Here is a 144179-nt window from a genome sequence, read left to right as displayed (position 1 = left end):
TTGTACAACGTCGTCCTCACGCGGAGCCCTGGGTGGGTGTTTCTCCCTTAGGGCTTGAGCTGTTGCGGCATCTCTGTCGGCAATTGAGTCCTCACTGGTGATGACTCGTATTGCGCCAATAGTGTTTCCTTCTTCTATTTTCTTGGTGACTGATGTTCTGAATTTTGATGTCTCGGATATGGCACTGTTGCTCTTCCTGCCGTGGGTGTTTCTCGCACGAGTGGAAAGGCGCACCTGGTTGTCCTCCCTGGGAAAATCATTTATAGCTTTGATGACTGAGGCAGCTAAGGTTTTGTCTCTCCTTGCAGGGGTGGCTAGACATATGTTGCCAAACATTAGGTGGTTGTGCCATGCTTGGGTCGTTCCAGGATAGTCGTTGACCTTTCTCAGGAGGGCAGATAATTTGGCTGCTGCATGGGGGCGGGCTGCTTTAGGGATGTGTTGCAAGGTTCTGGCCGATGTTGCTTTGATAGCTTCTAATAAATTTTCTGTGGGAATGAAGGTCTGGGAGGTGTTTTGCCTTACGGGCGGTGTGGGCTGTTGATTGGTGTTCTCCCTGGGAGGGCGCCCAGAACCCAAACACCTGGCTCCGTTGTGGGAATGAAAGCTCACATTATCGTCCCTCAACCGGATATAGCATACCCTGTCACACGTCTGACATCTACCTTGTCTACCCCTGCTTGATGGCTCATCTTGGCTTGGAGAAGCCTGGCTATCTGTTGAGAGCTGCGACATGGGCGGGCGCTGGGCGAGCGCTGGGCGGGCGCTGGGCGGGAGGGTGGACGGCGGGTGGAGACTGGAGGGTGGGCGGTGGTTGGAGGCTGGGGGGATAGTCAGCTGGCCGTGGCACTTACTACTCAGATGAGTGGTAATACATATACCACCTCTATACAAAGTGTGGGTATACACCCACTACACAATATGTGGGTATACATTGGGTGGGTGGGTGGCGTAGACACACATGGGAGCCTCCCGGGTTCTATGGGCGGGTGGTATATATATATATATATATATATATATATATATATATATATATATATATATATATATATATATATATATATATATATATATATATATATATATATATATATATATATATATATATATATATATATATATATATATATATATATATATATATATATATATATATATATATATATATATATATATATATATATATATATATATATATATATATATATATATATATATATATATATATATATATATATATATATATATATATATATATATATATATATATGTCGTACATAGTAGCCAGAACGCACTTCTCAGCCTACTATGCGAGGCCCGATTTGCCTAATAAGCCAAGTTTTCCTGAAATAATATATTTTTTCTAATTTTTTTCATATGAAATGATAAAGCTACCCATTTCATTATGCATGAGGTCAATTTTTTTTTATTGGAGTTAAAATTAACGTAGATATATGACCGAACCTAACCAACCCTACCTAACCTAACCTATCCTATCTTTATAGGTTAGGTTAGGTTAGGTAGCCGAAAAAGTTAGGTTAGGTTAGGTTAGGTAGGTTAGGTAGTCGAAAACACATTAATTCATGAAAACTTGGCTTATTAGGCAAATCGGGCCTTGCATAGTAGGCTGAGAAGTGCGTTCTGGCTATTAGGTACGACATATATATATATATATATATATATATATATATATATATATATATATATATATATATATATATATATATATATATATATATATATATATTATTAAATATGACCGAAAAAGTAAGATTAATAATTCTAACACGAATTTTCTCAATCTTTCGTACATTATGCTTCACTGTTGGAGGTAAATCAAAAATCACTTCTCCAAAATTCATTTTTATTTCTAGTCTGACGCGACACGGGCGCGTTTCGTAAAACTTATTACATTTTCAAAGACTTCACAAATACACAACTGATTAGAACTTGCATTTCCCTGATTTTATATCTACTTTTGAGTGAGGTGGGAAGGGTGATGTGGCATTACATTTGAGTGAGGTGGGAAGGATGATGTGGCATTAGAGGATATTAATAGGGTATTAAAAGTATCAACACAAGACAGAACACGAAACAATGGATATTGAATAGAAGTGTTTGTAGAAAGCCTATTGGTCCATATTTCTTGATGCTTCTATATTGGAGCGGAGTCTTGAGGTGGGTAGAATATAGTTGTGCAATAATTGGCTGTTGATTGCTGGTGTTGACTTCTTGATGTGTAGTGCCTCGCAAACGTCAAGCCGCCTGCTATCGCTGTATCTATCGATGATTTCTGTGTTGTTTACTAGGATTTCTCTGGCGATGGTTTGGTTATGGGAAGAGATTATATGTTCCTTAATGGAGCCCTGTTGTTTATGCATCGTTAAACGCCTAGAAAGAGATGTTGTTGTCTTGCCTATATACTGGGTTTTTTGGAGCTTACAGTCCCCAAGTGGGCATTTGAAGGCATAGACGACGTTAGTCTCTTTTAAAGCGTTCTGTTTCGTGTCTGGAGAGTTTCTCATGAGTAGGCTGGCCGTTTTTCTGGTTTTATAGTAAATCGTCAGTTGTATCCTCTGATTTTTGTCTGTAGGGATAACGTTTCTATTAACAATATCTTTCAGGACCCTTTCCTCTGTTTTATGAGCTGTGGAAAAGAAGTTCCTGTAAAATAGTCTAATAGGGGGTATAGGTGTTGTATTAGTTGTCTCTTCAGAGGTTGCATGGCTTTTCACTTTCCTTCTTATGATGTCTTCGATGAAACCATTGGAGAAGCCGTTATTGACTAGAACCTGCCTTACCCTACAGAGTTCTTCGTCGACTTGCTTCCATTCTGAGCTGTGGCTGAGAGCACGGTCGACGTATGCGTTAACAACACTCCTCTTGTACCTGTCAGGGCAGTCGCTGTTGGCATTTAGGCACATTCCTATGTTTGTTTCCTTTGTGTAGACTGCAGTGTGGAAACCTCCGCCCTTTTCCATGACTGTTACATCTAGAAAAGGCAGCTTCCCATCCTTTTCCGTCTCGTAAGTGAAACGCAGCACGGAACTCTGCTCAAATGCCTCCTTCAGCTCCTGCAGATGTCTGACATCAGGTACCTGTGTAAAAATGTCGTCAACATACCTGCAGTATATGGCCGGTTTCAAGTTCATGTCGACTAAGACTTTTTGCTCGATGGTACCCATGTAGAAGTTTGCAAACAGGACACCTAGGGGAGAACCCATAGCGACCCCATCTACTTGCTTATACATATGCCCATCCGGGCTCAAGAAGGGTGCCTCTTTAGTACAAGCTTGGAGTAGTTTCCTCAGAATACTTTCTGGCATGTCAAGAGGAGTACAGGCTGGATCACGATACACTCTGTCGGCTATCATTCCGATTGTCTCGTCCACAGGTACGTTGGTAAACAGCGATTCTACGTCCAACGAGGCTCTTATCCCTGTGGCCCGTGCGCCCCGCAGTAAGTCCACAAATTCCTTTGGAGACTTCAGGCTGAAGGCGCAAGGAACATAAGGAGTCAGCAGGCCGTTGAGTCGCTTTGCCAATCTGTACGTGGGTGTGGGTATCTGGCTAATGATTGGCCGAAGTGGGTTTCCAGGCTTGTGCGTCTTGACATTTCCATACGCATATCCAGGTTTATATTCCCCAATGATCTTTGGCAGGTGGAGTCCGGATTTCTTGGCGTTCACAGTTTCGATCAGTTTGTTGACCTGCCAAAGTAGCCAGAACTCACTTCTCAGCCTACTATTCAAGGCCCGATTTGCCTAATAAGCCAAGTTTTCCTGAATTATTATATTTACTATAATTTTTTTCTTATGAAATGATAAAGCAACCCTTTTCTCTATGTATGAGGTCAATTTTTTTTATTGGAGTTAAAATTAACGTAGATATATGACCGAACCTAACCAACCCTACCTAACCTAACCTAACCTATATTTATAGGTAAGGTTAGGTTAGGTAGCCAAAAAAAGCTAGGTTAGGTTAGGTTAGGTAGGTTAGGTAGACGAAAAAACATTAATTCAGGAAAACTTGGCTTATTAGGCAAATCGGGCCTTGAATAGTAGGCTGAGAAGTGCGTTCTGGCTATTAGGTACGACATATACATATATATATATATATATATATATATATACATAAACTTGGCTTATTAGGCAAATCGGGAATTGCATAGTAGGCCGAGTACGACGTTCTGTTAGGTAGTCGAAAAACAATTAATTCATGAAAACTTGGCTCATTAGGCAAATCGGGCCTTGCATAGTAGGGGCTGAGAAGTGCGTTCTGGCTACTAGGAACAACATATATATATATATATATATATATATATATATATATATATATATATATATATATATATATATATATATATATATATATATATATATGTTGTACCTAGTAGCCAGAACGCACTTTTCAGGCTACTATTCAAGGCCCGATTTGCCTAATAAGCCAAGTTTTCATGAATTAATGTTTTTTCGACTACCTAACCTAGCTAACCTAACGTAACCTAACTTTTTCTGCTACCTGACCTAACCTAACCGATAAAGATAGGTTAGGTTAGGTTAGGTAGGGTTGGTTAGGTTCGGTCATATATCTACATTAATTTTAACTCCAATAAAAAAAAATTTGCCTCATACATAATGAAATGGGTAGCTTTATCAGGTCATAAGAAAAAAATTAGAGAAGATATATTAATTCAGTAAAACTCGGCTTATTAGGCAAATCGGGCCTTGCATAGTAGGCTGAGAAGTGCATTCTGGCTACTAGGTACGACATATATATATATATATATATATATATATATATATATATATATATATATATATATATATATATATATATATATATATATATATATGTCGTACCTAATAGCCAGAACGCACTTCTCAGCCTACTATTCAAGGCCCGATTTGCCTAATAAGCCAAGTTTTCATGAATTAATGTTTTTTCGTCTACCTAACCTACCTAACCTAACCTAACCTAGCTTTTTTTGGCTACCTAACCTAACCTTACCTATAAATATAGGTTAGGTTAGGTTAGGTAGGGTTGGTTAGGTTCGGTCATTTATCTACGTTAATTTTAACTCCAATAAAAAAAAATTGACCTCATACATAGAGAAAAGGGTTGCTTTATCATTTCATAAGAAAAAAATTATAGTAAATATATTAATTCAGGAAAACTTGGCTTATTAGGCAAATCGGGCCTTGAATAGTAGGCTGAGAAGTGAGTTCTGGCTACTAGGTACGACATATATATATATATATATATATATATATATATATATATATATATATATATATATATATATATATATATATATATATGTCGTACATAGTAGCCAGAACGCACTTCTCAGCCTACTATGCAAGGCCCGATTTGCCTAATAAGCCACGTTTTCATGAATTAATTGTTTTTCGACTACCTAACCTACCTAACCAAACCTAACCTAACTTTTTCGGCTATGTTACGGCCCTCTTGGGTCGCAACTGGGTTCTTTCTCTGATGTAAGTAGAGTTTGGGTATCCGGCCCCAAGCTAGTAGTGGCTTTCAAGGGATGTGATCCGTAACGCAAGTAAATTAAAGGGGAAGGGAAAAAAAGGCAAAAACTTAATAATATAATTATTACCATCACCATAAATACTATATAAAAGATTACACGGGAGGGGGGTATAAACACTAGAATGTACAAAGTAGTCTTCTTCTGAAGACGCGGGGTGTTCCACGGTGCTCAACGGTGCTAAGCTCCTGGTCCTCTTGTGGCCTCACGACGAATCCTTCGATTCTCTTGAGTCTACCCTGGCCACAGGCCAGCCAAATCACAGTTCCACTGGGGGCACCGTCGTGGAGGCCATCAACCACAAGTCCAGCCGGTAGCTGGCAGGTTCCAAATCCGCGACGCTGGTTAGGCCACTCCACGATCGAAACTAAGGTCGCGAACCCTAGTCAGGAGCCTCGTGTGATCCCACAGACCACTCTCCTGGCCACAACACCCCAGTGGTTAAGCGTCTCCACCAGTCAGTCCCGGGTATAACAATCCCTCAACTGCCACTTCACAGGCAGGCTAACATCACAGTGTTCATCCGGGGGGCGACTCACAGCTGCTGCAGCAAACACTTGGAGACGAGACGACTGCCTTGAGTAGACTGACTCAACTTCCATTACAGCAGTCCCAGGTCGACTCTGTAATCAGACACGTCATCAGTAACAGGGACACACTAGGACACCTTACTTACAGGCTTAGACACAAACGCCCGACGTATCCACTCCATAGATGGCGTTGCTGTCTAAGCTCCACCTCACCAGGGGTCAGCAGCGGCTGTGTTATGAGCTGATCAGGACGAGAAACTAGCCCTTGTGGCCAGTATCTCTCGTCCTCACTCGATGGCGCCGTCCATTTGGAGGGGGCTTCGGGAGCTGACCCACAGATGGCGTGGTCGTCACTGCTCCGTGCTCGGACGTTGGGCTCGGGTCCGTAACACCTCCCCCCCAAAAAGAATTTGGTTTGGGGTTCTAAAAAGAAAAACACAAACCAAATTAGTACGGGGACACAACTCCAAATGGACTCACGTACACTAAGAACTGGAATGGCGAGGCTGTCTTGTCCACAGAACTGTTCGAATGTGAAACCCTGGCACAAAGGGAACTTGAAGATGGAAGACAATGACATGCCTGACGTACTTTTCCACACCCTCACTGAGATGTTAAGCAGAAACATATTCTCAAGTGTCTCGAGTAAGGATTGGTATAGACTCGATCTGAGGCGACTCGACACTTCCCTGTGTCGTGGCACCGATGACGGCTGGTCACAGACAACATTTCTAGTACCGGTCCGGTAGTCCTTCAGGGAGACGGGAACCTGGAATACAGGGGTCTGATAATTCAGAGTGACAGCGACAGTGGGTAAGTCAATACTTACTGTATACTCGCCTACTAGGCCCACACCTAGTTCCAACAGAGCTGCTTGTACACCGAAGATGGCATTCGCTCTGCCACTGTCAGGTCGACCAACGTTCCGTATAACGCTGCATTTAGGCTCAGCTATCACGCGGGGGGTGTCAACCTGTCGGAAACAGTCACTCATAATAGCATATCTCGTACCTCCTGTATCTACCATCACCTTCCAGGTCCCTTCTTCGACTGCAACACTCACTGTGCACATCTCCAATCCCTGGGGTCTTTTCACGATGTTCAAGGGAGCCATCATCTGTCGGGTCGTCCACTGGTCCTTACTGAGAACACATACGAGAACAAAAAATACCGCTAGGAAACATTTGGTTAACTTAGGGATAAGCTTCCTGGGCCTGTAATGTTCATAACCGGCTATATCCATTAGCCTGGTTTGGACCGAAGAGGGCTCTAGAACCTTCACACATACCTCACATACCTCCGACGCCTGGGGAATCTCTGGCCGGTTCAATGAACGCTGTACCTTGCCATACCGCAAGTACACATCCGCCTTCGCTCCAGACTCTTTGGTATCCGTGGGTACTTGCACACGAGACCTCTCTTCATGCTCAGTTGCCTCTGCCATCGTAACCGTATGTTCCTCGTCGGGAGAAGAATCAGGAGACTCTGCTATAATGCGGTCGATCTGCGGGTGAGAGGGAAGATTAAACACATTTAATCCCGAACCTGTCCATACCTGGATATTACCACTGCCTGCTATTACCTCTGACCTTGCTGTTCCGGCTGACTCGTCCGCGACCTTGGGAAGATTGATGCTCCAATCTGTCACCAAGTCGTTGGCTAGTATCACATCAATCCCAGCTATAGGCAAGGCATCGACTACTGCCAATGCACATGTGCCGCTGAAGTAAGGCGAGTCGAGATGTACCGGCACTAAGGGGGCGACGTACCGCGTCCTAGGAAACCCAACCAGGACAACCTTTTGTCTCCCAACCACACTCACTCCCTCGGGTAACGAGTTTTTCACGATCAGGGACTGGGCTGCTCCAATATCTCTCAGCACTACAACTGATCTACCAGTATGATCACTCGATACATACCCGCCTGAAGTGTGAGAGGCGAACAAACTTGGTCCTTCCTGACTAGTCATAGACTGGCTTCCTGTTGGTAGTGTTACACAGCTCATCAACATCACCTCCCTACGTGCGCCGCTACCTCTTCTGCCTCGGCACATAGCAGCTACATGCCCTTTCTGCCCACAAGTCCAGCACACCATATTCCTCCTCGGACTCCGGTGTTTCGGACTGTTAGGACTAGTCCTTCGCGGGCTACTTGGGGGCGTCTTCTCAGCGCTTCGTGGGACGGGTCTCTCCTCTTCCTGATGAGGTTTGTCAAACCGGCGGGGGTAATTCCTCGGGACATACTTAGCAGAAGGCCTATGCGTCAGGATGTATTCCTCAGCCATGGTGGCTGCCGCACTCAAGGTCTCCACCTGCTGCTCTTCTAAGTATGTCTTCAAGTCTCCAGACAAACAGTCTTTGAAGTCCTCTAACAGTATGAGCTGCTCGAGGTCTTCTTTGGTCTCCACCTTCCGAGAGGCACACCATTCCTGGAAAAGTCGCTCCTTGATAGTGGCGAATTCGGTGAAAGTGTGCTCTGAGGTCTTTTTCAGGTTCCTAAACTTCTGCCTGTAAGCCTCAGGTACCAATTGGTACGCTATGAGCAGTACCTTCTTCACCTTGTCATAATCGCCGGAGTCGTCAAGGGACAACGTGGAGTAGGCGATTTGGGCCTTCCCAGTCAAGACTGACTGTATCATGATGGCCCAATTCTCCCTTGGCCACTCCAAAGAGGCAGCGACTTTCTCGAAGGCCGCGAAGAACTTCGACACTTCCTTCTCATTGAATTTTGGGACCATTTTGATGTTCCTCACCGGATCGAAAATACTTGTTTCCATTCTTTGCCTCCCACCACCTAACCGCAATACTTCTAGTTCATGTTGTCTCTGTCTTTCTTTTTCTTCTCTCTCTCGCTGTTTCTCTTCCCTTTCTCGCTCTTCTCTTTCTCCTTCTCGCTCTTCTCTCTCTCGTTTCTCTTCTCTTTCTCTTTCTCTTTCTAATTCTAAACGCCTCATCGCCAATTCTTTATCTTTCATTTCCATTTCTTTATCTTTTAATTCTCGTTCTATTTCTAACTTCTTCCATTCTATCTCACGATTAATTTCCAAGGCACGCATTTTTACTGTAAGTAAACTTATATTCAGCTCACCCACATCGCTGTCAATGTCACTGCCTTTATCTTCCTTTTCAGTGGAAGCTACTTCCTCACTTGCTTTTGTACCTTGTGCCTCACTTTCCTGTTTCTCATCGGCCTTCAAATGCCGGTGAACCTTGGACAAGATCTCCACACGGGAATCACTGGCACGTATCTTGATCTCCAGGTAGGCACTCACCAGTACGAGTTCCTGTTTGCCCAGATATTTTAATCTGGCAAGACAGTCCTCCCTGTTCAGAAAGGCCTGAACATCGTCCAGATCGTCGATGGTCGATTTTTCTGCCATTGTCACAGATGGAACACTAGCACTTAACGCACCACTTTCACGTTAGCACTTAACGCACCGAGCACTGTTCTACGTCAATATTGCACTTTATCACACCAAACACTGCACTTGCCAATATTGCACGTAATTACACCGGGCACCGCGCTACACAATATTGCACTTAATCACTGCGAGCACCTCGCTCTTCAATATTGCACTGAATCACACCGAGCACCGCACTACACAATATTGCACTTAATCACAGCGAGCACCGCACTGCACAATATTGCACTTAGTCACTCCGAGCACCACACAGGACGTATAACGTCCTAATAGTCACACACAGGGGGAATTATTTACAGGGATTACGCCACTTCACCACCCCTGTCAAACATACTTGACAAGGGGTCGGATCCCGCTGGGGATGCCAATTATGTTACGGCCCTCTAGGGTCGCAACCGGGTTCTTTCTCTGATGTAAGTTGAGTTTGGGTATCCGGCCCCAAGCTAGTAGTGGCTTTCAAGGGATGTGATCCGTAACGCAAGTAAATTAAAGGGGAAGGGAAAAAAAGGCAAAAACTTAACAATATAATTATTACCATCACCATAAATACTATATAAAAGATTACACGGGGGGGGGGGGTATAAACACTAGAATGTACAAAGTAGTCTTCTTCTGAAGACGCGGAGTGTTCCACGGTGCTCAACGGTGCTAAGCTCCTGGTCCTCTTGTGGCCTCACGACGAATCCTTCGATTCTCTTGAGTCTACCCTGGCCACAGGCCAGCCAAATCACAGTTCCACTGGGGGCACCGTCGTGGAGGCCATCAACCACAAGTCCAGCCGGTAGCTGGCAGGTTCCAAATCAGCGACGCTGGTTAGGACACTCCACGATCGAAACTAAGGTCGCGAACCCTAGTCAGGAGCCTCGTGTGATCCCACAGACCACTCTCCTGGCCACAACACCCCAGTGGTTAAGCGTCTCCACCAGTCAGTCCCGGGTATAACAATCCCTCAACTGCCACTTCACAGGCAGGCTAACACCACAGTGTTCATCCGGGGGGCGACTCACAGCTGCTGCAGCAAACACTTGGAGACGAGACGACTGCCTTGGGTAGACTGACTCAACTTCCATTACAGCAGTCCCAGGTCGACTCTGTAATCAGACACGTCATCAGTAACAGGGACACACTAGGACACCTTACTTACAGGCTTAGACACAAACGCCCGACGTATCCACTCCATAGATGGCGTTGCTGTCTAAGCTCCTCCTCACCAGGGGTCAGCAGCGGCTGTGTTATGAGCTGATCAGGACGGGAAACTAGCCCTTGTGGCCAGTATCTCTCGTCCTCACTCGATGGCGCCGTCCATTTGGAGGGGGCTTCGGGAGCTGACCCACAGATGGCGTGGTCGTCACTGCTACGTGCTCGGGCGTTGGGCTCGGGTCCGTAACAGGCTACCTAACCTAACCTAATCTATAAAGATAGGTTATATATATATATATATATATATATATATATAAACATATACATATATATGAAACCTGCCATATACTGCAGGTATATTGATGACATTTTTACACAGGTACCTGATGTCAGACGTCTGCAGGAACTGAAGGAGGCATTCGAGCAGAATTCTGTGTTGAGTTTTACTTACGAGATGGAGAAGGATGGGAAGCTGCCCTTTCTAGATTTAACAGTCATAGAAAGGAGCGGAGGTTCCCACACTGCAGTCTACCCTAAGGAAACAAACAGGAATGTGCGTCAGTGCCAACAGTGACTGCCCAGACAGGTACAAGAGAAGTGTTGTCAATGCTTACGTCGACCGTGCTCTCAGCCACAGCTCAGGATGGAAGCAAGTCGATGAAGAACTATGTAGGGTAATGCAGGTCCTAGTCAACAACGGCTTCTCCAATGGTTTCGTTTAAGACATCATAAAAAGGAAGGTGAAACGCCATGCAACCTCAGAAGAGTCAACTAACACAACACCCTGTACCCCCTATTAGACTATTTTACAGGAACTTCTTTTCCACAGCTCATAAAACGGAGGAAAGGGTCCTGAAAGATATTGTTAATAGGAACGTTTTCCCTACAGACAAAAATCAGAAGATACAATTGACGATTTACTATAAAACCAAAAAAACGGCAAATCTATTCATAAAAAACTCTCCAGACTCAAAGCAGAATGCCTTAAAAGAGACTAACGTCGTCTATGCCTTCAAATGCCCTCTTGGGGGACTGTAAGCTAAAAAAAAACAGTATATAGGCAAGACAACAACATCTCTTTCCAGGCGTTTAACGATGTATAAGCAACAGGGCTCCATTAAGGAACATATAATCTCTTCCCACAAACAAACCATCACCAGAGAAATCTTAGCAAACAACACAGAAATCATCGATAGATACAGCGATAGCAGGCGGCTTGACGTCTGCGAGGCACTACACATCAAGAAGTCAACACCAGCAATCAACAGCCAATTAATGCACAACTATATTCTACCCACTTCAAGACTCCGCTCCTCCAATATAGAAGCATCAAGAAATATGGACCAGACTTTCTACAATTACTTCCATTCAATACCCATTGTTTCGTGTTCTGTCTTGTGTTTGAATTTAATGCCCATTCAATACCCATTGTTGAAAGTTTGTTTTCACCTCATCCACCTCACCCAAATGTAGATATAAAATCGAAGATGTGTAAGCTCTATTCAGTTTCAGTTGTGTGTTTGTAAACTAAAGTCTTTGAAAATGTAATAAGTTTTACGAAACGCGCTCAAGTGTCGCGTCAGACTAGAAATAAAAATGAATTTTGGAGAATTGATTTTTGAATTACCATCAACAGTGAAAAGAAACGTAAGAAAGATCGAGAAAATTCGTGTTAGAATTATTAATCTTACTTTTTCGGTCATATTTAATAATATATGTCTACAGGAAAGACTGCTACCAAAATATACTAATATATATATATATTATATATATATATATATATATATATATATATATATATATATATGTCGTACCTAGTAGCCAGAATGCACTTCTCGGCCTACTATGCAAGGCCCGATTTGCCTAATAAGCCAAGTTTTCCTGAATTAATATATTTTCTCTAATTTTTTCTTATGAAATGATAAAGCTACCTATTTCAATACGTATGAGGTCAATTTTTTTATTTTAGGTAAAAATATCGTAGATATATGGCCGAACCTAACCAACCCTACCTAACCTAACCTAACCTATCTTCATAGGTGAGGTTAGGTTAGGTTAGGTAAGTTAGGTAGTCGAAAAACAATTAATTCATGAAAACTTGCCTTATTAGGCAAATCGGGCCTTTCATAGTAGGCTGAGAAGTGAGTTCTGGCTATTAGGTACGACATATATATATATATATATATATATATATATATATATATATATATATATATATATATATATATATATATATATATATATATATATATATATATATATATATATATATATATATATATATATATATATATATATATATATATATATATTATATATTTTATTGGAGGTAAAAATATCGTAGATATATGGCCGAACCTAACCAACCCTACCTAACCTAACCTAATCTATCTTCATAGGTTAGGTTAGGTAGCCGAAAAAGTTAGGTTAGGTAAGTTAGGTAGTCGAAAAACAATTAATTCATAAAAACTTGGCTTATTAGGCAAATCGGGCCTTTCATAGTAGGCTGAGAAGTGAGTTCTGGCTATTAGGTACGACATATATATATATATATATATATATATATATATATATATATATATATATATATATATATATATATATATATATATGTCGTACCTAGTAGCCAGAATGCACTTCTCGGCCTACTATGCAAGGCCCGATTTGCCTAATAAGCCAAGTTTTCCCGAATTAATATATTTTCTCTATTTTTTTTCTTATGAAATGATAAAGCTACCCATTTCATTATGTATGAGGTCAATTTTTTTTTTGGGAGTTAAAATTAACGTATATATATATGACCGAACCTAACCAACCCTACCTAACCTAACCTAACCTACCTTTATAGGTTAGGTTAGGTTAGGTTAGGTAGCTGAAAAAGTTAGGTTAGGTTAGGTTAGGTAGGTTAGGTAGTTGAAAAACAATTAATTCATGAAAACTTGGCTTATTAGGCAAATTGGGCCTTGCATAGTAGGCTGAGAAGTGCGTTCTGGCTACTAGGTACGACATATATATATATATATATATATATATATATATATATATATATATATATATATATATATATATATATATATATATGTCGTACCTAATAGCCAGAACGCACTTCTCAGCCTACTATTCAAGGCCCGATTTGCCTAATAAGCCAAGTTTTCATGAATTAATGTTTTTTCGTCTACCTAACCTACCTAACCTAACCTAACCTAGCTTTTTTTGGCTACCTAACCTAACCTTACCTATAAATATAGGTTAGGTTAGGTTAGGTAGGGTTGGTTAGGTTCGGTCATATATCTACGTTAATTTTAACTCCAATAAAAAAAATTGACCTCATACATAGAGAAAAGGGGTTGCTTTATCATTTCATAAGAAAAAAATTATAGTAAATATATTAATTCAGGAAAACTTGGCTTATTAGGCAAATTGGGCCTTGCATAGTAGGCTGAGAAGTGCGTTCTGGCTACTAGGTACGACATATATATATATATATATATATATATATATATATATATATATATATATATATATATGTCGTACCTAGTAGCCAGAACGTCGTACTCGGCCTACTATGCAAGGCCCGATTTGCATAATAAGGCAAGTTTTCATGAACTAATTGTTTTTTCGACTACTTAACCTACCTAACCTAACCTAACCTAACTTTTTTGGCTACCTAACCTAACCTAACCTATAAAGATAGGTTAGGTTAGGTTAGGTAGGGTTGGTTAGGTTCGGTCATATATCTACGTTAATTTTAACTCCAATAAAAAAAAATTGACCTCATACATAATGAAATGGGTAGCTTTATCATTTCATAAGAAAAAAATTAGAGAAAATATATTAATTCAGGAAAACTTGGCTTATTAGGCAAATTGGGCCTTACATAGTAGGCCGAGAAGTGCGTTCTGGCTACTAGGTACGACATATATATATATATATATATATATATATATATATATATATATATATATATATATATATATATATGTCGTACCTAGTAGCCAGAACGCACTTCTCAGCCTACTATTCAAGGCCCAATTTGCCTAATAAGCCAAGTTTTCCTGAATTAATATATTTTCTCTAATTTTTTTCTTATCAAATGATAAAGCTACCCATTTCATTGCGTATGAGGTCAATTTTTTTTTATTTGAGTTAAAATTAACGTAGATATATGACCGAACCTAACCAACCCTACCTAACCTAACCTAACCTATCTTTATAGGTTAGGTTAGGTTAGGTAGCCGAAAAAGTTAGGTTAGGTTAGGTTAGGTAGGTTAGGTAGTCGAAAAACAACTAATTCATGAAAACTTGGCTTATTAGGCAAATTGGGCCTTGCATAGTAGGCATAGAAGTGCGTTCTGGCTACTAGGTACGACATATATATATATATATATATATATATATATATATATATATATATATATATATATATATATATATATATATATATATATATATATATATATATATATATGTCGTACCTAGTAGCCAGAACTCACTTCTCAGCCTACTATTCAAGGCCCGATTTGCCTAATAAGCCAAGTTTTCCTGAATTAATATATTTACTATAATTTTTTTCTTATGAAATGATAAAGCTACCCTTTTCACTATGTATGAGGTCAATTTTTTTTTATTGGAGTTAAAATTAACGTAGATATATGACCGAACCTAACCAACCCTACCTAACCTAACCTAACCTATATATATAGGTAAGGTTAGGTTAGGTAGCCAAAAAAAGCTAGGTTAGGTTAGGTTAGGTAGGTTAGGTAGACGAAAAAACATTAATTCATGAAAACTTGGCTTATTAGGCAAATCGGGCCTTGCATAGTAGGCTGAGAAGTGAGTTCTGGCTACTAGGTACGACATATATATATATATATCGTACCTAATAGCCAGAACGCACTTCTCAGCCTACTATTCAAGGCCCGATTTGCCTAATAAGCCAAGTTTTCATGAATTAATGTTTTTTCGTCTACCTAACCTACCTAACCTAACCTAACCTAGCTTTTTTTGGCTACCTAACCTAACCTTACCTATAAATATAGGTTAGGTTAGGTTAGGTAGGGTTGGTTAGGTTTGGTCATATATCTACGTTAATTTTAACTCCAATAAAAAAAAATTGACCTCATACATAGAGAAAAGGGTTGCTTTATCATTTCATAAGAAAAAAATTATAGTAAATATATTATTTCAGGAAAACTTGGGTTATTAGGCAAATCGGGCCTTGAATAGTAGGCTGAGAAGTGAGTTCTGGCTACTAGGTACGACATATATATATATATATATATATATATATATATATATATATATATATATATATATATATATATATATATATATATATATATATATATATATATATATATACAATTTTCAATTATTGGGGGGAGGGATTTCTGGTCAGTATTTCATCTGGTAATTATGTACCGTTGGGCCGAGTTTTCATCTCGTAAATCAAGGCTCTTGGGCCACCAGCTGTGGCAGCGGGTTTTAATTACTCCTGGAGTAATTTTTCTAACATTGGATCCTCTAACATTTCGATGGTGTTCCACGCCCTGATGGCTTGGTGCTGTAGTTTGATGTTTAGTAGCTGTATGTTCAGGAGTTCATGGAGCTCCTGGATTGTCTGATAATATGGTGGACGGTGTTTTGCTGCTGTCCTTAGTGCCTTATTTTTCACTGCTTGTAGTTTTTGCATGTTAGTTTTCTTTAAGGTATGTAGTTGTACTGGATTTTCTAGATGCGGCCGGACTAGAACCTTATATAGGCGTAGCTGTATGTTTGTACTAAGGCTTCGGAATCTCCTCAGTTTCCCTAAGGCTGCTTTGGCTTTGTTTAGTCGGTTCCTTACATGAATATTCATCCCAGTTCTATTGATCATGAGACCCAGTATTCTGCCTACTTCCACATATTGGATCAGACGGTTGTCAAGGATAATGGGGTCTGGGTTTTTTTTGCAAAGTGTATTATCTGGAACTTTTGTTTATTTGTACTATTTTCCATTGCTTCTCAAAGTTGTTTATGGATTCAATTGGTGCCTTGGTCTTGTTGGCTAGTAGCGGCTTTGATGGTCCCGGCTGGCATATTATTTGGGTGATATCGTCAGCGTATGTGATGTATTCTCCATGTTGGGGTTGGGGTAGGTCAGCGGTGTATATGTTGAAAAGAGTGGGGGAGAGGCAGCTTCCCTGTGGTACTCCACTTTTCAGTTCTATTATGTCACCAAAGTAGCTGCCGATATTGAGCCTAGCAGTTCTATTGTCAATAAAGCTGCAGAGAGTAGCAGTAAATCTCTGTGTGAGTCCTAGCTCAGATATCTTATATTTTAGGCCTATGTGCCAAACTTTGGCAAAGGCTTTCGAAACATCTCTAAGCACTATATTACATTGATCTTTTGTGATTGATTGATTTAAGCTATAGCTGTATGGGCCCCTTTGCGGTTTCTAAACCCATGTTGCCTGGTATTATACTTCTCTTCCTCTTCATGTACTTCACAAGTCTCTGACTGATTATTTTTTCGAATATTTTACCTGGTACTTCGAGGAGGGAAATTGGTTTGTAATTTTCATTTTGGGTTGGGGGTTTATCTGGCTTGGAGGTTAATCTGATTGTGGCATTCTTGAAGTATGTGGGGAATAGTCCAGATGCAAGAGCTGCATTTACTATATATGTGTATTGATGGAGTGCAATCACTGGTAAGTTGGTTAATACCATCATATTTATCTTGCTGTTGCCCGGCGCTTTGTTCTTGAAGCCTATAATTGGTTTATGGATCTTTGCAATGGTTATGTGTTTCATTAGGTGGCATTCATTGCCACTGTTGTTAAGGTCTATTGTTTGCGTCGAGATTAGTGTTGCAGCTCTGTTATCGAATTGAGTTGTAATTTTCCGTTCATTAATGGGGCAAAAGTTTAAATTTTCTTCCAGATTTATCCTGAATATTTTTTCCCAGAACTTCCTGATTTCCTGTTCTTGTTCTCTCTCCTCATAGAGTTTATTTCCTGAGACGTCTATGATGTTGGGTGTTTCCTCGGCTGAGTTTCCCATCAGGGTTTTTACTTTTTTTTCCAGAACTTTCCTGGGTTTCTGTAGTCGACTTGAATTTTGCTTATTAGATCATCCCATTTTTTGGTATACTTTGTTTTGCATGGGTCTTGCAGCTTATCTTGTAGTTCCCTTTGTAGTCTTTTGCGTTCGTCTGTCCACCTGCTGTGCGGTATAAGATGGCTGTTATATCTGGTTTGAAGTGTTCCGAGTGCCTCAGTGGCTGGGGGTTCTCCATACCTCAAACCCTCACCTCCCCTACCCTCCCACGGTACCCTCACCTGCCATGCCCCCCCACCACACCAACACGTCCAATGCCCTCCCCACCCCACCCGTCACCTCCCATGCCCTCCCCACCCCACCCGTCACCTCACATGCCCTCCCCACCCCACCCGTCACCTCCCCTGCCCTCCTGTTACGGACCCGAGCCCAGCGTCCGAGCACGGAGCAGTGACGACCACGCCATCTGTGGGTCAGCTCCCGAAACCCCCTCCAAATGGACGGCGCCATCAAGTGAGGAAGAGAAATACCAGCCACAAGGGCTAGTTTCCCGTCCTGATCAGCTCATAACACAGCCGCTGCTGACCTCTGGTGAGGTGACGCTTAGACAGCAACGCCATCTATGGAGTAGATGGGTGGGCGTTTGTGTCTAAGCCTGTAAGTGAGGTGCCCTAGAGTGTCCCTATTACTGATGACATGTCTGATTACAGAGTCGACCTGGGACTGCTGTAATGGAAGTTGAGTGAGTCTACCCAAGGCAGCCGTCTTGTCTCCAAGTATTTGCTGCAGCAGCTGTGAGTCACCCCCCCGGATGAACACTGTGGTGTTAGCCTGTCAGTGACGAGGCAGCTGAGGGATTGTCGTACCCGGGACTGACTGGTGGAGACGCTTAACCACTGGGGTGTTGTAGTGAGGAGAGTGACCTGTGGGATCACACGAGGCTCCTGACTAGGGCTCGAGACCTTAGTATCGATCGTGGAGTGGCCTAACCAGCGTTGCTGATTGGAACCTGCCAGCTACCTGCTGGACTTGTGGTTGACGGCCTCCACGACGATGCCCCCAGTGGAACTGTGATTTGGCTGGCCTGTGGCCAGGGTAGACTCAAGAGAATCGAAGGATTCGTCGTGAGGCCACAAGAGGACCAAGAGAAGAGCATCGTCGAGCACCGTGGAACACTCTGCGTCTTCAGAAGAAGACTACGTTGTACATAATAGTGTTTAACCCCCCCCCCCTGTGTAACCTTTTATATATTATTTATGGTGACAGTAATAATTATATTATTAAGTTTTTGCCTTTATTTCCCTTCCCCTTTAATTTACTTGCATTACGGATCACATCCCTTGAAAGCCACTATTAGCTTGGGGCCGGATACCCTACCTCTAACAACATCAGAGAAAGAACCCGATTGCGACCCGAGAGGGCCGTAACATAATTGGCATCCCCAGCGGGATCCGACCCCCTTGTCAAGTATGTTTGACAGGGGTGGTGAAGTGGCGTAATCCCTGTAAATAATTCCCCCTGTGTGTGACTATTAGGACGTTATACGTCCTGTGCGGTGCTCGGAGTGACTAAGTGCAATATTGTGCAGTGCGGTGCTCGCTGTGATTAAGTGCAATATTGTGTAGTGCGGTGCTCAGTGATTCAGTGCAATATTGTAGAGCGAAGTGCTCGTTGTGATTAAGTGCAATATTGTGTAGTGCGGTGCTCAGTGATTCAGTGCAATATTGTAGAGCGAAGTGCTCGCAGTGATTAAGTGCATTATTGTGTAGTGCGGTGCCCGGGGTCATTACGTGCAATATTGGCAAATGAGGCGCTAGGTGCAATAAAGTGCAATATTGACGTAGAACAGTGCTCGGTGCGTTAAGTGCTAAAGTGAAGCGGTGTGTTAAGTGCTAGTGTACCAAGTGACAATGGCAGAAAAATCGACCATCGACGATCTGGACGATGTTCAGGCTTTTCTGAACAGGGAGGACTGTCTTGCCAGATTAAAATATCTGGGGAAACAAGAACTTGTGTTAGTAAGTGCCTACCTGGAGATCAACATACGTGCCAGTGATTCCCGTGTGGAGATCTTGTCCTAGGTTCACCGGCATTTGAAGGCCGAAGAAAAACAGGAAGATGAGGCACAAGGTACAAAAGAAGGTGAGGAAATAGCTTCCACTGAAAAGGAAGATAAAGGCAGTGACATTGACAGCGATGCAGGTGAGCTGAATATTAGCTTTCTTACTGTCAAAATGCGTGCCTTAGAGATAAATCGCGAGATAGAATGGAAGAAGTTAGAATTAGAACGAGAATTAAAAGATAAAGAAATGGAGATGAAAAATAAAGAAATGGAGATGAAAGATAAAGAAATGGCGATGAGGCGTTTAAAATTAGAAAGAGAAGAAAGAAGAGAAGAACGAGAAAGAGAAGAGAAACGAGAAAGAAAAGAGCGAGAAAGAGAAGAGAAACGAGAGAGAGAAGAGCGAGAAAGGGAAGAGAAACAGCGAGAGAGATAAGAAAAAGAAAGACAGAGACAACATGAACTAGAAGTATTGCGGTTAGGTGGTGGGAGGCAAAGAATGGAAACAAGTATTTTCGATCCGGTGAGGAACATCAAAATGGTCCCAAAATTCAATGAGAAGGAAGTATCGAAGTTCTTCGCGGAATTCGAGAAAGTCGCTGCCTCTTTGGAGTGGCCAAGGGAGAATTGGGCCATCATGATACAGTCAGTCTTGACTGGGAAGGCCCAAATCGCCTACTCCACGTTGTCCCTTGACGACTCCGGCGATTATGACAAGGTGAAGAAGGTCGTGCTCATGGCATACCAATTGGTACCTGAGGCTTACAGGCAGAAGTTCAGGAACCTGAAGAAGACCTCAGAGCACACTTTCACCGAATTCGCCACTATCAAGGAGCGACTTTTCCAGGAATGGTGTGCCTCTCGGAAGGTGGAGACCAAAGAAGACCTCGAGCAGCTCATACTGTTAGAGGACTTCAAAGACTGTCTGTCTGGAGATCTAAAGACGTACCTAGAGGAACAGCAGGTAGAGACCTTGAGTGCGGCAGCCACCATGGCTGAGGAATACATCCTAACGCATAGGCCTTCTGCTAAGTACGTCCCGAGGAATTACCCCCGCCGGTTTGACAAACCTCATCAGGAAGAGGAGAGACCCGTCCCACGAAGCGCTGAGAAGACGCCCCCAAGTAGCCCTCGAAGGACAAGTCTTAGCAGTCCGAAACACCGGAGTCCGAGGAGGAATATGGTGTGCTGGACTTGTGGGCAGAAAGGGCATGTAGCTGCTATGTGCCGAGGCAGAAGAGGTAGCGGCGCACGTAGGGAGGTGATGTTGATGAGCTGTGTAACACTACCAGCCGGAAGCCAGTCGACGACTACGCAGGAAGAACCCAGATTGTTTTCCCTTTACATTTCAAGCGGGTATGTAACGAGTGATCATACTGGTAGATCAGTTGTAGTGCTCAGAGATAGTGGAGCAGCCCAGTCCCTGATCGTGAGAGATTCGTTACCCGAGGGAGTGAGAGTAGATGGGAGACAAAAGGTTATCCTGGTTGGGTTTCCGAGGACGCAGTACATCGCCCCTTTAGTGCCGATACATCTCGACTCGCCTTACTTCAGTGGCACATGTGCGTTGGCTGTAGTCGATACCCTACCTATAGCTGGGATTGACGTGATACTAGCCAACGACTTGGTGACAGATTGGAGCACCAATCATCCCAAGATTGTGGACGAGTCGGCCGGAACAGCGAGGTCTGAGGTAACAGCGGGCAGTGGTAAAATCCAGGTACAGTCAGACCCGGAATCAGATAAAATGTTTAATCCTTCCTCTCGCCTACAGATTGACAGCATGCTAGCAGAGTCTCCTGATTCTTCTCCCAATAAGGAACATGAGGTTACAATGGCAGAGGCAACTGAGCATGAAGAGAGGTCTCGTGTACAAGCACCCACGGATACCGAAGAGTCAGGAGTGAAGGCACCTGAGTACTTGCGGTATGGCGAGATACAGCATTCATTGAACCGGCCAGAGGTTCCCCAGACGTCGGAGGTATGTGAGGTATGTACGAAAGTTCTAGTGCCCTCTTCGGTCCAAACCAGGCTAATGGATATAGCCGGTTATGGACATTACAAGCTCATGAAACTTGTCCCTAAGTTAACCAAATGTTTCTTAGCGGTATTTTGTTTTATTCTCGTGTGTGCTCTCAGTAAGGACCAGTGGGCGACCCGACGGATGATGGCTCCCTTGAACATCGTGAAGAGATCCCAGGGATTGGAGATTTGCACTGCGAGTGTTGCAGTCAAAGGAGGGACCTGGAAGGTGATGATAGATACAGGAGGTACGAGAGATGATATTATGAGTGACTATTTCCGACAGGTTGACACCCCCTGCATGATTGCTGAGCCTGGATTCAGCGTTATACGGAACGTTGGTCGACCTGACGGTGACAGAGCAGACACCATCTGCTGTATACAAGCAGCCCTGTTGGAACTAGGTGTGGGCCTAGTAGAGGCGTATGCTGTAAGTACTGTCTTACCCACTATCGCTGTCACTCTAAATTATCAGACCCCTGTATTCCAGGTCCCCGTCTCCCTGAAGGACTACCGGACCGGTACCAGAAATGCCGTCTGTGACCAGCCATCATCGGTGCCACGACACAGGGAAGTGTCGAGTCGCCCCAGATCGTGTCTACACCAATCCTTACTCGGGACACATGAGATTATGCCCCTGCTTGACATCTCAGTGGAAGTGTGGAAGATTACATCAGGCAGATCATCGTCTTCCATCTGCAAGTTTCCTTCATGCCAGAGTTGCCCAGTGGGACAGTTCTGTGGACAAGACAGCCTCGCCATTCCAGTTCTTAGTGTACGTGAGTCCATTTGGAGTTGTGTCCCCGTACTAATTTGGTTTGTGTTTCTCTTTATAGAACCCCAAACCAAATTCCTTTTGGTGGGGAGGTGTTACGGACCCGAGCCCAGCGTCCGAGCACGGAGCAGTGACGACCACGCCATCTGTGGGTCAGCTCCTGAAACCCCCTCCAAATGGACCGCGCCATCAAGTGAGGACGAGAAATACCAGCCACAAGGGCTAGTTTCCCGTCCTGATCAGCTCATAGCACAGCCGCTGCTGACCTCTGGTGAGGTGACGCTTAGACAGCAACGCCATCTATGGAGTAGATGGGTGGGCGTTTGTGTCTAAGCCTGTAAGTGAGGTGCCCTAGAGTGTCCCTGTTACTGATGACGTGTCTGATTACAGAGTCGACCTGGGACTGCTGTAATGGAAGTTGAGTGAGTCTACCCAAGGCAGCCATCTTGTCTCCAAGTGTTTGCTGCAGCAGCTGTGAGTCACCCCCCCGGATGAACACTGTGGTGTTAGCCTGTCAGTGACGAGGCAGCTGAGGGATTGTCGTACCCGGGACTGACTGGTGGAGACGCTTAACCACTGGGGTGTTGTAGTGAGGAGAGTGACCTGTGGGATCACACGAGGCTCCTGACTAGGGCTCGCGACCTTAGTATCGATCATTGAGTGGCCTAACCAGCGTTGCTGATTGGAACCTGCCAGCTACCTGCTGGACTTGTGGTTGACGGCCTCCACGACGGTGCCCCCAGTGGAACTGTGATTTGGCTGGCCTGTGGCCAGGGTAGACTCAAGAGAATCGAAGGATTCGTAGTGAGGCCACAAGAGGACCAAGAGAAGAGCATCGTCGAGCACCATGGAACACTCCGCGTCTTCAGTAGAAGACTACGTTGTATATAATAGTGTTTAACCCCCCCCCCCTGTGTAACCTTTTATATATTATTATTGGTGACGGTAATAATTATATTATTAAGTTTTTGCCTTTATTTCCCTTCCCCTTTAATTTACTTGCGTTACGGATCACATCCCTTGAAAGCCACTATTAGCTTGGGGCCGGATACCCTACCTCTAACAACATCAGAGAAAGAACCCGATTGCGACCCGAGAGGGCCGTAACACCTCCCCACCCCTCCCGTCACCTCCCCTGCCCTCCCACGACACCCTCACCACCCCTCCCCTGCACTCCCACGACACCCTCACCTCCCCTGCCCTCCCACCCCACCCTCACCTCCCCTGCCCTCCCACGACACCCTCACCTCCCCTGCTCTCCCACGACACCCTCACCTCCCTTGCCCTCCCACAACACCCTCACCACCCCTGCCCTCCCACGACACCCTCACCTCCCCTGCCCTCCCACGACACCCTCACCTCCCCTGCCCTCCTACGACACCCTCACCTCCCCTGCCCTCCCACGACACCCTCACCTCCCCTGCCCTCCCACCCCACCCTCACCTCCCCTGCCCTCCCACGACACCCTCACCTCCCCTGCCCTCCCACGACACCCTCACCTCCCCTGCCCACCAGCCCACCAGCCCACCCCGCCTGCCCTGCCCACCTTACCACCCGCACCAAGACTGGCTTATCAGAGGGGCCAGGGGCCGCCTCTTAACCCTGATAACTATAGTACGCGATAGCTTGTGTCAACAATGTTTTGTAATATGTGTGACGCAACACCTGGCGTGTGTGTTGAGGCCTCGGTCTGCCCCCTCTGGCGGGTGTGTTGAGGCCTCGGTCTCCCCCCTCTGGCGGGTGTGTTGAGGCCTCGGTCTCCCCCCTCTGGCGGGTGTGTTGAGGCCTCGGTCTTCCCCCTCTGGCGGGTGTGTTGAGGCCTCGGTCTCCCCCCTCTGGCGGGTGTGTTGAGGCCTCGGTCTCCCCCCTCTGGCGGGTGTGTTGAGGCCTCGGTCTCCTCCCTCTGGCGGGTGTGTTGAGGCCTCGGTCTCCCCCCTCTGGCGGGTGTGTTGATGCCTCGATCCCCTCTCTCTGGCGGGTGTGTTGATGCCTCGATCCCCTCTCTCTGGCGGGTGTGTTGATGCCTCGATCCCCTCTCTCTGGCGGGTGTGTTGATGCCTCGGTCTCCCCCCTCTGGCGGGTGTGTTGATGCCTCGGTCTCCCCCCTCTGGCGGGTGTGTTGATGCCTCGGTCTCCCCCCTCTGGCGGGTGTGTTGATGCCTCGGTCTCCCCCCTCTGGCGGGTGTGTTGATGCCTCGGTCTCCCCCCTCTGGCGGGTGTGTTGATGCCTCGGTCTCCCCTCTCTTTCGGGTGTGTTCATGCCTCGGTCTCCCCTTTCAAGATGATTTTTTGATGCCTCGGTTTACCCTCTCTCGCGGATATGTTGATGCCTCGGTCTCCCCCCTCTGGCGGGTGTGTTGATGCCTCGGTCTCCCCCCTCTGGCGGGTGTGTTGATGCCTCGGTCTCCCCCCTCTGGCGGGTGTGTTGATGCCTCGGTCTCCCCCCTCTGGCGGGTGTGTTGATGCCTCGGTCTCCCCCCTCTGGCGGGTGTGTTGATGCCTCGGTCTCCCCCCTCTGGCGGGTGTGTTGATGCCTCGGTCTCCCCCCTCTGGCGGGTGTGTTGATGCCTCGGTCTCCCCTCTCTGGCGGGTGTGTTGATGCCTCGGTCTCCCCTCTCTGGCGGGTGTGTTGATGCCTCGGTCTCCCCTCTCTGGCGGGTGTGTTGATGCCTCGGTCTCCCCTCTCTGGCGGGTGTGTTGATGCCTCGGTCTCCCCCCTCTGGCGGGTGTGTTGATGCCTCGGTCTCCCCCCTCTGGCGGGTGTGTTGATGCCTCGGTCTCCCCCCTCTGGCGGGTGTGTTGATGCCTCGGTCTCCCCCCTCTGGCGGGTGTGTTGATGCCTCGGTCTCCCCTCTCTGGTGGGTGTGTTGATGCCTCGGTCTCCCCTCTCTGGCGGGTGTGTAGATGCCTCGATCCCCTCTCTCTGGCGGGTGTGTTGATGCCTCGGTCTCCCCCCTCTGGCGGGTGTGTTGATGCCTCGGTCTCCCCCCTCTGGCGTGTGTGTTGATGCCTCGATCTCCCCTCTCTGGCGGGTGTGTTAATGCCTCGGTCTCCCCCCTCTGGCGGGTGTGTTGATGCCTCGGTCTCCCCCCTCTGGCGGGTGTGTTGATGCCTCGGTCTCCCCCCTCTGGCGTGTGTGTTGATACCTCGGTCTCCCCTCTCTGGCGGGTGTGTTGATGCCTCGGTCTCCCCCCTCTGGCGGGTGTGTTGATGCCTCGGTCTCCCCCCTCTGGCGGGTGTGTTGATGCCTCGGTCTCCCCCCTCTGGCGGGTGTGTTGATGCCTCGGTCTCCCCCCTCTGGCGGGTGTGTTGATGCCTCGGTCTCCCCTCTCTGGCGGGTGTGTTGATGCCTCGGTCTCCCCCCTCTGGCGGGTGTGTTGATGCCTCGGTCTCCCCCCTCTGGCGGGTGTGTTGATGCCTCGGTCTCCCCCCTCTGGCGTGTGTGTTGATGCCTCGGTCTCCCCCCTCTGGCGGGTGTGTTGATGCCTCGGTCTCCCCCCTCTGGCGGGTGTGTTGATGCCTCGGTCTCCCCCCTCTGGCGGGTGTGTTGATGCCTCGGTCTCCCCCCTCTGGCGGGTGTGTTGATGCCTCGGTCTCCCCCCTCTGGCGGGTGTGTTGATGCCTCGGTCTCCCCCCTCTGGCGGGTGTGTTGATGCCTCGGTCTCCCCCCTCTGGCGGGTGTGTTGATGCCTCGGTCTCCCCCCTCTGGCGGGTGTGTTGATGCCTCGGTCTCCCCCCTCTGGCGGGTGTGTTGATGCCTCGGTCTCCCCCCTCTGGCGGGTGTGTTGATGCCTCGGTCTCCCCCCTCTGGCGGGTGTGTTGATGCCTCGGTCTCCCCCCTCTGGCGGGTGTGTAGATGCCTCGGTCTCCCCCCTCTGGCGGGTGTGTTGATGCCTCGGTCTCCCCCCTCTGGCGGGTGTGTTGATGCCTCGGTCTCCCCTCTCTGGCGGGTGTGTAGATGCTGTTATGGGTTGTCAAGGAATTTTGTCATAGCTGCGTCTCAGAGGACTGTTAAGAATTTGGTGGTGGCAGACTTTTAATGTTGTCTTGGGGAATAGACGATTGTACTAGAGCCTAGGGGAAATCAAGTAGTAAGGGAAACACCCTAGTACAAAGACACAAATTATATGTATAAGAAACACGATATTACATGTATGAATTGGTAAACCTTACAACTCAAGGCCATTACGAAGTGATATAACCCCCCAAGCGGGCTCTGGATAACCTATGGCTCACCGTCCCAAACCTGGAACCATGCACACAGCCACCACACCTATCAACCGATGACACACATATATACCTCTAGGAAACCTGGACTCTCTCTTATAAAACATCTCCAAAGTCTGCATAACTACTCTACAATATCTTATATCCCTGTTTAGATACAAAGGAAAGCTTATCTGACTGTACGGCTGGAGAAAAACCGCCAGATAGCAGGATCTGGCGTCCACCTCTCTTACGTCATCGCCCCTTAATACTCTATTCTTTACATTTGCAATCAAACCCTTTATTGACTTTATTTACCATATTCCCTATGCATGCTATTTGATTGAGTCCATTTTTCCCTTACATAGTTAAGTATACTGGTTCACAATATTCCTAAGAATCCCCAGCTGAGAAGGTACTACTTTGATGGGCGGAGTATTACTGGTGACTCTCTGATGCCAGCTGTAGATATTTTTCTATCAAACATTCTCCACTGTCCACCAACATTAATCCTTGAAACTAACCTCCACAGGAGGTAAGGTTCGTAACACCCCTCCTAAGCTGTGGAGAAAAAAAATGAGAACTTCCTTAATGAAATTCTTAAATTCTATTCCTAAATTCACTTTTTTTCACATAAAATTAACACCTCAAACAGATTTTATAATAATTGTAAAGAAACAGTAAATGATATATAATAAACACTAGATACACAATAATATATACATCTCTGTGCAATGTACAACCCTAAGTCATCCCAGGTTTTGGGAATTTAAAAAGTGCATCTGCTACTACATTTAATTTTCCTGGAATATGTTTGATGACCAGATTGTACTCTTGCAGCAATAAAGACCACCTTAATATTCTCTGATTGGAATTCTTCATGCTAGCAATAAATGTTAAGGGGTTGTGGTCAGTAAACACTTCAACAGTATTGGCTGATAGATAAATGTCAATTTTTTTAACAGCTAGTAATAATGACAAAGCCTCTTTCTCTACTGTGGAGTAATTCAGTTGACATTTAGTCATTTTTTTAGAATAGTAATGTATTGGATGATTAATACCCTCATCATCTTCTTGCATTAGCACAGAACCAGCACCCCAGTCCGAAGCATCTATATATAGTTTGAATGGCTTAGAGTAGTCAGGAGTAGCTAGCACTGGACCAGATGACAACATTCCTTTTAATTTAGTAAATGCATCCTGACATTCCTGAGACCATCTAAACTTTACATTTTTACATAGCAAGTTTGTCAAAGGAGCTACAATTGCTGCAAAATTTTTACAGAACTTCCTATAATAAGCACACATTCCTAGATATCTTTGTACCTCCTTCTTGCTAGTCAACACTGGATACTCAAATATATCATTTACTTTATTTTTGAGTGGTAACACCTTCCCTTTTCCCACTTCATATCCTAAGTAACAATACTAGCTCTGGCAAAAGTACATTTGTGTAAGTTTACAGTTAAATTAGCCTCCTTTAAACATTTTAATAGTTTAACCAAACCTTTCATATGGTCCTCCCAATTATTGTGATAAATTACAATATCATCCAAGTAAGCTCTACATTGTGATATGTCTTTTAACACTAAGTTCATAAGACGCTGAAAAGTTGCTGGGGCATTTTTCAGCCCAAAAGGCATTACAGTGAATTCATACAACCCATCTGCAGTTATAAATGCACTCATCTCCCGAGCTCTTGGTGTTAAAGGAATTTGCCAGTACCCTTATAACAAATCTAGTTTGGTTACAAACTTGGCTTTACTAACACTGTCTATGCAATCATTTAATCTAGGTATTGGAAAGTTATCATCAACAGTCATTACATTTAGCTTAAGGTAGTCAATGACCAACTTGTGAATTCCATCCTTCTTTGGAACCAAAATACAAGGACTACTCCAACTGCTGCTGCTAGGTCTCACCAATCCATGTTGAAGCATGTAGTCGACTTCTTTCCGGATGAGATTCAACTTGGTAGGGTTGACAGGTTGATAGGGTTGAAATAGAGGTGCGACTTGACTGGCTGGTTGTCGGTCACCTCGAAGTCATGTGAATAACTGTCGTCTGGGTGGGAATATCGCCAAAGATGTCTGCATGAGAAGTTAGCAACTGCTCCAAGTCCTACTTCTGCTCTTATGACAAATGTTCCACCATTTTCTGGACATTAGCCAACCACTACCCATTGTTAAAATAAGGTACATGAGCATTAGGAACATTATTAAAATCACATTCCCCATTATTCTCATCTACATGGGCTACACTAAGCACCTGGTTGGTATTGGTAGTTCCCTTCTGTGTTAGTTCATCCTATTCACATGCACTACTATTTCCTTTCTCTTGAGATCAGGTGTTTGGATTACATAATTGGTGGGACTGAGTTTCTTTATCACTGTATAAGGACCTTGGAACCTATGCAACAATGTTGGTCCCTGTCGTGCCATTAGTACCACCACTTTATCACCTGCCTCAAAATGTCGTTGCTTTGTCTTTTTTATCATATTGTGCCTTAATTTTCATTGAGCTTCTTTAAGATGAATTAAGGCTTTAGCCCCTTTTTTTGTTTAACTTTTGTTGTAAGTTATCAATATAGTTTACCTGCATAACACTCTTCGGACTTCCAACCACCTTATCTCTTAAGATGGTTAGTGTGTTTCTCACCTCATGGCCAAAAACTAATGAGTTGGGTGAACACCCCAGGGACTCCTGATAAGTATCCCTCAGTGCCATGAGCATCAGTGGAAGACCATCATCCCAGTCTCTGCCAGTTTCCATGCAGGATGGTAAGTAGTGGATGTCTTATGGAGGATGCCGAACTCCCCACAAAACTGCTGAAAACCTTTGGAAGTGAAATTGACCCCATTATCTGTCTGTATTACTTTCGGTAAACCAAAAATAGTACAAAATTTCATTATGTGCCTTACTACCACTTTCGTTGTAGCATTTCTCACAGGGAATGCCTCTGGAAAGCGTGTAGTCTGGCACATTATGGTGATGATATACATATTACCACTCTTGGTTCCAGGCAATGGGCCTACTACATCAACTATAACATGGGTAAAGGGTTCCTCAGGGCCCACAATTGGCTGTAAAGGAGCTTTTGATATGACCTGGTTTGGTTTGCCAGTTTTTACACACACAGGACATTTATTACAATACTGGATGACATCTTTCTTTAATCCAGGCCAGGTACTTGCTAATTTTATTATATGTTTTAACAATACACTGATGACTGCCTATTGGTGAATCATGGGCTACACTTAGCACCTTTTCTCTATAACTCCTCGGTAGGACCACTTGATTAACTACCTCCCAAGTGTGTGACACAGGTGAGCTCCTAGGTCTCCACTTCCGCATCAACACCTCTTTAGTGTAGTAATAAGTCATAGCCTCCGATTCTGCTTCTAGTTCAGTTACTGCCTTATTATGCAAGTCAGTCAACGTAGGATCAGTTCTTTGCTGATAGATAAAATTTGATTTTGATCTCAAGTCTGAAGAGCCAGAAGTGGTAACTGGACTACACTCTCCCCTACCTGTTTTCCTAGGTGGTTTGGTGGAGGTGCTCCCCATCCTGTTCCCATCTGCTTCTTCCAACTTGGCCATAAAAGTGTCACAAAGATCCACTTCACAATTTGGCTTGTTAACCTCTAATTTTGTCTCCTGACTTACATTATTGGGAGTTTGTGATATTTGAGACTAATTTTTATTGGGTCACAGCACATGCTGGGTACATTACCTTGTCCTCAGAATCTGTCCGTGCCCTAATCACCTCCGGCTTGGTTAGCATTATTGGGTGGTCATCTGTTTTAACTCGATTACCAGCAAGATCATTCCCCACAATTAGATCAACGCCAGCAACTGGTAATTTAGGACTAACACCTACTAAACCTTTGCCATTAATAAAATCACACTTGAGGTTTACTTCTCTCAAAGGTACAGTCTGGAAATCTCCAGTGATTCCCTGTATAATCATTACCTCCCCCGTCTCTGTAGACTGTATATATTGTAAAACACTCTCTAATAGTAAAGATTGGGATGCTCCTGTATCACTCAAAATTTTAAGATCATGCCACAAACCATTTGGACACTGCAATTTTCCATTTGATATAAACTCTCCAAATGATTTATAGCAAGTGTTTTTTTTTTCATTATTTTTGCTACACATTTGGTTTTCCTCCCCTCACACACTGTGAGTGCCATAGGCCTCTTTTCTGGGTGGAGAAACAAACAACTCTTAACAACATGACCCTTCCTATGGCAGTAGGAACACTGTTTCAACTCTGGGTGAGGCTTATTACTGGTGTGATCCTCTTTGGGTTTCACATTACTCTCTTTACCACCTGGCACCTTTGAAAAAGTGTTTCCTTGACCTGCTGTTGGGTACATGTGGGACCCAAATCTGACTGAGAAGTTTAGTGCTCGACCAGATCCTTGTCTATTTGATTGAATTCTATTTTTAAAAGTTACTTTATTCATCAACTCATATTCATCTGCTAATTTAGCCAACTCATAAATATCTCTGGGTAATTTCTCTGCCAAATACAAAGCCACATTAGAAGGTATGCAAGATAAAAATTCTTCTACTAAGAGTAAATTTTAGAGAGAGAATCCAGATCCCCTTTTTTCTGCATTTATATTTCTCTTGTGCAAATTCTACCAAGGTTTGACATGGGTCTCGTCTCAGTTGTCTAAACTTTTGCCTATAAGCCTCAGAAACAAGTTGCTAAGCAGTAAGGATGGCTGCCTTTACCTTGTCATAGTCAAAACTGTCACTCAAAGGCATAGCTGCAAATATCTTCTGTGCCTTTCCCACAAACTGATCTTGCAGAAGAGATACCCATTGCATTTCAGGCCATTCCATACTCTGTGCCAACTTTTCAAAATGAGTGAAGAATTGGTCTGGGTCAGTAGTCTCACAGAATAGAGGAAACTTGACATTTTTGTTAACCTTTAACTGCCCAGGTGTTCCCAAGTCAACAACACCGGTATTTTCTGATCTAATTCCTAATTCTGCTAGCCTAACCTCTAACTCTATTTTTTTCTGAGCTTGCTCCACTACTAACCTCTTCATAGCTACTTCTACCTCTAGCCTCTTCTGAGCTTGCTCTGCCTCTAGCCTCTTCTGAGCTTGTTCTGCCTCAAACTGCAACTTCTTTAGTTCCAATTCTGCCTGCCAGTGTATCTATGTCTCCACCTTTCCTGTAGTTACAACATTTGTACCACTGGTGGACGGGGACTGCTCTAATATTTCCTGTGGGAGAATTTGCTCATCTACTCAGTGCATCATTATCTCTCTTAGCAGTTCCGTCTTCACCATTCCCATGTGCAATAATAGTCCATAGTGCTTGCCAACGGCCACTAGGATAGACTTTTTTGCCGCTTTCAAACCCTCAATACTAGGATTGTCGGCAATTTGTTGTGATACCAAATCCATTTTTAGTGTGCTAAGATACAGCAGACTCCAACACAAAATTTAAGCTTCAGCACCACCTTTCTCTTTTAAGCTGAGAATAATTTGGAAAACTGATAAGGACAGTGCTTAGTTCACTTGACTGCCCTGTCAACTGGTAAATTTTTGCACTCGAGAACACACATAAAAAAATTTTAAAACACTTTTCATAAAGATTAATAAAATGTAGATAAATAAGTAATAAAGTACATAATCATATTATATTAATATTAAAAATATTCAAAATTTCTACACAAGGCAAAATGAATAAATAGGGTACGCAATTTTTAAGTTCAGGTTACACCTACAGGCTACCTACTTTTATTAGGCTTTCGATCAGGCTGCTCAATATGCGAGGTGCTCTCGGACAGGCTACCCAATTGTCACATGTGGGTGTGTCAAAGAATTTTGTCATAGCTGTGTCTCAGAGACCTGTTAAGAATTTGGTGGTGGTGGACCTTTAAATGTTGTCTAGGGGAATAGATGATTGTACTAGAGCCTAGGGGAAATCAAGGAGTAAGGGAAACACCCTAGTACAAAGACACAAATTTATATGTATAAGACACGATATTACATTTATAAAATGGTAATCCTTACAACTCAAGGCCATTACGAAGTGATATTACCCCCCAAGCGGGCTCTTGATAACCTATGGCTCACTGTCCCAAACCTGGAACCATGCACACAGCCACCACACCTATCAACCGATGACACACATATATTCCTCTAGGAAACCTGGACTCTCTCTTATAAAAACATCTCCAAAATCTGCATAACTACTCTACAATATCTTGCATCCCTGTTTAGATACAAAGGAAAGCTTATCTGACTGTACGGCCGGAGAAAAAACCGTCAGATAACAGGATCTGGCATCCACCTCTCTTACTTCATCGCCCCTTAATACTCTATTCTTTACATTTGCAATCAAACCCTTTATTGACTTTATTTACCATATTCCCTATGCATGCTATTTGATTGAGTCCATTTTTTTCTTACATAGTTAAGTATACTGGTTCACAATATTCCTAAGAATCCCCAGCTGAGAAGGTACTACTTTGATGGGCGGAGTATTACTGGTGACTATATGATGCCAGCTGTAGATATTTTTCTATCAAAAATAGGTTTGGGACGGTGAGCCATAGGTTATCCAGAGCCCGCTTGGGGGGTTATATCACTTCGTAATGGCCTTGAATTGTAAGGATTACCATTTTATAAATGTAATATCGTGTCTTATACATATAAATTTGTGTCTTTGTATTAGGGTGTTTCCCTTACTCCTTGATTTCCCCTAGGCTCTAGTACAATCATCTATTCCCCTAGACAACATTTAAAGGTCCACCACCACCAAATTCTTAACAGGTCTCTGAGACACAGCTATGACAAAATTCTATCTCCACTGTCCACCAACATTTAATACTTGAAACTAACCTTCACAGGAGGTAAGGTTCGTAACAGATGCCTCGGTATCTTCTCTCTGGCAGGTGTGTTGATGACTCGATCTCCCCTCTCTGGCAGGTGTGTTGATGACTCGATCTCCCCTCTCTGGCAGGTGTGTTGATGCCTCGGTCTCCCCCTCTCTGGTGGATGTGTTGATGCCTCGGTCTCTTGCGCCTGACAGCTGGGTTGACAGTGCTTCGGATTCGTAGTCTTGAGGTCCTGGGTTAGATCCCCGGTGGAGGCGAAGACGAATGGGCAAAATATTGCTTTCACCCTGATGCCCCTGTTACCTAGCAGTATATAGGTACCTGGGAGTTAGACAGCTGCTACGGGCTGCTTCTTGGGGGTGTGTAACAAAAAGAAGGCCTGGTTGAGGACCGGACCGCGGGGATGCTAAGCCCCGAAATCATTTCAAGAAAACCTCAAGATAACCTCCCTTCTCGGGTGGGTGTGTTGATGCCTCGGTCTTTCCTCTCTGGCGGGTGTGTTGATACCTCGATCTCCCCTCGCCGGCGGTTGTGTTGGTGCCTTGGTCTCTCTTCTCTAGCAATTGCGTTAATGCCTTGGTTCCCCTCTCTGGCGGGTATGTTGGAGCCTCGGTCTCCCCTCTCAGGCAGATGTGCTCATGCCTCGGTCTTCCCTCTCCGGGAGGTATGTTGATGCCTCTATCTACCCCCTTTCTGTCAGGTGTGTTGATGCCTTGGTCTCCCCTCTCTGGCGGGTGTGTTGATGCCTTGGTCTCCCCCTCTCGGCGGGTGTGTTGATGCCACCGTCTCCCCTCTCTGGCGGGTGTATTGATGCTTCGGTCTCCGCTCTCTGGCGAGTGTGTTGATGCCTCGGTCTCCCCTCTCTCACGGGTGTGTTGATACCTCGGTCTCCCCTCTCTAGGGTGTGTTGATGCCTCGGGCTCCCTTCTCTTGCGGGTATGTTTATGCCAAGGTCTTCCCCTCTCAGGCGGGTGTGTTGGTGTGTCAGTCTTCCCTCTCTGGTGGGTGTGTTGATGCCTCGGTCTCCTCTCTCTGGCGGGTGTGTTGATGCCTAGTTCTCCCTGTTTACTGAAGGTGTGTTGATGACTCGGTCTCCCATCTCTGGCGGGTGTCTTGATGCCTCGGTCTCCTCTCTCTGGCGGGTGTGTTGATGCCTAGTTCTCCCCATTTACTGAAGGTGTGTTGATGACTCGGTCTCCCATCTCTGGCGGATGTGTTGATGCTATGGTCTCCCTTCTTAGGTGGGTGTGTTGATGCCTCGGTCTCCCATCTCACTCGGGTGTGTTGATGCCTCAGTCTCCCCTCTTTGGTGAACGTATGTTAAAGTCTCGGTCTTCCCTCTCTGGAGGGTGTGTTGATTCCTCGGTCTCTTCTCTCTCACGGATGTGTTGATGCCACCGTCTCCCCTCTCTGGCGGGTGTTTTGATGCCTCGGTCTCCCCTCTGTGACGGATGTGTTGATGCCTCGGTCTCCCTTCTCTGACGGATGTCTTGATGCCTCAATCTCCCCTCTCTGGCGGGTGTTTTGATGCCTCGGTCTCCCCTCTGTGACGGATGTGTTGATGCCTAGGTGTCCTCTCTCTAGCAGGTATGTTCATTCCTCGGTCTCCCCCCTTTGGCAGGTGTGTTGATGACTCAATCTCCCCTCTCTGGAGAGTGTGTTGATGCCTCGGTCTTTCCTCTCCGGCGGATACGTTGATGCCTCGGCCTCCCCTGTTTGGCGGGTGTGTTGATGCCTCGGCCTCCCCTGTTTGGCGGGTGTGTTGATGCCTCGGTCTCCCGTTTCTGGCGGATGTGTTGATGTCTCGGTCTCCCCTCTCTTTCGGGTGTGTCCATGCCTCGGTCTCCCCTCTCGGGCGGATTTGTTGATACCTCGGTCTCCCCTCTCTGGCGGGTGTGTTGATGCCCCGGTCTTCCGTCTCTGGCATGTATGTTGATGTCTCGGTCTCCTCTCTCTGGTGGGTGTGTTAATGCCTTTGTCTCCCCTGTCTGGCGGATGGGTTGATGTCTCAGTCCCCCCTCTCTGGCAGGTATGTTGACGTCTCGGTCTCTCTTCTCTGACGGGTATGTTAATGCCTTGGTCGCCCCTGTCTGGCAGGTGTGTTGATACCTGAGTCTCTCCTCACTGTTGGATGTGTTGATACCTCCGCTTCCCCTCTCTGTCGGGTGTGTTGTTGTCTCAGTTTTTTCTCTCTGGCGGGTGTCTTGATGCCTCGGTCTCCCTCTTCACCAGGTGTGTTGATGCCTCAGACTCCACTCTCTGGCAGGTGTTAATGCCTCGATCTCCCCTCTCTGGATAATGTGTTCATGACTCGGTCTTCCTTCTCTGGCTGTTATGTTGATGCCTCAGTTTCCCCTCTTTGGCAAATGTGTTGATGTCTCGGTCTCCCGTTTCTGGCGGATGTATTGATGTCTCGGTCTCCCCTGTCTGGCAGGTGTGTTGATGCCTCGGTCTCCCTTCTCAGGTCAGTGTGTTGATTCCTTTGTCTCCCTTCTCTGGCGGGTGTGTTGATACCACGGTCTTCCTTCTCTGGCGGGTGTGTTGATACCACGGTCTTCCTTCTCTGGCATGTATGTTGATGTCTCCCCTGTCTGGCAGGAGTGTTCATGCCTCGGTCTCCCCTCTCTGGCGAATATGTTGACGTCTCGGCCTCCACTCTCCGTCGGGTGCGTTGATACCTAGATCTCCCATCTCATTCGGGTGTGTTGGTGCCTCGGCCTCCTCTCTCTGGCAGGTGTGTTGATACCTAGATTTCCCATCTCATTCGGGTGTGTTGATGCCTTGGTCTTCCCTCTCTGGCAGGTGTGTTGTGGCCTCAGTCTCCCCTCTCTGGCAGGTTTGTTGACGCCTCGGTCTCCCTTCTCTAAGGTGTGTTGATGCCAAGATCTTCCCCTCTGGTGGGTGTTGATACCTCGGTCTCCCCTGTCTGGCAGGTGTGTTGATGCCTCGGTCTCCCTTCTCTGACGGGTGTGTTGATGCCTCGGTCTCCCCTCTCTGGCAGGTGTGTTGATGCCTTGGTCTCTCCTTTCTGGCGGGTGTGTTGATGCCTCGATCTCCCCTCTCTGGCGGGTGTGTTGATGCCTTGGTCTCTCCTTTCTGGCGGGTGTGTTGATGCCTCGGTCTCCCCTCTCTGGCGGGTGTGTTGATGCCTCGGTCTGTACTTTCTGGCGGGTGTGTTGATGCCTCGGTCTCCTCTCTCTGGCGGGTGTGTTGATGCCTTGTCGTGAAGCTGAACCCCGGTTCATTCCGAACACAGCGATTACACAACACATAACACCTTGCCTCAGCAACCGTTTCTACCACCGTGTACTTCTACACATACCAGACTCTTGAAGCGTACCCTCTAGGTTTGTACAGGAACACAATGAGGGAACATATGGAAGGTATTTAAAGGCCATCGGGTTTTCTCATTTAATTACAAAGAATAGACTCTGACAAATAATAACATATTAACATACAGTACCCTATTTAGTTAAATAAACCCCCCTAATACTAATTAACCACTTGTCCACCGCAGTCACCACCTACACTCGTAACTTCCGCCTAAGTCCCTAATACTGAATTATTACTACAACGTTCCACACCCGGTTAGTCTTACATTCAATACTCACATACTGCAGACTTAACTTGGTCATTAAGATCACATCAGGCTCCCGCATAGCTGTCTGCTACACTTCATTGATGCCACAGACGGAGACCCGGAGGACTTGCCAGTTCCACTCCCACAACCAGACTGTCTTCAGCCAGCCATGGCCTCAAACATTTCACCCCGCCTCTCAAGGAAGGTATAATCCGATTAACCTTATCCCTAGAAGCGGTAACCTTGTTCCTAGAAGCCTGAGTCCTCTTCCCAGGAATTATTAGTTTGCCTAAGCAGCTGCGATCTTAATCCCTTGACCTTTCCTGGATGTGTGACCCACAGTCTATATATTTAACATGTACTTCCAATCCTCATTCGTTAAGTGTTGTAGTAATGATCCTCTAGCTAATAATCCCTACTAACTTGTGGATTACAACACTACTCCCCTCCTTGAACACGCATATGTCCCCATTTGCATCATTGCAATGGTTCCTTTGGTGCAAGGACCTGGAGGATGCACCCACCATATATGTGCTTTTAAAATTTCATCTTATAAATTCACAATGCACATGATGAAATAATATGAAAATTTCCCCGACATGAATCGTAACACCTCTACCTCATGTACATTAAATCCGCATTATAGCATGGGTAAAATTATCTGTAACATTATTTAACCCATACCCCACAATGCACATATGCCTAAACTGCTGACATATAAATACATACATAACAATATAATTACATGGCCCAGAATGCTGGCACTAAACAGTATGACACTAGTCATTAATATGTACACAACGCATATCTATCTAAGGTTCTTCATTCTTAGTAACAAGTTAATAACAATTTAACATCTTGCCCTGCACTGTTCACAAAAGGGCTTACAATGATCATACAATGTTTCACTGGCCTCATCCACAAATGGCAGCATCGCTTCTCTAATCTTCGTCTCCCATGGTTGCCAGGTCATAGATCCTCCATGACCCAGACAAAACCCAGGCTGTCCAGCCTGATGAATGTTGTCAATGTCCCATCGTTGCTCTGAGCTAACGTGATCCTGGCATCCAGAGCAACGGAGATTCCTACCCCAGGGTCATGTACCCTCGGGTCCATGCTGCTGTCTCGTTCCAGGACACCAACCCTAGAACGCTGTAGATACCTCACAGCTCTCTGGTCATTTGAAAGATTTGGCAGATGGAAAAATTAACCTTCCAACATCGAGACATGATTTCAGCCTTTGAGTCGGGGCGGAGTGTCTATGGGCTTTTACGGTGATGAAGGTGACCTCTACCCCACACCCCTACATCCAACCCTCCCCCAGGTGTGAGACAGATGTATTTAAAGCCCCTCCCCTTCCCCCGAGCATCGGTCCTGGTCACTATAGAACCGTTACCGACTCGCCCCTCACCACCGCTCTCTCCAGCCACCCTGCCACTCTTCACCATGGCTCTACATAACCTGACATCACAGACGACACCACGGACCACCGTGCATTTGGAATTGGGAACGTGATCATCTACGACTTGCCAGCCACTGTTGTGCGACCCTATGGGCTAGCCTCTGTGATATGGAAAACGTTTCCATATTCACGTGTGGAACGCGTTGGCCTGCCCAACGTCAACAGCGCCATTATACGTTCTCGGGGTATCCCTGGCGATATCGATGTGAAGATTGCCCCACCCCCTTCCGACGGTCAGAACCTATTGGAAGAGCCCATACTGTACTTCCAACCCACTACGGTGGCATTGATGACATCATTCGGCCCTGGGGCTCCATTTGAGTCCAACCCAATAGCACAAGCGCAAGTGCAAACTAGCGCCGATATACACTACGTGACAAATATCTCCTTGGATACGAGAAACAACAGATTGTATTGGGTTAAACTTGCCCTAACGAAGGTGGGTAATCTAATGGAGAAGACCTCCTCCATGTTTCGACTGGTGCTACCCTATGGGTTGGGGACCACCCACGACACCATGGACAGTTGGCACAAGGACATTGGATCCATGCTGCTCTCACTACATCACGAACTGTCAAAATACAATAAGGAGGTCGTCCTCCTTAAAAGACTTGCAGCTGTTACGCCAACGATGGTGCCCCTTCCCAATGACGACTCCAGGGGTGAAGCTGATGATAAAACTATCACCCTTGATGCCGTGGTGGGGGAGAGTAGTACCACCCCAGGAACCTCTACACGCTCTACACCACCACCTACCCCCAGGAAGAAGAGACACCTGCAGGAATACTCACCCGTCAACTCAACCAGCACCACAACCCTGTCACCACTACCACCTACAGCATCAACCACAGTCAAACGCCGGATTGAAGCTGTCCTCGACAACGAATCTCAGGGGAATCGACAGCTTGACGCCATCCTCGACAGTGAGGCACAGGATATCTTCCTCTTGTCAACCCCACCCCCAAGAAACAACGTAAACATGAAACCCCCGCCAGGAAAGAAGAGACAGCAGGGGACAGCAGCAGTAGCGCAGCAGCACTGCAGCAGCAGCACCAGCTGCAGCAGCGGTAGTGGCTAGTTGCCAATTCTTAATGTGACTTGTTGTGGGATCTTTCCCCGTTGTAGTTCTTTAAAAAAACCATACAATTACCTTTATGTACTTCCCTTTAATAAATAGTTAAATAAATAAAATTCAAGCAATGTTGTTCATTTTCCCCCTGTATATAAAAACTTCTGTTAATTCAATTCCGTGTCAGTGGCTGTCAGGACGATGGCAGACGAACATAACATATACCTTACTAGCCTCGATCAAGGAGATATATTCAATAACAACTCAACCATGAGGTTACCTTGAGGTGCTTCCGGGGCTTAGCGTCCCCGCGGCCCGGTCGTCGACCAGGCCTCTTGGTTGCCGGACTGATCAACCAGGCAGCCTGGTTGGTGGACTATCATCCTGGACTATCGCTTACATGTTCCTGCAGCTTTCTCACATATAGTGGTACCTCGGTTTACGAATGCCCCTCTTTACGAACTTTTTGGGTATTGAGCTCAATTTCTTCGGAAAATTTGAATCGGGTTACGAACTTTACCTCGGGATACGAGTTTTTTTATACACGTATGGCGACCTAGCGCTTAGTGGTATGGTGATCATGCCTCAGTTTCCTAGTGCCTCCTGCCTAGTGACTATCCCGCCTGAATTCTTTACAAGGATTTATTTTTTTCGGAATTTTGGCTATTTGAATATAAAAGTTGTTATTATATATTTTGCCATGGGTCCCAAGAAAACCAGTGGTAAGGTTCAAGGCAAGAAAACACATGTGAGAACGACCATAGAGGAAAAACAAGAGATCCTTCATAAACATAAAAATGGTAAATATGTTGTTGAACTAGCTAGGAAATATAGCAAATTTTCAGGGGAGGAGAAGTGTCTGTGTCTGAATGAACTCCCGGATTCAGACACTGTGCAAGCAGTATCTGAAACCAAGGCCGGGCCAGCTACCATTGGCCAGGAGAACCATTCTCCTCAGAAAGGACTCAAGCTGTGCCAGAACCCGAAGCAACAGCCAGACTGAGGGATGAAGGTACAGGAACCCCCCACCTCGACCGGTTCTGCCAGAAAGCATCCATCCTGAATGCCTCACAATCAGGGAACGGCGCCACATATATTGGGAGCCGACGTCGACGTGGTCCACCTCTGGGCACCCAAACATCTGTCGCCAAAGGAAGGTGGCGGCATTGACAGTACACTCCGTGGAAAGAGGAATGAAGCGAGACAGGCCAGCCGCCATGATGTTGGACATCCCCCTGAATGTACTCACCTAGTTTTGGTTGCAAGGGTTGCGCTTTGGCTCTTTGATCCCGCCTGAATGTGAACAGCGTGGAGGCTAAACCCGAGAACTCAGCAGAAAATCTACCCGAAGTGACCAGCCCCGAAGAGCCACGGACCGTAGAGACAAGGGGTGAGACAATGAACCACAGAAGAGCAGTGTGAATGGAGCCAAATCACCGAGCCCCGAGGCACCTGAATCCACTGCAGCATCTGCCACACAGCCGCAAACTCCCGCACCATGCTGTGAGCTCAACGTCAGGACTGAGTCAAACGCCCCTGCCCAGCTTGGTAAGCGCTGGTCATAAAACCCCAGCCGAGAAACGAGGCGTCCATGAACATCGAGCAAGAAAAGTGGAAGGCGCCAAGGTACCAAACCCAGAAAACCGATGATTAAGCCAGAGACGCAGCAACCGATGAGGAAGCCAGAGACGCAGCAACCGACACAATGACCCTGGAAGTCAAAGTCAGCGATCAGGTGGGGGCGAAAGGGGCTGTCCCAAAGATACCAGAACAGCCTCCAAAGCCAGACACTGCCCAGCGGGAAAAGACTAACCGGTCCCCAGAGAGAATCCTCGGCCACCGTTGAATGCAAGCTGCGCCAACTGCAGTGCACCCCACCCAGCACAAACCTGCTCCCTACCTGGGGCAAGACAGGAAGCCCAAGACCCCCGGCGAACCCCAAGGGCGAGAACAACACCAAGCAATGAAGTCCTCAAACGGGAATGAGTGAGACCCGAACGACCCAGGAAAGGTAACCCCTGACTTGCAAAGGAAGTACTTACCGGACACATGCAGCCCAGTCTACTTGTAGGAACATCTGGCCACCACCACCACGAAAAGTTCCAAAGTGTGTTTGTACAAAATGAAATCTTCAGGGAACCAGATACAATAAGAATTCCAGAGAACAACATAGAGCACATAGAGGTGTCTAGAGACGAAGTGGAAAAAATGCTCAAGGAGCTAAATAAGAACGAAGCAGTTGGTCCAGATGGAGTTTCACCATGGGTTCTGAGAGAATGTGCACCTGAGCTCAGCATTCCTCTTCAACTGATTTTTCAGGCATCCCTGTATACAGGAGTTGTAGCTGATGTGTGGAAAAAGGCTAACATAGTTCCAATCTACAAAAGTGGACGCAGGGAAGATCCCCTTAATTATAGACCAGTATGCTTGACAAGTGTAATAGTCAAAATATTGGAAAAAATAATTAAATCTAAATATGTAGAACACCTGGAGAGAAATGATATAATATCAGACAGACAGTATGGTTTTCGATCTGGAAGATCCTGTGTATCGAATTTACTCAGTTTCTATGATCGAGCAACAGAGATATTACAGGAAAGAGATGGTTGGGTTGACTGCATCTATCTGGACCTAAAAAAGGGCTTTTTTTGAGAGATATATACAAGAGTTGTTACATTCTTGTACAGCCACTAGTACGCGTAGCGTTTCGGGCAGGTCCCTGGAATACGATCCCCTGCCGCGAAGAATCGTTTTTTCATCCAAGTACACATTTTACTGTTGCGTTAAACAGAGGCTACAGTTAAGGATTTGCGCCCAGTAAATCCTCCCCGGCCAGGATACGAACCCATGACATAGCGCTCGCGGAACGCCAGGCGAGTGTCTTACCACTACACCACGGAGACTGCTTTCGACAGAGTTCCACATAAGAGGTTGTTCTGGAAACTGGAAAATATTGGAGGAGTGACAGGTACGCTTCTAACATGGATGAAAAATTTTCTGACTGATAGAAAAATGAGGGCTGTGATCAGAGGCAATGTATCGGACTGGAGAAATGTCACAAGTGGAGGTTCAGCATTTACAAATATCATCCCCACATTACATTTAAACCCATCCATAAAACATGAAATGGCTTTAATAAACATACTCCTACCCAAACGTATTAATGCCATTATCAAGGATGATGGGGACTCTGTAATAGATATCTACGCCACCTTTAAACGTGAAACTCATTCTGAGAGTTCAGAACATTTAATATATTCTTTCCTTCCTAAAATCAACATCTTATTGCGGAACTTCAAATACATTACAAGCGAACTTAACCAGCAAATAACCGCCGATATGAAGCTAAGTTTTAAAGCTCATTTTAATACTTACTTCTCAGATAAAGAACCAATCCTCTCCTATGACCAATCTTTAGAGAGGGTATTACTAGCTTCAACTCTTAACAGTAGAGGTACTGGATCGTTATATTCTCTCAGCCTTCAATTTAAAACACAGAATAGCTAATGTACTTGGTTTTGACAGCAACTGCAAATGCACCATTTATCGAGCAAAAACAGATGACATTACAACGGCCTCCAAGGTTGTGGGCCTATTCCCCCCAGACAATGACAGAGGTTGTGACTATTTACTCATTTATAGTAACGTCATCGAGCCTGAGCGATACGGTGGGCAGATTGTAAATATATTAGATGCGATCAATTATCACGACTCATATTCTAGAGGAGCTCACCCCTTAGTGTACAAGACATTAAATACTAACACGTTGGAGAAAGTCACTATTAAAATAACAGATCAGTTTGGGCGAATGGTTAGTTTTGAAGATGGAAGGTCAGTTATGACAGTCTTACATATCCATCCTAAAGTATAGAAATATATAAAGAAGTGTTTATCCATGACTTTGGTTATTAGAAGAAGGGAGGTCAAGATGCGTATACCATTTCACCCTCCTTCTCAAAAGGAATGCATAGAGATATTTGCGCCACCATTTAGGAGACATGGCTTGAAAGGGGGAGGAATAAATGACATACGCACATTCCAAGCACCTTATCTCAGATCTGGCGGTGGTTTCTTCGGAACCTTGGCTGGCATGGCCCGACGAGCAATACCATTTATAATGAGAGGTGTAACACCGAGTGCTATCGATTTTGGAAAAAAATGTTCTTGGTGATTTATCCAGCGGTAAATGAGATGTGAAAAGTGCTCTGAGAACTCATGGTATTGATGCTCTTAAGAGTGTGGGGAAGAAATTGGTAACAGGAGGGAAAATTAATAGACTCTCTAGGGGAAAGGTTCACTCTAACCTGGTTGATACCTGGTTGATGGGGATCTGGGAGTTCTTCTACTCCCCAAGCCCGGCCCGAGGCCAGACTTGACTTGTGAGAGTTTGGTCCACCAGGCTGTTGCTTGGAGCGGCCCGAAGGCCCACATACCCACCACAGCCCGGTTGGTCCGGCACTCCTTGAAGGAAACAATCTAGTTTCCTCTTAAAGATGTCCACGGTTGTTCCTGTAATATTTCTGATGCTCGCTGGTAGGACGTTGAACAACCGCAGACCTCTGATGTTTATACAGTGTTCTCTGATTGTGCCTATGGCACCCCTGCTCTTCACTGGTTCTATTCTGCATTTTCTTCCATGTCGTTCACTCCAGTACGTTGTTATTTTACTGTGCAGATTTGGGACCTGTCCCTCCAGTATTTTCCATGTGTATATTATTTGGTATCTCTCTCGTCTCCTTTCTAGTGAGTCCATTTTGAGAGCTTTGAGACGATCCAAATAATTTAGGTGCTTTATCTCATCAATGCGTGCCGTATATGTTCTCTGTATTCCCTCTATTGCAGCAATCTCTCCTGCTCTAAAGGGGGAAGTGAGTACTGTGCAGTACTCAAGACGGGACAACACAAGTGATTTGAAGAGTACAACCATTGTGATGGGATCTCTGGACTTGAAGGTTCTCGTAATCCATCCTATCATTTTTCTGGCTGACGCAATACTTACTTGGTTACCTTACCTTAAGGTTACCTTGAGGTGCTTCCGGGGCTTAGCGTCCCCGCGGCCCGGTCGTCGACCAGGCCTCCTGGTTGCTGGACTGATCAACCAGGCTGTTGGACGCGGCTGCTCGCAGCCTGACGTATGAGTCACAGCCTGGTTGATCAGGTATCCTTTGGAGGTGCTTATCCAGTTCTCTCTTGAACACTGTGAGGGGTCGGCCAGTTATGCCCCTTATGTGTAGCGGAAGCGTGTTGAACAGTCTCGGGCCTCTGATGTTGATAGAGTTCTCTCTCAGAGTACCTGTTGCACCTCCACTTTTCAATGGGGGTATTCTGCACATCCTGCCATGTCTTCTAGTCTCATGTGATGTTATTTCTGTGTGCATGTTACGGCCCTCTCGGGACGCAACGGGGTTCTTACTCTGATGTTATTAGAGGAAGTAGTATCCGGCCCCAAGCCAGTAGTGGCTTTCAAGGAATGAGATCCGTGACGCAAGAAAACTTAAAGGGGGAAGGGAAAGAAAGTTACGAACTTAAGGCTATAATTATCACCATCACCAAATAAATAATATATATATAAAAGAGTGCACAGGGGGAGGGGTATTAACACTTATTTACAGGGGAAATACGCTGTAGTCTTCTGCTGAAGACGCTGGATCCTCGCTCTCGGTGCTTTTTCGTGGCCTCACAACGAATTCTCTGAGAAGTTGAGCCTACCCTGGCCACAGGTCAGCCAAAACACAGGTCCACTGGGGGCACCGCCGTGGAGGCCGTCAACCACACGTCCAGCAGGTTTGCTGGCAGGTTCCGGATCAGCAAGGCTGGTCAGGCCACTCCACGAACGATATAAGGGTAACGCCCTAGACAGGAGCCTCATGTGATCGTGTGATACCACAAATCACTCTCCTGTCCTCAATACCCCAGTGGATAAACGTCTCCAGCAGTCGGTCCCGGGTAATCCTTCTACTGCCGCTCCACTGGCAGGGTAACACCACAGTGTTCTTCCGGGGGACGACTTCACAGCTGCTGCAGCAAAGCACAAGGTATGGAGACGGCTGCCTTGGCTAGACTGACTCAACTTCCATCACAGCAGTCCCAGGTCGACTCTGTAAGCAGACACGTCATCAATAACTGGGACACACTAAGGCACCTCACTTACAGGCTCAGACACAAACGCCCACCTATCCACTCCATAGATGGCGCTGGTGTCTGAGCACCACCTCACCAGAGGTCAGCAGCGGCTGTGTTGAGCGCTGAACCAGACTGGAAACTGGTCCTCGAGGCCAGTACACGTCGTCCTCACCAGGTGTCGTCGTCCGTTTGGAGGAGGTTTCGGGAGCTGACCCACAGATGGCGCGGTCGATAAAGAATCACTGCTCCGGGTTCGGACGCTGGATCCGGGTTCGTAACACCTCCCCACCAAAAAGAATTTGGTTTGGGGTTCTAGAAAAAGAAACACAAACCAAATTAGTACGGCGACACAACTCCAAATGGACACACATGCTTCATAAACTGGGACGGCGAGGCTGTCTCGTCCACAGAACTGTCCTACTAGACAATTCTGGCACAACGGGAACTTGCAGATAGAAGGCAATGACCTGCCTGATGTAATCGTCCACATCTTCACTGCGATGTCAAGCAGGGGCGTCATCTCACATGTCTCAAGTAAGGATCGGAGTGGACTCGATCTGGGGGCGACTCGACACTTCCCTATGTCGTGGCACCGATGATGGCTGGTCACAGACGGCATTTCTGGTGCCGGTCCGGTAGTCCTTCAGGAAGACAGGAACCTGGAATACAGGGGTCTGATAATTCAGAGTGATAGCGACAGTGGGTAAGTCAATACTTACTGCATACGCCTCTACTAGGCTTACACCTAGTTTCAACAGGGCTGGGCGTACATCGAAGATGGCATTCACTCTGCCCACGTCAGGTCGACCAACGTTCCGTATAACGCTGTATTGAGGCTCAGCAATCACGCGGGGGATGTCAACCTGTCGGAAACAGTCACTCATATTATCATTTTTCGTACCTCCTGTATCAACCATTACCTTCCAGGCTCCTTCGTCGACTGCAACACTCGCAGTGCATGTCTCCAATTCATGGGACCTCTTCCCGATGTTCAAGGGAGCCATCTTTCTTCGGGTCGTCCACTGATCCTTACTGAGAACACACACGAGAATTAAACAAAATATCGCTAAGAAACATGGGGCCAATTGAGGGATAAGCTTCCCGAGCCTGTCATGTCCATAACCGGCTATATCCACTAGCCTGGTTTGGACCAAAGAGGGCACTAGACCTTTCGAACACACCTCCCATACCTCTGACGTCTGGGGAATCTCTGGCTGGTCCAATGAACGCTGTACAATGCCATACCGCGAGTACACATCCGCCTTCGCTCCAGACTCGTTGGTATCCGTGGGTGCCTGCACACAAGGCCTCTCTTCTAGCTCAGGTACTTCTGCCATCGTAACCTCACGTTTCTTGTCGAGAGAAGAATCAGGAGACTCTGCTAGAATACTATCGATCTGTAGGGGAGAGGACAAATTAAACATACTGACATCCGGGTCTGCCTTTACCTGGATATTACCATTGCCTGTTACCTCAGACCGTGCTGTTCCGGTAGACTCGTCCGCAACCTTGAGAAGATTGATGCACCAAGTCGTTGGCTAGTACCACGTCAATCCCAGCCACAGGGAGGGTATCGACTACTGCCAACGCACATGTGCCGCTGAAGTAAGGCGAGTCGAGATGTACCGGCACTAAGGGGGCGATATACTGCGTCCTAGGAAACCCAACCAGGACAACCTCTGGTCTCCCATCCACACTTACTCGCTCGGGTAACGAGTTCTTCACGATCAGGGACTGGGCTGCTCCACTATCTCTGAGCACTACAACTGATCTACCAGTATGATCACTCGATACATACCCGCCTGAAGTGTGAGGGGAAAACAATCTGGGTTCTTCCTGCGTCGTCGTCGACTGGCTTCCTTCTGGTGATGTCACACAGCTCATCATCATCACCTCCCTACGTGCGCCACCACCTCTTCTGCCTCGGCACATAGCAGCTACATGCCCTTTCTGCCCACAAGTCCAGCACACCATGTTCCTCCTCGGGCTTCGGTGTTTCGGACTGCTAGGACTTGTTCTTCGGGGGCTACTTGGGGGCGTCTTCTTAGCACTTTGTGGGACGGGTCTTTCCTCTTCGTCATGAGGTCTGTCAAACCGGCGCTGGTAATTCCTTGGGACGTACTTAGCAGATGGCCTATGAGTCAGGATGTATTCCTCAGCCATTGTGGCTGCTGCACTCAAGGTCTCCACCTGCTGCTCTTCTAGGTACGTCTTCAGGTCTCCAGACAAACAATCCTTGAAGTCCTCTAGCAGTATAAGCTGCTCGAGGTCTTCCTTGGTCTCCACCTTCCGAGAGGCACACCATTCCTGACAAAGTCGCTCCTTGATGGTGGCGAATTCGGTGAAAGTGTGCTCTGAGGTCTTCTTCAGGTTTCGGAACTTCTGCCTGTATGCCTCAGGTACCAATTGGTACGCCATGAGCACGACCTTCTTCACCTTGTCATAATCGCCGGAGTCGTCAAGGGATAACGTGGAGTAGGCGATTTGGGCCTTCCCAGTCAAGACTGACTGTATCATGATGGCCCAATTCTCCCTTGGCCACTCCAAAGAGGCAGCGACTTTCTCAAAGGCTGCAAAGAACTTCGAAACTTCCCTCTCATTGAATTTGGGGACCATTTTGATGTTCCTTACCGGATCAAAACCGCTTGCTCCAGTTTGTCTCTGCCCAGCGCCTAATCGTAATACTTCTAGTTCATGTTGTCTCTGTCTTTCGTTTTCTTCTCTCTCTCGCTGTTCTCTTTCTCTCTCTCGCTGTTCTCTTTCTCTTTCTCTCTCTCGCTCTTCTTTCCTTTCTTCCAATTCTAAACGCTTCATCTCCAGTTCTTTATCTTTTAATTCTCGTTCTAATTCTAACTTCTTCCATTCTATCTCGCGATTTATTTCTAGGGCACGCATTTTGACTGTAAGAAAGTTAATATTAAGCTCACCTGCATCACTGTCAATGTCACTGCCCTTATCTTCCTTTTCCGTGGAAGCTATTTCCTAACCTTCCTTTGTACTAGGAGTCTCGCCTTCCTGTTTCTCTTCTGCCTTCAAGTGCCGGTGAACCTTGGACAAGATCTCCACACGGGAATCACTGGCACGGATCTTGATCTCCAGGTAGGCGCTCACTAGTACAAGCTCTGGTTGGCTCAGATATTTTAATCTGGCAAGACAGTCCACTCTGTTCAGAAAAGCCTGAACATCGTCCAGATCATCGATGGTAGCTTTTTCTGCCATTGTCACAGATGGAACACTCAACTAACACTTAACACACCGCTCAACTTTAACACTTAATGCACCGAGCACTGTCCTACGACAATATTGCACTTTATCGTCTAATCACAGCGAGCACCGCACTGCACAATATCGCACTTAGTCACTCTTGAGCACCGCATAGGACGTATAACGTCACAATCGTCACACACAGGGGGAATTATTTACAGGGATTACGCCACTTCACCACCCCTGTCAAACATACTTAACAAGGGGACGAATCCCGCTGGGGATGCCAATTATGTTACGGCCCTCTCGGGACGCAACGGGGTTCTTACTCTGATGTTATTAGAGGAAGTAGTATCCGGCCCCAAGCCAGTAGTGGCTTTCAAGGAATGAGATCCGTGACGCAAGAAAACTTAAAGGGGGAAGGGAAAGAAAGTTACGAACTTAAGACTATAATTATCACCATCACCAAATAAATAATATATATATAAAAGAGTGCACAGGGGGAGGGGTATTAACACTTATTTACAGGGGAAATACGCTGTAGTCTTCTGCTGAAGACGCTGGATCCTCGCTCTCGGTGCTAAGTCCTCGGTGTTTTTTCGTGGCCTCACAACGAATTCTCTGAGAAGTTGAGCCTACCCTGGCCACAGGTCAGCCAAAACACAGGTCCACTGGGGGCACCGCCGTGGAGGCCGTCAACCACACGTCCAGCAGGTCTGCTGGCAGGTTCTGGATCAGCAAGGCTGGTCAGGCCACTCCACGAACGATATAAGGGTAACGCCCTAGACAGGAGCCTCGTGTGATACCACAAATCACTCTCCTGTCCTCAATACCCCAGTGGATAAACGTCTCCAGCAGTCGGTCCCGGGTAATCCTTCTACTGCCGCTCCACTGGCAGGGTAACACCACAGTGTTCTTCCGGGGGACGACTTCACAGCTGCTGCAGCAAAGCACAAGGTATGGAGACGGCTGCCTTGGGTAGACTGACTCAACTTCCATCACAGCAGTCCCAGGTCGACTCTGTAAGCAGACACGTCATCAATAACTGGGACACACTAAGGCACCTCACTTACAGGCTCAGACACAAACGCGCACCTATCCACTCCATAGATTATGTTACGGCCCTCTCGGGACGCAACGGGGTTCTTACTCTGATGTTGTTAGAGGAAGATGTATCCGACCCCAAACCAGTAGTGGCTTTCAAGGGATGTGATCCGTGACGCAAGAAACTTAAAGGGGGAAGGGAAAGAAAGTTAAGAACTTAAGACTATAATTGTCACCATCACCAAATAAATAATATATAAAAGAGTGCACAGGGGGAGGGGTATAAACACTATACAGGGGAATTATTCAAACAATTGTCTTCTGCTGAAGACTCTGGTGCAAAACTCTCGGTGCTAAATCCTCGGTGCTTCTTCGTGGCCTCACAACGAAGACTCTGAGAAGTTGAGCCTACCCTGGCCACAGGTCAGCCAAAACACAGGTCCACTGGGGGCACTGCCGTGGAGGCCGTCAACCACACGTCCAGCAGGTCTGCTGGCAGGTTCCGGATCAGCAAGGCTGGTCAGGCCACTCCACGAACGATATAAGGGTAACGCCCTAGACAGGAGCCTCGTGTGATACCACCAATCACTCTCCTGTCCTCAGTACCTCAGTGGATAATCGTCTCCAGCAGTCGCTCCCGGGTAATCCTTCTACTGCCACTCCACTGGCAGGGTAACACCACAGTGTTCTTCCGGGGGACGACTTCACAGCTGCTGCAGCAAAGCACAAGGTATGGAGACGGCTGCCTTGGGTAGACTGACTCAACTTCCATCACAGCAGTCCCAGGTCGACTCTGTAAGCAGACACGTCATCAATAACTGGGACACACTAAGGCACCTCACTTACAGGCTCAGACACAAACGCCCACCTATCCACTCCATAGATGGCGCTGGTGTCTGAGCACCACCTCACCAGAGGTCAGCAGCGGCTGTGTTGAGAGCTGAACCAGACTGGAAACTGGTCCTCGAGGCCAGTACACGTCGTCCTCACCAGGTGTCGTCGTCCGTTTGGAGGGGGTTTCGGGAGCTGACCCACAGATGGCGCGGTCGTCACTGCTCCGGGTTCGGACGCTGGATCCGGGTTCGTAACAGTGCAGGTTTGGGACCAGCCCCTCTAACATTTTCCACGTGTAAATTATTCTATATCTCTCCCGCCTGCGCTCAAGGGAGTACAGATTTAGGCTCTTTAGTCGGTCCCAATAGTTTAGGTATTTTACTGAGCACAGTACCCTGGGGGACTGAACTCTTCACGGTTGATGGGCTGGATTTTACTTTGTTGACTATTACACATTGGGTTCTGTTGGTCAGGAAATTGTAGATCCATCTGCCTATTTTTCCGGTAATTCCTTTTGAACGCATTTTATGTGCAATAACGCCATAATCACATTTATCAAAAGCTTTTGCGAAATCTGTGTAAATTACATCAGCGTTTTGTTTGTCTTCCATAGCATCTAATGCCATATCATAGTGGTCCAGCAACTGCGACAGGCAAGAGCGCCCTGTTCTGAAACTGTGTTGTCCGGGGTTATGGAGATGCTGTGATTTCATGTATTTTGTGATCTTACTTCTTGGCACTCTCTCAAAAATTTTTATAATGTGCGATGTTAGTGCTATCGGTCTGTAATTTTTTGCCTCTGCCTTATTTCCTCCTTTATGGAGTGGTGCTATCTCTGCCGTTTTTAGTATATCAGGAATAACGCCAGTATCTAGGCTTTGTCTCCACAGAATGTGGAGGGCCTGCGATAGTGGTTTTTTACAGTTCTTGATGAATATGAAGTTCCAAGAATCCAGGCCTGGTGCAGAGTGCATAGGCATACTGTTTATGGCTTCTTCAAAATCTAGTGGGGATAGGGTGACGTCTGATATATGATTTGATGTTGGTATCATATCCATGAAAAATTCATTTGGGTTATCAATCTTTAGTGCGTTTAATGGCTCACTGAAAACAGAGTCGTACTGCTTCCTCAGTTACTCGCTCATTTCTTTGTTGTCATCGGTGAAAGTTCCATCTCCCTTTCGCAGGGGCCCGATACTAGATGTGGTTTTTGATCTTGATTTTGCATAGGAGAAAAAATATTTCGGATTTCTCTCTATTTCACTGATGGCCTTTTGCTCTCTTTGCCTCTCCTGGGTTTTGTATGATTCTTGTAGCTTGAGTTCAATTGTTTCTATTTCTCTACCTAACCTTCTTCGCCGTTCTTGAGATAAGGTGCGACTCTCAAGTTGTTCCGCGATTCGTTTTCTTCGCCTATATAGGGAACGACGTTCCCGTTCCAATCTGCATCTCTTTCTCTTTTTTCTTAGGGGTATGCGGTTTGAACATATTTCTAGTGCCACTGAGCTTATTTTTTCCAGGCACTGATTCAGGTTTGCTAAGGGAATAAAAAAAAATAAAAAAATGTAAACGAGGTCTTGGCTATAAAGATGACGTATTTTCACTATCGTAAGCAGTCATACTTCGGCTTTCGGGGGGATCATGACGTCAGCTAGTGGAGCTGGGGTGAAAATACCACTAGAATATTATAGCTCCAGTATTATTGACTAATTTCTTAGAAGTAACAGAATACGCAATGTGGAGAGTTCAATTGCCTCTACACAACAAATAGACATTCTACCTGTCAACCTCCCCATTAATCAACGTTTGCGGGATAATTACTTAAAATTCCGCATTCCTGGCACACAGGGAGCCTTCTTAGATCTAGCTAATATTGTAATAGATTTTAAGGTATCTTTAACGAAAGATGACGATACCACAAAATTGGAAGAGGATGACCATATGGAATTTGTGAATGGGTTGTCAAATACCATGTTTAAAGGTGTTCAGGTTTTTTTAGGAGAGCAGGTAGTTGAAACAAATACTAATTTTAATTATTGGTCATTTATTAAATTAATTACCTCCATGCCTCCATCAAAAATGTCTTCCTGGGGGAGAATTGGAGCCTTTCGTAAGGACTGGAATGATGAAGATGGTATAATCACTAATGAATTCACTAATACTTATTTTACCGGAGCAAGCATCAAGGATAAAAAAATTATTTCCGATTTAAAAAGTAAAGGTTTGTCAATGTGTTTCCCCCTATTATTGGATATAACAACTCTAGATCAATATGTATTGGACAATATATGTACGTCTAAGGTTGGAACTCTCTCCTCACGCTTGGGTGCTAAATACAAGCGTGACCGACGGCTCTAAGTATTGAATGCCTATGGATTATGCTAAATTATGGGTCACACGGGTGTACCCCCTACCTAAGTGCTTACCTGGCCTTAAACAGCTCACTGTTAGCATCCCCTGACCCCATAAGCTATACTTTCAATAGAACCATTTCCAAAACCTATGTCATAGCAGGGAATCAAACTAGGCTCTTAATTGACCAGCCTTGGGCCCAAGTAATTCCTCACAAGATATATATATGGTAATTGTTCCAATGAATTATTATGCAGGTCTTCACCAAGGTAATGGTTTATATTTTAAAAATGCAAAGCTGAAAAGTATCGCCGTGTATTTGAACAATAATGCAATTTACCGAATTGGTGGTGACTTCGACAATCACTATTCACATCTTTATTACGAAACTTTGAAGACATTATGGATAGAGAGCATGACTCACTACTAGCCTATGACACTTTAAATAAGAGAATATCAATATATGCCTTTGACTTAAGCACCATTCAAACAAAGGATTCCCTTCCTGTGGAGAAATCTGGCAACTTGCGTATGGATCTTGAATTTGGTGGTGGTGTTACATATAACAGACTGGTTTTACTGTTTGGGGAAACAACCGGGGTACTATCCATCGACGGGCAGAGAACTGTTCGATGTGATGTGCTGGCTTAAAAAAAAAACATAATGAATTGTTATGATATAAATATTAAATTCAAAAATAATCTAGGCGGTCGCATGCTCTACCTAGGTTGTTATAATGCAGATGAGATAGAACATTTAAATATCACAACAATGAAACCAATAGCCCTTATAACTAATATTTTACCATCACACAGTAGAATAACTATGGGACATTGGGTAGGTATTTATGTTGATAAAGTTAAACGTCGATTTTTTTTTATAGTTATGCAATGTCGCCGGTTAGTTATGGGAATTATTTTGAGGGATTTATTAAAACTAACAAAATAACAGAGGTGTTTGGAATGTGCTACAGACTCCAGAGTGATTTTAGCCTTGTCTGCGGTCTATATTGCATCATGTTTGTCCACAGAATAAGCCACCTGGGCTTGCCTTCGACAGTACATTACTTACATAATGTATTTTCCAGCGTTACTCTAAAATTAAACGATAAACGAGCCCTCACTTATGCGAGGCGATATTTTCCTATGAAACCACATTGTGTTAGAACATTTTGTAGAGGTATGGGGGTTGGTTCTTATAGGTGGTGTAGGGAATATTTTTGTTAGCTAGACAACCTAAATAACTTTCTAGGGGGGGGGGAGGGGGTGGGTAATTACTCCTATAAAAACCCCTCTCACACACCCAACCTCTTCAGAAGACCATCAACCCCTCCAACAAAATGGAAGGTGTCTCTCCAAAAACACCTGCTGGGAAGATTGAAGTCCTTGAAGGGCCTGGTTAGTATTGCCCACACTTTCTTGTAATAGATTTATTTTATTTTATTTTATTTCTACAGCAAAAGTTTTTTATATCCACTATTTTGTTTCGTTATTTTTCTTCAATACAGTTCTTCTGACCCGTACATATTTGTAGAGTAGTAATTCTACGTGGATGGTCTGCCCCAGACAATATGATGTTACGCAGCCTAATTGACGACGTCTGCTGTAGAGGACACAAGGCTGCACCAGAAGTGGGAGAGGTATGTGGAAGTTGTTCTTAGAGAAAATAAAATATTTTTCTAATAAAAGATATAATCCTATAAAAACCTTTACACACACACTATAAATTATACAGTTTTTCCTCCACCTCTTTCAGAACACCCCTGATGTTGGGAAGGACCCTCATTCCAAAGGCAACCGCCCAACACACTCCCCACCTCCAAGTGAAGAGGGTGGTGGTCAAGATCTTCCCCCACTCATTATTGATGAAGAGACGTCAGAATTCTACTCAGATGAGGATGGGGAGGAGGAGGGGGACCCATAACTACCATTATTAACTGCCATTATTAACTATCATAATACTGATTATCATAATAATTAACTTCTTATGCATTATTTGTGGTCTTTACCTAATAACAGCATTAATACATTATTTGATGTTTTTTTATCCTCATTAGGGAGATTTATAATTTAATACTCCTTAAATACTCTTATTTAAGAGCCTAGACTGTATAAAGCTCTTATTAATGATATATATATAGTACTTGAGTTTAAGCACCTTTAAGGCCATTTGGGAGAGAGGTGTGGACCTCTCTTACGACACAGTCAAGCCTGTCAGGTGATGGATGGGATAGAGGGGACCACCCTACTGTGCAAAACCCGTTTTTTACTCCCGTCCATAGAGACGCCCCTACTGAACCACTTTTTGTTGGTGGTGGTTACAACTGGCACCCCCTGTGTATTATTATACATTCATATACATATCACCATAATTTTGCTGTATAAAGAACATGGTCATAACATAATGGATACCTATCTACACTGTTTTGGTGGCTGCCACACCCACCTCTGATGTCTAATATGGGTGGTTTATATTAGTATATTTTGAATATTTCGTAATTAGTATATTTCGAAGTAAAACTATGTGTTTTCAACTTCTACAGCCAGCACCAACATTGTAGTAAACAAATATGTTACATTTATTGTTTACCTACGTAATTCTAAAATATACTGTGTAGTTGCCCTTGTTGCCCGGAAGATGCGCTGACAATTATTGTATATATTTACTGAATTTACCCAAGAGCCACTAACTATCTAGTGACCTCGACAAGGACAGAAAGCCGGCGGCTTGTTAAAGGGCCCGCCAATTGTCTTAATGATATTTTTTTGCTGGAATTTGGCATTTACGGCTTCAGCAGGTAGGCGATTCCATGGGTTTATAACCCTCTTGGTGGAAAAAACATCTGTTTTCAGTCCTACTTGAGAGAACATATTCTCCAACGCTATATCTGTGATTGCCCTGTTATCAGTGACTTCATACCAAATGGTATGAGGTACTTTGAGCTCTGTAATTACTTCATACACTCAGGAATATTGGAAGATATTCTTGTGCTGCACCCAGATTTTGCCAATGGGGTGCTAATAGATCAGCCTTAAGTATTTTGTTCTCTCCTGATTCCATATATGAATGGCCATCCTGTGAGGTGAGGATGTTGTATGAGCTTGTAGCTGGTTTTTGATCTACACTGTGTGGTCCTTCATACAGAATAGGGAAGCAGCACATTGCTGTGTATACCTAAGCATGTTAAAAAATACATTGTTTGAGAGGAGCCTTGTAGAAACTGGTAATATTAATTATAATATAATGTTTCCATGATTCAGTGCTTACCTCTTGTGAAAATCGTGAAGTTGTTGTTTAGTCAGAGTTGATTTGTTTTTTGTATTGAGGCTGGTATTTTCTCCCTTGATTCCATGTATGCCTAACCATCCAGTGAGTATTAGATAAACTTATAGCTAGTGTTTTATCTACACTGTGTAATATTCCATATAGAATAGGGTAGTAGCATATTGCTGTGTATACCTAAGCTTCTTAAAAAAAAAATCAGTAATAAAGATTTTAAATTATAGTTTGTATTATTACCAGTATTATATTTATTAAACCATGTTAGCCATGGATCATTATTATCGCATGATGGTATGTAATAGTCATATTTCTTTTGAATCATTCATTAAATTGTGCATTATGTCTCAATTTTTCACTTCCATGGATATACTGTACAGTACAAAAAGATAAGATAAAAATAAACCAGCAAAATTTCTTTCAATGTATTTTTTATTTAAATAACTGCATCAATATTTTTACAGCTGACAGGATTTGTTTTACCATACAGGTGCATTATTTGTTATAAAAAAATTTGGTTTATTGTTACACACAATGGTGCTACATAGCCTACCCGGCTTGGTGCCTTCTTTTAATAACTATTTACTGATTAATAAATAAATAATAATAAATAAATTTTATTGAGGAAAAGTACATACAGTTGATTTACAAACAATGTTGGATTTATAGACAGAGCTAGTACATACAATACCTAAAGCCACTAATACTCATAGCATTTCGGGCAAGGTGTGGGGGAAAAAACACTTAGACTAAAACTTAATAGTAATTGGGATTAGGTATAAATTGTGGTGAAAGAAATAATAACAAATAAAAAATGGGGGGGGGGACATAGCAGAAACCAGCAATTGTACACGCTGGTGAACAAGCAGCATTGTTTAAAAAATAGCAAGACATGGGTTGACATTTAGGAGGTAAGGTAGGTTACATGGAGTTAATAAGGTAGTACTTGGTTTTACTCTTAAACTGGTTGAGAGAGGTACAGCCTTTGACATGATTCGGGAGGTCATTCCACATTCTGAGTCCCTTGATTTGTAGAGCACTTCTGGTTTGGTTACACACAGCCAAATTGTGTAACAGGAAGAGGGCTTGGACGTAAATTTGTTCCATGCTAAATGTAGAGGAATCGGCTGAGTATTCCTCAAATAAAATAAGCTGCCTCAGCTTATAATGTAAATAAAAAAAGCATTCCTTTAATAAGTAGCTGCCTCACCTCAGGCAGCTACTTATTTCAGGTATAGTTATACAGCTACTATATTTGAGCTACTTATACAGCTACTTGACATATCTTGAAGAAAACGGAACTTGTTGCTCATCATTTGAACCACCAATGACAGTGCTTAAATATGAGTCTGCAATTTACAAGAATGAGGTTGTGGATGCAGACGAAGATCTTCTTGATAATCTTCAACTGTGAAGACATGGAAGGACTCCACACTCATTGTGCTTCATACAGTTAAGTTATGTATAACTTCATACAGTCATATTGTTAAGTTATATATATTAAAAAATATGATAATAGGATACGCTGAGATAATATTAATAAAACAATTAAAATTGTGTAGTGTACTCTATATATCAAAATATATAGCTACTGTGAAACCCGTATCAGTCACTAAACAAAAAATTTGGCTATTCTTATTGCAAATTCGCTACCTTTAGACGCCTGTTCGCTACTTTTAGCAATTTGGATCTAGCAACCCTACTGTGGCGGTGAACATCGGAGGGTCAAGACCCTCACCTAGAAGCAGGCATTCCAACTGGCCTGGCTTGGTTTAAGGTAAAAGTCTGTGAGTTCCAGTACTAGTAGGTTGATAATCACTGCAAACCACCTCAAGTCCATCATCACCCAGCAAATATCTGCCATCAGAATAATAACAAACTCTGCTTTCAGACAACACTCAGGCCCCCTTGTTTAAATCCTTAAACATGCTAAACATAAACTCAGTCTACACATTCTTTTGTGTCAATTACATTTACAAAATCCTGATCTTAAATGCAAATCCTGCTCTAGTCTTTGATATCCCCAGAGTCAAACTTAATCTGTGTAAACACGCTATGCAAATAGAATTCAAATTCAAATTCAAATTCAAATGTTTATTCAGGTAAAGTACATACATACAAAGTGTGATACAAATATTGATGGATTTGTATCACAAATTTGTATCACAGATTTGTATTTGTACTGATGGAGCTAGTACATACAATGCCTAAAACCACTATTACGCTTTCTCCGGGCAGGAAAAACACTAAAGAATAAAACTTAATACTAATTGAGTTTAGAGTATAAAATCCGTTGAGAAAATAAAAAAAATAAAAAGGGGGGAACATGGCAGAAAAACAGCAAAAATTACAATTTGGTCGACAAACAGCATTGTTTAAAAATAGCAGACATGGGTAGACATTATAGGGGGTAAGGTAGGTTACAGGGAGTTAATTTAAACTGGTTGAGAGAGGTACAGTCTTTAACATGATTAGGAAGGTCATTCCACATTCTGGGTCTCTTGATTTGTAGGGCATTTCTAGTTTGATTAAGTCGTACTCTTGGAATATCAAAAAGGTATTTGTTTCTGGTGTGGTGCTCATGGGTTTTGTTACAACCTTCAATGAAGTTTTTAAGGTCAAGATTGACATTACAGTTCAGCGTTTTATATATGTATAATACATATGAGAGGATGTGCAGTGACTTAATATCTAACATATTCAGAGATTTGAGTAGGGGTACCGAGTGATGTCTGGGGCCAGAGTTGGATATTGTCCTAACAGCAGCTTTGTGTTGAGTAATTAGAGGATGTAAATGATTTTGGGTAGTAGAACCCCAAAGCACAAATACCATAGTTGAGATATGGATAGATGAGGGAGTAATAAAGAGTCACCAGGGCAGGGCGAGGTACATAATATCTGATCTTAGAAAGAATGCCAACAGTTTTTGAAACTTTCTTTTATATATTTAGAATGTGTCCCTGGAAATTCAGCTTGTGATCAATGAGAACCCCAAGGAATTTGCCATGTACTTTGTTACAAATTTGGGTATTGTTTGTACTATGATTTATTTGATTTGAGGATTTATTGCCACACAAAATATAGAAAGTTTTATCAATGCTGAGGGTGAGTTTGTTGGCAGTTAGCCAAAGATGGACTTTATTTAGCTCAGTATTCACTGTGGCATTTAGAGCATCTTTCATTCAATACTCACATACTGCAGACTTAACTTCGTCACTAAGATCACATCAGGTTCTCGCATAGCTGTCTGCTACACTTCGCTGCTGCCGCAAACGGGGATGCAAAGGACTTGCTAGTTCAACTCCCACAATCAGACTGACTCTAGCCAACCATGGCCTCAAACATTTCACCACTCCTCTCAAGGAAGGTATAATCCGATTAACCTTATCCCTAGAGCGGTAACCTTGATCCTAGAAGCCTGACGACGAATAATTCCTCTTTTCAGGAATTATTAATTTGGCTAAACAGCTTCGGTCTTAATCCATTGACCTTTCTTAGATATGTGATCCATAGTCTGTCTACTTACATGTACTTCCAATCATCATTGGTTAAGTGTTGTAGTAATGATCCTCTAGCTAATAATTCCTACTAACTTGTGGATTACAACACCAGGGGGTCAGGACTGGAGTAAATGAAGGTTGTGTTGTCAGCAAATAGAATTGGTTTGAGGTGTTGGGAGGTATTTGGAAGGTCATTAATGTAGATGAGAAAGAGGAGAGGGCCAAGTATGCTGCCCTGAGGAACACCAATGTTGATGGGTAGGGTGGGAGAAATTGAATTATTCACAGAAACTTACTGGAGCCTGTCAGTAAAGTAAGATTTGAGGTATTGCAGGGAGTGTCTTCTGACTCCATAATGATGTAATTTAAGAAGAAGGTTTTGGTGGTTAACAGTGTCAGAAGCCTTACGCAGGTCCACAAATAACCCAACAGGGAACTCATTTTTATCAAGAGCTGCATGTATCAAGTTAATCATACTAATAAGTGCATCGTTAGTGATTTTTTTGAGTCTGAAGCCATATTGACAAGACCTAAGTATATTTTGTTTGGCTAGATAAGAGTAAAGCTGATTGTAGATTAGTTTTCAAATATTTTTGACAAGTTTGGCAGGATTGATATAGGTCTGTAGTTGTTAACATCTGTGAGATCACCACATTTGTGGACAGGGGTTACTCTCGCTTTTTTTTTAGAATATCTGGAAAGGTTTGGAGTTCAAGTGACTTGTTGAAGAGCAATGCAATAGCAGGTTATCTTGAGATGATTTCGGGGCTTTAGTGTCCCCGCGGCCCGGTCCTCGACCAGGCCTCCACCCCCAGGAAGCAGCCCCTGACAGCTGACTAATACCCAGGTACCTATTTTACTGCTAGGTAACAGGGGCATAGGGTGAAAGAAACTCTGCCCATTGTTTCTCGCCGGCGCCCGGGATCGAACCCGGGACCACAGGATCACAAGTCCAGCGTGCTGTCCGCTCGGCCGACCGACTCCCTAAGATCAGGAGCTAAAGATCTGGAGGCTTTTTTGTAAATAAAAGTTGGTATCTCCTCAAGGGCACTAGACTTGGTTTTAAGGAAAAGGATTATCTCATTAACATCAGTGGAATTTGCAGGCGTTAGGTACAGAGACTGTGGATAGTTACCTGTAAGATAGTCCTGAACATCAGTACTGGAAGATGGAATATCTTTTGCAAGGGATGACCCAATGGAAGAGAAGAACCTATTGAACTCAATAGCAGTATCAGAGGCTGTAAGCTGACCATCGTTATTAGACAGGAGTGTTGGTTTGTTATTTAAAATCTTCTTTGATCCCAATATTTGTGAAATTGTGCTCCTTGTTTTCTTAATGTTGCCCTTTGTTTGGCTAAATTTATCTTTGTAGTATTTAGTTTTGGCTCTTCTAATTATTTTAAATAGGAATGATTCTTTGAAAATTCTTTGGAGATGATTCCTAACCTATACTTCTTCTCAAGGTCATGTTTTTTATTAATGGATTTAATTATTCCCTTTGTAAGCCAAGGATTGTTAAGCCTTATAGTTGTGACTTGCTTCATTAGCATAGGACAGTGGGTGTTATAAAGGGACCCAGTCTATGGAACTCACTCCCCAACGAATTGAAAAGCTGTCCAACTTTTGCCTCATTCAAAAACTAAAACAAAAAGTACGTAATTTCATCTTCATAGTTTCCTACCTTGTTCTATAAAATTGCTCTGTATCTAGTGCTACCTAATCCCCTAATCTTTATGTATCTAAGCCAAACAATTTTACCATTGTGATCATTGCTGTTTTTCTTATATGTGCTATCAAAATGCTGTATTGTGTTTTTTAATCTTTGTTAAATTACCAATCAAGCTGTCAATGCTATCAATCAGAGCTACCGATGTGTTTTAATATACCTACTAATCTCTCTCATTTTTTTCTTGCAATGTACCTGTTATCATTTTATAAATTTTGCTAGAATTTACTTATTAAAATTATCTGTTAGATTAAGGACCTGCCCGAAACGCTGCGCTTACTAGTGGCTTTACAAGAATATAAATACCATGCTATGTACCCACACAAACCCAATGTACCTTCTTGTATATAAATAAATAAAATGTCTAATTCATTGGCCTCAGATAGGAATTGTTCAGTTAGGGAGTGTTCATTCTTTGTAAAAGCTATATGTCTTTTATTTTCATTAAACATGTGATTCAATTCATTTGTGTTTAGTGAGACCCTCCATTTTATACTATTTTGTTGTGTTCAAGACCCCATGCTTTGTGCTAGGCGCCCATGCAGTCCTGCAAGCAACCTCAATTATCTAATACCTCATATAATCCCTTTGTGTTTTGATATAAACCAGTTAGCCAAAATTCATCCCTCCTATTCACAATTGGGGATCTAAATTTGGGGATTTATGTTTAATTGACGGTTTTCCTTTATTCACCGTCAACGGACATAGACAAGAACACAACCTATAGCACTGTATCATCCTTTGCAGATGACACTAGGATCTTCATGAGAGTAGGCAACATAGAGGACACAGCGAACCTCCAGTCAGATGTAGATCAGGTCTTTCTATGGGCTACAGAAAATAATATGGTGTTTAACGAAGATAAGTTCCAGCTCATGCGCTATGGAAAAAATGAAAATATAAAAACGGAAACCACGTACAAAACTCAGGCAAATCATAACATAGAACGAAAAGGCAATGTAAAGGATCTGGGTGTACTCATGTTGGAAGACCTTACCTTTAAAGAACACAATAAAGTAGCCGTCACAACTGCAAGAAAAATGACAGGTTGGATAACAAGAACTTTTCACACTAGAGATGCTATACCGATGATGATACTTTTCAAAACGCTTGTGCTCTCTAGAGTGGAGTACTGCTGCACAATGACAGCACCTTTCAAAGCTGGAGAAATTGCTGACCTGGAGAGCGTGCAGAGATCCTTTACTGCTAGAATCCACTCAGTAAAACATCTAAACTATTGGGACCGACTAAAGAGCCTAAAACTGTACTCCCTTGAGCGCAGGCGGGAGAGATACATAATAATTTACACGTGGAAAATATTAGAGGGGCTGGTCCCAAACCTGCACACAGAAATAACATCACATGAGACCAGAAGACATGGCAGGATGTGCAGAATACCCCCGTTGAAAAACAGAGGTGCAACAGGTACTCTGAGAGAGAACTCTATCAACATCAGAGGCCCGAGACTGTTCAACACGCTTCCACTACATATAAGGGGCATAACTGGCCGACCCCTCACAGTGTTCAAGAGAGAACTGGATAAGCACCTCCAAAGGATACCTGATCAACCAGGCTGTGACTCATACGTCAGGCTGCGAGCAGCCGCGTCCAACAGCCTGGTTGATCAGTCCGGCAACCAGGAGGCCTGGTCGACGACCGGGCCGCGAGGACGCTAAGCCCCGGAAGCACCTCAAGGTAACCTCAAGGTAGGTCAATTGGGGAAATTATTCAGTGGGTTTCACGAAGTCAGGTGGTGGCAGCCGTCTCTCAGAGTTTGCGCAGAGAAGATACAGTGTCCTCGTGTCGTGATATCTAGGCGATCAAACGTTTTAGATTCGAGGAGTTGGACTGAAGGTTACAATAAGAACTTTTGGATAAATAGAATAACTAATTAACGACCAACATTTAACCAGGTTAAGTGAGGGTTAAAGGCTGCCCCCCCCCCCCCCCCCGTTACAACAAGAAGGATACAGAAGTCAAGTAAAAAATAAATATTCAATAAAGATTGACAAGAATAATATTCAGTAAGATTATGTAATTAATTAAAACAAGAAATTACAACAAAGTTAATCTTAATTAATTAATACTGACTAAAATAATCTTAAAATAATATAATCTTTAAATAATATAATCCTAGTGGTAATTAACTATAATTAGCTTAATTATGATCCTATAATTAATGTGAACTTAATAAAAATATGATCTCAATTAATTAATTTTAATAAATGACTCTCAATCATTTATTTATCATTCAAAAAATAAATCTCAATCAAATTACCATTAAATTTAAAGATAACAGAGCAAAATAATACGTATTAATAAGATTTTGCAAAGATACTGAGGTAGATGCTTACATAAGTACATGGAGACTTTACTGAGAAGTTAGGAACTTTTATGGATGAGAGAGCGTTATTTAACCAATAGAGTGAAAGACAGCATCTTGAACTAGGTAAGGCTCGGTCACTCATGAGATATTTCCAGTAATGGCATTGGATGGTTTCTGGTTTTCAGATATGCTACAGGCATTAAAGCAGGTCATTAGTGGTTCGTCACACTTTATTTCATATCTTTTTCCTGTTCTTTCCTTCCTTCTTCAAAATGATTGTTCTATTCCTAGTGTATCACTGCTTGATAAGTTTTTTTTAGTTTAGTTCATTTATTATGCACCCCATACTCATCTTGTGGGCGGTAGTTGAAAGGGTTACAGAGGCACATAATGGGCTCAGGGACTGAACCCCACAATTAATTTAGCTAAGCAAGTTACAAACTTGATGAGCTAGTTACAGAATTCAGTATAAGTCGTCACATCGTCAATGGATTCGAGATCAACCACAAGTACAGATTCTAAATTAAGCAACTGACATATGTGGAGAGCTAGTGTCACCATTGATATGTTTGTCCTGCACACCGCCCCCCATCCGGTGGGCAGTGGTGGATAGGTTCCAATCACTTAGTTACTACCTACAGTTAGCAAACTGGGGATATTTGGATTGATAACGCCTGGGGTTTGTTTGCGAATTTGACGCAGTCTTTAGAGGAGGGATCCAAGCTGCTTGGTAAGGCACTTGTTAACATAATATATCTTAATATAATATAATTTATATATTGAATCCCTCAATCTCTCCTCTCTGACACGTGTGTTGATGCCTTGACCCCCTAAAAATACTAAATATTGTTGTGTATCACTCCACAGGAGGAATTATATTTTCTTTGCATAATTACATTTTTTGAAAGGAAAAATAGGAAAATAGATAAACAACGAGAGAAGGAGGAAGAGAGTGAGAGAGACAGAAAGAGGGAGAAAGAGAGTGTGAAAGATAGAGACAGACAGAGAGACCCCATGACCCTAAACACACATTGTCTTAAGGAGTGAGAGAGAAGTGTCAGCACTGCACGCGCACCTGAGCTAGCCACCTGCACTGAATGAACTGATTAAGCAGATGTTGATAGTGGTGGAGGAGACAAGACGCTAGCAGTTTTTGATAGCTTAGAGTGGAACGAGGTTGCTATCGTTCTTATTTTCTTAAAGATATATTTAATTGTATATTTAGAAAAATATTCTCAATGCATACTAAGCATAAAAAAGACCCACTACATTTTATTTAGAAGCAAATCGTCAAGACAAATTCAACTTCAGATAGACAATGTTAACATTAACATAAAAAATGAGGGAAAGTTCCTTGGCCTATACATAGAAAGGAGATTAAACTTCAACACCACATTCAATATATAGCCAGAAAAAGTCTAAAAATCGGTCGGTATACTTTCTAAAATCAGATATTATGTTCCCCACTCTGCTCTCTTATTATACTACGCACTAATCTAGCCCTATCTTACATGCGGTATCTATGCATGTATCTATGGGGTTCAACTACTGCAAACTACCTTAAGCCCATCATCACTCGGCAAAAATCTGCTGTCAAAACTATAACAGCAAATTATAATATATAAATTAGAAACAAAGATGGTAAATTCCTTGGTGTTCTCATCGATAACTAGCTAAATTTCCCGGGCCACATTCAAAACATAGCTAAAAAAAATCTAAAACAGTTTGCATTCTTTCGAAGATCAGATATTATGTACCTCGCCCTGCCCTGTGTGAGGAGATGGTTTACCAGCTCACTTACAATTGTGCGCTTATGCCTGTGGAGGCCAGTACACTTGTTAAGTGCACTTGTTAAGCGTGCGGACTTAAGTTTGGTAACCAGCAACCGAAACATCTAGTGTTTGGGCTCATGTGAGAGCCCCAGTCATCAGCAGTCCAGAAATGTTACCCTGGCCGGGGTAGCATGTCTGTGGACAGAGATATGCCAATAGCATCATTCTATTGTATGGCTTGAAGCGAGGCTCAAGTTTGCACGGGAACAGCTAGGCCGCATGCGTGAGGTGAGCTGTGGGCCTCCTGAGCGCCAGCCACTTGAGTCGTCGTCATGGCAACAGCCGCCATCTTAGTAAACATCTTGAGCCGCCATGTTGGTCGGCCATCTTGGAATTGACCTAGTGGCCACGGTACACCGTTGCTGATTGGTTGAGAGGTGTAGGCCGCTGTATGCCTTCCTCTCATTGGTTATTTCGAGGAGGACGCGGGAATCGTCAGTGTTTCTCCCTCCAGCATCATTCTGCCCCAGTCACCACCATAGCCGAACATCTCTCTCTCTTGCCAATTCGGCCAAATTGGGCAAGACGACGTCGTGGTGACTATCTCCTCAGCTTCCCCACTACCGCCTCCACCAAGACCACCAGCTGCACAGTTAGATTCCAGCTGGAGTCCTCGTCGAGGGGTAGAAAGATAGGGAATGAGATCTAGTGATCTGGGATAGTGGGGTAATTTGTATACGAGCAGTAACAGACTCGTGAGTCCCCATACCAGTGATTATAGACGTTCAAAGTCATGCTAGTACTCTGTAGCAGTCGATGGGAACGGGGAAATTCATGTCAGTGATTTAAGGCAGATTTCTCATGTTTGTGTAAGACGCTATACATTATGCGCATCACCTGGGTACGAACGCTCCGCTTCACCGGTGGGTCGAGGGTGCGAACCGAGCCGTGTTGTGAGGGGGGGGTTCGAGAGCGCACCAAGTGTACGTAAGATACCACGTGAGGACCACTCTAGCCATCTCCACCACTGTGAGTCAGTCACCCATAGCAGGTGCCTGGTGTATGGGAATGGTGTGTGTGTGTAAGGCCAGCAGTATGAATGAGTAAGTACCTATGTGTGTATTTCTGGTGATTAGTTAGTCTCTAAAGCTTGAATTTGAAGTCAGGTGTTCCGTGGCATTGTCACTAAGTGGAAGGTGAAGTGTAGAGGTGAAGTGAAGTGTGGACGAAGAGATAATCACCCTTTGTTGTCATCTTGTCAGTCCAGAGGGACTTACGTCTTGTGTACACAGACGTACGGTATGTGTGTGTGTGTGTGGGTACACACGGGAACAGAATATACATAGATTAGCCAAGGACTGAGGGGAAGTCCATGTAGTATTTATATTCCATTGAGGTAATTCAATCATGTTTGATCGTCCGTGGAACGGAGTGATATTATTCCATGTGTAATCTTACAGGTGTGAAATTCCAGTACTGAGCACTCAGGTTAGTTCCGTGTGTAACGTTAAAGATTTCTGGCCAATGATTATTGTGGAGTGATACCAGAGTGTGGTGTTAATTTCTTGTTTTGTTCCCAGGGCCGTGACAAGTGTGATTATATATAATTGTGGTTGCAGTATTAACGTAATTTTGGTAGAATTTGGTGAGTGACGAGGCTGTTGGTGAGTGACAGCCATCGCTCTGTCGAGTAACGTAATTCTCGGGAGTGTTTATCGGCCTGCGGGATTGATAAATCACTCACCCATGTGATTTAAAGAGTGCGAGATCTCCTTAGTGTTCCCAGTAACGTTTGATAGCTGTAGGCTACATGTGTCACCAGTAATTATATATATATATATATACAACTTTAGAACACTTTCCCACCAGGAGACTCGAACCCTAGCCAGCACAGAAGCCTTCCAGCAACTGGCATAACAGGTACGCCTTAACCCTCTGCACCACCGCTCAGACCCTTAAAAGAGATGGTAATTTCGGAGTATTTAAATCCCCCAAAGATCAACACCTCCCAAGAGCACCAGAGCAAGTGAGGGGTCATTTAGACGTTAATTTCATCAAGTCCCTGTTAATATGGGAAGACACAGTGTCTCTGCTTAAGGCACAAAAATATATATATATTAAGGCATATATATAAGGCATATATATATATATATAAGGCATATATATATATATATATATATATATATATATATATATATATATATATATATATATATATATATATATATATATATATATATATATATATATATATATATATATATATATTATATATATTATATATATATATATAAGACACTCGCCTGGCGTTCCGCGAGCGCTATGTCATGGGTTCGTATCCTGGCCGGGGAGGATTTACTGGGCGCAATTCCTTAACTGTAGCCTCTGTTTAACGCAACAGTAAAATGTGTACTTGGATGAAAAAACGATTCTTCGCGGCGGGGGATCGTATTCCAGGGACCTGCCCGAAACGCTACGCGTACTAGTGGCTCTACAAGAATGTAACAACTTGTATACATCTCAAAAAAAAAAATATATATATATGATCGTTGTGTCACGGTGCCCAGTGTTATTGTGTTATTTACTGTGGTGATTGCAGTGTGTGGACCTATGTTCTAAGTGGCAATTAGAGCACTGGGGTCATTTGCAACAGTAAGTGTTGTGCAGTATTCTAATACTTGGAAATTAGAGTACTTGCCGTGTGTGTTATTGAATGGCTGGTTGTCTTTGATAGTGATTGTTAGTAGTAGGGAGTACGACTCACAGGCCCCTTTTTTTTTTGGGGCCAGAGGACCCCTGTGAGTCGTACGACTCACAGGCCCCTTTTTTTTTTTGGGCCAGAGGACCCCTGTGAGTCGTACGACTCACAGGCCCCTTTTTTTTCAAGTCAAATATCGTGTATAGCATGTCGGGGTTTTCAGGTAAATTTGGGGAGCCACAGATTTGGAATTAAGGATTTCTTAAGAGTGAGTAATTTCCGAAATTTTAGAAGTATGGAATGCTTATGATGAAAATAATTTCCGAGACTTAGAAGTTTGTTAAGGGCTTATGGGAGAAATTCAAGTAACGTATGTAGCGCTTTAGGGTTTCCAGGATAACTCTACGGACATATTTTACATGTTTTCAACTTACAAATATCGTCTATGTAAACCATAGTTTTCATATAAATTTAGAAAATCACCTGTGTAAGTCAGGGTTTTCAGGTATCATACCTCACACCCCCTCCCTCCCCCCCTTACCTCGCAATCTCTCGCGTCACCTTTATTTACCTTACGCCCGGCCAGCCAGACGCTTCGTGTAGGTCTCCTCTTATCATATCTTATCTTTTCTTCTCCATAATATCTGGACCGTTCCTCTCTCTCTCTCTCTCCTCCTATTTCCTTATAGCTATTTTCAGAGTTTCAAATAATCATAGAAGTTTATTTATATGTTTATGACCGAATTTGTAAAAGGACCATTTTCAGAGAATATTGTCTTAGATGTTTTGTTAAGGAAAACAGACAACTTATCCATAACATTTAGTTTTATATCCATTTACGGCTATTTCACCTGTAAAGACCAAAATTAGTCAGAGACAGTTTTAAGCTCATATTTCATCAGAGTCCAATTATCAACAGAAATTCGCCAGAGTCTACTTTGAGAGCAAAATTAGTCAGAGACAGTTTTAAGCTCATATTTCATCAGAGTCCAATTATCAACAGAAATTCGCCAGAGTCTACTTTGAGAGCAAAATTAGTCAGAGACAGTTTTAATCTCATATTTCATCAGAGTCCAATTATCAACAGAAATTCGCCAGAGTCTACTTTGAGAGCAAAATTAGTCAGAGACAGTTTTAAGCTCATATTTCATCAGAGTCCAATTATCAACAGAAATTCGCCAGAGTCTACTTTGAGAGCAAATTTCATCAGTGTCCTGTAATCTGTGAAAATTTGACAGAGTCCATTTTATACCCAATTTTCGTCAGAGTCCAGTTTATGCTCAAATTCGCCAGAGTCTACTTTAATAGCAAAATTCATCAGAGCCCAGTTTATACCGAAAATTCGCCAGAGTCTACTTTGTGCCAAATATTCAGAGTCCAGTTTTCTAGCAAAATTCATCAGAGTCCAGTTTATACCGAAAATTCGCCAGAGTCTACTTTGTGCCAAATATTCAGAGTCCAGTTCATTATCGAAATTCATCAGAGTTCCAATTGAAGACCCAAATTTGGCAGAGACCACATTTTCGCTACTAGCAGTCCAATTTCCCTGAAATTTTTACCCTCTGTATTTCAGACATAGTAAATATGAAGTAAACAATTATAAAACTCTAGCTCTTGTCCTCTGTCCAAGTTCACTCATGTAAATTCATTACTCTCAGTCCAAATCCCCCTGAGATTTAAACACCCAACTACATTTTCAGACATAGTAAATAAAAACCAGTTCAGTTATCAAGTTTCAACTCTTGTCCCCCCAGCTTAGTTCATTTTGTACAAGTTCTTTATTTTCCAACTAAATCACCCTAAGATTTAAGATCACCTTATTTTCTAACGTAGTAAAATTAATCTGGACATTAACCAAGCTCCATTTTCTCAGCCTTAGATCATCAGACATAAATATATTCCATCAAGTCCGTCTCCAGCCTAACTCTTATCCGAGTACACACATAACCCCAACCTGTGTAATTATCTTTCACCCCCTCCCACCTTCCTCCATCTCATCTCATCTCACCTTACCCTTTCCCTCCCTTACCTTCTCATCCCCAACTTATCCAAACCTTCAATAATCGTACTGTATTTGCATATTTTCTCTATATTCACTGTGTTCTTCGTATTCTCATCCGTGTTCACTCCATGTTCTACAAATGTTCACAGTCCCATTCAGTTCATATTTTCACAAGTATCTCCATTTTTTTCTGTAATCTTTCTCTTAGTCTCATTACTTTCTCTACAAATTCTAGTCATATTTTCTATGTTTTCATGTTCATCACATGTTCTCTTTACAACTTTTATACTCAATATTCATGCTAACTTCCATATTTTGTGTTCTTTGTCAATATTCATGTTCCTCTACAAGTTCATATTCCCTGCATGTTCACTCTATTCATCAACTTTTTCTTACATGTTTTCTGTGTTCACCGTATGTTCACTGTGTTCATTCCCTTACTTAACCTCAATTTTTTTTTATGTTCTTTGTTTCTTCCATTCACTAACTAGTTCTTTGTCAAACATCGGCAATACAGTTTCCTCAACAATTTTAGTCACCAAGTTTTTATTTGCAAAAACTATGTCAAAGTAATTCTCGTAGTCAACTTAATAGTTCTACCAGCCATGTTCTTAAACAAATCTACACTTTATTCAGTTCCAAATTTACAAAGACAAACCTTTCTTGTAACTTCTTAACTAAAAATCTTTCGCCAATCAACTGAAACATAGTCACTTTCCTCATTTCTCAACTAACTTATTATCCAATCAACCAAAAATTGTCAAAGGAATCTTCCCAACACTGTTCAGATTCAGATTCAGATTCAGATGTTTATTCAGGTAAGGTATATACATACAAGTGATGTTACATTAATGGATTGATATATAGATAGAGCTAGTACATACAATGCCTAAAGCCACTATTACGCAATGCGTTTCGGGCAAGAAAAACATTAATATCTAGAACTTAATACTAATTGAGCATAAAGAATAAAAAGTGTTGAGAACAAATACAAATAAAGATAAAAAAAAGGGGGAACATGACTGAAAAAGCAGCACAAATACAATAGGTTGACAAACAGTGTTGATTAAAAAAAAAAAGAAAATAACAGACATGGGTTGACAATAGAGGAGTGAGGTAGATTACAGGGAATTTATTAGGTAGTGTTTAGTTTTTATCTTAAACTGGTTGAGAGAGGTACAGTCTTTAACATGGTTGGGAAGGTCATTCCACATTCTGGGCCCCTTGATTTGCAGAGCATTTCTAGTTTGATTAAGACGTACTCTAGGAATATCAAAACTGTATTTATTTCTGGTGTGGTGATCATGGGTTCTGTTACAACCTTCTATGAAGCTTTTAAGATCAGGATTGGCATTATAGTTTAGCGTTTTATATATGTATAATACACATGAGAGAATGTGCACCGACTTAATATCTAACATATTCAGAGATTTGAGTAAGGGTACCGAGTGATGTCTGGGGCCAGAGTTGGATATTGTTCTAATAGCAGCTTTGTGTTGGGTAATTAGAGGACGTAAGTGATTTTGGGTAGTAGAACCCCAAGCACAAATACCATAGTTGAGATAAGGATAGATAAGGGAGTAATAGAGAGTCACCAGGGCAGGGCGTGGTACATAATATCTGATCTTAGAAAGAATGCCCACAGTTTTTGAAACTTTTTTTTATATATTTTGAATGTGTCCCTGGAAATTCAGCTTGTGGTCAATGAGAATGCCAAGGAATTTGCCATCTAATTTGTTACAAATTTGGGTATTGTTTATTTTGAGATTTATAAGACTAGAGGATTTATTGCCAAACAGAATATAGAAAGTTTTGTCAATGTTAAGGGTGAGTTTGTTGGCAGTTAGCCAAAGATGGACTTTATTTAGCTCAGTATTTACTGTGGCATTTAGAGCAAGAGGGTCAGGACTGGAGTAAATGAAGGTTGTGTCGTCAGCAAATAGAATTGGTTTGAGGTGTTGGGAGGCATTTGGAAGGTCATTAATGTAGATGAGAAAGAGGAGAGGGCCAAGTATGCTGCCCTGAGGAACACCAATGTTGATGGGTAGGGTGGGAGAAATTGTATTATTCACAGAAACATATTGGAGCCTGTCAGTAAGGTAGGACTCGAGGTATTGTAGGGAGTGTCCTCTGACTCCATAATGATGTAATTTAAGAAGAAGGTTATGGTGGTTGACAGTATCAAAAGCTTTACGCAGGTCCACAAATAACCCAACAGGGAACTCCTTTTTATCAAGAGCTGTATGAATCGAGTTAAGCATACTAATAAGTGCATCGTTAGTGCTTTTTTTGGGTCTGAAGCCATATTGGCAAGGGCTAAGTATATTGAGTTTGGCTAGATATGAGTAAAGCTGCTTATATATAAGTTTTTCAAAAATTTTTGACAAGTTTGGCAGGATTGATATAGGTCTGTAGTTGTTAACATCTGTGGGGTCACCACATTTGTGGACAGGCGTTACTCTCGCTTTTTTTAGAATATCTAGAAAGGTTTGGAGTTCAAGTGACTTGTTGAAGAGCAAAGCAATAGCAGGGGCTAAAGATCTGGAGGCTTTTTTGTAAATTAAAGTTGGTATCTCCTCAAGGGCACCAGACTTGGTTTTAAGGGAAAGGATTATCTCATTGACGTCAGTGGAGTTAATAGGCTTTAGGTACAGAGACTGTGGATAGTTACCTGTAAGATAGTCCTTAATGTCAGTACTGGAAGATGGAATATCATTTGCAAGGGATGAACCAATGGAAGAGAAGAACCTATTGAACTCAATAGCAGAATCAGAGGCTGAAAGCTGACCATCGTTATTAGACAGGAGAGTCGGTTTGTTATTTACAGATTTCTTTGATCCCAATATTTGTGAAATTGTGCTCCAAGTTTGTTTAATGTTGCTCTTTATTTGAGTAAATTTATCTTCGTAGTATTTAGTTTTGGCTCGTCTAATTATCTTAGATAGCAATAATGAGTAATTCTTTGAGAATTCTTTGGAGACAATTCCTAACCTATACTTCTTCTCAAGGTCGTGTTTTTTGTTAATGGATTTCAGTATTCCCTTTGTAAGCCAAGGATTGTTAAGCCTTTTGCTTGTGACTTGTTTTGTAAGCCTAGGACAGTGGGTGTTATAAAGGCTAAGAGTTGTTTGTAGAAAGGATTGCACTGCTAGGTTGATGTCCCCTATGTTACCTAACTCGGACTCCCAGTTGACATTATCAGCAGCAGTTATAAAATTGTTTATAGCAGTTTCATTGTGCAGCCTAAAGCTTAACTCCCTTGTTTCTAGAGGTGGTTTGCTAATGTTAGTTAAGAGAAATGTGGGGTAGTGGTCTGTAGTGCTATCGGTGATTATACCTGAAGTAAGCGGAGAGGTTATGTTGGTCCAGATGTGATCTAGAGTCGTGGCAGTGCTATCAGTGATTCTAGTAGGTCTAGTGATTAAGGGTATGAGGAAGCAGGAATTCATACAGTTGAGGAAGCTAACAGCAGTAGGGTGTTCTGGCTCGCAGAGGTCAATATTAAAGTCCCCTGCGATAATTAGGTGGTTTTTGTTCAGTCTGTTATCAAGTATTAGATTTCTAAGGTTTGAGTTGAATACAGACACATCAGTGTTGGGAATTCTATAGACTGCACCCACAGACAGGACAGACTCGGCACCCTTGACTCTGAAGCTGGCGAAGATATACTCCCCATAGCAGTCTCTAGTTCTAATTTCTTTTAAGCATGTTAGTTCTTGGTGGTAGTAAAGAGCAGTGCCACCACCTCTCTGAAGTTGACGACAGTTGTGAATTGCTGAGTAGTTAGGCATGTTAAAGAGTTGAGTAGTATCCTCTTTCAACCATGTTTCAGTAAGTATAATAAAAGAGAATTTGTTGCCAATAGTTTCAATCAAGGCACTAACATCATCGAAGTGTTTACCTAGGGATCTAACGTTCAAATTGATTACAGAGATATTGTAATTATGAGTTAATACATTGTTTACATCATGTGCTGCAAAATATCTGCAATTTAGATCATTAAAGTGATTATTGTCATAGATAGTGGATAAGAGGTTAAGTTCTGGGTCTATACTTGACTGCATAAAAAAAGCTGATTGTAGAATCAGAAATAAGTAGAAATAAGCTATAAAATAGGGAAAAATATATACACAATACTGTACAAAACAAACACAAAAGGGGCTTACAGGGGTACAATGGAGTAAGGGAGTATGGCTAGGCTAGGCAACCTAGGCAATTAATGAGATTAAAGAAAAAACATGTAAACATGGACTATACAAAACACAAGATATAGAAATACAAAACAAAAAATATAAGCAAGACTAAGCAATACAAAAAAAACAAATTGAGCAAAAATGAAAAAAAAAAAAAAAAAATGAGGTAGATTGCTTACGAGTACTCTCAGGTACACTGTAAGTAACAATTTGCAATTTGAGATGCAGGCAAAGCCAGGGGTACAATGGAGTAAGGGAGCATGGCGAGGCTAGGCAACCTAGGTAATAAATGAAATCAAAGAAAAGTTGAATAATAAACATAGGCAAATTTAAGCTAATGATTAATAACTATAGATAGTTCAGTAATGACTGTATAATTAAAAAGACCTGAAGAACTACTTAATAACTCAATTAAATAATATCGGTAAATGACTAGGTAAGAGTAAGTTAAAAATTAAGTCAGAAAATGAACCAAGGAGACTTAGGATACCTAGCCCCACTAGTTGACTGGGGGTTAATTAAGTTATAATTAAAGCTGTTCATAACTAAACTTATTCCCTAGTCATCAGAAAATAACCGTGTTCTTCATGTTTCATTGTCATTTCATAACTAAAAAATCTTTCGCCAATCAACTAAAAAACATAGTCACTTTCGTCATTTCTCAACTAAACTTATTATCCAGTCAACTAAAAATAGTCAGAAATAGCCTCGTTCAACACTGTTCTTAACTAAAACAACCTTTCTCTTAGCTAAAAATTGTCAAAGGAAACTTCTTTCAGCACTTTCTTAACAGCCGCTATGTTTCATCAAGTAAGAAAAAAATTGTCAAAGGAAACTTTCCAAAACTGTTCATAACTAGCTTTTATCCATCGTCAATCAACTAAAAATAATAACTTTCATCATTTCTTAACTAAACTTATTCCCCAGTCATCAGAAAATAACCGTGTTCTTCATGTTTCATTGTCATTTCATAACTAAAATTATCCATCAATCAACAGAAAAAGCCATGTTCATCATGTTTTGTCTTTTTGCTTAACTAAAATTATGTTTCGTCAAGTAAGAAAAAATAACCAAAGATATCTTTCATCGCTGTTCTTAACTGACATTATACTTTGGGGAGCACAAAAATAGTCTCCCTCGTCATGTTTTGTCTTTTTCCTTAACTAAAGTATTCATCAGTCAACTAAAAAATAGTTACTTCATCATGTTTCCTTGTCATTTCTTAACTGAAATATCACTTCTCTCATTTAAAATAGTCAGGTGTAGCCTCTTTCCAACACTGTTCTTAACTAAAGTAACCTTTCACTTCGCTAGAATAGTCATATTCATCGTTGTTCCTAACTAAAATTATATGTCGTTAAGTAAGAAATATAGTCAAAGACACTCTTCGAGACATCAAGGACTTACTCAAAGACATCAAAGTTGCTCTCAAAGACATCCTTTGAGACATAAAAGACATCCTTTAAGACTTCAATGGGACTCTTCGAGATATCAAAAGACACTCTCAAACACTCAAAAATTTACTTGCATCCTCAAAGTTATTCTCAGAGGCATAAAAGTCATTCTCAGAGCTATCAAATTATTCTCGATGTCATCAAAAAGTATTTTCTCGTTCATCAAAGTTAATCTCAGAGTTAACAAAGGTAATCTCTAACTCACTCTCGTACATCAAAGTTGTTTCAAAGATATCAAAGTTAATCTCAGAGTTATCCAAAGATATTCTCATGTCCACAAAAGTTATTCTGAGCTATCAAAGTTAATCTCAAACATCTCCGTTCATAAAAGTTATTCTCTAAGAGCTATCAAAAGTTATTCTCAGTCATCAAACTTATTCCAAGAGACGTCAAAGTTAATCCAAGACATCATCTTTCATCAAAGATATTCTCTCTAAGCCATCAATGTTCTTCTCTAAGACATAAAAGTTATTCTCTATGTCATCAAAAAGTTATTCTCTGAGCTAACAAAATACTACTCATGTTCTCAAAGACATTCTCCAATTCATCAATGTTGTTTCAAAGACATCAAAGTTAATCTCAGAGTTATCCAAAGACATTCTCAAAGTCATCTAAAGTTATTCTCTAAGACATCAAAGTTATTCTAAGAGTTATCCAAAGACATTCTCAAAGTCATCTAAAGTTATTCTCTAAGACATCAAAGTTATTCTAAGAGTTATCAAAAGTTATTCTCAGTCATGTTATGTTATTCTCTAACTCACTTCCATTCATCAAAGACATTCTCTAAGCCCTCAAAGTTATTCTCTAAGACAACAAAGTCATTCCCAGAGTCATCAAAAAGTTATTCTTCGAAACATAAAATTTGCTCTGTAAGATATCTTTGTTCATCAAACTTATTCTCAGAGATATCTAAAGTTATTCTCAGAACAATCAAAAGTTATTCTAAGACAACAAAAGTTATTCTCAGAGCTACCCAAAGCTATTCTCAGAGTCACCTTCGTTCGTCAGAGAAACTTTCAAAACATCTTTGTTCATCAAACTTGTTTTCAAAGACATCAAAGTTATTTTCAGAGACATCTAAAGTTATTCTCAGAGTCATCAAAGTGATCTCTAATTCACCTTTGTTCTCCCAAAGTTGTTCTCTAAGACACCTTCGTTCATCAAAGAAACTCTCCTTCTTCCATCATGTTATTCTTTAAGACATCTTCAGTCATAAAATTTCTCTCCAAAATGTAACTAGTTCAGCTTTTCATACCAAACCTGCATTTCTGTTAAAACATATTTTCTTAGTTGCTTTACCCTAAAACTGTTCTCTGAACTACACTGTTCAAACCTACGTAACCTATCCTCTCCACCCAATGTTACTTAGTTAACTTAACCTGCATAACCTAACTTTACCTATCCTAACCTAACTTACCTTACCTTACCTTACCTATCTTACCTAACTTTACCTATCTTACCTAACTTACCATACCTTACCTATCTTAACCTGCTTAACCTATCTTACCTAACTTAACCTGCATAACCTAACTTTACCTATCCTAACATAACTTTCCTTACCTTACCTAACTTAACCTGCTTAACCTAACTTACATAACTTAACCTAACTTACATAACTTAACCTGCTTAACCTAACTTACATAACTTAACCTAACTTACCTAACTTACCTAACTTAACCTAACTTACCTTACCTTACCTAACTTACATAACTTACCTTACCTATCATACCTAACTTAACCTAACTTTACCTATCCTAACTTAACTTACCTAACTTATTCTGCTTAACCTAACTTACCTACATTACCTAACTTAACCTGCTTAACCTAACTTACCTATCTTACCTAACTTTACCTATCTTACCTAACCTAACCTAACTTTACCTATGTTACCTTACCTTACCTACCTTTCCTAACTTAACCTGCTTAACCTATCTTACCTATCTTACCTAACTTTACCTATCTTACCTAACTTAACTTTCATAACCTAACTTTACCTATCCTAACATAACTTACCTTACCTTACCTAACTTATATAACTTGTCTTACCTATCCTATCCTAACCTAACTTGTCTTACCTAACTTAATCTTACATTCCCAAACTGATGTATCCTAACTTATCTAGTCCAACAGACATGCTCTAACTTACATAAGTATTCCTTCTTGTCTTTTGTATTTCGTCAATCAGTGTCTCATATTCATTTACTCATTTCATTAGTTAATTTCTCAAATGGTCACTTATGCATTTCAAGTGCTATTTGTTAGAGATTTGATATTTAAGCATTTCAAAGAATTTTTGTTATATATGGGCATTTACTCATTTCAAGGGTTAATTTCTCAAATGGACATTTTTGCATTTCAAGGGTCATTTGTTTAAGATTGGGTGTTTAACCATTTCAAAGGATTTTTGTTATATATGGGAACTTAATCGTTTCAAGGGCTAATTTCTCAAATGGTCATTTATGCAGATCAAGGGTTATTTGTTAAAGTTCATCAAGTTGCTCATAAGTTGTATTTATTATGTTTGTTATCATATGTTCTTATTCCCCAACCCCTTAACCTAACCTCTTGTAATCTTAGTGTATTTAGTAGGTTCTATCTTATGTTCTTATTCCCCAACCCCTTAACCTAACCTCTTGTAATCTTAGTGTATTTAGTAGGTTCTATCTTATGTTCTTATTCCCCAACCCTTTAACCTAACCTTTCAAATGTAGTTTATTGTGTTTTTGACATATTTGTTGAATATATTATCCTTTTCCTAACCTTTCAGATGTAGTTTTGTTTCTCCTTTTTGTATATTTTTACCCAAACCCACCATCCCACTTAACCTTCTTTCCTTCTTTGATTCTCCTACTCCTTCTAACCCTCCTTTTCTATCTCTCTCCCTTATTCTCTCTCTTCCTCCCCCTCTCTCTCACTCATTTGCTCAAATGCTCTCTTCTTTCTCAAATTCAAGTCTTAATGCTCCCATTCTCTCACCCTCATTCACTTAGTTTTTCTTTTTCTCAAATTCAAGTCTTAGTGCTCCCATGCTCTTCCTCCCCCCTCTCTCTTACTCTTTTCTCCTCTTTTCATGCTCTCACTCACTTGCTCTCTTGTTTTTCTCAATTTCAAGTCTTAGTAGATCTGATTCTTTACTATTGTAATTTTTATTATTACTAAGATAAAGAATGAACTTATATGTGAAATCAAAGTAAAAGAAGGAAAGAAGGTTAAGTGGGATGGTGGGTTTGGGTAAAAATATACAAAAAGGAGAAACAAAACTACATCTGAAAGGTTAGGAAAAGGATAATATATTCAACAAATATGTCAAAAACACAATAAACTACATTTGAAAGGTTAGGTTAAAGGGTTGGGGAATAAGAACATAAGATAGAACCTACTAAATACACTAAGATTACAAGAGGTTAGGTTAAGGGGTTGGGGAATAAGAACATAAGATAGAACCTACTAAATACACTAAGATTACAAGAGGTTAGGTTAAGGGGTTGGGGAATAAGAACATATGATAACAAACATAATAAATACAACTTATGAGCAACTTGATGAACTTTAACAAATAACCCTTGATCTGCAAAAATGACCATTTGAGAAATTAGCCCTTGAAACGATTAAGTTCCCATATATAACAAAAATCCTTTGAAATGGTTAAACACCCAATCTTAAACAAATGACCCTTGAAATGCAAAAATGTCCATTTGAGAAATTAACCCTTGAAATGAGTAAATGCCCATATATAACAAAAATTCTTTGAAATGCTTAAATATCAAATCTCTAACAAATAGCACTTGAAATGCATAAGTGACCATTTGAGAAATTAACTAATGAAATGAGTAAATGAATATGAGACACTGATTGACGAAATACAAAAGACAAGAAGGAATACTTATGTAAGTTAGAGCATGTCTGTTGGACTAGATAAGTTAGGATACATCAGTTTGGGAATGTAAGATTAAGTTAGGTAAGACAAGTTAGGTTAGGATAGGATAGGTAAGACAAGTTATATAAGTTAGGTAAGGTAAGGTAAGTTATGTTAGGATAGGTAAAGTTAGGTTATGAAAGTTAAGTTAGGTAAGATAGGTAAAGTTAGGTAAGATAGGTAAGATAGGTTAAGCAGGTTAAGTTAGGAAAGGTAGGTAAGGTAAGGTAACATAGGTAAAGTTAGGTTAGGTTAGGTAAGATAGGTAAAGTTAGGTAAGATAGGTAAGTTAGGTTAAGCAGGTTAAGTTAGGTAATGTAGGTAAGTTAGGTTAAGCAGAATAAGTTAGGTAAGTTAAGTTAGGATAGGTAAAGTTAGGTTAAGTTAGGTATGATAGGTAAGGTAAGTTATGTAAGTTAGGTAAGGTAAGGTAAGTTAGGTTAAGTTAGGTAAGTTAGGTAAGTTAGGTTAAGTTATGTAAGTTAGGTTAAGCAGGTTAAGTTATGTAAGTTAGGTTAAGTTATGTAAGTTAGGTTAAGTTATGTAAGTTAGGTTAAGCAGGTTAAGTTAGGTAAGGTAAGGAAAGTTATGTTAGGATAGGTAAAGTTAGGTTATGCAGGTTAAGTTAGGTAAGATAGGTTAAGCAGGTTAAGATAGGTAAGGTAAGGTAAGTTAGGTAAGATAGGTAAAGTTAGGTAAGATAGGTAAGGTAAGGTAAGGTAAGTTAGGTTAGGATAGGTAAAGTTAGGTTATGCAGGTTAAGTTAACTAAGTAACATTGGGTGGAGAGGATAGATTACGTAGGTTTGAACAGTGTAGTTCAGAGAACAGTTTTAGGGTAAAGCAACTAAGAAAATATGTTTTAACAGAAATGCAGGTTTGGTATGAAAAGCTGAACTAGTTACATTTTGGAGAGAAATTTTATGACTGAAGATGTCTTAAAGAATAACATGATGGAAGAAGGAGAGTTTCTTTGATGAACGAAGGTGTCTTAGAGAACAACTTTGGGAGAACAAAGGTGAATTAGAGATCACTTTGATGACTCTGAGAATAACTTTAGATGTCTCTGAAAATAACTTTGATGTCTTTGAAAACAAGTTTGATGAACAAAGATGTTTTGAAAGTTTCTCTGACGAACGAAGGTGACTCTGAGAATAGCTTTGGGTAGCTCTGAGAATAACTTTTGTTGTCTTAGAATAACTTTTGATTGTTCTGAGAATAACTTTAGATATCTCTGAGAATAAGTTTGATGAACAAAGATATCTTACAGAGCAAATTTTATGTTTCGAAGAATAACTTTTTGATGACTCTGGGAATGACTTTGTTGTCTTAGAGAATAACTTTGAGGGCTTAGAGAATGTCTTTGATGAATGGAAGTGAGTTAGAGAATAACATAACATGACTGAGAAAAACTTTTGATAACTCTTAGAATAACTTTGATGTCTTAGAGAATAACTTTAGATGACTTTGAGAATGTCTTTGGATAACTCTTAGAATAACTTTGATGTCTTAGAGAATAACTTTAGATGACTTTGAGAATGTCTTTGGATAACTCTGAGATTAACTTTGATGTCTTTGAAACAACATTGATGAATTGGAGAATGTCTTTGAGAACATGAGTAGTATTTTGTTAGCTCAGAGAATAACTTTTTGATGACATAGAGAATAACTTTTATGTCTTAGAGAAGAACATTGATGGCTTAGAGAGAATATCTTTGATGAAAGATGATGTCTTGGATTAACTTTGACGTCTCTTGGAATAACTTTGATGACTGAGAATAACTTTTGATAGCTCTTAGAGAATAACTTTTATGAACGGAGATGTTTGAGATTAACTTTGATAGCTCAGAATAACTTTTGTGGACATGAGAATATCTTTGGATAACTCTGAGATTAACTTTGATATCTTTGAAACAACTTTGATGTACGAGAGTGAGTTAGAGATTACCTTTGTTAACTCTGAGATTAACTTTGATGAACGAGAAAATACTTTTTGATGACATCGAGAATAATTTGATAGCTCTGAGAATGACTTTTATGCCTCTGAGAATAACTTTGAGGATGCAAGTAAATTTTTGAGTGTTTGAGAGTGTCTTTTGATATCTCGAAGAGTCCCATTGAAGTCTTAAAGGATGTCTTTTATGTCTCAAAGGATGTCTTTGAGAGCAACTTTGATGTCTTTGAGTAAGTCCTTGATGTCTCGAAGAGTGTCTTTGACTATATTTCTTACTTAACGACATATAATTTTAGTTAGGAACAACGATGAATATGACTATTCTAGCGAAGTGAAAGGTTACTTTAGTTAAGAACAGTGTTGGAAAGAGGCTACACCTGACTATTTTAAATGAGAGAAGTGATATTTCAGTTAAGAAATGACAAGGAAACATGATGAAGTAACTATTTTTTAGTTGACTGATGAATACTTTAGTTAAGGAAAAAGACAAAACATGACGAGGGAGACTATTTTTGTGCTCCCCAAAGTATAATGTCAGTTAAGAACAGCGATGAAAGATATCTTTGGTTATTTTTTCTTACTTGACGAAACATAATTTTAGTTAAGCAAAAAGACAAAACATGATGAACATGGCTTTTTCTGTTGATTGATGGATAATTTTAGTTATGAAATGACAATGAAACATGAAGAACACGGTTATTTTCTGATGACTGGGGAATAAGTTTAGTTAAGAAATGATGAAAGTTATTATTTTTAGTTGATTGACGATGGATAAAAGCTAGTTATGAACAGTTTTGGAAAGTTTCCTTTGACAATTTTTTTCTTACTTGATGAAACATAGCGGCTGTTAAGAAAGTGCTGAAAGAAGTTTCCTTTGACAATTTTTAGCTAAGAGAAAGGTTGTTTTAGTTAAGAACAGTGTTGAACGAGGCTATTTCTGACTATTTTTAGTTGACTGGATAATAAGTTTAGTTGAGAAATGACGAAAGTGACTATGTTTTTTAGTTGATTGGCGAAAGATTTTTTAGTTATGAAATGACAATGAAACATGAAGAACACGGTTATTTTCTGATGACTAGGGAATAAGTTTAGTTATGAACAGTGTTGGAAAGATTCCTTTGACAATTTTTGGTTGATTGGATAATAAGTTAGTTGAGAAATGAGGAAAGTGACTAGGTTTCAGTTGATTGGCGAAAGATTTTTAGTTAAGAAGTTACAAGAAAGGTTTGTCTTTGTAAATTTGGAACTGAATAAAGTGTAGATTTGTTTAAGAACATGGCTGGTAGAACTATTAAGTTGACTACGAGAATTACTTTGACATAGTTTTTGCAAATAAAAACTTGGTGACTAAAATTGTTGAGGAAACTGTATTGCCGATGCTAATATTTGACAAAGAACTAGTTAGTGAATGGAAGAAACAAAGAACATAAAAAAAAATTGAGGTTAAGTAAGGGAATGAACACAGTGAACATACGGTGAACACAGAAAACATGTAAGAAAAAGTTGATGAATAGAGTGAACATGCAGGGAATATGAACTTGTAGAGGAACATGAATATTGACAAAGAACACAAAATATGGAAGTTAGCATGAATATTGAGTATAAAAGTTGTAAAGAGAACATGTGATGAACATGAAAACATAGAAAATATGACTAGAATTTGTAGAGAAAGTAATGAGACTAAGAGAAAGATTACAGAAAAAAATGGAGATACTTGTGAAAATATGAACTGAATGGGACTGTGAACATTTGTAGAACATGGAGTGAACACGGATGAGAATACGAAGAACACAGTGAATATAGAGAAAATATGCAAATACAGTACGATTATTGAAAGTTTGGATAAGTTGGGGATGAGAAGGTAAGGGAGGGAAAGGGTAAGGTGAGATGAGATGAGATGGAGGAAGGTGGGAGGGGGTGAAAGATAATTACACAGGTTGGGGTTATGTGTGTACTCGGATAAGAGTTAGGCTGGAGACGGACTTGATGGAATATATTTATGTCTGATGATCTAAGGCTGAGAAAATGGAGCTTGGTTAATGTCCAGATTAATTTTACTACGTTAGAAAATAAGGTGATCTTAAATCTTAGGGTGATTTAGTTGGAAAATAAAGAACTTGTACAAAATGAACTAAGCTGGGGGGACAAGAGTTGAAACTTGATAACTGAACTGGTTTTTATTTACTATGTCTGAAAATGTAGTTGGGTGTTTAAATCTCAGGGGGATTTGGACTGAGAGTAATGAATTTACATGAGTGAACTTGGACAGAGGACAAGAGCTAGAGTTTTATAATTGTTTACTTCATATTTACTATGTCTGAAATACAGAGGGTAAAAATTTCAGGGAAATTGGACTGCTAGTAGCGAAAATGTGGTCTCTGCCAAATTTGGGTCTTCAATTGGAACTCTGATGAATTTCGATAATGAACTGGACTCTGAATATTTGGCACAAAGTAGACTCTGGCGAATTTTCGGTATAAACTGGACTCTGATGAATTTTGCTAGAAAACTGGACTCTGAATATTTGGCACAAAGTAGACTCTGGCAAATTTTCGGTATAAACTGGGCTCTGATGAATTTTGCTATTAAAGTAGACTCTGGCGAATTTGAGCATAAACTGGACTCTGACGAAAATTGGGTATAAAATGGACTCTGTCAAATTTTCACAGATTACAGGACACTGATGAAATTTGCTCTCAAAGTAGACTCTGGCGAATTTCTGTTGATAATTGGACTCTGATGAAATATGAGCTTAAAACTGTCTCTGACTAATTTTGCTCTCAAAGTAGACTCTGGCGAATTTCTGTTGATAATTGGACTCTGATGAAATATGAGATTAAAACTGTCTCTGACTAATTTTGCTCTCAAAGTAGACTCTGGCGAATTTCTGTTGATAATTGGACTCTGATGAAATATGAGCTTAAAACTGTCTCTGACTAATTTTGCTCTCAAAGTAGACTCTGGCGAATTTCTGTTGATAATTGGACTCTGATGAAATATGAGCTTAAAACTGTCTCTGACTAATTTTGGTCTTTACAGGTGAAATAGCCGTAAATGGATATAAAACTAAATGTTATGGATAAGTTGTCTGTTTTCCTTAACAAAACATCTAAGACAATATTCTCTGAAAATGGTCCTTTTACAAATTCGGTCATAAACATATAAATAAACTTCTATGATTATTTGAAACTCTGAAAATAGCTATAAGGAAATAGGAGGAGAGAGAGAGAGAGGAACGGTCCAGATATTATGGAGAAGATAAGATAAGATATGATAAGAGGCGACCTACAAGAAGCGTCTGGCTGGCAGGGCCTAAGGTAAATAAAGGTGATGCGAGAGATTGCGAGGTAAGGGGGGGAGGGAGGGGGTGTGAGGTATGATACCTGAAAACCCTGACTTACACAGGTGATTTTCTAAATTTATATGAAAACTATGGTTTACATAGACGATATTTGTAAGTTGAAAACATGTAAAATATGTCCGTAGAGTTCTCATGGAAGCCCTAAAGCGCTACACACAATATTTGAATTTCTCCCATAAGCCCTTAACAAACTTCTAAGTCTCAGAAATTATTTTCATTATAAGAACTTTAACAACTTCTAAAATCTGTGACTGACAAAATTTACCTGAAAACCCTGGCTTACACGCGGGATATTTCCCAGAAAAAAAAAAATGTTCTGTGAGTCGTATGACTCACAAGGGTTCTCTGGCCTGAAAAAAAAAATGTTCTGTGAGTCGTACGACTCACAGGGGTTCTCTGGCCTGAAAAAAAATGTTCTGTGAGTCGTACGACTCACAGGGGTTATCTGGCCTGAAAAAAAAAATGTTTTGTGAGTCGTACACCCTACTACTATTGTTGCTAGTGTTGAGCATCACCGTATGTGATTGCAGTTCAGTAAAGTCATTGTGGGGCAGTGTTCTAGAGGGTTCATGTCCTGTATGTTATTTTACTAGGTTCTGCGGTATTATCGTTGCAACCGGATTGTAATGTAAATCACTGATTTGTTAGTGTGATTTGTCATTGTCGTGGGGGAACTCGGCTGTAGACGAGTACTTGGGTACACATATATTCTCCTGTTTATCTGGTAGGACATCAAAGTCCAGTATTCAGTGAGGTGATTGCGAGGCAATTAATATAACGTAACCAAGGGAACGCCCATTGCTTTAAGAGAATTTGTTCTTTGACAATTTAAGTAACGTAGAATACGTTTGGGTTAATTTACTTTCCTGCAAAGCAGCTACGGTAGTCTCAGGGAGCCTAGCCATCAGCCAGATAAGAATTAGAGTATTGTCTGTCGTAATTAACGGTAAGTGGGCCGGGTAATTGACGTGTTTCAGGAAGTCAAAGTAATTAACCTAGATCCTTGTTTGATCGACTCACATGAAGGCTCCATTGTTCCATAACGTAACGTTGTTATTTATCTCTTCGGAAGTACCGGCACTTTATTGACTCGTGGGAAGAGTAACGTCATTTTAGAATAACGTAAACGTGGTGCCTAATTACTGTTATTAGCCATCTGAATTGGTCTGAGTATGGAAGGCTTAGACGGAATTCATACCTTAATGTAAATTGCAGAGCCAGTGTGAAAGGTTGTGAATTTAATTGATTAATTATTGATCTTGAGGATAGTAATTAATTACTCTAAAGGTAATCACGAGTGATTACCGTTCTCTTAGCACGTTGGAGATTGTAAATCAGAGTTTACCATCGCTGAGTGATTAGTAACCGATTAACGTAAATTGACGTAACTAGTAAAGAGATTAATCAGCTGTCTGGTAGTACAGGGATTAATGGGATTTTCTCACTGAATGCTCGACGGGTAGAGTGTTGTGTAATTTCCGCGTTACTAGTGACAGTTGTAAGAGTTATTAAATTAACGTAAATGTTATTTTGTTATTAACGTAAATCAATTGTTATTGATTGTTGATCGTCTGTGGGATGGAGTGTTAACGTAAGGATTAATTTGAGGAAGGGTGCAGGAGTTGCCAGTGAACCCATTAGTTATTGTTGTCATTGAAAGACTACTGATTTGATTGCATTGCAACCGCTGTTGCAGGTGTAGACTGCACTGAGGCGTAGAACAGTAGGAGGTTACTGGAGACGTGTTTCAGAACCTACTGTGTCATTTGTTGTAATTGTGATTATAGATCTGTTAGTTCCTGTTTCTTGTTGATTCCTCTGTGGACACGCTTATGTTCGAGTTAGTTCATTATGCAGTCCGAGGGGCTGGTGATTAGCTGTCATTGATAGTGTCACATGAAGGATTTCGAGTAACGTCATTGATATTTCTTTTTGTTTTGTTGATGTAGTTAGTACTTTATTGAATAAACTAAGTTATGTTTAACACTGTCTTTTCGTTACACCCCCACACATTATAATTGTTATGCAAGTGTTTCTTCTCTCTCGACTAATAAAATTGAGACTGATTCATGAGTTTTGGACCAAATATACGGCACCACACAACAAAAAATTAGTGGAGCTAGTGGAGGGGATTTCTATTTTTATTGAGGTCTAGGGGTTTGCTCGTGCCTAGTCAATTGTTCATACATGGTCCCAGAGGGAGGAATGAGCTGTTTACTACACTGGTGTGTTAGCTAAGCAAGTCCTTCCTCAGGCGACCTAATTGAATATCACGACAGGAAGAAAGGTTAAAGAATAAAGAAAATTCTTAAAAAATTTCCGAGCTCAATTCCTCAACCATTTAACTTATTCCACTAAATTCATAAACTCTCACACCCTGGTAACACTCTATTGCTCTCTCATCTATCCTTATCTCAACTATTGTATCTGTGCTTGGAATTCTACTACCCAAAATCCTCTCCATCCTCTAATTACTCATCACAAGTCAGCTATTACAATACAATACAACAATACAATTTTATTTAGGTAAGGTACATACATACAATAAATTTTTACAAGGATTGTTTGACTTATAGGTAGAGCTAGTACATACAATGCCTAAAGCCACTATTACGCAAAGCGTTTCGGGCATGATAAACTTAAATGACAAGCTTAATACTAATTGAGCATAATGAGTAGAATGAAAACAAGAAATGAAAACATAGATGAAAAAACAGCACAATTACAATTATGTCGACAAACAGCGCTCTTTAAAGAAAAAAACAGACATTGGTTGACAATAGAAGGGTAAGGTAGGTTACAGGGAATTTATTAGGTATAGCTTCGTTTTTAACTTAAACTGGTTGAGAGAGATACAGTCTTTAACATGGTTGGGAAGGTCATTCCACATTCTGGGCCCCTTGATTTGTAGAGCATTTCTAGTTTGATTAAGTCGTACTCTAGGAATATCAAAACTGTATATATTTCTGGTGTGATGCTCATGGGTTCTGATACAACCTTCTATGAAGCTTTTGAGATCAGGATTGGCATTATAGTTTAGCGTTTTATATATGTATAATACACATGAGAGAATGTGCAGTGACTTAATGTCTAACATATTCAGAGATTTAAGTAGGGGTACCGAGTGATGTCTGGGGCCAGAATTGGATATTGTCCTAATAGCAGCTTTGTGTTGAGTAATTTCAATTAGAACAAGTATTAGAACAATACTAAATTCTGACATCAAACAGCACTCAGCACCCTTATTTAAATCTTTGAACTCCTTTGAACTCCTCTCTATACTCCTGTGACGATAATCTCTTTCAAGAGAGATTGAGCCGGCCTGCTCTTCCCTACATAAAGTTACTTATATATATATATATATATATATATATATATATATATATATATATATATATATATATATATATATATATATATATATATATATATATATATATATATATATATATATATGTATTTTATATTTATATATGTATGTATGGAGACCTTCGACAAGCCGCCGGCTTCCTGTCCTCGTCGGACAGGAAGCCCTTAAATTCCTCTACATTACTGAATTTCCAAGAAGGAGTCTTTGAGGTAGAAAGAAGGTGGAGGTGGGGGTGAGATGACTCCTGGTGACCTGACCTAGCCAATATTGCCAAATCCACCCTGAGTCATCTGCCTTCGAACGAAAGAAGGGGATTTGATTCTTTACTCATAAATGACGTTAAATTAATCTACAAGTTTGACAACAAGGGTTATTAATTACAGTTACGTTAATGTATGATTTACTCAAAAGTGATACTTTAAATCCAAGGGGAGCTGGCAATCCTGCATGCACACTACTGTCCTAATCCCTGGCTAGTGACCTTCCACAGCTCCAAAGTCAGGTCCACTCTAACGTTTGCCAGACCACGTGACCCCCCATGTAATATTTATGCCAGATCTATAATAAATAATTTCTACAACAAACTAGTTTGTTAGAACCCCCCCCCCCCCTGCAAAAGTAAATTAATGAACCTTGTTTTTAATACCATGAAAAAATGAGGTTTAGTATCCAAACTCTTAGTTATTCAATCAATAAATCCATGCCTCTATCAAAAATATTACCCTATGTAATAAAATGATAATCATAAGATTGTACAGCAAAAATCATAAAAGAAACCGTACTAATTTCAGCAATTATCCCGATTGTCAGCTGAGAGCCCAGCAATCCTCAAATACAACTGGAAACATACATCCTACACCTGACTAATATAACTTAAAACAATATCCCTAATCTGTCAGCAAAAGCTAGCTAGTAAAATTCCTTGGTTCTTCATGAGCCAACCACGTGTGCCCCCTAGAGCCAGACACATATAACTCAAAACAATGAAAAAAATATATATCTACAGACTGATCTCTCAGTCAACCAGGAGAGGAACACTGAACTTCACTACGTTCTAACCCATGTTCTATCCACTCCCAAAACAATGTCATCCATGACATTCTGCCAATAAAAACAAAAACCTAGTTTTTATTACATATATCTATAAAATTCCAATACTACTAAATCACAGGATACAACTGACTGTACAGCTTAAAGAGTCCTAATTTACACTTTACTTAAGAGTGTCAATGTTTTCATTGGTCCGCCCCTCCTGTGTTCAAATACTCTGAAAAAACATCACCACATTTTCCCACAACCTTTTGTTATGGGCTTAGTGCAATCGTCTGTCACACAGGAGGCTTTTAATTAATGACCGAGAGTAGATATTTTGGTGACAGATAGACCCACCTATGTAAGGCAATCAGATAAGAAAATCAGAAGCGGAGTGCCACATAGTGCCGCTCCATATTAGGTCATCCAAGGTGTGAGTGGTAGCAGTCGAAAAACAGTAAAGATAGGTATCTATTATGTACTGCTATGACCATGTTCATTTATACAGTAAAGTAGTCACCTATGTAGGACAATCAGATAAGAAAATCAGAAGCGGAGTGCCACATAGAGCCACTCCACATTAGGTCATCCGAGGTGTGGGTGGTAGCAGTCGAAAAACAGTGAAGATAGGTATCTATTATGTGCTGCTATGATCATGTTCATTTATACAGTAAAGTATGACAGTATATTTAAGTAAAAAAATAATTTATTTGTATAATAAACACACTCAGGTGAGCGGCAGTTACGCCCCCACATTTCTCTATGGGACAGGTGTAAAAAACAGGATCCTCTCAGTAGGGGTGGTCCTCCCCCTCACCACCCTTCCTCGTACTTGATGACCTTGACTGTACCGTAAGAGGGACCCACCTCCCTTAGTTGTTTTTAAGTTGGTTATATTTTAAGCTTATATACTTAAAAGAAGGTGAAAAGAAATAACCCATATGTTTTATAATAATAATAATAATAATAATAATAATTTTTATTTAGGCAAAGGTACATACATAAAGAGATTTTACAAAGTTTGTTGGCTTTATAGATAGAGCTAGTACATACAATGCCTAAAGCCACTATTACGCAAAGCGTTTCGGGCAGGAAAAAACACTACTGACTAAAGCTTAAAACTAATGGGTAAAAAGAAAAAAATGCGTTGAGTACAAATAAAAATAGAGGTAAAAGAGGGGGGAACATTGTTGAAAAAACAGCACAAATACAATTACAATTAAAACAGCGTTGATTTGAAAAAAAAAAAAAAAAAAAAAACATACATGGGTTGACAATAGAGGGGTAAGGTAGGTTACAGGGAATTTATTAGGTATAGCTTCGTTTTTAACTTAAACTGGTTGAGAGAGGTACTGTCTTTAACATGGTTGGGAAGGTCATTCCACATTCTGGGCCCCTTGATTTGTAGAGCATTTCTGGTTTGAGTAAGTCGTACTCTAGGAATATCAAAACTGTATTTATTTCTGGTGTGGTGCTCATGGGTTCTGTTACAACCTTCTATGAAGCTTTTGAGATCAGGATTGGCATTACAGTTTAGCGTTTTATATATGTATAATACACATGAGAGAATGTGCAGTGACTTAATGTCTAACATATTCAGGGATTTGAGTAGGGGTACCGAGTGATGTCTGGGGCCAGAATTGGATATTGTCCTAATAGCAGCTTTGTGTTGAGTAATTAGAGGACGTAAGTGATTTTGGGTAGTAGAGCCCCAAGCACAAATACCATAGTTGAGATATGGATAGATAAGGGAGTAATAGAGAGTCACCAGGGCAGGGCGTGGTACATAATATCTGATCTTAGAAAGAATGCCCACAGTTTTTGAAACTTTTTTTGATATGTTTAGAATGTGTCCCTGGAAATTCAGCTTGCGGTCAATGAGAATTCCAAGGAATTTGCCATCTAATTTGTTACAAATTTGGGTATTGTTTATTTTGAGATTTATTTGATTAGAGGATTTATTGCCAAACAGAATATAGAAAGTTTTGTCAATGTTAAGGGTGAGTTTGTTGGCAGTTAGCCACAGATGGACTTTATTTAGCTCAGTATTTACTGTGGCATTTAGAGCAAGGGGATCAGGACTGGAGTAAATGAAGGTTGTGTCGTCAGCAAATAGGATTGGTTTGAGGTGTTGGGAGGCATTTGGAAGGTCATTAATGTAGATGAGAAAGAGGAGAGGGCCAAGTATGCTGCCCTGGGGAACACCAATGTTGATGGGTAGGGTGGGAGAAACTGTATTATTCACAGAAACACATTGGAGCCTGTCAGTAAGGTAGGATTTGAGGTATTGTAGGGAGTGTCCTCTGACACCATAATGATAATAATAATAATAATAATTTTTATTTAGGCAAAGGTACATACATAAAGAGATTTTACAAAGTTTGTTGGCTTTATAGATAGAGCTAACAAACTTTGTAAAATCTCTTTATGTATGTACCTTTGCCTAAATAAAAATTATTATTATTATTATTATCATTATGGTGTCAGTATGTAATTTAAGAAGAAGGTTTTGGTGGTTGACAGTATCGAAAGCTTTACGCAGGTCCACAAATAACCCAACAGGGAACTCATTTTTATCAAGAGCTGTATGAATCGAGTTAAGCATACTAATTAGTGCATCGTTAGTGCTTTTTTTGGGCCTGAAGCCATATTGGCAAGGGCTAAGTATATTGAGTTTGGCTAGATATGAGTAAAGCTGCTTATAGATTAGTTTTTCAAAAAATTTTGACAAGTTTGGCAGGATTGATATAGGTCTGTAGTTGTTAACATCTGTGAGATCACCACATTTGTGGACAGGCGTTACTCTCGCTTTTTTTAGAATATCTGGAAAGGTTTGGAGTTCAAGTGACTTGTTGAAGAGCAAAGCAATAGCAGGGGCTAAAGATCTGGAGGCTTTTTTGTAGATTAAAGTTGGTATCTCCTCAAGGGCACCAGACTTGGTTTTAAGGGAAAGGATTATCTCATTGACGTCAATGGAATTAATAGGCTTTAGGTACAGAGACTGGGGATAGTTCCCTGTAAGATAGTCCTTAATGTCAGTACTGGAAGATGGAATATCATTAGCAAGGGATGAACCAATGGAAGAGAAGAACCTATTGAACTCAATAGCAGAATCAGAGGCTGAAAGCTGACCATCGTTATTAGACAGGAGAGTCGGTTTTATAGATTATATTAACAAAGTACATAGGGGTTAAACATACTCATAATGTAAGTCATCCCCCCCTTCATAATACTTCCTAACAAGGGCCCTCCTCCGTGCCCACAGGTCCGTTGTGGGGTCTTCCTCCCCCTCCTCCCCCTGGGACGAAGATGGTGACTCATCATCACCCAGAGAGTGAATGGGGTGTAGTGGGTCTTCTTCCTCAGGTATGGGACTACTGACGTCATAGGGTTCACTCTCGCTGGTGGGGTGTTGTCCTTCCTCTCCTTGTGGCTCAATGACGTCACCACCTTCACTCTCGGTGGACATTCCTTGGGCTGAGGCGTTGGGGTGGGGATCCGATGGTATGTCTGGGTGTCCATATGCTAGGCTCCATATTTATTTAGGTAAAAGCGCTTATCATAAAATGCGCTTAAACCCCTCTTAGTATTGAATGTGGTTGCCATCTACCCCCCTACGTTCCTGATTTGTGAATAATGGAAAGTATTTACTACACCATTACTGTGTAGGGTCTCTTTAAAGTGGTTGTGTGTTAAAGATCTTTGCACAGCGCGGGGAATACCCTTAGCGGTGATGGAATTTTTATTGTCAAGCAAAAACACACTATACATTTTGGGCTTGAGTGCCACAACTTCAAGGACGTGTCTGTCTCATACCTCTGACTTTAAAAGTCCTAAAACACCCTTTTTAGAAGGATCATACAAGGGGTGAGTTTCAGGAAAATTACTGGTATCCATCCACAAACTAAGGGGTTCTTTCCCCATCTCGTTAAAGACATCTTCAGCTAGTAAGCTAAAAATGAAACTGTCTGTATCACTATACACCAGTTGTACCCTATCTGAATAGTGGTTCTTAAGTACCCTATAACAAAAATGGTACAAACTGTATTTTGCTAGCTCAAGAATCTGGAACCCAATGTAATTAGGATGAGTAATTTTAATGAATGGTCTGGAACTGACAGACAATAATTTATTGTCACCTAAATGCACCATACGTTTAAAGCGTGGATTCTTCCCCTCTCGTAAAAAGACCCTAGCTGAAGTCACTAGTTTGGTGTCAATGGCATAACGGGCTGGGTTCAGTAGTGTTTTACCAAAAACACTGTTCGTCAGTAATTTGAAGAGTGTTTTCCTATCGTTACTGGTGGAGCCATTTCTATTGTTAACGTTGGTGTTAACAAATTCTGTCATAAAATCTGACTGGCGGAACTCGTAAATTGCATGTATAGTCTCTACTTCAAGTCCTATCTCAATAAATAACTGTAAAAGGTGAAGAGATATGAATTAATGTTTTTTGGGGAGGTGATCTCCAACCAGTTTAATATTTTTTTTAGGGAGATTTGTAATGTTATTTGTTTCCAGAAGTCCCCTACTAAATGGTGAGATATCTGACATACTTATTCCCCTATGGTGTACACAAAGGGGTAGATCGTCTGTTAGTCTAGCTATTTCAGGTCTTATGTGTTTGGTGTCAATTAAGAGCCAGTACCCTTTGTTAGAAGAGAATGGCTGTTCTGTCATTATCTTCCCTCCACTAATGAAGAAGTTCATCTCATCAGATGATAGTCTCCTTAACCCCCCATAGGGCAATTTCTTAGTCATACAACTCCCATAAAGCGAGTTGAAGTCTAAATACAGTAAGAATGAAGATCTATCCTCCTGGGGGTTAAAAGATGGGTTGACATAGCGGTTGTTAGCTCTGGCGTAACTCCTAACTGCAGTTGTAAAACCCTCTCGTATGTTTTATGATATGAGATTGTGCAACGTCACATCTGCACTTAACTCCAACGATATTTTGCTGCTTTTCAAGAAGCAGTCGTAGGAGTAGCCCGGAAGGTTGCAGTAATGGGTCATTTCTAATGAATAGATATCATTTAGAATTACCCTGTGGTGGGTAAAAATGTCAGCCAGTAAACCAACGTCACACTTCAAATAAATAAGGAGGTAGTCTTTTAATGTCCTACACCCTGTTGCCTCCCATACTAATTTAGAATGACTATATTCTTCCAAAGTTATACCTGATTTGTTTAGGGAGCTGTAAAACATTTCAATAGGAGGGAGTGTTGTGTCATTAAAGCAGCTGATTTTTGTGGTATATTCATAAGGGAAAAACTGCTTACCCTTTAAGAGTAGGTGGTGACTCTCTTTGGGCAAACTTTCTATCATTGAGTGAGTGAATGTTAAGGGGCTGGCTGAATCAATGTGGGTCTGTGCTAGGGATGAAAGACTACCTGTAATAAAAGCCAGTGAATCAAGAAATTTAAGCTTCCCTATTTCTACCTTAAGATATTTCGTCCCTTGTCTCATGAGGATATTGCTCTTAATATTTGAACCCATGGCAAACTCCCTCAAAATTAAGCCCATGTCATAAGACATATTATGAGCAATTAGGACTAAACTTTCTAGAGCATTCTTGTGGCGGAGGTTGCAGTAATAACATAGAGCTCCAATATAATTGAGCTTTTCCCTAAGATGATCATGATGTTGAACCTTGAAATTGGTGAGGGTAAATACCTCCCCACAAAACTGACAGCTAGTCTGTCTCCTAAAATGAACCATATCCTCAAGAGACATATCTATTTCATAATGGGGGAGAGTGGATCTGATAATTTCCCATTTGGTAGCAACTCGCTGCATGAAATGTGTGACACTGTCCCCACCAAAATAAGTAAATTTATCAATGACAGTGTGGTTCCTATCAACAATTATATAGCTGTATGCTATAGGTCTATGTATGACTGCAACAGAACCTAGACAATCCTCAGTGCTTAGGACACACTCAAAATCAAAATGCCCCATATGGGAAGGGGGTAACCTTTCCCCGTATTTTTAAAATGGAGTGTGTCCCCCTCCTGAGGATAAATAATTTTCTGTGTGATGTCGCAGGAAGATATGTGATTTGATAGCTCTGACGAATTTTTATATTCAGAAAGACAGTTTCTACAGAAGACTGTCTTTCATCTGTGGCTGCGAGTAAAGTTCCGTAGGAACTTGTCAAACTCCTTAATAAGGGCCAAATGAGATTCTCCCAATAACAATAAAGGAACTATGACCGAGTACTGTCTGCTACCACGATGGCAGAGAGAGACGTGATAGACACCGTCTGTATGTTTGTGTATTGAATACAAAAAATGGATAGTTTATTTCTATTCTCCAATTTAGAGATATCCTCCCACGAGAGAGGGAAGGATAAATGGTCGTATTTGACCATTTTCCTAACCCTAGAGTGAGACTCTACAAGTCTCCCTATACGTCTCCACTTCCACCCTTGTTGTGATGCCAGAAAAGCAGCAATGCATTGAATAATGCATGTTCTATTGTTACCAGCCGGGTTTGGGTTGAAGACCTCATACCGTCCCCTTAGAAAGGGGGGATAAGGGACATAATCCACCAAAACTGACCTTACACTTGCATTACAGATGACGATTTTGAGGAAATCGACATTATATAGTATGAAACCACTCCCCCTCTGTTTCTGAAAGGAGATCCTCCAGTCGTGTAATCATATAAGCCACCCAGCTATCAATAAGATTACCCACCTCCTCAAGAGTTACCAGTCTAGCAGGTGTCGTTATGAAGTGTTCCTTAAAGTCATCATCTTCTGTGAGTCGTTGTTTTAAAAGTGTTACCTTCACTTCGAGAAGGATTTTTAATGATGAAGTAAAATTGCCATGTCCCCCAAGAGAATTCATGTAATTCTCTATTTCAGATATGTAATAGTCCCTAAAGTTGCTTAGGAGTCCTATATGGTCTGTGGCGTAGGCTGAGGGGATGGAATATTCCATCCAAGTAAAGAGATCCCCCAGGGCCCCCACCCTATTAATTAAGTGGGGAGTGTCTATAACATCCTCCTCATCTGGAGAATTTTCATCACTAATTAGGTCATTATCTCGATTGTTGTCATGAGGTCTAAGACCACTAGGGCCCGGCTGAGAGATGTCACCACTATCATCACCACCACCACCATCGTCATCATCATCATCATCATCATCATTCATCATTTCCTCCCCCCCCCTCTCCCCTCCATTTGCATTGGACTGTCTAACCCCACCACCACCTAAGGGGTTATTGTCACGCTGTGCTTTGTCATGTTCCTCTCCTACCTGCCTCTGAATCACCCTTGGAAAATAATAATAAAAATAATAATAATAATAATAATAATAATAATAATAATAATAATAATAATAAAAGGCAACACCCTCGCCCACACGCTAAACCCCATGACATAAGTTCTCAAAAAGCTTCTTAAGAGAAATAAAGGTGGAGGGTTTATTCACTCACCTCGGGAGCATGTTTGTAGATGTTCAGAGGTCAAGTCCTCACACACAGAGGTCCCACAACTATCACAAGCGAATGTGTGGTGAGGTCTCAAGGTGCTATTGCCACACATGAGACACATGAACCCATCCTCTCTGATAGGAAGGGTAGGCGAGCAATGTTTACCTCCTATCAAAGGAAATAGTGTATAAAATATATACACTCACCCTCCCACACTCATGGAGATGGGGGTGTAACGCCAGGAGAGTGCACCCATGACTCACCATGGGAATGTCCAGTGTGTACATCTGGTCTGGCTCTGTACGACCATAATTTTCTGAGTAGAAGTCTTACTTCCAAAAGCCCTTTCCAGGTTCAATATCTTCTCGAGCACCGTCCATGAAGTCATCAATTGTAGATCCAAATTTTCTGCCACCAGGTTAGGGAAATAATTCTCCTTTTCCACTGCCATGAACAAATGGTCCCTAACCCTGCTGTACAACTGTGCTCCGAAGTTGCAGTGGTTAGCCAAAACCTTCAATTCCGCAAATAAATCCTGTACGGATTCCTGCTGCTTTTTCGTCCTCTTCTGGAAATCTATCAAACTCCTGTGATATGATGGTTTCACCACATACTGACGTTTAAGCAAAGCAATCAAGTCTACATAGGTCTTCGTGTGCGGTAGCTTAGGTGCACACAAATTTCCGAGAACACTATATGCTTCAGAACCCAGTGAAACTAAGAGTACCGCTTTCTTGGTGGCGTCCTCCTTAATCTCCCGGTACTGAAAGTTTGCTTCCAGCAGGCTGAGCCACAGGTCCAACGAGATCTTGGCCGTGTTTAACGGCTCGATTGACATGGTAGCCAAGGCCACGGTGTAGCACACTCCACTGTTATATGCAAAGCGTCCACTCGTCCACACGACGTACTGTCTTGATCCTCACACCACGTCTCGTACCCAGGCTCTCTGCCAGCGATGTTTAATTCTCGTCGCCACTGTTATGGTTTTGGTCAGACAAACAATCTTCATCCACATGGTTTTTATTCTCCGCCAGTAACAACAACAAAACATTATCAGGTACATGAAATATTATTAACAATTAATACCTATGTGCTTTAATATACTGTACCTACAATTTTCTCTCATCTTCTTTTTTTTTTTTTTTTTTTTTTCATTTCATGTAATCTGTTATCATTTTTTTGTCTATAAATTTTGCATGTATTTACCTCCTTAAAATTTTCTTAGATTAAGGACCTGCCCGAAACGCTGCGCGTGCTAGTGGCTTTACAAGACTGTAATTACCATATTTGTATCCTCACATTCCTTATGTACATTCTTGTATATGCATAAATAAATAATAAATAAACAAGATCATAAACAAAAGAGCATCTGCTCCAAACATGCTACCTCCAACATCTGTAGTACTCAATCCCAACACAAGGGAATATATTAGATATTGACCTGGACTAGGCTTGCTGCCCACTGAATCTCGGCTTAGCCCAACAAAGTAGGCTCGTGCAGACCACGGCAAAGACAATCATATATAAATGTAATAATGGAAAAACTCAGAGATACTAAATATTCTTAAACAACGTTTAAGACAAAACTATAAAAAGTAACTAAAAAAAATCACTCCCTAAAAACTTAACACTCCCTAAATTACCTATTTTCCTACTAAGGCAACTGAGGACCTATTTTACTATACCAACTCTTAGCACTCTACCGTAAAATCTGAGAAACCAGCTGATGTTGTTCTGGCTTCTGGGGAGGCAGGTGTATGTCTCCCGGTTGCTCACTCAACACTGACTGTAGCCTCCACTACTCAAGACTGAGGCTAGTTAGTATCACTACGGCAAGTTATTAAATATACTAAGCGGGGTTGAAATTGAACAAACTGATCTCTATGTACTAAACAACTTAGATGGTTGAACTCTTATTAAACTGATGGTAATTGTACAGGCATCTTAGGGAAAGGCTATTTCTAATTACAATATTTGCTAGTGATCTGAATTTGAACTTTGTGAGTTAAATAATATTGAAAACTATAGTACGTCGGGCACCTAACCTTGACCCAGGTCGGGTCGAGTTCGCCGCTCGACAAACTAGTACCCTCCCTACTGACATTAGTCTTACCCCTGCTTGACAACAGGGGTTATTAATTACAGTTACGTTAATGTATGATTTACTCAAAAGTGATACAGTAAATCCAAGGGGAGCTGGCGATCCTGCATGCATACTACTGTCCTAATCCCTGGCTAGTGACCTTCCACAGCTCCAAAGTCAAGTCCACTCTAACGTTTGCCAGACCACGTGACCCCCATGTAATATTCATGCCAGGTCTATAATAAATAATTTCTACAACAAACTAGTTTGTTACATCCATGTAACCTACCTTACCTCCTAAATGTCAACCCATGTCTTGCTGTTCTCAAATTTTATGTCATGAGTAATGACTGACTTGTATGACTGCTGATATTTGTCATGTATAAACTTTAAGAAAATTGTAGTCAATCTGTTTATTTTGTTAAAATTACTTGTGCTGTTTGTTGCCATTTCTTCTGTTCCATTCAACTTGTAATTATTGTCATTTTTTGTTTTCCTATTTAAGTTTTATTCGTGATCTTTTGATCTCAATCATTTTTAAGTCTTAGTTTTAAATTTTGTCCTACTTCTTGCCCGAAACGCTGTGAGTATTAGTGGCTTTAGGCATTATCTCTAGCTCTATCTAGAAATCTTCAAGGGGATCCAAGGAGTTGTCATAGCCAAGGGGTGGTAATGGAGGACGAGCTCCCATGACCTATAAAAAGCTCCAGTACGACGTGCGTCTCCAATAGCCTCTGACTACCAAGTCCAACTCCTGGCCTGCACGGGTGGCTTAGTCTTTAAGTCCTGCGGAACTGCTTTTACTGACAGGAGAAGGGGCGAGGGCGAGCCTCTGGTGCCTTAAAACCAGCTGTTCCGGGTAGATGGGACTCATTAGCCTGGGAAGGCAACTCATCTAGGGTGAAGGAAAACCCTGATTTTAAACCTCCGCTGCCTTGCGGCCATACCCCTTGTTACGACCCTGGGTTCCTCAGTGGAAACCAGAGGTCAAAACTGAGCTAATAAACCGCCTTTTAGTATTGAAAACGCATCACGAGGTGTACTTGTTTGTATCTTCCCTGCCAGACGTAAGACTATTCTTGTTTTTCAAAGAGCATTTAAGACTGAGCTTGGGGTTGATTATTAAATAATAACATAGGCACCAACTATGTTTACTAATACTTTCTAATCATTTGTAAAGTAAACCTGAGTAAACTTGGTATAGGGCTGCGGTACGATTAGTTGAGCAGTCTGCCGGCAGCGAGCCAGCTGGGGGAAAGGAGACTGAGAGTCGTTCTTTTTCTGACCTGGCGTTGGGTGGATAGGATCCTCCTACCCTTCCTCCTCGTTTCCTTATTTCTGTGTCTTGTTCAAGCTAAGTATATACTGTGTACATTATTCAATTTCTGGCATACACGTGTTCTATGTGTAGAGTAGTATACCTTGTGTGTAGTAGGTGTTTTTAGAGTTTATATTACTAGTTATTCTAAAGGGGGGTCCCAGTGGAACCACGTGGTCTCCCTACCCTAAGCTGACTCTAGCTTTAAGTGTTTCCACAGTAGAACTTTACCCTAGCTTGTGTTCAGTGTAAAACCTTGTATCCTGCTTAAGTAGACCAAGGCTTTTAATGTAAGATAGTGTGGTAAAGTAATTATTGTTTTTGTTATTGGTGTGAATGTATATGGGGGGTTGTTAAGGGGTTAATAAATAAGTAAGGAAGTAAGGGAGTTTCAGTTCTTTCCTGTGTAGGAGATCTTAAATCAACCTCTAGACTGACCTTGTGTGTAGCCAAGTATTCAGCACAGCTTATAGTTTTATTTGGGGGCCGGGCCTTTTAGATCTCCCACATTGATAACTCTTAATGCTTACTATTGCCCCTACATCCAGATAATACTAGGCCCCATAGTACAGACACTCCCATATATAACAAGTGGTTGGCCAGACCGGGAGGAACTTTATAATTGTGAAAAATTAGATTCTTGAGTGCCAAAACTAAAATTTTTTGTTTTCCGCAGAACGGTTGTGTGTTAGCCTAGGGTCCAGCTCAGCTAGCAAAAGAATATTCTTTCACTGACTGGACACCCAGCTGGATCCCTTCACGATTGAGGTAAGTGTGGCCTTGTGTTAGGGGCCATGCAAATTTTTGTTTTTTCCAATTTTTAATTTTTAATTTTTTCTTTGGCTAGGAGCTAAATTAATTAGTGATGGAGGCTAAAATGCAGGAACTGGCAGGGAATCCTTCAGTGGTAGAGATAAAGAAACTTACCAAGTCTAATTTAGTATTGTTAGGCAAGGAATTTGGCCTAGAATTAAATGACGCGGATAAAAAGTGGACTTTGGTGAATGAAATATTACAACATTGTATTGATCAAGAACTATTGGCAAGTGATACACCTTTATGCCAGCCTAGCCAAGCAGAAAGTGCAGCTCATAGGGACAGAGAGTTAGCTCAAGAGTTAACAAGAATAAAATTAGAGGAGCAAAGACTCAAAACCGAGGAGGCTAGAATTAGAGCAAATACCACTGGATCTCCACCTGCCGGGGATTCAAACCCCAGGCATTATGAGAAAAAGCATAACTTGCCTGAATTTTCAGAGTCAGACCCTGAAAGGTTTTTCAACCATTTTCAGAGATTGGCCATGTCCATGACCTGGCCAAGGGAAAAGTGGGTGAAAATCCTACAGGGAAGACTTAGGGGTAAGGCCCAAGATATTTTTATAAATATGCCTGATGAAGAGTGTTTTGAATATTATAAAGTCAGGGAACGAATTTTACGGGCATATGAAATTACTCCTGAAGCTCACCGTCAAGCTTATCGCAACCTTAGGCCTACTCACAACCAACCGCTCACTAAATTTGCTAATGATCAAATTAGATTGTTTGATAAATGGATTCGCTCGGCTAAAGCTGAAACATACGAGGCACTTAAGAATATTATGTTAATAGAACAATTTATAGATAGTATGCCAGATATTGTAGCACAGTATATTAGAGGAAGGGTAGAGGTAAATTCTAAAATAGGGGATTTGGCCAAGATGGCAGAAAACTACCAATTGGCGGGCAAAAGGCTCAATAAAAATAATTATACCCCACAGAGTAGCAAAACTTATACCCACAGCCAGTCCAGACCAGCTCATTCTAACCCCTTACCTAATGCACCTTCTGTTTCAGACATAACTAACCCTGTTAAAGTGTCTAGCCCCACGGCACCTAAGGGTGAACTGAAGGGTAATTCTGTTAGTAATGTCTCTTCTCCCCGACATATCTGTGGTCACTGTAAATGTCCAAACCACATTATTAGCCGTTGTTGGCAATTGTACGCGGAAAAAAGACCCAATGCTCTAGTTGTGACACAGGGCTTGAGGCCTTCGGAAGGGTTAGGAAGTAAGACCTCCAACCCACAGTGGTTGGACTTGCTTACCCCATTCTTATCGAAAGGGAGACTACTTTTGCTTGAGGGTTCTTCCTGGAAGGACGTGGTGATCTTCCGAAACACTGGTGCCATCCAGACTTTAACTTTAGAGAGTGCTTTGCAAGGTGCCAACACTCTCGACACTGGAGAGGTGGTACTGGTCGAGGGTGTCACTAGTGGTACTCGAGCAGTACCCCTCCATAAGGTTACCCTGGAATCTGATTTCCACAAGGGTGTTTGTACAGTCGGAGTCACTTCATACCTACCTTTCCCTAATGTTGATGTAATAGTTGGTAATGATTTAGCAGGGGATAAGGTAGGGGACTCCAGACTGCCTATTATGTTGCCTACCCCTAAGGTTTGCCTGGATCCACCCGCCGCAGAGGATAATGTTGTGTACCCTGCGTGCGCAGTGACCAGGTCTATGGGATTTAACTGTAAGGGCAGCCCTGTGCTTGCCAAGGTGGTAAATCCCGAGGACACGAGGAACTTTCTGAGTGGTGAAAACCAAGTGGACCTCGCGGACACATTCATGGCCCGACTCGATGACGTGATCGAGGACATTGTGGAGAGCCTGCCACCACCACCTACCGAGAGTAGTGGGGAGGTGGAAGAGAACACTGTTGAGCCTCGGACAATGGCATCTGACCAAGGCCTAGATGCCTCCTTGAGTGAGTTACAGAAAGCTGACCCCACTCTTGCAGATTGTCATGAGACAGCCGTCTCTATGGAGGAAATTGTAGACGCAGCAACTGGGTACTGCTACAATGATCGGATTTTGATGAGAAAATGGAGACCACAGAGTGCTCCCTTGTCAAATGAGTGGGAGGTAGTCCACCAGGTTATGTTGCCGACCTGCTATAGAGAAAGAGTTTTGGCAGCTGCTCATGATGATCCTATGGGGGGACATCAAGGTATTAATATTACGTATCACAAAATTTTAAGGTATTTTTTCTGGCTCAAGCTGAAAAGCGATGTGGCAAAATTTTGTAATGCATGTATTGTTTGTCAACTTGTTTGGAAACCAAACCAGACTCCACCTAAAGCTCCTCTAAGGACAATTGTCGTGCTAGAGGAACCTTTTTCTCATGTGGTAATGGACTGTGTTGGTCCATTACCTAGAACTAAGTCTGGTAATACTTACCTAATCACGATGATGTGTATCACTACTCGTTACCCAGAGGCTTTTGCTGTAAGGAACATCCGAGCAAAGACTGTTGTTGCTCGTATGTTGCAATTTTTTTCCACTTTTGGACTGCCTGGGGTCGTGCAAACTGACAATGGTACTAACTTTAAGTCTGATATTTTTTAACAATTTTGTAAGGACCATGGAATAACTCATAAGGTTTCCACCCCATTCCATCCACAGAGTCAGGGGGTAATTGAACGTTTCCATCTAACTCTGAAGCAGATGTTGAAGACATCGTGTGAGAGTTCCCACACCTTCTGGGATGAGAATTTACCATATGTTTTGTTTGCGGCTAGAGAGGCATTACAGAGTTCACTGGGTTGTTCTCCTTTTGAGTTAGTCTTTGGCCATAAAGTTCGTGGACCCTTGCAAATGTTACAGGAGAATCTGTTAGGGAACGTAACGTTAACCGAAGGTTCGGCTTTCTTTGCGCAACACCACCAGAGACTCAAGGACTGCAAGGCGGCGGCACTAAAGTATCTTGGGAAGGCCCAAGAAAAGATGAAAGAACGAAACGATGCTAAATCTAAGTTGCGGGTATTTCAGCCTGGCGACCCTGTCCTGGTATTAAAGCCTCGACTAGGGAATACTATGTCCCACAAGTACCAAGGCCCCTACATTGTGACAGAAAAGACTGGGGATCTCACGTACAAAGTGAGGCACTCTGACAAGCGTAACCAGGTAATGCTCGTACATGTAAATCGGCTGAAGAAGTTCCAGGCCCATTGCACTAACCAATGTCTCCATTTCCAGTGAGGGAGGGGATGATTGTTCTGGGGACCCAACTAATCTCATTCTCAATAATTCTAGTTATGTGAATGCTGTGGAGGAGGGACTGTCCCATTTGCAGATGGCCCAACATGAAGAGGTGCAGTCGTTGGTTGATGAATTCTCCAGTCTGTTCGGGGAGGTCCCGACCCAGACTGATGCCATTTGCCATGATGTCAAGTTGACGGACTACACCCCCATTCACCTTCAAACCTATCGGATGAGTCCAGAAAAGAAGGCCATCGTACGGAAGGAGATCGACTTCTTGCTCCAGCACGGCCTCATCCGGCCGAGCCAGGGCTCTTGGTGCTCGCCCTGCCTTTTGGTCCCCAAACCAGACGGCTCCTGGCGATTATGCACCGACTACCGGCAGCTCAACAAGGTGACCATTGTGGATGCCTATCCGTTGCCCCGTCTCGAGGACTGCATCGACGAAATCGGGAACGCCACGTATGTCTCGAAATTCGATCTCTCAAGGGGGTACTATCAAATCCCACTCACTGAACGTGCTAAACAACTAACTGCGTTTGTGACACCCAAGAGTGTTTTTGAGTATCAAGCGTTACCGTTCGGCTTGCGTAATGCCCCTGCCACGTTCCAGAGACTCATGAACTCTTTGCTCGCTAATGTGCCAAATTGTCGGGCGTATTTAGATGATATCGTGCTCTTTGACAGTAATTGGGCTGACCACATAGCTTGGTTACGCCAGTTGTTCACAATTTTAAAGAACGCAAATCTAACCTTAAATGCAAAAAAGTGTCATTTTGGCCAAGGCACAGTGACATACCTCGGTTATGAAGTGGGCCAAGGAAAAGTGTTACCTCGGCAAGATAAAATCAGTGCCATTCTGGAGTATCCAGTGCTAAAGTTTAAAATGGACGTTCAAAGATTTATCGGTATGTGTGCGTACTATCGACGCTTTTGTCAGAACTTTTCCAGTGTTGCCACTCCTCTCACAAACTTGTTGCGGAAGGCCGTTAAATTTAAGTGGTCATCAGACTGTGCAGAGCCATTTAAAGATTTGAAATTGATCTTAGCGTCCGCCCCAGTGCTTGCTAGTCCAAGGTTCAACCGACCATTTAAAATTCATGTTGACGCGTATGACTTGGGTGCTGGTGCAGTGTTGTTGTAAACTGGGGATGATCAGTTGGAACACCCAGTATATTATTACTCTGTGAAATTTGACAAGGCACAACGCAATTATTCAGTGGTAGAAAAAGAGGCGTTGGCGCTAGTGTTAACATGTAAAAAGTTCGAAGTTTACCACACAGGTAATATAGTGGAAATGTACACGGACCATAACCCACTAGTCTTTATGAATCAGATGAAGGGGAAGAATAAACGCATCCTCAGGTGGGCATTGTACCTACAGGACTTCAATCTTTCCATTATCCACCTACTGGGCCGGCTCAACGTGATGGCCGACGCTCTGTAACAGTTGCCTGAATAACATTCATCTGGACAACAGGAAACCATTTACCAACTGTCATGCTTTAGTTATTTTTTTTTTAGGTTCTCCTGTGACATTAAATATTCCGTGTCCAATTTATTTACTTCCCTGTTTTTTTTGTGTATATGTTTTTTTTTTCAGAGAATTCCTTTGTATTTTTCTTGCAGAGAAATTGTTGTTTTTGATTGATTTTTTTTTGTCATAAATTTTCCTTTTTATTCTCTGTATACTCTTACAAAAGAATATGACTACTATTCTAGTAGTCACATTTTTTTTTCTCTGAAGGGGGGAGGAGTGTTATGACCCTGGGTTCCTCAGTGGAAACCAGAGGTCAAAACTGAGCTAATAAACCGCCTTTTAGTATTGAAAACGCATCACGAGGTGCACTTGTTTGTATCTTCCCTGCCAGACGTAAGACTATTCTTGTTTTTCAAAGAGCATTTAAGACTGAGCTTGGGGTTGATTATTAAATAATAACATAGGCACCAACTATGTTTACTAATACTTTCTAATCATTTGTAAAGTAAACCTGAGTAAACTTGGTATAGGGCTGCGGTACGATTAGTTGAGCAGTCTGCCGGCAGCGAGCCAGCTGGGGGAACGGAGACTGAGAGTCGTTCTTTTTCTGAGCTGGCATTGGGTGGATAGGATCCTTCTACCCTTCCTCCTCGTTTCCTTATTTCTGTGTTTTGTTCAAGCTAAGTATATACTGTGTACATTATTCAGTTTCTGGCATACACGTGTTCTATGTGTAGAGTAGTATACCTTGTGTGTAGTAGGTGTTTTTAGAATTTATATTACTAGTTATTCTAAAGGGGGTCCCAGTGGAACCACGTGGTCTCCCTACCCTAAGCTGACTCTAGCTTCAAGTGCCATAGTAGAACTTTACCCTAGCTTGTGTTCAGTACAATACAATACAATACAATAGAATTTTATACAATACAATACAATTTTATTTAGGTAAGGTACATACATACAATAAATTTTTACAAGGATTGGTTGACTTATAGGTAGAGCTAGTACATACAATGCCTAAAGCCACTATTACGCAAAGCGTTTCGGGCATGATAAACTTAAATGACAAGCTTAATACTAATTGAGCATAATGAGTAGAATGAAAACAGGAAATGAAAACATAAATGAAAAAGCAGCACAAATACAATTATGTCAACAAACAGCGCTCTTTAAAGAAAAACAGACATTGGTTGACAATAGAAGGGTAAGGTAGGTTACAGGGAATTTATTAGGTATAGCTTCGTTTTTAACTTAAACTGGTTGAGAGAGGTACAGTCTTTAACATGGTTGGGAAGGTCATTCCACATTCTGGGCCCCTTGATTTGTAGAGCATTTCTAGTTTGATTAAGTCGTACTCTAGGAATATCAAAACTGTATTTATTTCTGGTGTGGTGCTCATGGGTTCTGTTACAACCTTCTATGAAGCTTTTGAGATCAGGATTGGCATTATAGTTTAGCGTTTTATATATGTATAATACACATGAGAGAATGTGCAGTGACTTAATGTCTAACATATTCAGAGATTTGAGTAGGGGTACCGAGTGATGTCTGGGGCCAGAATTGGATATTGTCCTAATAGCAGCTTTGTGTTGAGTAATTAGAGGACGTAAGTGATTTTGGGTAGAAGAGCCCCAAGCACAAATACCATAGTTGAGATATGGATAGATAAGGGAGTAATAGAGAGTCACCAGGGCAGGGCGTGGTACATAATATCTGATCTTAGAAAGAATGCCCACAGTTTTTGAAACTTTTTTTGATATGTTTAGAATGTGTCCCTGGAAATTCAGCTTGTGGTCAATGAGAATGCCAAGGAATTTGCCATCTAATTTGTTACAAATTTGGGTATTTGTAAGTGTATTTGCAGTGTAAAACCTTGTATCCTGCTTAAGTAGACCAAGGCTTTTAACGTAAGATAGTGTGGTAAAGTTATTATTGTTTTTGTTATTGGTGTGAATGTATATGGGGGGTTGTTAAGGGGTTAATAAATAAGCAAGGAAGTAAGGGAGTTTCAGTTCTTTCGTGTGTAGGAGATCTTGATCTATTGAAATCAATTATTGATCTCATTTTTGTTCTTTTAATTAAGTACATACTAATTATAAGTTAAAACTAAGCTTATTAAAATTTATTATCTTTAAGATTATTTTACTTTACAATTATCACTTGTCAAATTTTATATATATTCATCTTGACAGTCTCTACTGATTTTTTGTTCTCTCCACCAAACTTGTGTATCCTCCATGGCTATCTAGTGACCTTAATTCTACCTCTAATTGTTTCAATTCTTTTGTTTACTTGCATTTATTGTTGTGTCTTGCCATAATTATTCTCTAATTTAGCAGACTCAATACTTTGTAAGCTCTTATTGTATTGTTATATTATTATATTGTTGTGTTTTGCTATAACTACTTTCTATTTTACAGCAGATTTGTTTTTCATCTGTTCCTGTAACTGCTTATCTTATTGTATCGTGACATTCTTATCTATATTGATATATATTATCTGTGTATTGTTACTTACAGTGTACCTGAGAGTACCTGTAAGCAATCTACCTCATTTTTCATTTTTGCTCAATTTGTTTTTGTATTGCTTAGTCTTGTTTATATTCTTGTTTTGTATATCTATATCTTGTGTTTTGTATAGTCCATGTTTATATGTTTTTTCTTTAATCTCATTTATTACCTAGGTTTCCTAGCCTAGCCATACTCCCTTACTCCATTGTACCCCTGTAAGCCCCTTTTGTGTTTGTGTTGTACAGTATTGTGTACATTTTTTTTCTTGTTTTTCCTGCAATCAGCTTTTTTTATGCAGTCAAGTATAGACCCAGAACTTAACCTCTTATCCACTATCTATGACAATAATCACTTTAATGATCTAAATTGCAGATATTTTGCAGCACATGATGTAAACAATGTATTAACTCATAATCACAATATCTCTGTAATCAATTTGAACGTTAGATCCCTAGGTAAACACTTCGATGATATTAGTGCCTTGATTGAAGCTATTGACAACAAATTCTCTTTTATTATACTTACTGGAACATGGTTTAATACTTGATAACAGACTGAACAAAAACCACCTAATTATCGCAGGGAACTTTAATATTGACCTCTGCGAGCCAGAACACCCTACTGCTGTTAGCTTCCTCAACTGTATGAATTCCTGCTTCCTCATACCCTTAATCACTAGACCTACTAGAATCACTGATAGCACTGCCACGACTCTAGATCACATCTGGACAAACATAACCTCTCCGCTTACTTCAGGTATAATCACCGATAGCACTACAGACCATTACCCCACATTTCTCTTAACTAACATTAGCAAACGACCTCTTGAGTCAAGAGAGATACGTTTTAGACTACACAATGAAACTGCTATAGACAATTTTATAACTTCTACTGATAATGTCAACTGGGAGTCCGAGTTAGGTAACATAGAGGACATCAACCTAGCAGTTCAATCTTTTCCTCAAAAAACTCTTAGCCTTTATAATACCCACTGTCCTATGCTTACAAAACAAGTCACAAGCAAAAGGCTTAACAATCCCTGGCTTTCAAAGGGAATACTTAAATCTATTAATAATTAACATGACCTTGAGAAGAAGTATAGGTTAGGAATTGTCTCCAAAGAATTCTCAAAGAATTACTCATTATTGCTATCTAAGATAATTAGACGAGCCAAATCTAAATACTACGAAGATAAATTTACCCAAATAAAGAGCAACATTAAACAAACTTGGAGAACAATTTCACAAATATTGGGATCAAAGAAGTCTTTAAATAACAAACCGACTCTCCTGTCTAATAACGATGGTCAGTTTTCAGCCTCTGATTCTGCTATTGAGTTCAATAGGTTCTTCTCTTCCATTGGTTCATCCCTTGCTAATGATATTCCATCTTCCAGTACTGACATTAAGGACTATCTTACAGGGAACTATCCACAGTCTCTGTACCTAAAGCCTATTAATTCCACTGACGTCAATGAGATAATCCTTTCCCTTAAAACCAAGTTTGGTGCCCTTGAGGAGATACCAACTTTAATCTACAAAAAAGCCTCCAGGTCTTTAGCCCCTGCTATTGCTTTGCTCTTCAACAAGTCACTTGAACTCCAAACCTTTCCAGATATTCTAAAAAAAGCGAGAGTAACGCCTGTCCACAAATGTGGTGATCTCACAGATGTTAACAACTACAGACCTATATCAATCCTTCCAAACTTGTCAAAAATTTTTGAAAAACTAATCTATAAGCAGCTTTACTCATATCTAGCCAAACTCAATATACTTAGCCCTTGCCAATATGGCTTCAGGCCCAAAAAAAGCACTAACGATGCACTTATTAGTATGCTTAACTCGATTCATACAGCTCTTGATAAAAATGAGTTCCCTGTTGGGTTATTTGTGGACCTGCGTAAAGCTTTCGATACTGTCAACCACCAAAACCTTCTTCTTAAATTACATCATTATGGTGTCAGAGGACACTCCCTACAATACCTCAAATCCTACCTTACTGACAGGCTCCAATGTGTTTCTGTGAATAATACAATTTCTCCCACCCTACCCATCAACATTGGTGTTCCCCAGGGCAGCATACTTGGCCCTCTCCTCTTTCTCATCTACATTAATGACCTTCCAAATGCCTCCCAACACCTCAAACCAATTCTATTTGCTGACGACACAACCTTCATTTACTCCAGTCCTGATCCCCTTGCTCTAAATGCCACAGTAAATACTGAGCTAAATAAAGTCCATCTGTGGCTAACTGCCAACAAACTCACCCTTAACATTGACAAAACTTTCTATATTCTGTTTGGCAATAAATCCTCTAATCACATAAATCTCAAAATAAACAATACCCAAATTTGAAACAAATTAGATGGCAAATTCCTTGGCATTCTCATTGACCACAAGCTGAATTTCCAGGGACACATTCTAAACATATCAAAAAAAGTTTCAAAAACTGTGGGCATTCTTTCTAAGATCAGATATTATGTACCACGCCCTGCCCTGGTGACTCTCTATTACTCCCTTATCTATCCATATCTCAACTATGGTATTTGTGCTTGCTGGGGCTCTACTACCCAAAATCACTTACGTCCTCTAATTACTCAACACAAAGCTGCTATTAGGACAATATCCAATTCTGGCCCCAGACATCACTCGGTACCCCTACTCAAATCTCTGAATATGTTAGACATTAAGTCACTGCACATTCTCTCATGTGTATTATACATATATAAAACGCTAAACTATAATGCCAATCCTGATCTCAAAAGCTTCATAGAAGGTTGTAACAGAACCCATGAGCACCACACCAGAAATAAATACAGTTTTGATATTCCTACAGTACGACTTAATCAAACCAGAAATGCTCTACAAATCAAGGGGCCCAGAATGTGGAATGACCTTCCCAACCATGTTAAAGACTGTACCTCTCTCAACCAGTTTAAGTTAAAAACGAAGCTATACCTAATAAATTCCCTGTAACCTACCTTACCCCTCTGTTGTCAACCCATGTATGTTTTTTGTTTTTGTTTTTTTTTGTTTTTCAAATCAACGCTGTTTGATTGTAATTTTCTGTAATAATTTGTAATTGTATTTGTGCTGCTTTTTCAACAATGTTCCCCCCTCTTTTACCTCTATTTTTATTTGTACTCAACACATTTTATTCTTTTTACCCATTAGTTTTAAGCTTTAGTCATTAGTGTTTTTTCCTGCCCGAAACGCTTTGCGTAATAGTGGCTTTAGGCATTGTATGTACTAGCTCTATCTATAAAGCCAACAAACATTGTAAAATCTCTTTATGTATGTACCTTTACCTAAATAAAAATTATTATTATTATTTATTATTATTATCTTAAATCAACCTCTAGACTGACCTTGTGTGTAGCCAAGTATTCAGCACTGCTTATAGTTTTATTTGGGGGCCGGGCCTTTTAGATCTCCCACATTGATAACTCTTAATGCTTACTATTGCTCCTACATCCAGATAATACTAGGCCCCATAGTACAGACACTCCCATATATAACAAGTGGTTGGCCAGGCCGGGAGGAACTTTATAATTGTAAAAAATTAGATTCTTGAGTGCCAAAACTAAAATTTTTTGTTTTCCGCAGAACGGTTGTGTGTTAGCCTAGGGTCCAGGACCTAGATTCAGGAAGCTCTGTGTATTTCTTCGTAAGTGGGTTTGCTACGAAGGTTCCTAAGTGCGCCCTAAGAAGATGCTTAGGTGCGATTCAATAAGGTATAATTAGGAAGAAAATTGTTGGTTCACCTGTGTGCCGATAGAGGTCACTACTGTGTTTCGTTTGGCCAATCAGAGAGCAGCAACATTCTTCATATTGAAGATTTAGCGCTGGCTTATCGGAGCTCTACTGCCTCCTATTTACGTCGAATTTTCTAATAAAATTAGTATATTTCAAAGTAAAACAATATTTTTTCAACTTCTACAGCCAGCAACGACATTGTAGTAAACAAATATGTTACATTTGTTGTTTACCTACGTAATTCTAAGAAATACTGTGTAGCTGTCCTTGTTGCTCGGAAGATGCGCTGACAATTATTGTATATATTTACTGAATTTACCCAAGGGCCACTAACTATCTAGGGACCTCGAAGAGGACAGAAAGCCGGCGGCTTGTTAAAGGGCCCGCCAATTGTCTTAATGATATTTTTTAGCTGGAATTTGGCATTTACGGCTTCAGCGGGTAGGCGGTTCCATGGGTTTATAGCCCTCTTGGTGGAAAAAAAAATCTGTTTTCAGTCCTACTTGAGAGAACATACTCTCCAACACTATATCTGTGGTTGTCCTGTTATCAGTGACTTCATACCAAATGGTATGAGGTATTTTGAGCTCTGTAATTACTTCATACACTCAGGAATATTGGAAGATATTCTTGTGCTGCACCCAGATTTTGCCAGTGGAGGCTAATAGATCAGCATTAAGTATTTTGTTCTCTCCTAATTCCATGTATGACTGGCCATCCTGTGAGGTGAAGATGTTGGGTGAGCTTAATTGTAGCTGGTTTTTGATCTACACTGTGTGGTCCTTTATACAGAATAGGGAAGCAGCACATTGCTGTGTATACCTAAACATGTTTAAAAATACATTGTTTGAGAGGAGTTTTGTAGAAACTGGTAAAAGTAATTATAATATAATGTTTCCATGATTCAGTGCTTACCTCTTGTGAAAATTGCTTAGAGTTGTTTAGTCAGAGTTGATTTGTTTTTTGTATTGAGGCTGGTATTTTCTAAATTGATTCCATGTACAGTATGTCTAACCATCCTGTGAGATGGGAGTATTAGATAAACTTATAGCTAGTTTTTTATCTACACTGTGTAATATTCCATATAGAATAGGGTAGCAGCACATTGCTGTGTATACCTAATCTTCTTAATAAAAAAAATTAGTAATAAAGATTTTAAATTATAGTTTGTATTATTACAAATACAGTACAGTACTGTATTATCCTTATTAAATCATGTTGACCATGGATCATTAAGATCTCATGTTGATATGTAATACAAGTCATATTTCTTTTGAACTGCTAATCCATGCTAATCATTCATTAAATTGTGCATTATGTCTCAATTTTTCACTTCCTTGGATATACTGTACAGTACAAAAAGATAGGATAAAAATAAACCAGTAATATTTCTTTCATTATATTTTTCATTTAAATAACTGCATCAATATTTTTACAGCTGACAGGATTTGTTTTCCCATACAGGTGCATTATTTGTTAAAAAAAAAATTGGTTTATTGCTACACACAATGGTGCTACATAGCCTTTCCAGCTTGGTGCCTTCTTTTAATACTTACTGATTAAAAAATAAATAATAAATACATTTTATTCAGGAAAAGTACATACAGTTGATTTACAAACATAATGTTGGATTTATAGGCAGAGCTAGTACATACAATACCTAAAGCCACTAATACTCATAGCATTTCGGGCAAGGTGTGGGGGGGAAAAAAACACAGACTAAAACTTAATAGTAATCGGGATTAGGTATAAATTGTGTTGAAAGAAGGAATAAAAAATACAAAAATTGGGTTAACATAGCATAAATCAGCAATTGCACATGTTGGTGAACAGCGTTGTTTAAAAAAATAGCAAGACATGGGTTGACATTTAGGAGGTAAGTTAGGTTACATGGAGTTAATTAGGCAGTACTTGGTTTAACTCTTAAACTGGTTGAGAGAGGTACAGCCTTTGACATGATTCGGGAGGTCATTCCACATTCTGGGTTCCTTGATTTGTAGAGCACTTCTAGTTTGGTTACACACAGCCAAATTGTGCAACAGGAAGAGGTCTTGGACACAAATTTGTTCCATGCTAAATGTACAGGAATCAGCTGAGTATTCCTCAAATAAAATAAGTTGCCTCAGCTTATAAGGTAAATAAAATAAGCATTTCTCAAATAAGTAGCTGCCTCACCTCACTGCCTTACTGCTACATAGCCTTCCCGGCATGGTGCCTTCTTTTGATAATTACTTGTTCCACACCCAAATTGTATAACAGGAAGAGGTCTTGGACCCCTACTTCCCTCTCTCTTTTTTAATAATCTATATAGTCAATATTATAGCTTTAAGTATTCAATGAATAAAGTTTTTGACATTTTTACCCTTTTCCTTACCTAACATCATTTGTGCAGCATATTTTTATTTTATGTCTCACCCAGATTTAATTTCAAAATAAAACTAAACTAAATAAATTAGAAATGGGTATGTATAGCTAAGGTACACCCTTACTACTAGGTGAACAGAGGCATTTGGTGATAGTAAATAATCCCATCAGGCAGGGCTCATCACCTTCTCTCATATTTCATGTTCACCAGTGTTTATTTACTTAATAACTACTGGTATAATATCTTGCTATTATAAAACTAATTCTACTCTCATCAAACACATATTTACTTCAAGTTTCAAGCAGAGAATGCATATATAACTAACACGAAGGATTCCTCTTCACTAGATTCAAGAGCTATAATATTTTGGTCATGTTCCAATATCATAAATCGATCCCAGTGTTATGTAGTAGAGAAAAAATGACTTATATCCAGTTTACGTAAAGCTACGAGTGGTCGAAACCACACTTAAATCCCGGAATGAACTTACGAAGGTTTTTCCACTTAGGGTAGCTCTTTGAATACGGACGTAGCCGCCACGAAGGCGCTAAGACGGAAAACGCTCTTAGCTAAGAGGAAAAACCTTCGTAAGTACCTTCCTGAATCCGGCCCCAGCTCAGCTAGCAAAAGAATATTCTTACACTGACTGGACACCCAGCTGGATCCCTTCACGATTGAGGTAAGTGTGGCCTTGTGTTAGGGGCCGTGCAAATTTTTGTTTTTTCCAATTTTTAATTTTTAATTTTTTCTTTGGCTAGGAGCTAAATTAATTAGTGATGGAGGCTAAAATGCAGGAACTGGCAGGGAATCCTTCAGTGGTAGAGATAAAGAAACTTACCAAGTCTAATTTAGTATTGTTAGGCAAGGAATTTGGCCTAGAATTAAATGACGCGGATAAAAAGTGGACTTTGGTGAATGAAATATTACAACAATGTATTGATCAAGAACTATTGGCAAGTGATGCACCTTTATGCCAGCCTAGCCAAGCAGAAAGTGCAGCTCATAGGGACAGAGAGTTAGCTCTAGAGTTAGCAAGAATAAAATTAGAGGAGCAAAGACTCAAAACCGAGGAGGCTAGAATTAAAGCAAATACCACTGGATCTCCACCTGCCGGGGATTCAAACCCCAGGCATTATGAGAAAAAGCATAACTTGCCTGAATTTTCCGAGTCAGACCCTGAAAGGTTTTTCAACCATTTTCAGAGATTGGCCATGTCCATGACCTGGCCAAGGGAAAAGTGGGTGAAAATCCTACAGGGAAGACTTAGGGGTAAGGCCCAAGATATTTTTATAAATATGCCTGATGAAGAGTGTTTTGAATATTATAAAGTCAGGGAACGAATTTTGCGGGCATATGAAATTACTCCTGAAGCTCACCGCCAAGCTTATCGCAACCTTAGGCCTACTCACAACCAACCGCTCACTAAATTTGCTAATGATCAAATTAGATTGTTTGATAAATGGATTCGCTCGGCTAAAGCTGAAACATACAAGGCACTTAAGAATATTATGTTAATAGAACAATTTATAGATAGTATGCCAGATATTGTAGCACAGTATATTAGAGGAAGGGTAGAGGTAAATTCTAAAATAGGGGATTTGGCCAAGATGGCAGAAAACTACCAATTGGCGGGCAAAAGGCCCAATAAAAATAATTATACCCCACAAAGTAGCAAAACTTATACCCACAGCCAGTCCAGACCAGCTCATTCTAACCCCTTACCTAATGCACCTTCTCTTTCAGACATAACTAACCCTGTTAAAGTGTATAGCCCCACGGCACCTAAGGGTGAACTGAAGGGTAATTCTGTTAGTAATGTCTCTTCTCCCCGACATATCTGTGGTCACTGTAAACGTCCAAACCACATTATTAGCCGTTGTTGGCAATTGTACCCGGAAAAAAGACCCAATGCTCTAGTTGTGACACAGGGCTTTTAGGCCTTCGGAAGGCTTAGGAAGTAAGACCTCCAACTCACAGTGGTTGGACTTGCTTACCCCATTCTTATCGAAAGGGAGACTACTTTTGTCTGAGGGTTCTTCCTGGAAGGACGTGGTGGTCTTCCGAGACACCGGTGCCATCCAGACTTTAATTTTAGAGAGTGCTTTGCAAGGTGCCAACACTCTCGACACTGGAGAGGTGGTACTGGTCGAGGGTGTCACTAGTGGTACTCGAGCAGTACCCCTCCATAAGGTTACCCTGGAATCTGATTTCCACAAGGGTGTTTGTACAGTCGGAGTCACTTCATACCTACCTTTCCCTAATGTTGATGTAATAGTTGGTAATGATTTAGCAGGGGATAAGGTAGGGGACTCCGAACTGCCTATTATGTTGCCTACCCCGAAGGTTTGCCTGGATCCACCCACCGCAGAGGATAATGTTGTGTACCCTGCGTGCGCAGTGACCAGGTCTATGGGATTTAACTGTAAGGGCAGCCCTGTGCTTGCCAAGGTGGTAAATCCCGAGGACACGAGGAACTTTCCGAGTGGTGAAAACCAAGTGGACCTCGCGGACACATTCATGGCCCGACTCGATGACGTGATCGAGGACATTGTGGAGAGCCTGCCACCACCACCTACCGAGAGTAGTGGGGAGGTGGAGGAGAACACTGTTGAGCCTCGGCCAATGGCATCTGACCAAGGCCTAGATGCCTCCTTGAGTGAGTTACAGAAAGCTGACCCCACTCTTGCAGATTGTCATGAGACAGCCGTCTCTATGGAGGAAATTGTAGACGCAGCAACTGGGTACTACTACAATGATCGGATTTTGATGAGAAAATGGAGACCACAGAGTCAAATGAGTGGGAGGTAGTCCACCAGGTTATGTTGCCGACCTGCTATAGAGAAAGAGTTTTGGCAGCTGCTCATGATGATCCTATGGGGGACATCAAGGTATTAATATTACGTATCACAAAATTTTAAGGTATTTTTTCTGGCTCAAGCTGAAAAGCGATGTGGCAAAATTTTGTAATGCATGTATTGTTTGTCAACTTGTTGGGAAACCAAACCAGACTCCACCTAAAGCTTTTCTAAGGCCTATTGTTGTGCCAGAGGAACCTTTTTCTCATGTGGTAATGGACTGTGTTGGTCCATTACCTAGAACTAAGTCTGGTAATACCTAATCACGATGATGTGTATCACTACTCGTTACCCAGAGGCTTTTGCTGTAAGGAACATCCGAGCAAAGACTGTTGTTGCTCATATGTTGCAATTTTTTTTCCACTTTTGGACTACCTCGGGTCGTGCAAACTGACAATGGTACTAACTTTAAGTCTGATATTTTTGAACAATTTTGTAAGGTCCATGGAATAACTCATCAGGTTTCCAGCCCATACCATCCACAGAGTCAGGGGGTAATTGAACGTTTCCATCTAACTCTGAAGCAGATGTTGAAGACATCGTGTGAGACTTCCCACACCCTCTGGGATGAGAATTTACCATATGTTTTGTTTGCGGCTAGAGAGGGATTACAAAGTTCACTGGGTTGTTCTCCTTTTGAGTTAGTCTTTGGCCATAAAGTTCGTGGACCCTTGCAAATGTTACAGGAGAATCTGTTAGGGAACGTAACGTTAACCGAAGGTTCGGCTTTCTTTGCGCAACACCACCAGAGACTCAAGGACTGCAAGGCGGCGACACTAAAGTATTTATTTTATTTTATTTTATTTATGCATATACATGAATGTACATAAGGAATGTGAGGATACAAATATGGTAATTACAGTCTTGTAAAGCCACTAGCACGCGCAGCGTTTCGGGCAGGTCCTTAATCTAAGAAAATTTTAAGGAGGTAAATACTTGCAAAATTTATAGACAAAAAAATGATAACAGATTACATGGAATGAAAAAAAAAGAAGATGAGAGAAAATTATAGGTACAGTATATTAAAGCACATAGGTAGCTATGATTGATTGCAATGACAGCTTAAAATGGTAGTTGACAACAAATTGGTAGGCACAGTACAGCAGAAACAATATAAGATTGATTGCAATGACAGCTTGAATGGTAGTTGACAAAAATTGGTAGTCACAATACAGCATATGGCTAGCACATAAAAGAAGACAGCAATGAACACAATGATAAGGTTGTTTGATATTACATAAAAATTAGGAGATTGGGTAACACTAGGTACAGAGCAAATTTAAAGCTCAGTGTAGGAAACTAAATAGATGAAGTTAGGTACTTTTTGGTTTTGCTTTTAAATAAGGCAAAAGTTTTACAGTTTTTCAATTCACTAGGGAGTGAGTTCCATAGACTAGGTCCCTTAATTTGCATAGAGTGTTTACACAGATTAAGTTTGACCCTGGGGATATCAAAGAGATATTTATTTCTGGTGTGGTGATAATGGGTCCTATTACATCTGTCCAGGGAGAGTTTCAGAGCATGGTTTGCATTTAAGAACAGGGTTTTGTAAATGTAGTTGACACAAGAGAATGTGTGGAGGGAGTTAATATTTAGCAAGTTTAGGGATTTAAACAAGGGAGCTGAGTGTTGTCTGAAAGCAGAGTTAGTTATTATTCTGATAGCAGATTTTTGCTATGTGATGATGGGCTTAAGGTGGTTTGCAGTGGTAGACCCCCATGCACAGATACCATAATTAAGATAGGGGTAGATTAGTGCATAATATAGTGAGAGGAGAGCAGAGTTAGGAACATAATATCTGATTTTGGAGAGTATACCAACTGTCTTAGAGACTTTCTTAGTTATGTGTTGAATGTGGGTGCTGAAGTTGAGTCTCTTGTCTAGGAATAGGCCAAGAAACTTGCCATCATTTTTATTACTGATGTTAATGTTGTCTATCTGTAGCTGAATTGCATTTGATGATTTGCTTCCAAATAAGATGTAGTAAGTCTTTTCGATGTTTAATGTTAGTTTGCTCGTTGACATCCATAAGTGGACTTTTTTTAATTCATTATTCACAACATTATTTAGTGTATGTGGGTTGAGGTTTGAGTAGATAAGGGTAGTATCGTCAGCAAACAATATAGGTTTGAGAATATTAGAGACATTAGGCAGATCGTTTATATATATAAGAAATAGAAGAGGTCCTAAGATGCTGCCCTGTGGCACTCCAACGGTAATTGGTAGAGTGGAAGAAGTTGTATCATTGATGGTTACATATTGGTGTCTGTCACTAAGATAGGATCGGATGTAGTCAAGGGCAAGGCCTCGGATTCCATAATGCTGGAGTTTAAGTAAGAGATAGTTGTGATTAACAGTATCAAAGGCTTTTCTTAGGTCAATGAAGAGTCCAATCGGAAACTCATTTTTGTCAAGGGCTGAGTAGAGTATCTTGGGAAGGCCCAAGAAAAGATGAAAGAACGAAACGATGCTAAATCTAAGTTGCGGGTATTTCAGCCTGGCGACCCTGTCCTGGTATTAAAGCCTCGACTAGGGAACACTATGTCCCACAAGTACGAAGGCCCCTACATTGTGACAGAAAAGACTGGGGATCTCACGTACAAAGTGAGGCACTCTGACAAGCGTAACCAGGTAATGCTCGTACATGTAAATCGGCTGAAGAAGTTCCAGGGCCCCAGGCCCATTGCACTAACAAGTCACTTGAACTCCAAACCTTTCCTGACATTCTAAAAAAAGCAAGAGTAACCCCTGTCTACAAATGTGGTGATCTCACTGATGTTAACAACTACAGACCTATATCAATCCTGCCTAACTTGTCAAAAATATTCGAAAAGCTAATCTACAAGCAGCTTTACTCTTTTCTAGCCAAACACAATATACTTAACTCTTGTCAATATGGCTTCAGACCCAAAAAAAGCACTAACGATGCACTTATTAGTATGATTAACTTAATTCACGCAGCTCTTGATAAAAAGGAGTTTCCTGTTGGGTTATTTGTGGACCTGCGTAAGGCTTTTGACACTGTCAACCATCAAAACCTTCTTCTTAAATTACATCATTATGGAGTCAGAGGACACTCCCTGCAATACCTCAAATCTTATCTTACTGACAGGCTCCAGTATGTTTCTGTGAATAATACAATTTCTCCCACCCTACCCATCAACATTGGTGTTCCTCAGGGCAGCATACTTGGCCCTCTCCTCTTTCTCATCTACATTAATGACCTTCCAAATGCCTCCCAACACCTCAAACCAATTCTATTTGCTGACGACACAACCTTCATTTACTCCAGTCCTGACCCCCTTGCTCTAAATGCCACAGTAAATACTGAGCTAGAGAAAGTCCATCTTTGGCTAACTGCCAACAAACTCACCCTTAACATTGACAAAACGTTTTATATTCTCTTTGGCAATAAATCCTCTAATCAGATAAATCTCAAAATAAACAATACCCAAATTTGTAACAAATTAGATGGCAAATTCCTTGGCGTTCTCATCGACCACAAGCTGAATTTCCAGGGTCACATTCTAAATATATCAAAAAAAGTTTCAAAAACTGTTGGCATTCTTTCTAAGATCAGATATTATGTACCCCGCCCTGCCCTGGTTACTCTCTATTACTCCCTCATCTATCCATTCCTCAACTATGGTATTTGTGCTTGGGGTTCTACTACCCAAAATCATTTACGTCCTCTCATTACCCAACACAAAGCTGCTATTAGGACAATAACCAACTCTGGCCCCAGACATCACTCGGTACCCTTACTCAAATCTCTGAATATGTTAGATATTAAGTCACTGCACATTCTCTCTTGTGTATTATACATATATAAAACGCTGAACTGTAATGCCAATCCTGACCTCAAAAGCTTCATTGAAGGTTGTAACAGAACCCATGAGCACCACACCAGGAATAAATACAGTTTTGATATTCCTAGAATACGACTTAATCAAACTAGAAATGCTCTACAAATCAAGGGACCCAGAATGTGGAATGACCTTCCCAACCATGTTAAAGACTGTACCTCTCTCAACCAGTTTAATATAAAAACTAAACACTACCTAATAAATTCCCTGTAACCTACCTTACCCCTCTATTGTCAACCCATGTCTGTTATTTTATTTTATTATTATTATTTTTTTTTTAATCAACACTGTTTGTCAACCTATTGTATTTGTGCTGCTTTTTCAGTCATGTTCCCCCTTTTTTTATCTTTATTTGCATTTGTTTTCAACACTTTTTATTCTTTATGCTCAATTAGTATTAAGTTCTAGATATTAATGTTTTTCTTGCCCGAAACGCATTGCGTAATAGTGGCTTTAGGCATTGTATGTACTAGCTCTATCTATATATCAATCCATTAATGTAACATCACTTGTATGTATGTACCTTACCTGAATAAACATATTTATTTATTTATTTATTTATTTATTTAACCAATGTTTCCATTTCCAGTGAGGGAGGGGATGATTGTTCTGGGGACCCAACTAATCTCATTCTCAATAATTCTAGTTATGTGAATGCTGTGGAGGAGGGACTGTCCCATTTGCAGATGGCCCAACATGAAGAGGTGCAGTCGTTGGTTGATGAATTCTCCAGTCTATTCGGGGAGGTCCCGACCCAGATTGATGCCATTTGCCATGATGTCAAGTTGACGGACTACACCCCCATTCGCCTTCAACCCTATCGGATGAGTCCAGAAAAGAAGGCCATTGCACGGAAGGAGATCGACTTCTTGCTCCAGCACGGCCTCATCCGGCCAAGCCAGGGCTCTTGGTGCTCGCCCTGCCTTTTGGTCCTCAAACCAGACGGCTCCTGGCGATTATGCACCGACTACCGGCAGCTCAACAAGGTGACCATTGTGGATGCCTATCCGTTGCCCCGTCTCGAGGACTGCATCGACGAAATCGGGAACGCCACGTATGTCTCGAAATTCGATCTCTCAAGGGGGTACTATCAAATCCCACTCACTGAACGTGCTAAACAACTAACTGCGTTTGTGACACCCGAGAGTGTTTTTGAGTATCAAGCGTTACCGTTCGGCTTGCGTAATGCCCCTGCCACGTTCCAGAGACTCATGAACTCTTTGCTCGCTAATGTGCCAAATTGTCGGGCGTATTTAGATGATATCGTGCTCTTTGACAGTAATTGGGCTGACCACATAGCTAGGTTACGCCAGTTGTTCACAATTTTAAAGAACGCAAATCTAACCTTAAATGCAAAAAAGTGTCATTTTGGCCAAGGCACAGTGACATACCTCGGTTATGAAGTGGGCCAAGGAAAAGTGTTACCTCGGCAAGATAAAATCAGTGCCATTCTGGAGTATCCAGTGCTAAAGTTTAAAATGGACGTTCAAAGATTTATCGGTATGTGTGCGTACTATCGACGCTTTTGTCAGAACTTTTCCAGTGTTGCCACTCCTCTCACAAACTTGTTGCGGAAGGCCGTTAAATTTAAGTGGTCATCAGACTGTGCAGAGCCATTTAAAGATTTGAAATTGATCTTAGCGTCCGCCCCAGTGCTTGCTAGTCCAAGGTTCAACCGACCATTTAAAATTCATGTTGACGCGTATGACTTGGGTGCTGGTGCAGTGTTGTTGTAAACTGGGGATGATCAGTTGGAACACCCAGTATATTATTACTCTGTGAAATTTGACAAGGCACAACGCAATTATTCAGTGGTAGAAAAAGAGGCGTTGGCGCTAGTGTTAACATGTAAAAAGTTCGAAGTTTACCACACAGGTAATATAGTGGAAATGTACACGGACCATAACCCACTAGTCTTTATGAATCAGATGAAGGGGAAGAATAAACGCATCCTCAGGTGGGCATTGTACCTACAGGACTTCAATCTTTCCATTATCCACCTACTGGGCCGGCTCAACGTGATGGCCGACGCTCTGTAACAGTTGCCTGAATAACATTCATCTGGACAACAGGAAACCATTTACCAACTGTCATGCTTTAGTTATTTTTTTTTTAGGTTCTCCTGTGACATTAAATATTCCGTGTCCAATTTATTTACTTCCCTGTTTTTTTTGTGTATATGTTTTTTTTTTCAGAGAATTCCTTTGTATTTTTCTTGCAGAGAAATTGTTGTTTTTGATTGATTTTTTTTTTGTCATAAATTTTCCTTTTTATTCTCTGTATACTCTTACAAAAAAATATGACTACTATTCTAGTAGTCACATTATTTTTTCTCTGAAGGAGGGGAGGAGTGTTATGACCCTGGGTTCCTCAGTGGAAACCAGAGGTCAAAACTGAGCTAATAAACCGCCTTTTAGTATTGAAAACGCATCACGAGGTGCACTTGTTTGTATCTTCCCTGCCAGACGTAAGACTATTCTTGTTTTTCAAAGAGCATTTAAGACTGAGCTTGGGGTTGATTATTAAATAATAACATAGGCACCAACTATGTTTACTAATACTTTCTAATCATTTGTAAAGTAAACCTGAGTAAACTTGGTATAGGGCTGCGGTACGATTAGTTGAGCAGTCTGCCGGCAGCGAGCCAGCTGGGGGAAAGGAGACTGAGAGTCGTTCTTTTTCTGACCTGGCGTTAGGTGGATAGGATCCTTCTACCCTTCCTCCTCGTTTCCTTATTTCTGTGTCTTGTTCAAGCTAAGTATATACTGTGTACATTATTCAATTTCTGGCATACACGTGTTCTATGTGTAGAGTAGTATACCTTGTGTGCAGTAGGTGTTTTTAGAATTTATATTACTAGTTATTCTAAAGGGGGTCCCAGTGGAACCACGTGGTCTCCCTACCCTAAGCTGACTCTAGCTTCAAGTGCCATAGTAGAACTTTACCCTAGCTTGTGTTCAGTGTAAAACCTTGTATCCTGCTTAAGTAGACCAAGGCTTTTAACGTAAGATAGTGTGGTAAAGTTATTATTGTTTTTGTTATTGGTGTGAATGTATATGGGGGGTTGTTAAGGGGTTAATAAATAAGCAAGGAAGTAAGGGAGTTTCAGTTCTTTCCTGTGTAGGAGATCTTAAATCAACCTCTAGACTGACCTTGTGTGTAGCCAAGTATTCAGCACTGCTTATAGTTTTATTTGGGGGCCGGGCCTTTTAGATCTCCCACATTGATAACTCTTAATGCTTACTATTGCCCCTACATCCAGATAATACTAGGCCCCATAGTACAGACACTCCCATTATTTAAGACCCCTATTTTGGGAAAGGCTTCAGGAGTCAACCTCGAGGAAAAATCCGGAGTTGGAGCCCCTAAGGCAGTTCGTTGTCGATTTCGACCTCGTTCTGGCAGCTCCTGCGACGGTGCTGGAAACCATGTGCATTGGCATTTACCTTTCAATTAGATAATTTCAGCAACGTGGAGAGGGGGGACCTGCTGCATGGGTAACAGCTTCTCCTCTATATCGATCTAACCAGGCTTTGCGCCCTAGAGAGCAACCAGAGCACAACTCCATAGTCTCCCAAGACTGAAGGATGCCTACTATCTAGAAATCCAACATTCTGTTTGTAACTCATTTTGCATGTATGTCCTTTTACCTGAATAAAACTTCTTATATATTACCTGCATAAATTATTATAAATTATCTAATAAATAATTATTATATAACAAACTCTGTTTTCAGACAACACACAACTCCTTTATTTAAGTCCCTTAACATGCTAAACAAACACTTACTCTACACATTCTCATGTGCTATCTACATGTACAAAACCTTGTTCTTAAGGTTGAAAATGAGTTTCCGATTGGACTCTTCATTGACTTAAGAAAAGTCTTTGATACTGTTAAATCACAACTACCTCTTACTTAAACTCCAGCATTATGGTATCCAAGGTCTTGCCCTTGACTAAATCTGATCCTATCTTAGTGACAGACACCAATATGTAACCATCAATGATACAACTTCTTCCACTCTACCAATTACCGTTGGAGTGCCCCAGGGCAGTACCTTAGGACCTCTTCTATTTCTTATATACATAAACGATCTGCCAAATGTCTCTAATATTCTTAAACCTATATTGTTTGCTGACGATACTACCCTTATCCATTCAGACCTCAACCCACATACACTAAATAATGTTGTGAATAATGAATTAAAAAAAGTCCACTTATGGATGTCAACTAACAAACTAACATTAAACACAGAAAAGACTTACTACATCTTATTTGGAAGCAAATCATCAAATGCAATTCAGCTACAGATCTTATCTTGAGGTTATCTTGAGATGATTTCGGACTTTCTTTTTTTAGTGTCCCCGCGGCCCGGTCCTCGACCAGACCTCCACCCCCAGGAAGCAGCCCGTGACAGCTGACTAACACCCAGGTACCTATTTTATTGCTAGGTAACAGGGGCATAGGGTGAAAGAAACTCTGCCCATTGTTTCTCTCTGGTGCCTTTGATCGAACCCAGGACCACGGGATCACAAGTCTAGCGTGCTGTCCGCTCGGCCGACCGGCTCCCTAGAGCCGGATATACAACAGATAGACAGCATTAACATCAGTAATAAAAATGATGGCAAGTTTCTTGGCCTATTCCTAGACAAGAGACTCAACTTCAGCACCCACATTCAACACATAACTAAGAAAGTCTCTAAGACAGTTGGTATACTCTCCAAAATCAGATATGATGTTCCTAACTCTGCTCTCCTCTCACTATATTATGCACTAATCTACCCCTATCTTAATTATGGTATCTGTGCATGGGGGTCTACCACTGCAAACCACCTTAAGCCTATCATCACCCAGCAAAAATCTGCTATCAGAATAATAACTAACTCTGCTTTCAGACAAAACTCAGCTCCCTTGTTTAAATCCCTAAACTTGCTAAATATTAACTCCCTCCACACATTCTCTTGTGTCAACTACATCTACAAAACCCTGTTCTTAAATGCAAACCATGCTCTGAAACTCTCCCTGGACAGATGTAATAGGACCCATTATCACCACACCAGAAATAAATATCTCTTTGATATCCCCAGGGTCAAACTTGATCTGTGTAAACACTATGCAAATTAAGGGACCTAGTCTATGGAACTCACTCCCTAGTGAATTGAAAAGCTGTCAAACTTTTGCCTTATTTAAAAGCAAAACCAAAAAGTACCTAATTTCATCTTCTTAGTTTCCTACACTGAGCTTTAAATTTGCTCTGTACCTAGTGTTACCCAATCTCCTAATTTTTTATGTATTTAACCCAAACAACCTTATCATTGTGTTCATTGCTGTCTTCTTTTATGTGCTAGCCATATGCTGTATTGTGCCTACCAATTTTTGTCAACTACCATTCACGCTGTCATTGCAATCAATCTGAGCTACCTATGTGCTTTAATATACCTACAATTTTCTTTCATCTTTTTTTTTCTTGCCTTGTAACTGTTATCATTTTTTATAAATTTTGCAAGTATTTACCTACTTAAAATTTTCTTAGATTAAGGACCTGCCCGAAACGCTGCGCATACTAGTGGCTTTACAAGATTGTAATTACCATATTATGTATCCTCACAATCCCAATGTACCTTCTTGTATATGCATAAATAAATAAATAAATAAATAAATAAATAAATAAATAAATAAATAAATAAATAAATAAATAAATAAATAAATACTAATCTTGTTCTGAAACAAGATTAGGTGTTGAATCTCCTTGATAGGTGTAATAGAACCTATGAGCACCACATCAGAAATAAATATCTTTTTGATATCCCCAGAGTCAAACTTAATCTGTACAAACATTCCATGCAAATAAACCGACAGTCTATAGAACTCACTCCCTGATGAATTAAAAAATTGCCCAGCCTATTCCCTATTCAAAAGTAAAACCAAAACGTACTTGATTTCATCCTTATAGTTTCGTAACTTGTGCTTCAAACTCACACTGTATCTTGTAGTACCCTCTACCCCAATATTAGTACTTAAGACATATATCTTTATCGGTGTAATCACCTCTGTCAATTTAATAATACAAATAATAATAATATTTTATTTGCAAGAGGGTACAATGTGTTAGGGAGATTACATTAGAGTGATATTTTTACATTTCTGTGCACGTAGTGTTCGTAGCAGCTGGATACCAAATACTTCGCCATCTGCCAAGCACCAAGAACACCACGAGGCCAGACGACAGGTGTCTGTTCAACCTGTGGCTGCCCGTCACGTGCCAGGAACCTGCCACCCAAAGGTGTTGACACAACACTTGCCATCCCCTTCACACCACCATGAAGAGCAGTTGCCAAATTTATTTATTTATTTATTTATTTATTTATTTATATATATACAAGAAGGTACATTGGGTTTGTGAGAATACATTGGATAGTACAGTATTTACATTCTTGCAAAGCCACTAGTACGCACAGCGTTTCGGGCAGGTCCTTAATTTAGCAGATAATTTTAAGTAGGTAATTTCAATCAGAATTGATAAATGATAAAGATACATTACAAGAGAAAAATGAGATGAGAGAGATAAGTAGGTATATTAAAGCATATTGTTATATTAAAGCTCTGATTGATTACATTGACAGAATTGCTGCCATCCCCTTCACACCACCATGAAGAGCAGTTGCCAAATGCTGCCATCAGTCCCACTCGCTGTTCAGAGCCATCTGGAGGTGATGTTCGCTCCAGCTGGCTGCCAAACTCACCGCCTGTTAACTACGAAGTGTACAAGGGGACCGGTACGAGACCGAAGACTCGTGCCATCATCCCAGCTCCCCCACAAGAACCAGGTGCTGTATCTTCTGCCAGTGGTGGGCCTGCCCGTGATGTGGAGTGGCCACTCCCTGGTTCTGCCAGTGGTGGACCTGCCCCTGATGTAGAGTGGCCACTTCCTGGTTCTGGGATAATGTCACCTACTATGGGGGGGGGAGGGACCACCCACAGCTAGACACCACAGTCAACTGGAAGTGGGGGGATAAGGAACTGGATCAAAATGGGACAGATCGCAACTTCAGCCTCCCTATCACCTCGCCCTTGGGTTGCTCCACTGTTCAAGCAGCGCCTGGCCTTCATGACCGGTTGCAGGAATACCGGGCAGCAGTCACAGCAGGAGACGGAGCGGCTGCAAGAGCAGCCCCAACATGAGAAAAAATCCACCAGCTATATTGCAGAGTTGCTCACGTGTATGTGGGAAGTCGTAAGCAATGACTGCCAAACTCCCCCTTCCACCCCTGAACCCTCCAAACATGTGTTCGCCTGCCAATCAGGAAAAACTTCTAGTGACCTTCAAACCTTGTGTAGTGGAGCTCTTCCACGAAGGTTAACTGTCAAAGCTGTGCTAACGTATGTTCAAAACGACTCTATAAATGAAAATGACAGACAAATTGTATTAGACAATTGGAGGCAAATGTGTTCCATTGGTAATAAGCTAAGAAATGTTCTTGGACTTATATAGTATTGAAATAGTTAATATATATAAAGTGGATTAATAATATCAATCTATATAATGTTTACTTTAAATGCACAAATAACTAAGTTATCCATTCTTAGCTTGAACATTGCATCCCTCAAAAAAAAGGTTCTCAGATTTACATCACAAAGTAACAACTGAACCCACCGATATTGCTTGTCTTCAGGAGTGCAGAGTTCCCGCAAGATCCTCACCTCCGAAATTCATCACCCTAAATTGACTACTCTATGTATCGGAAATACCATCCTGTCCAGTGGGACTTTTAAACACAAACGGTTCAATGTTCCTCCTGCTCGACGTGAAGACTTTGTTGCTCATATGTCAGCGTGGTACGCTAACTCGCGAATCCTTTAGGTCGGCCCCCCTGCACCATCCAATAGTCGGAACCATATGAAAAGTAATAAACACCATGCCCATTACAATGACACCAAACTGGGAACTTTGAAACGCACTGCCAGAAGAGTTGGACTGGCATATAGGGAAACACGTACGTCAGCAATGCTCAAGCTCTTTCAGAAAGCCCAAGCCAAGGCGAGGGAGCGCATGACAGCTCAGGCAAGAAAACTGGGAAACTTTTGTTAACAGTCTCAACTCTCACACCCCGCCTCAATCAGGCATGGAAGGATATTAAAAGAATTAAAGGCGATAAGATCGGCCAAGATCACACCCTCACCCTCTACACAGTGCAAACGAGTTAGTCGATGCTTGGGCAACCACCTCTAGCTTCAATAATCTTCCCCCAGACACACAATTCAGATTAAATGCTGGTTACGGAGATCGAGAAAAGCTTGTTGACTTCAGGCTCCACAAGGAAGATGAATGCAACGTGCCATTTACTGAGTTTGAGTTACTTTCTGCCCTAAACAAAGATAAAGCCACATCCCCCGGTGAAGATGGTATCACTTATGACATATTGCGTCTGCTCCCTTTAGTACCAGGGAATTCCCTTCTTGAGTTCTATAATATGAGCTATGTTACTGGGGAACTTCCTATCTCTTGGACCAAAAGTATAATCATTCAAATTCCCAAGCAAAATCAAGAAAATGCTTTCCGCCCAATTTCCCTTACTAGCTGCATTTGCCAAACATTCGAGAGAATGGTCCTAAACCGTCTTCTCCATAGAATAAGAACCAACCTATCCCCCCAGATATAAGGCTTCATGCATGGAAGGAGTGTGCATCATTGCATCACCACCTTTCTTACCCTGCACATTGAAAAGTCATATACCACCTTCCTAGATCTCAAGTCTGCCTTTGATATTGCAAATCGACATGTTATCTTGAGTGAGCTTGCAAGAATGAATATTGGTGGTCGGTTTCTTTGTTGGATCAGGGGGATACTTATCCAACAGGAAGAAATCTGTATTTTCCAGGGGTATAGGAGTGTAACAAGAGACTTCGAACTAGGTACCCCGCAGGGAGGTGTCCTCAATCCTACCTTATTTAATATCTTAATACACATGCTGTTAAACTCTGTACCGAGCAAACCCAACGTCCACATCATTAGTTATGCTGATGATATAATGATACACACCTCTGGTTATGCTATCACGCAGAACACTCTTAACTCTGTATTAGACTCATGTCAAGATCTTGGTTTAGTCATCTCACCAGAGAAAGCAAAGATATTAAATCGGCGCCCACCCAGGCAGGGAGGAGCTGTTCTCAAGATGCAACTGTCTGATAGCTCCCAGCTTGACTATAAAAACAAATTCAAATACCTTGGCCATGAGGTGCCACTGTATGGTCCTGTTGTATTCAGACTCTGTCGTCAGTATAAATTGAGGCTCCGAGCTCTCAAGGCTGTTGCAGGTTATCACTCAGGCTATGGTGCAATGTCAGAATTGTCAAAATGATGTACCATGCATACATCAGATTTTTAGTGGATTATGCTGCCCCTCTGCTTGCTTTGATGCCTGAAACAAAGCTTGGAGGGCTTGAACAATTGCAGAACGAAGCCTTGAAGATAATCCTTGGGTGCCCTCGTACCACAAAGATACTTAATATGAGAAAGGAACTTAATATTCCGAGTGTTGTCGATCGTGTTACTGAAATTAAATGTCAAATTGGTATAAAAATGCTTAGGCTAACTCATCCTAATCCTTGCACAGAAGCCCTCCAGAATTTCTTTATTGAAGATTAGCATTGTTCCAAATGGATAACTAAAACTGGAACTGAACTCAAAATGTATCAGGTTTATAATTTGTACCAAGAGAAACAACAACGGCACTTTCCTGCACCGTGGGAGGTTACACCCTTTCCAATTTTAATCCCTCCCTTTCCACCCAAGAAGCAAATTAGATATCAGCCCAAGCTACGTCTTGTGACAAAGCTCAACGCCTTAAGCCATATTGATGCTCTGTCCACAGAGCATTCTCTCTCTCAAATCATATACACTGATGGTTCCCTACACCGCACCACGGATGCAGCTGGAAGTGCGGTTGTTCTGACAATGGGCGATGGCTTGTACTCTGAGTGGGGAGTCCGTATAAACAACTGGGCCTCTACCCTTCAGACTGAACTATTTGCCTTGCTTCTTGCACTGAAATGTGTACAAGTCTCCAAACTTGATACATTAATTGTAAGTGACTCCTTATCATCCTTAATTGCTCTCAACTCATGAAGACATAACTGTAACATGCTCGTGTCTGAAGCTAGACACAAATACAACAAAATTATTAGAGATGGTAACAGATTCCGTTTCATGTACTCACCTAATTGTGCTTGCGGGGGTTGAGCTCTGGCTCTTTGGTCCCGCCTCTCAACCGTCAATCAACAGGTGTACAGGTTCCTGAGCCTATTGGGCTCTATCGTATCTACACTTGAAACTGTGTATGGAGTCAGCCTCCACCACATCACTTCCTAATGCATTCAAATACCTTGGCCATGAGGTGCCATTGTATGGTCCTGCTGTATTCAGTCTCTGTCCTCAGTATAAATTGAGGCTCCAAGCTCTCAAGGCTCGGAGCCATGTACTCACCTAGTTGTGCTTGCGGAGGGTTGAGGTTTAGCTCTTTGGTCCCGCCTCTCAACCGTCAACCAACAGGTGTACAGGTTCCTGAGCCTATTGGGCTCTATCATATCTACACTTGAAACTGTGTATGGAGTCAGCCTCCACCACATCACTCCCTAATGCATTCCATTTGTCAACCACTCTGACACTAAAAAAGTTCTTTCTAATATCTCTGTGGTTCATTTGGGCACTCAGTTTCCACCTATATCCCCTAGTGCGTGTGCCCCTTGTGTTAAATAGACTGTCTTTATCTACCCTATCAATTCCCTTGAGAATCCTGAATGTGGTGATCATGTCCCCCCTAACTCTTCTGTCTTCCAGCGAAGTGAGGTTTAATTCCCGTAGTCTCTCCTCGTAGCTCATACCTCTCAGCTCGGGTACTAGTCTGTGGTCTCCAGCTCATGTTGGCCTCTGAATACATGATAGAGCTGATGAGTTTGCCAAAGAATCTGCCTTTAAAGGACACGCTGAGTGTAACCTTGGATTGTCAATGAGCAAGCAGAGAGCAGTAGCAAACCAAGAACTTCAACAAAATCTTGTAGATCTGAGGCAAAGTGAAATCGACACCAGTAATTCCATCTATCATGCAAGAGGAGCCACACATCTATGGTTCATCCAATAAAATCAGCAGCCTTCTAGATGTTACTACTGCTCGGCTTAGACTCGGTTACAAGTATCTCTGGGAATTCTCATTATCTGCTGATGTAGACCTGACCAAATGTAAACTGTGTCAACAAAATTATTCGCACACCCTCCGTCACTATGTGATGGAGTGCGAAAAGATACGTGAATTTAGAGACAATTCTATAACCAATGTCCCAGCGATGTGTCAATATTTCATTCAAAATGATCTGCTACCAGAAATTTTAGCCAAATATCCCAAGTTTGCTAACTGTAGGTAGTAACTAAGTGATTGTAACCTATCCACCGCTGCCCACTGGATGGGGGGGCGGTGTGCAGGACAAACATATCAATTGTGACACTAGCTCTCCACATATTCAGTTGCTTAATTCAGAAATTTTACTTGTGGACCCAGACATCACTCGGTACCCCTACTCAAATCTCTGAATATGTTAGACATTAAGTCACTGCACATTCTCTCATGTGTATTATACATATATAAAACGCTAAACTGCAATGCCAGTCTTGACCTCAAAAGCTTCATAGAAGGTTGTAACAGAACCCATGAGCACCACACCAGAAATAAATACAGTTTTGATATTCCTAGAGTACGACTTAATCAAACTAGAAATGCTCTACAAATCAAGGGACCCAGAATGTGGAATGACCTTCCCAACCATGTTAAAGACTGTACCTCTCTCAACCAGTTTAAGATAAAAACGAAGCTATGCCTAATAAATTCCCTGTAACCTACCTTACCCTTCTATTGTCAACCAATGTCTGTTTTTTTAAAGAGCGCTGTTTGTCGACAGAATTGTATTTGTGCTGCTTTTTCAGCTATGTTTTTATTCTATGTTTTCATTTTATTCTTTATGCTCAATTAGTATTAAGCTTTAGTCATTTAAGTTTTTCATGCCCGAAACGCTTTGCGTAATAGTGGCTTTAGGCAGTGTATGTACTAGCCCTATCTATAAATCCATCACTCTTTGTAAAATCTCTTGTATGTATGTACCTTACCTAAATAAACATTTGATTTGATTTGATTTGATTTGATTTGATCTCGAACCCATTGTTGATGTGACGACTTATACTGAATTTTGTAACTAGCTCATCTAAAATGTAATTTGCTTAACTACGTTTTATGTGGGGTTCGGTCCCTGAGCCCATTATGTGCCTCTGTAACCCATTCCACAACCGCCCACAAATTGGATATGGGGTGCTTAATAAATGCACTTGGAATGGGACAATTTATTTATTAATTTACTTATTATTATAATTAGTATCAATAATATTTACAATTATTAATTACAATTAATTATAGCTTAGTTACTTCTATGAACCTAGCAATTGTACAATTTTCCTGTAACTCGTTTGTGCAGTATGAATTTATTGCTGTTACATATGAATGTGTGTTCTATGGGGAGTCTAGTATAACATAGATGCAGGGGCAGTAGTTAGCATTAAGGGTTATCAAATATGGGAGATCTCAAAGGCCCGGCCCCCACTATATAGAAATATATAGAAATAAACTTGTAGTGGCTTATTACAACAATAGTCAGCCTAGAGGTTGATCATAGATCTCCTACACAGGAAAAATGGATACTCCTTTACTAACTTATTTATTAACCCCTTAACAACCCCCCATATACATTCACACCAAAAACAATAATAATAATTACTTTACCACACTATCTTACGTTAAAAGCCTTGGTCCACATAAGCAGGATACAAGGTTTACACTGAGAACAAGCTAGGGTAAAGTTCTTCTAGGCAAGGGACACTAGCAATGACTCTAGGGAGCTTACTGGTAACACTGGAGCCCACGTGGTTCCCCTGGAACCCCCTACAGTAACTTGTAAAAAATAAACACTAGTGAACACCTAATTGCTACACATCAATACTCTACACATAGAACACGTTTATGCCAGATAATGAAGATACTACACAGTCTACTTAACTGGATAACAACGACACAGAAATAAAGAAACAGAGGAAGGGGGAGGAGCTTTCCTTTCACCACAACGCCAGCCAGAGAAGGGCGACCGTCTCCAGTCTTCTTCCCCAGTTCACTCGCTGCCAGCAGACTACTCAACTAATCGTACAGCATTCCTATCCCAAGTTTACTCAGGTTTACTTTACAAATGATTAGAAAATATTAGTAAACATAGTTGGTGCCTCTTTTATTATTTAATAATCAACCCCAAGCTCAGTCTTTAAATGCTCCTTGAGAAACAAGAATAGTCTTACGTCTGGCAGGGAAGATACAAACAAATGCACCTCGTGATGCGTTTCCCTACTATAAGGCAGTTTATTTAGCTCATTTTTGACCTCTGGTTTCCACTGAGGAACCCAGGGTCGTAACAATTGCTTAAGTAAACATTAACGTAGTCTTAATTAATTATGGATTAAATGAGTTACAGAAATTAACTAAGCTATGTACACTAATGTTACTACCATAAGTGGAAGCCTAACACTTTGGGAGTTCCGGCGGAGCACCCTCCACCCGCCAGGCCAACTGACGTGGAACCCTCCATCCTGAAAGGGAAGCTGTAAAACTTAGTATTAAGTTTTAGTCTTTAGTGTTTTTCCTGCCCGAAACGCTTTGCATCATTGTGGCTTTAGGCATTGTATGTACTAGGTCTATCTATAAATCCATCAATGTTTGTATCACACCTTGTATGTATGTACTTTACCTGAATAAACATTTGAATTTGAATTTTGAATTTTTTCTGTAGCTGGCAGCTTTAGCGGACTTCACGGCGGGAAACGAAAAGCCTGATGTAGGAGTTGAATGGAGGTCAAGAAGGGTGACAGGAAAGCTAGGGATATAGAGGAATAACATTGGCAATTGACCGGTGCCATGGTTGTTCTGCCCCCCACCCCGAAGGGCTAGAGAAAATGGCACACCACCCTGTCCACGATGGGAAGGTGTAGACATCGTGCCTTATGTTATTGCTTGCTTGCTTGCCTGGATGTTGCTGCTTGCTTGATTCGTGGCTGCATCCATGTCCGTAATGTCCGAATCTGCCATTAAAAAATAAAATAGGTTTTCCTGAAATGTTGGTAATTCGCTCATATGAGGCAGACGATGGAAGATAAACAGCATCTGAGATGGGACCAATGTACCACTATCTGGTGTGTAGATAAGCAGGGTAGACAACTACTTGATGTTCTCGCGAGGTGGTCGACCTGCGGCAGTGTTGCGCGCACGTCTAATTAGGTATTAGGTATGCTTAGGGGTCCGTCTCGCCATGCCCTGTGGCTGGGGGGATCGGGCTCCGAAGCTACATAAAAACCCTATACCCCCCCGAAGTGGCAAGGGGAGTTAGGGGACAAAAATTTAGACAGTGCTGGACACCACCTACGAGAATGTATGCCCAGGCGATCGGGGAGGGCCGGGGTCTATATGAAGTTTCTTCATATAATCAGGGGCGCATCCTGATTCACGTAGAGTAGGCCCGGGCAGCTGCTCAGCCTTCGGATGTAGTACTTGTATATACGGGCGGGTGGAAGGGTTGTTAGTACCGCCCGCGTCCACGTATGGGCTGCCGCCTCGTGGCGTCCTAGTGTGTGAGGCTGTTGTTATACGACGGTTAAGCGGTCCTGCTGTCAGCCGTGGAGACTGTGGAGTGCGAAAAGAAAAGCATTGTCCTTATAACGTGCAGCCTTCTTCCCGGTTCTCGAGGGTATTCTGTAGTTGGTTCGTCCCAGTGCAGTTGCCCAGCTTGGGCGACTGCAGCATTGTACCGGGGCCAGCCTTTAGCCTCACTTACTGATTAAATGTTATGAAGAAAATATATAGAAACCACAGTTCTGCTGTCTAACCTTCAGTACAACTCCTAGAGATCTAAACGCTTGACCATTTAGATATCACGAACTCAAGGACACTGTACCTCTATGTTACACTGCAAAACTCTGAAATGCCGTCACCTACTATCAGAGAGTAAATCCCTCAATTGACGGGAAGCAGGGTACCGTCAATTAAGCATACCGTGAAACTGTATCCCCAATTATTCAGAAAGTAGGGATAAGATTTATGTTAATGTGGCAATTAATCAAAGTGAAAAGGGATTATCTGTGAATTAAATAAATGCTTGTTGACTTGCAGAGGAAGCTAGGTCCAAACATGAGGCTTGCGCCCAACAGTAATGTAAAGTAAATGTTGTTGTGGAATTCCACTAAACACCATAATCACCATGCACTCTTTCACACAACAAATCGAAATCAGATCGCGATCTCACCTGTGCATCCTAGTGCCACGGACTTCCCTGACGCCCAATCTCAGTTACTGACCATCCTCAACAAGCATCGCAACGTTGTTGCCCTGACAGGTGAACAACTTGGACTGACACACCTCATTACTCACAAAATTCCACTGGAACCAGGTACTCGCCCAATTTTTGTACCCGCATACAGATTGCCTCATTCTCAACGAGCTGTTGCAGACCGACTCATTGACGAGATGTTACACGACGGCATTATTGAAGAAAGTACTTCACCATGGAATGCTCCGTTAATCTTAGCACCCAAGAAGGATGGCTCTTGGCGTCCCGTCGTTGATTTCAGGAAACTTAATTAAGTTACGATTCCTGATTGATTTCCACTTCCCGTGCTTACTGACTTATTGCAGAACATAGGTCAGAATAAGGTTTTTTCCACACTTGATTTATTGCAAGGATTTTGGCAGATACCGCTCGATCCAGAAAGTCGAGAACTGACGGCGTTTTCCGTCCCTAATGGTCATTACCAGTACACCCGCATGCCTTTTGGCTTACGCAGCAGCCCTATTACCTTCTCAAGGCTTATGACAGACCTGTTCCGACGAATGATAGGAAATACCCTCATGGTCTACCTCGATGACCTCATTATCATGCCCAAGGACGTACCCTCACATCTTCAAAGTTTGGACCGAGTCCTTCAGAAACTAGCTGAAGCCAATCTGAAAATCAAACTTAGCAAATGCGCCTTCATGAGAAAAAAAATAGTTTCTCGGCCATAACGTCACCTCACAAGGCATCACCACTTTAGATTCAAAGATAGAAGCTGTCAAGAACTTTCCAGTCCCTCATAATGCTGAAGCTGTACAAAAGTTCGTAGGCCTAGCTGGATTTTACCGCCATTTCATTGCCGGTTATTCAGTGATTGCATCTCCTCTCACTCACCTCCTTAAGAAGGACGTTCCGTTCGTTTGGACAACTGATCAAGAGAAAGCATTTCAAACGCTCAAAGAAGCCCTGATATCTTCTCCCGTTCTCAAGTTCCCAGACTTCACCAAACCGTTCATTTTAGTTACTGACGCCAGTAACATTGGGTTAGGTGCCGTACTCGCTCAAACTAGCGACAGAAAAGAACATGCCATTGCATATGCGAGCCGAGTCCTCTCTAAAGCTGAAAAGAATTATTCGACAACCGAGCGTGAAGCGCTGGCTGTCGTATGGGCACTCAAACATTTCAGAGATATCATCTATAACTACCCCGTCCATGTACTGACGGACCACCAAGCTATCATTCCCTTGTTCAGAGACAAGAACCCCATAGGCAAGTTTGCCCCTTGGTCGCTCACCATACAAGAGTTCCTACCCACGTTTGGATACTTACCTGGCAAACACAATGTAGTTGCCGATGCTCTCTCCCGTTACGTCGCTTCTGTTCACGTTGAATACCCTTCATTAGACTTGCGAGATGTAGAACTCGCACAACGACAAGACCCAATGTGGGCACCGATCATAAGATTTCTCATGGACCCGCACACGACTCTTACGGTCAAGCCACCCGTACCACTCAAGGAACTAGTGCTCTTAGATCATGTGCTCCATCGCAAGGTTATGCTTGGATCTCCTGCCAGACTGGTACATCAACTTGTTATTCCTGCGTCGATAGTTCCTACCGTGTTAAAACTTGTTCACGACGCCCCACACAGTGCGCATCCTGGCAAGGACCGCACCATCACGCAGGCTCGTCTTACATACTACTGGCCCAAAATGGCCAACCAGATTGAACGTCACGTGGATCAATGTCTAACCTGCCTAGCTCACAGAGGCCATGTTGCTGGCCCGAACCCGATTCAGACTTACCCTACGACAAATGCACCTTGGGATCGTGTTTCTATGGATTTGTTAACAAATTTTGCTGAAACTTCCAGAGGAAATAAACATCTCCTAGTTATGGTAGATAACTTCTCTAGATACTGTGAACTGGTTCCAATTCCAAGCAAAACTGCAGAAACTACAGCTAGTGCCTTTCATGATCATATAATTTGCAGGTATGGTCCACCTAGGGTTATACTCTCTGACAACGGCCCGGAATTCAACAATTCTGTTCTGGAACAACTGGCTGCATTGTACAACATCAAAAAGTGTAATATAATGCCTTATCAACCGTCTAGCAATGGCCTTGCTGAAAGAACTAACAAGAAGGTCCTTGACGCACTCAGAGTGACAGTCAATCGGGACAGTCACAAATGGGATGAACTTATGCCAATCGTCCAATGTTCGATAAACTCCTCTGTCAACTCCTCCATAGGAGACACACCTCACTTTGTGCTATTTGGGACAGACATGAGATTTCCTAATGCCATCATCTCCGCGCCGCCGGCGCCACTCTACAACTATGACGACTATGTTAAGGTCAAACGGATTGACACTCAACTGGTGTTCCAGAGGGTCAAGGAACATCTCTCTAAAGCTACTGACGATTTCACGTGGTTACAAAACGCTCATGCTAAACCTACGAGGATCGGACCTGGATCTTTAGTAATGATCCTCAACCAGCGACGAGATGGTCCCATGTACAAACTGACTGAGAAGTTCCTTGGTCCTTACAGAGTTCTTGAGTATATCACAGGTACTAAGTACAAGCTGGAAAACCTAGCCACTGGAGAACAAGTACATGAGCATCTCAACCACATGAAATTAGCCCGTCTGACTGTCGACGATGACACCCCAACTCCTGTCCCTGACAACGTACTGTGTGACCCTACCACTTTGACACCCACTTCGGTCTCAGACACGCCTAGCGATACTACCCCACCACGTACTCACACATACAATCTTCGGTCCAGACCTGTTATTTCGACAGTACACCACCAACAGTCTGATGATTCATCTTCGTGTGACTGTGGTGTTCCAGTCTGTAAGGGACAATGGATGCGTTCTATCTGCTCCCCTCTCCCTGCTTGTTCATACATGGCAGAGGGAGACTACGTTCGTGATGGATTAGCACCTAAGAATTCATAGTTTATGACTAGATTTAAGAGTGATTACAACAATCGTTTCACAACCCTCGGCTCAATGTATATAGACCCTTCCGCCTCAGGTATTTTTGTTCATAGTTCATTGATCATGTCGTATCTCTATACACTATGTAGGTCCTCGTGTTCCTGCCACGTTCATGCTCTCCATATTTTAGTGGAAATGTCGCATATTCTATGTATTGCCATGTAATATATTGTGCCTATGTTAGTGTCTGCCGTTTATAATCTACTTACCAGGTAACACTGTGGCTGAGCATCATGAATTCCTACGCACAACTTCTGGTCCGCTGACTCTACCGCTACCGCCTCTACCTGCAGCCGGACCTCCTGCCTCCGGTTTGCGCAGACATTTAGCTAGTTGGTCATGATGCTCCATGGATAGCTTAGTTTTAGGGTTATATTTAAGCAATGTACTCATTATTCATGCATGTCCGAGACGGTGTTGGACGTCTCAAAAAATAAGCTTGTTTGTTTACGGCCACTATAGGTAAATCATTGTTTTCCTGTATATAATGTTAGTTAGGTACACGCCCAAGGGTTGTCAAATTTGTCAAGCAGATCGCCGAGGACGCCGATGATAGCGTGCCGAGCGGTGTTGGACATAGACGCCAGTGGACGTGCCATGGACACACACATAGGTTGACCCAATACCCTCTTATGATGGCCGGCGCTAAGCTAAACAACTTAGTAGGTATCAACAACGTTGTCAGCAGATCTGAATGTAGCCCTGCGCCCTGCAGCCCTCAGACCTTCAGAGACAGCCTGGGCAACGGAGCGTCTACACACGCTCCCTCACACACTCTAGTTACTAGAGCCAGGCTCGTGTACAAGATATATATTTTTATAATAAACTAAGGAAAAGCAGTGGACATTTGGTACTCCAATTCCTGCCTACTACCGAGTAACCTTCGACCATCCCCGGTCAACAACAACCTAATCATTCTATAACAACATCAACCGGTGTTACAGAGCCGTGGGCACTTAGGTCCTAACGAAAGGGCGGAGGTCCATCATGGTGCATGGTTTTGGGTGGAGAGGCAGGAAGATTGCAGATATTATGAATGCACAAATAAGATGGAACTTACACGATGCAGTTAATAAACAACTAGCTATAAGCATCTGGTGCAACAGCATTCAGCATTTAATGCATTCAGCATGCATTAAAATGCATGCTGAATGCCTGTCTGGATGAAAATCAGCTTAAAGAGGGAGGCATACTGAATGGAAGAGGCAAGGCCTTCTTCAAGTCCGAGTAAGGGAAAACTTGAGGAGGTAAGGTTGAGGTTAAATAAGGGTGTTATAGTTACAAGATACGAGCTATATGGAAATGGGATTGCATAGCCGGAGTGCGAAAGGAACCTGGGAATATGAATAGTAAAGATTTAAAGCCCAAACAATGCATACACATTCGAAATAAGTCACTGAGATTTTGTGGCTCGAAGTGTCAGTAATAAAATACCTGGTGCTATTCCTCAGATAAACCTGCTCTTGTTATGTTCCATTTAGGTTATGCAGGTCAGTTGTGGTCGCCAAACTATGTAATTTATAAAGATTCTCTAGAATGCGTTCAGCATAGGATGACAAAGTTAATTCCGCAATTTGGCACCTTTCATATAAAGAGAGATTGACAAAGCTTAATTACATTCACTAGGAAGGCAAAGAATTAGGGGTGACATGATTGAGGGATACAAGTTGATGAATGGGCATAACAAAGAGAGTATTAATAAGGTATTAAAATGTCAACATTTGCAGGGTAATATGCATGAGGGTATGGTCTTTCATATATGCATGAGGGTCTTTCATATATGCTTTCATATATGCATGAGGGTCTTTCATATATGCTTTCATATATGCATGAGGGTATGGTCGTATAATATGCGTGAGAGTATGGTCTTTCAAGATTCTCCCATAGCTGACTTGGGTGCACAGTGCACCCAAGCAGTGCACAATGGCCCCATCTCTTTTACCCCTGGATGGAAGACTGTCATATCAGGGTGTCCTGAGGAAGCCCACATGCCCAGGAATACATAGATCCTACGGAGGTTGCCGTATGCAAAAGGGAAAATTATATAAAAGGGAATAAAGCATTTATGTCAACGAGTCAGGCATAAATGCCTGACATAGATGGTACACAGATGGTACATAGATGGTCAGGCATAGATGGTACACAGTGAAGATGACAAGCATAGGAAGAGAGGGGATGCCAGTGAGGCTGGAGATTTGCATGACATCTGGGGTCAGCCTCAACCGTCGCGATGATGAACAATGATGTAGTCGTGACGTGGTCATGACGTCACTCTTCTATCCACCAAGTAAGGATCAATATCATTGGTTCCAGCACCTGCTTTTCAGTGCCATTGGTCAGTTTGTAGATCTGGGGATTGTGCCCCAAGGAAGTCCTTGCAAACCCTTGCACCAGCATCCTCGTAAGGAAATTCGTACGAAGCGGACGTGTCGTTCTAATCTATCGGCCAATAGAGAAGAACACACCAGCCGTTCCTTACCGCCAAGTCAACTCTGCAAATTTCTCGATATAACAGTGCTTGCCTTGAATCGCGACAGTGACTATATTGTTTAGAAGCCTTTACTAAGTATTTAGAAGCCTAAACTAGTATTTATCTATTTATTTATATATATACAAGATGGTACATTGGGTTTATGAGAGTACATAGCATTGATGTTTTTACATTCTTGTAAAGCCACTATCACACAGTGTGTTTTCGGCAGGTCCTTAACCACTACACTGCTCTGAATTAATCTAACATAATTTTAAGTAGGCAATTTTGACAAAAATTTAAAAAATGTTAACAGGTGTGGGACATTTGGGGCTTGACTCTATATATTAAATTATTAATGTAATAAAAATCAATTACGAAGGACCACCCGCTTTTATAGTAAAAGAGGGAAACTAAGAAAATATGATCATAAGCAAATTCCTAGATGAACCAGTAACTATGGATAAAATACTAGAGAATATGATCACTGAAATAATTAATGGGCTGTATAATTAACTGAATCAAAGCCTCAAACACCTACATTGGGGGGTTATTACTGGAACTCAGTACGTCCAGGAACTAGTGTGGTTCGTTCACCAGTCCAATGTATAATAATCTAATCCAATGAACATTTATGAAATTATTACTGTTATCATTAATGAGAACATAGATTATGAACATGAATAATAATAATCATAATAAACACATGTTAATCCAATGAACAGAGTTCTGCATGTAAAAGAATACAGATAATAGAAATCGAGGAATACAAAAGGAATCTTAGCTTAAAGAAGATTTCCAAGAAGTTAGTCACAACGCATCCTCTGATTCTCCTGGACTCGTCATGGAACACTGGGAGATGATTAACATGGGAAATGATAGCTCGGAGAATTCTGCACACACGCTGTAAATCAAAGTGTTTTCAGTAGCAACAGATTAAACTACTAGATTTCTATGTTCAATAAATTGATATTAATAATAAGGGAAAAATAATGACCTGTAGTTTGTTGTTGTCGCACAGCGTCACGACCCAGCTATAAACCTACCCCCTATAAGATGCATCAAATAAGGATAAGGATACTTAGCTAATATGGGCACTGTGTAAGTTAAGGCTTGCCGAAATTCGCGTCCTAGGCTCCGGTCTAGCCTATCCTAGATACTGACACGCTTCACTGGCCGGTCACGTGGTATTACATAGAACCAAATTTAACAGGTACTGGCCGAATATCAAATTAAATCTCTTGACATTCGACTTGTTATGTAAATGACACTGACACCAGTGAAGTTAAGGTTCTGCAAGGTTCTTCACACCTCACAGTGGCGACTTTCTTCTAGAGGTCTTGATGGCGTCTACCCTGGTGGCTGGGCAATGGCGTCTCCTCGTGAGCGCGTTGTTTCGTGTACGCGTCTGCTCGTGAACGCGTCACCTCGTGCATTGGCGTCTCCTCCGTCCCGCGTTTGTTACTCAAATTATTTATTGTGAATATTATCATTTCTCACAGTTGTGATTGAAATGCACGGGTTAGGACGAGTTTATTATTTAGAGGAGTTAAATATTATTATTCGCCAGTTTTATGATAGTAAACGAACAATGGAGATGAATTAAAGTCTCTCCAGGGCATTCACGCGTGACGTTAAATTTACTACTAGATAACAGTTATAACTATAAACGCTCTATTTGGCTTTAGTTAGGGATCAGTTTATCTGTAATTAATTATCACACAGAACACCGTTG

Source organism: Procambarus clarkii, chromosome 81 (genome assembly GCF_040958095.1).
Source record: "Procambarus clarkii isolate CNS0578487 chromosome 81, FALCON_Pclarkii_2.0, whole genome shotgun sequence".
NCBI lineage: Eukaryota > Metazoa > Arthropoda > Malacostraca > Decapoda > Cambaridae > Procambarus > Procambarus clarkii.
This window is presented reverse-complemented; position numbering follows the sequence as displayed.